The sequence below is a fragment of the Carassius auratus genome, unplaced genomic scaffold (assembly GCF_003368295.1).
Source record: "Carassius auratus strain Wakin unplaced genomic scaffold, ASM336829v1 scaf_tig00026160, whole genome shotgun sequence".
Classification (NCBI taxonomy): domain Eukaryota; kingdom Metazoa; phylum Chordata; class Actinopteri; order Cypriniformes; family Cyprinidae; genus Carassius; species Carassius auratus.
This window is the reverse complement of record NW_020525495.1, coordinates 70283-214461: the sequence shown is the minus strand read 5'-3', so window position 1 is coordinate 214461 and position 144179 is coordinate 70283. Positions and strand designations below refer to the sequence as shown.

The 144179-nt window shown below is 38.1% G+C and overlaps 2 protein-coding genes across 6 annotated transcripts in view; both read right to left on the bottom strand.

Annotated features, from left to right (window-relative positions):
• Positions 1-30696: 30696 nt before the first annotated feature.
• On the bottom strand, positions 30697-121358 carry LOC113078635 (nuclear factor 1 B-type). Of its 5 annotated transcripts, none has more exons than XM_026250962.1 (12): positions 121004-121358; positions 102439-102970; positions 63025-63078; positions 61638-61706; positions 58755-58875; positions 58416-58528; positions 54724-54858; positions 53743-53918; positions 51394-51532; positions 51115-51197; positions 44262-44341; positions 30697-36520 (listed from the first exon to the last, which is right to left on the bottom strand). In XM_026250962.1, the coding sequence occupies exons 1-12, from the start codon at positions 121097-121099 to the stop codon at positions 36391-36393; spliced, it is 1728 nt and encodes a 575-aa protein (XP_026106747.1). In that variant the 5' UTR covers positions 121100-121358; the 3' UTR covers positions 30697-36390. The 5 variants fall into 5 exon arrangements, with proteins under 5 accessions (XP_026106747.1, XP_026106749.1, XP_026106748.1 ...); XM_026250964.1 differs by lacking the exon at positions 121004-121358 and adding an exon at positions 108559-109092; XM_026250963.1 differs by lacking the exon at positions 121004-121358 and adding an exon at positions 106463-107059.
• Positions 121359-131884: 10526 nt separating this feature from the next.
• zdhhc21 (zDHHC palmitoyltransferase 21) overlaps positions 131885-144179 on the bottom strand; it is an 18661-nt gene continuing 6366 nt past the window's right edge. The window contains exons 6-9 of the mRNA XM_026250967.1: positions 142867-143005; positions 141041-141157; positions 134969-135012; positions 131885-134433 (exon numbers count right to left, since the gene is read on the bottom strand). Of these exons, the coding sequence (XP_026106752.1) occupies positions 134304-134433; positions 134969-135012; positions 141041-141157; positions 142867-143005 (430 nt within the window). The 3' untranslated portion in view covers positions 131885-134303. The remainder of the gene's footprint in view (positions 134434-134968; positions 135013-141040; positions 141158-142866; positions 143006-144179) is intronic.

The following is a 144179-nucleotide window of genomic DNA, read 5'->3' as shown; positions in this document are numbered from 1 at the left end:
TTAAAGTAACACCAAAGTCCAAAATCCAAATGTAAACCATCTGAATCAAGCCAAGCGGAGCAAGCCCTCAGAGCAGCCACCTTGGAACAAGACAAGCCTAAGCTTTATAGAGGGCAGAACAGGTGCAGATTGTTCACTTGATCCGAAAACCGATGCAACCGGTGTTTGACTCATGAACGACTCAATGTTTTGTTCATTATCTGGCTCGGCTGGGTGTTCATCTTCTGTTCTCTCTTCACAGCGGTTCAGTCAGTGTACTGTTTGAGTAAATGAATTACTCCGGTATATTGGTTTGTTTGAACTCAGTGTTATAAACACGCCATGTTCCACCTCCACGCAATCATGACGCACACCCTCACCGGAATTCTAAATCACACCCACCTGATCTGCATCACCCACTCAATCACCGCAGCACCATAAAAGCGACACACACGCACCCAGTTATTGTCTGGTCACGTTCGCGACAAGGTCATTCCTGTATGCTTACTATAAGGACTAACTCCTCTTCTACTCTCTCCTGCGATTCTCCGAAGACCCAGATCCCCAGTGTGCGTGTGTGTGGTTCAACTTCACTCCAAGACGTCTTCACCCAGCCTGCACGGATCCATCCATTTACTCATCCATCACTACCTGCTCCTCTGCTTGTGTCTGTCATAATAAACATCATTATCTGTTACTCCTCAGCTTCCCGAGTGATTCGTAACAGATAATAATAATAATATTAATAATACATTTTATTTGTAATGCACTTTTCTTAAACCCAAAGCGCTACAGTAATAAAGTAATAAATCAAATAAAACAAAACACCAAAAGCAGTACAACAATTCATTAAAGGAAGACAGTCTTGAATAAATGTGACTTAATCAACTTTTTAAAATCACCCAACGTTGGTGCATTTCTGACGTGCAGAGGAAGTACATTCCATAGCTTGGCTTTATATGAAAAGGCTCTTTCCCCCATTGTCTTTACCTTACATGATGGCTGGTGAAGTGAAAGAGAGTTAGTAGAGTGAAGAGAGCGTGATGGAATATAAGGACTGATGAGTTCACAAAGATACTCAGGTGCAGTCCTATGAAGTGCCTTGTATGTTGAAATAAGAATTTTAAAATCAATTCTCGCATTTACGGGAAGCCAGTGTAATTGTGAAAGAACCGGTGTAATGTGTTCACGAGAGAAGTACAAGTGAGCACACGAGCGGCAGAATTTTGTATATACTGAAGCTTGCTCAACGATTTAGCTGGAAGGCCAGAGAACAAGGCATTACAATAATCTAACCTAGTTGTTATGAAGGCATGTCTCATGAGGTCTAATGCAAGCTATGTTTCTCAGGTGGAAAAATGCAGTTTTAGAGATGTGTTTTATGTGTGCTTCAAATGATAATTGTGGATCAAAAATGACACCAAGATTTCGCACCTGTGAAGTGGGGATTACTGTACAGGAATCAACAATCAAACTGATCTGCTCGGCCTTAGGAATAGCTGCCACTGTACCAATCTGCATCAGTTCAGTTTTGGAGCCATTCAGCTTCAGGAAGTTGTTATGCATCCAGATACTGATCTCTGTTAAACAACCACGCAAAGCTATTAATGAGCAATGGACATCAGGACTAGTGGTGATGTAACCTGTTATCATCCGCATAGCAGTGATACCCAAGACCATGTTTCCTAATGATCTGCCCAAGTGGAAGCATATAAATATTAAATAATATTGGACCCAATACTGAACCCTGAGGAACTCCCTGTCGAACAGGCACGGTATAGTTACCCAAGCCAACAAACTGGGCACGATTTGTTAAATAAGACCGAAACCAATTGAGGACAGCTCCAGAAAGACCCAACCAATTTTCCAGCCTGTCAAGCAGAAGAGAGTGACATTTAGTGTCAAAAGCAGCACTGAGGTCTAACAAGACCAAAATACTGCATGCACCTGAATCCGCCGTGATAAGAAGATAATTTACGACCCTAATTAAAGCGGTTTCAGTACTATGCCCTCTTCTGAACAGAGATTGAAAAGGTTCAGAGAGCCTGTTCAGAGCTAGGTGATTATTTAACTGAACAGCCACAACACGCTCAAGAACTTTAGCCAAGAATGGGAGGTTAGAAATCGGCCTGTAATTGGATAAATCAGATACATCATAACCAGTCTTCTTAGGGACTGGTGTAATGGCAGCTATTTTTAGTTCTGGAGGAACAATTCCAGAAGTCAATGACAAGTTCACAATTGAAGTCATAAAAGGGCAGATTGATGCAAGGCAGTTCATGATGACCGAGCAAGGAACCGGATCTAAAATACTGGTTGTAGAGTTCATGGACTTCACTGTACTTATAATAAAATGATCTCCGACCATTTCAAAGTGATGACCGGACCATCAACGCCAGGCACAAGCATAAGCCTCATGGGCCCCTTTCAAGATCTGGTTGACGCACTCAGACGAACACTCATGGCTACACCTGCATCCCCAACACCAGCGAGCACTTCTGCCAACCATGTCAACACTTCCTCACCTGCCGTTCAAGCCAGTCCCATGGCCAGGCCGGCGCCCTACTCTGGTTCGGCGGAGGAATGCAGCGGTTTCCTCCTACAATGTTCGCTGGTCCTGGAGACGCATCCGCACTTTTACCCCACTGAGCGATCGAAGGTAGCCTTTGTTATTTCCCAGCTGCATATGGACTAAAAATAACCCAGTTATCCAGTCTTATTCTAGCTTCATCAACCATTTCCGTGAAGTTTTTCAGCAGACCAGCTTGGGACTCTTCCATTGGTGAGAAGCTGTATAATCTAAAACAGGGAAAATGTCTGTCAATGAATGTTCCCTTCAGTTTAAGACTCTAGCGGCCTCCAGTGGATGGAACGAACAGGCTTTACTGACTACCTACCGCCAGGGATTGGAACCTTGCATCTCGCTGCATACGAGGATACCATAGGGCTTGAATTATTCATCCAGCTGTTCATCCGCTTTGCCACTCGTATTCAGTCGTGCTTAGAAGAGAACCAGGGCCAGGCGCATTGCTCCACACCACTCTGCCGACCAGAAGCCGTCAGCTCCCCAGAACCAGCCAACGAACCCATGATCCTCGATTCCTACCGCCTTACTATGGCAGAGCGATAAAAATGGCTGGCCCAGAATCTGTGCCTCTACTATGCAGCCCCGGGGCATGCCATAGCTGTATGCCCCGTCCGTCCTCCTCGTCCCATGGTGAGTGCCATTCTCCCTTCAAGATACTAAATGAAATTCAACCTGGCAGAGGTAAACTATGATATAGGCAATCGGGAGCTGTTGGCCATAAAACTAGGAGGAATGGAGGCATTGGCTAGAGGGAGCCAAACACCCCTTTCTGGTCCTCACTGACCATAAGAACCTAGAGTATCTTTGAGTAGCCAAAAGACTCAACCCTAGACAAGCCCGCTGGGCATTATTCTTCACCCGCTTCCAATTGACCATCTCATACTACCCAGGGGTGAAAAACGTAAAGGCCGATGCCCTATCCAGATGTTACGCTCTCGAAGAAAAGCCTGAGACTCCGGAAACCATTTTTCCTGAAAGTATCATTCATTGTCTCTCCTATTACCTGGTCCTCTGAAACTCTTCCTCCAACCGAGCCAACTACTAACACCCCGCCGGGTTGCCCACCGGGACACCAATACATCCCCAGGACACGGCGCACTCCACTCATTCACTCCACTAATACATCACTTGGCACTGGTCACCCGGGGTTCAATGAAACCCTCTTGTTGCTGAAGGAACGCTTCTGGTGGCCCAACATGGCCTCGGATGTCAGGAGGTACGAGAATGGATGTACCAGCTGCGCCATGTCCAAAAGCCCTCGCCATCTTCCATCTGGCAAGCTCCATCCTCTGCCCGTTCCCAATCGCCTGTGGTCACACCAAGGGGTGGATTTCATCACGGATCTCCCGCCTTCAGATAACAATACCTGTATTCTAGTCATAGTGGATAGATTTTCTAAATCCTGTCGTCTTCTTCCTCTAAAGGGCCTACCCACAGCCATGGAAATAGCTGAATTACTGTTTAACCATGTCTTCAGGTACTTCGGCATCCCAGAAGATATCGTATTGGATCGAGGCCCCCAGTTCATCTCAAGGGTATGGAAGGCCTTCCACTCCCTCCTAGGTGTGCCCATCAGCCTGTCTTCTGGGTACCATCCTCAGTCAAACGGACAGACAGAAAGGAAGGTTCAGGAGATTGGACGCTTCCTCCGTTCCTTCTGTCACGGCCACCAGAACTCCTGAAACCAATTCTTGGGGTGGGCCGAGTACACTACCAACCACCTCTATCCCCCTGGTCAGGTGAACCCTCGGATGTTCCCGCCATCGACTACTGGTTCCGGGAGAGCGAGAGGGTCTGGGACGCGGCACATCATCAACTACAACGGGCACTGCGCAGACGGAGAACGACAGCCGACCTTCGCCGATCAGAGGCCCCAAATTACCAACTCAGTCAGAAGGTCTGGCTGTCCACCCGGGACATCCACCTGCGTCTACCCTGCCGCAAGCTCAGTCCCAGATTTCTTGGCCCATTCACCATCATCCAGCAGATCAATCCGGTCACTTACAAACTCCAGCTTCCCCTTGATTACTGGATTCACCCCACATTCCATGTGTCCCTTCTAAAACCTCACCATCCTTCTGTCTCTCCCTCCACAGAACCTGGCGAAGCCGAAGTCCCCCCCCCCCCCTCCTCTCCTCCTAGATGATGGTGCAGCCTACACAGTCCATGACATCTTGGACTCCCGGCGGCGTGGTGGACAACTGGAATACCTAGTGGACTGGGAAGGATACGGTCCAGAGGAAAGTTCCTGGGTCCCACACAACGACAGGCGCGGGCTGTGGGGAGGGTGGTACTGTTACAAACACACCAGGTTCAACCTCCACGCAATCACGGTGCACACCCTCACCAGAATTCTAAATCTCACCCACCTGATCTGCATCACCACTCTATCACCACAGCACCATAAAAGTCACACACACCCAGTCATTGTCCGGTCACGTTCACGACAAGGTCATTCCTGTATGCTTACTATAAGGACTAACTCCTCTTCTACTTTCTCCTGCGATTCTCCGAAGACCCAGATCCCCAGTGTGCATATGAGTGGTTCACCTTCACTCCAAGACGTCTTCACCCAGTCTGCACGGATCCATCCATTCACTCATCCCTCACTACCTGCTCCTCTGCTTGTGCCTGTCATTATAAACATCATTATCTGTTACTCCTCAGCTTCCAGAGTGATCCGTAACACCCAGGAATCAGGGATTGTCAGCCACATTCAAAAAGTTAACAGCTTAAGTCATTTGTGGATTAATGCATATTGGAGATGCGAACCGTTTAAAACTATTCAGTTCAATTTGGTGAACTGGTTCAAAAAGATCCGGTTACATCGAGCGATGCGTTCGCGCCCACATGGAAAGAACTCATATGTGGATATATGTGCATATATGAAACGTATATATGCAATGTATGTGCACATATATGTTGCATATATGCACATATATGATAATATATATACTGCATATATGCTGCATTTATGCCGTATATATACTACATATATGCTGCATATATATACTGCATATATGCGTATATATGCCACATATAGGCAAAACTTAGGTGCATATATGTGCATATACAGAAAATATAGGTCTGCTGTATTGCTTCTTCATATCCACATATAAGCCCTATACATACAAGATACCTCTTATATATAGCTAATGGCAGGATCTGGTCATTTTGTAGCTCATATCTCATTTTTGACTGTCATACATGATGCCTAGCTCATATCTTCTATTATCAAGGCAAAAACTAAGAATTAACGAAAAAATTGTTTTATTGAATTGAAATTGGTATCACATGTAATTGGCATGTTATGGAATTTAACTATGGCAATATATTAACCTGATATACATGATATACATTTCAAGAAATATCCACATCCACACGAAACCGATGTAGTATACATGCCAGACCAGCATGCGGCGCTGTAATTCTGCCAGAGATACACTTAAAACGGAGAAGAAGACATGGATTTGCTGATAAACCTTGCACGTGGTACACAAACAAACATGGAACAATACATTTATTAATCCGTGTTAATGTTAGTTAATAAAAAGTACAATCGTTCAGTGTTTGTTCATGTTTTTGTTGCTGTTACGTGATGTAGTGGTGTTTTACTAGGGGCGAGACGTGGGCTGATGTCATATTTTCAGAAAATGTACGGATTCGCCGTCCAGACGAAATGCAAAGGGGGCGTTTTCAAATATATCCACTCTGGGACCCGGTTTCAAAACATTGGTTTCACTCTTCCAAAACGCCAGATCCGTGTGGACGAAAATACCTATCCACTATAAAATTTGTGTGCTGAAAATTTTTTAATCTCGGACACCCTATCAAACGTCATTGGATAGTGCAGGAAGGAAGAGGAAGAGGAGGAGGAGGATGAGGCACGTCATGACAGACCTTCAAAGAATAATAAACATATTTTTTTTTTCTGTTCAGTTTTTTGTCTTATTTTTGTTCTTGTACCATTTGATTGTTCTTGTAAATACATAATGTACATTTCTATATTTTGGACTTTTATTTATGTTGCCTAGCAGGTTTTTTGTCTTATTTTTGTTCTTGTACTATATTTTTTGCTTTGTACTATTTGATTGATCTTGAGTAAATAAATAATGTACATTTCTACATTTTGGACTTTTCTTTATGTTGCCTAGCAGCTATGGATTTTAATTTTACTATTATAGGTGAACATATAGGTGCATATATACGTGCATATATGTACTTATATAGGTATATGTATGCACATATATATGTGTGCATATATGTGTAAATATATGTGTGCATATATTTGTACATATATGTGTGCATATATGTACGTATATGTACATATCATATAGGAAACGGCCACTTTTTTATGTCACATATATTAAAAACCTATATCAAAACCTATATTGAAACATATATGTTTATATAGGTTTTTTCCATGTGGGCAAACCGGATAACACAAACTGCTTTGTTTTGAACTCTCTCATAACAGACACAGAAGGGAAGTTGTAGTTTTTGCTATTTTTGGACCAAAATGTATTTTCCATGCTTCAAAAAATTCTAACTGAAAAAAAAAGTGAAGTGAAATACAACCAAGTATGGTGACCCATACTCAGAATTGTGCTCTGCATTTAACCCATCCAAAGTGCACACACACAGAGCAGTGAACACACACACACTGTGAACAGACACCCGGAGCAGTTGCCATTTTTTGCTGCAGCGCCTGGGGAGCAGTTGGGGGTTCGATGCCTTGCTCAAGGGCACATAAATCATGGTATTGTCAGCCCGAGATTCGAACCCACAACCCTAGAGTTAGAAGTCAAACTCTCTAACCACTGTGTCCAGGTTCAGCCCTCCCTAATCCTTAATCTCAACTAAATAATGCGCTGTAAAATCTGTTTGTTGTTCATGACACTTCGGTTCTGTTGGCATGAGTGGTTTGTTTTCAGCCAATCACAAATGTTATGTGCAACACTCTAGAGCGCTAAATGGCTGATGGCACCACAAAAATGTGCACAGCCTCACACCCATCTTTTGTGAAGGATATTTTAAGCTAACAAGCTTGCCCTATTTTTTTTTTTAAACATTTCATTGAATTTCACTAGCTTTATACTTCACTTGTTTTATGTCTAGAACATTGACCAAACACTAACATTAATGCATACATACAGTACAAACTTCTGGCATGAAACTTTAGATGGTGCAGTCCGAAAGGTCTAACTCAATCTGAAATCAGCCTTCGTGTGTAGCGACATTGTAGGCTACTCTCCCAGGTTCAGGAAACAGTCCGTAAAATACACTGTACACATCCAAATGCCTTTTTTCTTTGCGTGACCATTTGTGCAGTGTTATGCAAATCTTCCCACACAGTTACATAGACATGTGGGGGAGCGTATAAATGAGGTGTTTTAGGAAGGCATGGTCTTGTCTTAAATTTTATAAAGAATATTTATTTTGGTTTGAGACTTTAGTCTTTGCAATTATAGGGGTCTTGTCTATGCACAAACAGCTTGTACTAATCCAAAGAGAAAGGAAAATGTCTACAGGTTATGCATGTAACCATGGTTCCTTGAGGGAACTAGATACTGTGTCAAAATGCTTTGGGAACACCTTCAGCATGACGATGGTCTGAATTACATGTGTAATCCGTCCAATAGATGGGCTAAACATCATGAGCGGGGTGACTTAGTGACCAGGAAGCTTAAATGCACGTGCTGTGAAACCGGGATCAGTTTCTAGAAATGAAGCAAGTGCTGGCAGGGATGCTGGAAGTCTGGCTTTGAGACGCAGCTCAGGTTCTTCTTCAGGAGCTCGAGCTGTGTCTAAATGCTTTGGGAACGAGAATGCCAGTGCCGCCAGAATGAAAAAATCTCGGCCTAGTGTGTGAAGGAGCACAGCTAGGGCGAGAGAAAAAAAGAGACTGGAGTGGCGTACATATCTGACATAGATGAGGTTTGTGGACTGACGGGTAGAGTGATCCTCGACCCCCAAAGGTGAGGGGAGACCAGAGGACTCAAACACAAAGAGGAGCATCCACTATTCACTGACTGAGGGACTGCTTGTAGCAGGAAGACCCCTCTTAGGGTTACCATATCACACTAGCAGTTGGTTCACCCTTTCCACAGGGCAGATCTGTGGACGTAAACATTTAAGCTTCTTTTGCTTAAAAGCCAAGGTGCTTCACCACCTTGGGAAGAAGCCTCCATTCCCAGGCCTCAGCCCCTGACTCAATCTGCTCCCATATTAAGATGCCCTGGGATGTAAACCACTCTTAGTGAAAGGAGCTTTCCTTGGGCCCATACAAGGATCTGGTGCACCAGCTTGTTTGAAGGCTGTGAAAACAAGAACCAAGGTTTATTTCACATGTCTAAGGCACGTAGGCACCTCCACATGACCTTAGGCATGCAGAGTGGCTTTCCCTTACGGGAGAACCCCTTGGTCTGAGACCCCTCTGTAGGGGTCTCATGTACAGCAGGTCAAAAGTAACTACATTGGACACAGTTGCCATCAGACCCAGCAGTGATAGGCCTTCTTTCACTCTCTTGACTGGTGACAGGATCGACTCGATCCAAACAGGAGAAAAACATGCCTTCATCGTGGTTGACCCACACTACACCCAGATAAGTGATCCTCTGTAATGAAGAAAGCACACGTAATGAAGAAAGCACACCTTTCTTGGCATTTAGTCTTAACCCCAGCTCTTTCATGAAAGCAAGAATGACATCTCGATGTCAAACCGCCATCCACTCTAATTGAGCTAATATCAACCAGTCATTGTTGTGGTTGAGTATGAGGATGCCCTGGAATCACGGAGGAGCCAGAGCAGCATCCACACACTTCATAAAAGTGTGGGGTGAGAGTGTGAGGCCAAAGGAAGAACTCTGTGTTGGTAAGCTTTTGCCCCCAAAAGCACACCTCAGGAACTTCCTCTGTGGTGCGGAAGGATGGAGATGTGCATCTCTTAGATTGATCGTGCCAAACCAGTCCTGGGTCTTTATCGGAGACATTACTTGTTTGAGTGCAAGCGTTCTGAACTTGGACTGAGTGGTTCAACTGATGCAGATCTAAAATAGAATGCCACCCTCCATCCTTTCTCAGAACAGTGATGTACCGGCTGTGGAACCTGTGGACTCTACTACATGAGGAAGACCACATCGATGGCCTATTTCCTCAAAAATGTAACTAATTCTGTTCCATGGCCAGAACCTGCTTGGGACCCACCATAGTGGGGATAATCCTGTTAAACTGAGGTGGTGGAGAACTGGATTCTATAGACCCACTCTACAGAATGCAGGACCCAGTGTACAGTGTATCTCAAGACTGACCTCTGTTGTAACTGAGAGCAGCTAGCTCATTGCCCTGAAGCGGCACACTGGCAGGGAGCGGGCAAACTACAGTAGCTAATCTAGAGACCTCCATGGAAGAAGCAAGCCTCTTAGTACTGCTATATTTCCGGGTGGTAATTGAAAGAAGCGCTCACAGGAGACCGCTGTGCCCTGGAACACTGGCAGGGTTGACAGATCAATCTCCTTATTGCACAGAGATGAGCTCTGTGAAATTTAGTGAACTCTGCTCTACCCCAGAGGTGCCTGCCCTCCGATGGTCCTGAGCCACAGCATCAAGACTCTCATAGCTGAAGTCTCCTATTGAAAACAACAGCCCTCAGACCTGCGACATCTGCTAGGAAGATTAGACCAGAGCCTGCTCGGGGGAAGACCCAATGAGGCATGCCTGGTGGGTGCTCCAACACCGCCAGGTATCCTACTAAGGCAGCGGTTCTCAATTCCAGTCCTCGCACCCTACTGCTCTCCACATATTGTATGTCTCTCTTTGTTAACACACCTGATTCAGATAATCAGCTCGTTGGAAGTGAGCTCTATGCATTAACTGTGTTCCAACTGACATGGTCTCTACACAGTATTTACTGCTCCCTACTCCCTGAGCAGGGGAAATCAGTTGAAGTTTACTTCACTTCGGAACATTCATTCACGGATTGCGTTGCACAACGTCTGTCTGCACACACAGACAAGTGTGACATATACCTCTGTAAATCAATACAATTTAAATTCATGTCTCACACTCTTTAATGTACTTTGAATGGAACATATACGTTCGCTTTGAACTGGAATCATGGCGGAATATCCTTTGAAGTCCACTTCGCAGGGCACTTATGTTCGAACAGAACCAACGTCTGAAGCAATAAGAGAAACGTACGAAATGTGCATAGCAGTGGGGCGTGAGGACTGGAATTAAGAACCATTGTACTAAGGGGAACAGTCTCTTGAGACTGGCCCCTGGTTGTAATTGAAGCTCTAGGGATCTCCGTGGAGGCGTCAAGCCTTTTATTCCACTACTTTTCTGGGCGGTAACTGAGAAAAGCTCCACTGGAGACCCCTGCACCCTGGAACACCAGCAGAGTTGGGAGATCAATCTTCTGAGGGCACTGAGGAGAGCTGGGCACCATGTCATGTGCTGTACACTGCTCATCCCCAGAGGGGCTGGCCCTCAAAAGTCCAAGGCCTCAGAACATTTTTTTTTTTAGACAAAGACTTTCCATCACATGTGCTTTTAGGCTTCCTGATCACTATGTCACCCCACCCATAATGTCTTGCCCATCCATTTGACTGAATACACGTGATTCATCAAGTGGTCACACTGAAGGCATTCCCAAAGCATTTTGACCCAGCTCAAGTTCCCTGATGAGGAACTTGAAATCGCATCATATGACCCCTTTAAGAACTATATGGCCTTCAGATATTACAAAAAAATGGCATACATTAAATCATTAAGAGCCTGATGAACTGTTAAGGAGTAAGAAATAAACAGTATCAATATAACAAACTGTTAAGATAGACTGACTTCAAATGGCATATTGAATCAAAACATTCTGTCAAACTATAGCCTATACGTACCTAAATAATATATGCTGTATATATATATATATAGAGAGAGAGAGAGAGAGAGATAGAGAGAGAGAGAGAGAGAATGAGAGCTTTTAACAATACAGATTGTGTCAAAGCAACTGAACAGAATTAAATAGGAAAATAATGTGTCAATAATGCAAAAAGGCAGTTCATCATTGAATTCAGTGATGTCATCATCCAGCTCAGTTCAGTTTAAATATTATCTGTACAATCAAGTCGACAATATTGCTGGAAATTAAGTGTCCCCAACTAAGCAAGTCAGAGGTGACAATGAACGTAACCTCGAACATTTCCTTGGTTCCCTGAGATACGGAACGAGTACTGCGAATGGGGAAAAGCTCCTTTTTACCTTGATACTGAAGCCTTTTTTTTTCAATAACTGTTGTACATTTATCGTCTTAGAAACTACGAATAACAAAGTGAGACGTTGCTTCGTTTTCTACGTTTAATGGAAAAAAAGGAAGCGAAAGTAAAAATAAATACAGCGTGTGCTTGTTCAGCAAATCGTTCACAAGATGGCCATTGCAGCATTCACAGAACCAATCACAAACCCTCCCGTGAATCACATGACCTTTACCATTGCTCAATGCATCCTGGGTAATGAAGTCCATTCACAAATCAAAATGACACAATGTTTTAACCACATATATGTATCTGTAACATGAACTGTTGATCTAAATGTTGTGTATTAAATGTTAACTTACTAAATTTTAACTTATCAATCTTAACCTTCGTAACTATTACTTAAATAGTTTTCTAACAACAATTTCTCAACATCCTCCCCCCCCCATAAACCACAGTTTATATGATTTCCAAAGGATACAAAAGCTGGATGGGTCTCCGCAGAACAGTCCCTGAACTTGTGCGAACTGCACATGACCTCACAAGACCATCACGACCTGGAAACAGTTCCTCAATTCTTCCTAGCCTCCAGCTCTGTCTTGGGGTATTATCTTCTCCGATGAGCGCAACATCTCCGACTTTCAGCAAAGAAGATTGTGGGGTGTCGCAGCGATGAGCCGACTTCAGATTCAGCAAATACTCTCCCCGCCATCGGTTCCAGATGTTATTCATAAGTCTTTGCCTGTAACGCCACCTTCTGTTCATCTCCTCCTTGTTCGCTGTTGGATGGTTAGTCTCCACTGCACATGGTTTAGGAGGCAAGCAGGTCAGTCTCTGACCCACCAAGAAATGAGCAGGTGTCAGTGGTTCTGGCTCATCCACCTCATTGTGCACATAAGTGAGCGGCCTCGAGTTTATTATGGCTTCAGCTTCAATCAGAATGGTGCACATTTCTTCAAAATTGAGTTTAGCTCTGCCCAGCACCTTTCTGAGAATAACCTTGACTGACCTAACCAGCCGCTCCCAGAATCCGCCCCACCAGGCTGCTCTTTCAGCGATGAACCGCCAGGTGATGCCTTTCTCTGAGAAGAACTCCTGTAGCCGTGGATCTTTAATGCCTTTCCAAAGCTCCTTCAAATCTTGATCAGCTCTCTTGAACGTCTTGGCATTATCTGAATAAATCACCTTGCATAATCCTCTTCTTGAGATGAATCTTTTCAACGCTAACAGGAAGTTCTCTGTGGACATATCTGAGACCAGCTCTAAGTGCACTGCTCTTGTTACAGCGCAAGTAAACAGTGCTATATACGCCTTTGTCATAACGTTCTGTGTCTTGACATAGAGTGGCCCTGCGAAGTCCACACCAGTGATCTCAAATGGCGGTGACTCTGTTATCCTGTCTCTTGGCAGTGGCGCGGTAGTCTGCTGTCCAGCCTTTGCTTTAAATCTCTTGCAGATTACACATCTGGACACAACCTTCTTCACTACCTGCCGTCCCCTCAATATCCAATACTTCTCTCTTGTCTGTACTAAAGTGTCTCGTACACCTGCATGCATTATCTTTTCATGTTCATACTGCACCAACATTTCTGTGTATCGGTGATTGTTGGGCAAAATCCATGGGTGCTTTTCTCTGTAAGAGAGATCAGAATGCTGGAGCCTTCCTCCCACACTGAGCAGCTCATCCTCGTCCAGAAATGGTTTTAGCTCTCGGATTCTGGAGTCAGTGTTGGGACATTTCCCTGCTTTCAGCAGATCAATTTCAGAGCTGAAACTCTGGTTCTGAATCACCTTAATCCAGTTTTTATTTGCTTCATTCAGCTCTTCTGCCGTCAGTTCACCACTGATGTTTATGCTTGAGCGGGTGTTGGTGATAAACCTCTTTATCCAGGCTGTTACCCGGAGCACTGTTTTTAGTTTGCTGTACTTCTCCAGACATAAAACAGGGCTTAAGAAGTCTTGGTCTTGCTTAACAAGCTGTACAGCAATCTGGTATTTGGATCTGAGTTCAGACTTTACCTCATCTTCTTGAACATCTTCCAGAGTGCTCTCTAACTGATCAGTTGACATCCGAACACAAGGACCATTCCACCACAATGTGCTCTGCTTCAGGTCCTGCACAGTTAGACCTCTGGTAGGAAGATCAGCTGGATTTATTTTCCCTTTGCAGTGAGACCATGACTGTGGATCAGTTAGAGACTGGATTTCCGTGACTCTATTTGCTACAAACTGTTTCCACTTATGAGCAGAACCACAAATCCAATGCAGCACTATCATTGAGTCTGTCCATAGTCTGAGTTGCGTCTTGTCTAGTTGCAGTGCTTTCATGAGGGTGTTCCCCAGCCTGGCTGCTATTACAGCACCCATTAGCTCCAGGCGTGGCAGTGTCATCCTTTTGAGTGGAGCCACTCTGGACTTAGATGCAACCAGGCTTGCGGTCACTTCTCCTTCTTTTGTTTCTCCTTGAAGATAAGCGACTGCACTGTACGCCCTTTCACTCGAGTCACAGAACACATGTAGCTTCAACCCTTGACCACCCTGCCGTGGTATGTGTGTTTGGTACCATCGTGGAATTGAGAGCTGATGCAGTTGAGGGAGCTCAGAGCACCACTGTTGCCATTTCTTCGTCAGATCAAGTGGCAATTTCTCGTCCCACTTGATCCCTCTCTCCCACATCTCTTGGAACAAGCACTTAATCCTGATGGTGAAAGGAGTCAGGAATCCTAAAGGGTCAAAAATACGAGCAGAAGACTGCAGAACACTTCGTTTTGTGTTTTCTCTTTCTTTCAAAATATCAAGCAGCCCCCTGAGGTCGAACACAAAGTCATCAGTGGCTGGTCTCCACACCATACCCAGCACCTTCAGCACAGACACGTGTGACTCTGGATGCACAGCACAATCCATCAAGCCTTGCTGCCATTTTTCTTTCAGCTCAGGAGAGTTTGTCATCCATTTACATACAGTATTGTTCAAAATAATAGCAGTACAATGTGACTAACCAGAATAATCAAGGTTTTTAGTATATTTTTTATTGCTACGTGGCAAACAAGTTACCAGTAGGTTCAGTAGATTCTCAGAAAACAAACAAGACCCAGCATTCATGATATGCACGCTCTTAAGGCTGTGCAATTGGGCAATTAGTTGAAAGGGGTGTGTTCAAAAAAATAGCAGTGTCTACCTTTGACTGTACAAACTCAAAACTATTTTGTACAAACATTTTTTTTTTCTGGGATTTAGCAATCCTGTGAATCACTAAACTAATATTTAGTTGTATGACCACAGTTCTTTAAAACTGCTTGACATCTGTGTGGCATGGAGTCAACCAACTTGTGGCACCTCTCAGCTGTTATTCCACTCCATGATTCTTTAACAACATTCCACAATTCATTCACATTTCTTGGTTTTGCTTCAGAAACAGCATTTTTGATATCACCCCACAAGTTCTCAATTGGATTAAGGTCTGGAGATTGGGCTGGCCACTCCATAACATTAATTTTGTTGGTTTGGAACCAAGACTTTGCCCGTTTACTAGTGTGTTTTGGGTCATTGTCTTGTTGAAACAACCATTTCAAGGGCATGTCCTCTTCAGCATAGGGCAACATGACCTCTTCAAGTATTTTAACATATGCAAACTGATCCATGATCCCTGGTATGCGATAAATAGGCCCAACACCATAGTAGGAGAAACATGCCCATATCATGATGCTTGGACCTCCATGCTTCACTGTCTTCACTGTGTACTGTGGCTTGAATTCAGAGTTTGGGGGTCGTCTCACAAACTGCCTGTGGCCCTTGGACCCAAAAAGAACAATTTTACTCTCATCAGTCCACAAAATGTTCCTCCATTTCTCTTTAGGCCAGTTGATGTGTTCTTTGGCAAATTGTAACCTCTTCTGCACATGCCTTTTTTTTAACAGAGGGACTTTGCGGGGGATTCTTGAAAATAGATTAGCTTCACACAGACGTCTTCTAACTGTCACAGTACTTACAGGTAACTCCAGACTGTCTTTGATCATCCTGGAGGTGATCATTGGCTGAGCCTTTGCCATTCTGGTTATTCTTCTATCCATTTTGATGGTTGTCTTCCGTTTTCTTCCACGTCTCTCTGGTTTTGCTCTCCATTTTAAGGCATTGGAGATCATTTTAGCTGAACAGCCTATCATTTTTTGCACCTCTTTATAGGTTTTCCCCTCTCTAATCAACTTTTTAATCAAAGTACGCTGTTCTTCTGAACAATGTCTTGAACGACCCATTTTCCTCAGCTTTCAAATGCATGTTCAACAAGTGTTGGCTTCATCCTTAAATAGGGGCCACCTGATTCACACCTGTTTCTTCACAAAATTGATGACCTCAGTGATTGAATGCCACACTGCTATTTTTTTGAACACACCCCTTTCAACTAATTCAACTAATTGCCCAATTGCACAGCCTTAAGAGCGTGCATATCATGAATGCTGGGTCTCATTTGTTTTCTGAGAATCTACTGAACCTACTGGTAACTTGTTTGCCACGTAGCAATAAAAAAATATACAAAAAACCTTGATTATTCTGGTTAGTCACATTGTACTGCTATTATTTTGAACAATACTGTAGCTCCATGCCTGCAGCAGACATAATGTTCCTGGCTGTTGTCGTCACTGTATGTGCCTCTGTCACCCCACTTGCACTTGAAATGAAATCATCGACGTAGAGTGAGGAGCTGAGGGCTTCTACCACTTGTGGGTGTTCGAGCTCGTACTGTCTTAAATGCTTCCTTATGGTGGCTGCAAGTAAGAATGGGCTTGATGAAGCTCCAAACACCACTCTCGTCATTCTGAGCAAGCGCAGCGTCACATCCTTCTCCTCTGTGGGTGGTCCAGTGAACCACAGAAATCTTACAGCGTCCCGATCTCTTTCTGAGAGTGATATCTGCAGAAATGCTTTCTTGATATCTGCCATATATGCAATTTCATGCAGTCTAAATTTGATCAAAATACTCATCAGATCGGGATTCAGATTGGGACCTGTTAAAAGACAGTCATTTAGTGAGGGACTTCTGTCTTCGTGGGATGACGCATCAAACACAACCCGCAGTTTCGTTGTTGCCTTATCCTCTCTCAATACAGCGTGATGAGGTAAGTAATATATCTGACTGCCTGGTGGTGATGCATGCTCCCTTGGCACATCCTCAGCCATTCCTTGGTTTAAATAGTCCTCCACAACTTCATTGTATCTGCTGTACAGTGTGACATCCTTGCTTAGTTTCCTTTTCAAACTCTCCAATCTTTTTTTTGCGATGCGGTAATTGTCTTGAAGTGGAGGATGATGTTGTCGCCATGGCAACTCCACTTGGTAACGCCCATCCTTGAAGATGGAGGTTTCCTCGAACCGCTGCAATGCTTCTACATCCTCTGGGCTCTCAGATTTCTCATTTATGATGCCCAGGGACTCAAGCTCCCAGAATGTATGCAGCTGTTTATCAATCTGTGCTTCCTCGCTGAGCTGAATATGCATGCAGGTTGTCTCTGTCATGCTGGACACTGCTACTGGGCCTTGCACTGCCCATCCAAAAATGCTCTCCAATGCCACTAGGCTCTTTGTCAGTCTCTCTACTCTGCCTGATACTATCTGCCAGTAATAATCAGATCCGATTAGCACAGCAAGCTCCGTTTTATCATCTCCAGCACAATCCGCTAGTTGAAGACCTCTGGTTTTCATTTCCATTTGTATATGTTCACCAGGCACTTTCATCAGCGCAGTGCACACTTTGGGGGTGACAACTGCCTCGATTTCAATTCCCTGCCGATTATCCCATACATTCTCCAAACTGAGCTTCACTATGTTGCGACTCACCGTTGTTGGAGCAGAGGAGCCAAATGTGTGAAGAGTAAGTGTCCCTTGTCTAGTAACAGGTAGCTGCAGCGCCTTCACCACATTCTCATGCACAAAACTCCCCTGACTGCCTCCATCTAACAAGCAGCGGACCATCTTCCTGCTGGTGGGTCCTACAACCCATGCTTTGGCAGTTTGTAGCAGCACAGTGTTCTCAATGTCAGGTTTGCATTTTTCTGCTTGGGGAATTACTGAGGAAATAACAGTGTCAATGTTAGCAGCTGCAGCAGGTGGAGATGTTTCAATTTTCTCACAAATGGCTGCATGATGCCTGCCTCCACATGTGGCACATGACCTGCACTTTGACCTGCAAAACCTGGCGATGTGTTTGGTCCCCAGACACACAAAGCACCTGCCAAGCTTCTTCAGTTTTTCCTTACGTGCTGACACCGGGTGGTCTGGACATTGTTCAGATTTGTGTTCAGTGCTATCACAGAACAGACAGTTTTGCGTTTTCTGGTCAGCAATGTGTAGTGCAGCTGCAGATGGCATGCTTGGTTTCTTTGATTTCACATCATTGGCTGAATATGATTTGCTGCATGTTTTGTTAGCAGACTGGTTTTCTCTCTGGTTGTATGATTTCATCATTTGTAAAGTTCTCTCTCGGCTCTGAACCTCTTTCTGCAGGAACTTCAACACATTAGGCACATTCCATTCATCATCATCCCCTCTGTGACGGCTGTATTCAAGAGCCATGTCGTCTGGCATCATCTGGAGTAATATTGGGCACAACATACTGCCATAAGTGTCCGATACCACTCCCAATGACTCTAGGCTTCTGATTTGAATTTCACAGTCATCATATAACTGCCTTAATGCACTGACATCAGAGGATTTCTTTACAGGAGTGAGATTCAGAAGCTTTGACATGTGAGCATTTACAATGAGATCTTTCCTTCCAAATCTGCTTTGGAGAATATCAACTGCAGCATCATAGTTACTGTCTGTCAGTGTGAGTCCTGCTACTGCCCTTGCAGCTGTTCCAGTAAGATAAGTTTTCAGGTAAGTAAACTTTTCTTTTTTGCAAAGTGCACTGTTGCTATGAATAGCAGTCTCATACTGGCTCCAAAATTCTTGCCATACACTAACATCTCCGCTAAACCTCTCAATTTGTAGCTTGGGCAGTCTTACTGTCGGTTTATTTTCGCTAACGTTACCATCACTTGACTGAGCAGGCCGTGGGTTACTCACAGTTTCATTTCCTCGAATCACTCGGTGAGCTCGCGCTTTCATCTCGATGACGCGGTCTCTGTATTCCTCTGCGAGTTCAATCTCCGCCTCCACGTCCTCCAGCGAAGTGTGTTTCTCCACTATGCTGTCCAGCTCGCGCAAACTGTCCTCCTTTGCTGACAACACGGCTAACATGTCCCGCACACGATCGATATCCTTGTCTTCCTTTAATAATTCAACGTCCATCTGGTTCAGCAGTCTCGTTGTGGAACTCCGTATCGTCCGACGCTTTCTTTTGGACCGTTCATATTGTTCCACACCGGTCTGTCGCTCTTCGTCACTCATAGTCTTCTGATTCCCGGGTTTCGGCACCAAAAATTGTTGTACATTTATCGTCTTAGAAACTACGAATAACAAAGTGAGACGTTGCTTCGTTTTCTACGTTTAATGGAAAAAAAAGGAAGCGAAAGTAAAAATAAATACAGCGTGTGCTTGTTCAGCAAATCGTTCACAAGATGGCCATTGCAGCATTCACAGAACCAATCACAAACCCTCCCGTGAATCACATGACCTTTACCATTGCTCAATGCATCCTGGGTAATGAAGTCCATTCACAAATCAAAATGACACAATGTTTTAACCACATATATGTATCTGTAACATGAACTGTTGATCTAAATGTTGTGTATTAAATGTTAACTTACTAAATTTTAACTTATCAATCTTAACCTTCGTAACTATTACTTAAATAGTTTTCTAACAACAATTTCTCAACAATAACACAGTGCAACTGCACTGCCATTGGTTTAATCTGTAAACTTTTTAAGCTGTGCAAACCTGTGGCGATGCAGCGCGCCAAAGCCCACCAAAATGGGCGGGGCAAATGGCTATATAAGCAGGCAAATTGCCAGAGGAAATCAGGTCATACGACTGAAGCGATGTGGCATGGCATATAACGCAGTACTCGTTCCATATCTTAGGGAACCAAGGTTACGTTTGTAACTGAGTATGTTCCCTTTCAATACTTCACTCATACTGAGTATGGGGAATGAATTCAACCGCGCCTTGCCACGGTAGGGAACGACAAGACTTATCTTGAACACCTTGAGGTCCAGTGGATAAGTGAGAAGGCTGGAGCCGTCAAACCCTTGACGCTACTCTGCTAGAGGGAGCTATCTCCCTGGAGGTGACATGATGATGGAGTCTGATAGAGACCGTCGTATCAAACTGATAGGACCCGAGCGTGCAAGGTCGGGATGTCCAGGTTATAGAATCTGACAAAAGTGGACAGCGAGGAACAGCCGGCCGCCTCACTGATGTCTTTGATAGAGACACCACTAGACGCCATCCCTCTAGTGGAGTGGCCTCTTATTCCTATGGGGCACTCAAGGCCCATAGAGGAGTAACATAGTCAAGTCAAGTCACCTTTATTTATATAGCGCTTTAAACAAAATACATTGCGTCAAAGCAACTGAACAACATTCATTAGGAAAACAGTGTGTCAATAATGCAAAATGATAGTTAAAGGCAGTTCATCATTGAATTCAGTGATGTCATCTCTGTTCAGTTTAAATAGTGTCTGTGCATTTATTTGCAATCAAGTCAACGATATCGCTGTAGATGAAGTGAGCCCAACTAAGCAAGCCAGAGGCGACAGCGGCAAGGAACCGAAACTCCATCGGTGACAGAATGGAGAAAAAAACCTTGGGAGAAACCAGGCTCAGTTGGTGGGCCAGTTCTCCTCTGACCAGGCGAAACCAGTAGTTCAATTCCAGGCTGCAGCAAATTCAGATTGTGCAGAAGAATCTTAGAGCGATAGTGTTGACTATCCAACGTGAGAGGCATTGCTTTGAGACCGAAGACCCCTTGGTGCGGCCACCAAAGCAGACAAAAAGCTGGTCAGATTGCCTGAAAGGCTGTGACCGCTCAATGTATATCCTCAAAGCCCTCACTGGGCAGAGTAAATCCAGCTCTCGCTCACCTGACAATGGAGGCAGAGCTCAGAGGTAAATTACGTGTGCTCTGAACGGCGTCGAGAGCACTTTAGGGACGTAGCCATGAATGGGTTTTATGGGTTTTGACCTTTGAGTCATTGGGCCCAAACTCAAGGCATGCAGGGCTTACCGAGAGGGCCTGCAAATCCCCAACACGCTTCACTGATGCAATAGCAAGTAGCAGAGCATTTTTCAGCATTAGGGCCGAAGGTCAGTTTACCGCAGCGGCTCAAAGGGAGGCCCTTTGAGTGCTCCAAGGACCGTGTAAAGGTCCCAAGTGGGAACAGTGAGAGGATGTGGGGTTTAAACCGCCTAGAACCTCTCAGGAAATTCACAATGAGGCTGTTTCGACCACCTGATTGTCCAGCGATAGGAGCATGAAATGCTGCGATGGCTGCTACGTACACCTTGAGTGTAGAAGGTGTGAGACCCTTGTCTAGACGCTCTTGGAGAAATGACAGTATCTGAGATACGTCACACTCAACAGGGTCTTCATATTGTGCTGAGCACCAGTCAACAAAGACAGACGATTTCTGGGCGTACAGGCATCTTGTAGACGGAGCTCTCGCCTGGGCAATGGTGTGTAGCACGTTCCCGGGGAGGCTTAGAGGAATCGAGGCCATTCGAGGGACCATACATGAGGAGCCCAGAGTTCTGGCTGTGGATGCCAGATTGTCCTGTTCGCCTGAGAGAGGACTCTAAGTGGCTCAGGAGCATGAATCTGTGGTGGTCTAGCTCGGTTTGTGGATGGGCTAGAATGAGCCAGTCGTCAAGATAATTCAGAATGCGGATTCCCATCTGTTTCAGAGGGGAAAGCACCTCATTCATGCACTTCGTTAAAGTGCGGGGAGCTAGAGACAGCCCGAAGGGAAGGACTGTATATTGGTAAGCCACACCCTCGAACACGAATCTCAAGAATCCTCTGTGATGGGTGGCTATCTGGATGTGAAATTAAGCATCTTTCAGGTCCAGCAAGAAGAACCAGTCTTCGGGGCAAATCTCCGTGAGGATCTGCTTCAATGTCAACATCCTGAACTTCCGTTTCATGAGGGAGAGGTTCAGGAGTCTAAGATGGGTCTGAGACCGCAAATCTTTCTTGGGGACAAGGAAATAATGGCTATAAACCCCAAACTGCTTTCTGAGGGAGGAATTATTTCTATAGCTCCCTTCCTTATCAGCATCATCACCTCTGTGTGGAGGAACTGAGCGTCGTCCGGTTATTCCAACGTGGGAATCACTTTGGTCTTCGGGCGAACTGCCATGCCTCAGCCTGCGTGACAAGAGGCTGGATAGCGTCGGATGGCAGGCCGCTGATTAGGGGCCTGAACACTGACGAGTGTGGGAGAGGAAAAACTGTCTTTTTAAAAATATGAAACATTTGTGTTCATCATAATAGCGGCACTTTGTGTGGATGCAACAACAGTGGGCCCAAGTCGCAAAGCAGGCAGGCGAGAGAGCTTCTGGGGTGGTCCGGCCATGGTGGGACTTTGCCCCTCCTTCAGTGCTGAAGTGGCTTGGCCCGCAGAAGTGTAGGCTCTGCCAGTCAATGCAGTGGTCGTCCTGCAGGGTTTGGAAGGAAGGGCTCTCTTGCTTTTCCATCCCACAGCCATGATACTGAAAAAAAAGGCTTCAGTATTGAGGAAAAAAGGGGCTTTTCCCTATACGCAGTATGAGTGAAGTATCGTAAGGGAACTCCATCTGTGACAGAATGGGAAAAAAAAACTTGTGAGAAACCAGGCTCAGTCGGGGTCAGTTCTCCTCTGGCCAGACGAAACCAAGTTTCATTCCAGGCTGTAGCAAAGTCATATTGTGCAGAAGAATCATCCGTTTCCTGTGTCCTGGTGGACTCTGGATCTGTATCTGGGGCTTACCTAGTTGTCCTGGTCTCCACTGACATTCAGGGCTGTAAAGGTCCTCTCTTTGTGCTGATCCACCATCGGAGCTGGATACGTACTGGACTGCAGTGACCATCTGACCTGGATACAGACTGGATCTAGTGGCTACGGTGACCTCAGAAAAAGAGAGAAACAGACTAATATTAGCGAAGAAGCCATTCTTCTAAGAATGTAAAGTGTTCTAGTTTTCCTTATTAATGCAGCCTAAAAATCCTTTAACATATTTGAATATTAGAAATGCGTTAGTGTGTTATATGTACGCCAGGTTAAAGAGATGGGTCTATAATCTAGATTTAAACTGACAGAGCATGTCTGCCTCCCAAACAATGTTAGGTAGGTTATCCCAGAGTTTGGGCACTAAATAGGAAAAGGATCTGCCACCTGCAGTTGATCTTGATATTCTAAGTATTATAAAATTGTCAGAGTTTTGAGAACATAGCGGATGTGGGGTACTATATTGCAATAAGAGCACATTCAAATAGGTGCTAAACCATTCAGGCCTTTATAAGTAACAAGCAAGATTAAAAAATCTATACAATGTTTAATAGGTAGCCAGTGCAGCGTTTGACAGAACTGGTTTAATATGGTCATAATTACTGGTTCTAGTAACAACTCTAGCTGCTGCACTTTGGACTAGCTGGAGTTTGTTTATTAAGCATGCAGAACAACCACCCAATAAAGCATTACAATAATCTAACCTTGAGGTCATGAACGCATTAATGAATGTTTCTGCATTTGACATTGAGAGCATAGGTCATAACTTAGATTTTTGAGATGCAAAAATGCAGTTTTACAAGTGCTAAAAATGTGTCTTTCAAAGGAAATATATTGACTATGCCTTCCATTAGTTTTTCAAACTGGTATGTTTCTCCGGGCCGGGAAGAAATATAAAGCTGAGTATCATTAACATAACAGTGAAAGCTAACACAGTGCTTCCTGATGATATCTCACAAGGGTAACATGTAAAGCATGAAAAGTAATGGCCCTAGTTCTGAGCCTTGAGGTACTCCATATTGCACTTGTGATCAATATGATACCTCTTCATTCACTGGAACGAATTGATTGCAGTCAGATAAGTAAGATTTGAACCTTTGAACCCTGCTATAATTTTCCACTGATCATTTACAAAAAAAGTGCTTTCGTAGAAAACATGCCCAATTGTCTATGAAACCTATGTTATTCTGAGAGCACCACTAAGACATCCAGCCATTGAGTGATGACAGTCTGCGATGTATCTCATCACCACGGTAAGCAGACAGGGAACCAGAGCATATTACAGTGTCTAATATCACACTTGCAAGTTCACACACCTCTTTAATGTTATTTTTAGTGATCTCTGACTGGCGAAGTTGAACATCATTAGCGCCAGTGTGAATAACAATCTTACTGAATTTACGTTTAGCATTAGCCAGCACATTTAAATTAGCCAAAATGTCAGGCGCTCTACAGTAAACAGTGGACCATATGGTGGCTGGTGACTCTATTTTAACATTACATACAACAGAATCACCAATGACTAGAGCATTTTTCTAAGGTTTCTCAGTGGGTGTGTCCCTGAGTGGGAAGAAGTCACCCAATTGCCCTGCTGCGTGGGCCCAGTTACCAGAACCAAAGTACAGGAATCCCTGAGCATCCAAAGCTGTATCTACAGCCCTCATGTCGTCAATTAAAGTTTAGATGTGTCTCTCTAATTCTGAAACCTTCTCTGTCAACCCAACTATTACCCTGCATTTATCACATGTGAATTTCTCATTGTTGACAGAGAGAGCTAAACTGTACATATATGGCAAGCGGTGCAAACAATAATAACAGGAAAATAAGCCATTACTCATTGTGATTGAAGAATTATTCTGACTTAACTCTGTTGTTTGAAGAACTCATGAAAAACAGCAAGAGAGAGAAAAGAAACTAGGCAAAAGAAAAAAGAAAACGGTAATAGGCGCTAATAGAATCACGGATGGGAACATGAATGTCAAGCTAACCGGCTGGCGAACGTTATCGCGCTGTAGGCCAGCTGCACTCAAGATTTAATATTTAAATCAAATGGTCAGATTAGTCAACTTAGTTTGATAGATAATATCGGATATATGATGGGAATTACATTTATATTTTATCACTTTAGACAACAGAGAGTGATAGTAAGAAAAGCGGGAGCTACAATCAAAAACCATTCTGCAGCACACAGACTGAACCACACACAATGTGTGTGTGTGTGTGTGAGAGAGAGAGAGAGAGAGAGAGTATAAACAAGTCATTGTTAACAATGTGTTACTTTTTTGCAGTTCTGTTATCAACCAACTTTGCATAGATGCTAGCACAAAATACAAGGTATAAGGTAGCATGACCCAGTACTCTCCTAAAACAGTTCACACTTCAACCCCCAATGTTCACACCAAAACTATGCCCTTGGATTTATGTATGCAATATGGGGATTATTTCATGTATGTTATTTGTGCAGTTATTATTTCATGCTCACAGCAGCATGTTGTGGATGTATTAGCAAGTCTCTGTATTGCTTTCCCACAGTAGCAGCAGCAAAAGTTTAGCAGATCTATTCCGCCAAGACCAACACCAATCCCTCCAAGAGTTGTCCTGACAGAACTAACATTATAGAGTTACACTATATACTATATATCATGAAATAACATTTACTGATCCATATTTTTGCTAGATGCAGTGATGCACACTGGTTGCTAATAAAATGCAACATCCACAACAGCAAAATTTAATGTAAACTTCTGCCAAAATGGTCATCACGTCAGCATTACAATGATAAAAAGCAATCATCTGCTGCCTGCTTTGTACGTCCTCCATATTTTTTTCCCTAAAGACGCAGTGAGCCACAAAACCAGGACGATAAGCTTCCAGAGAATCACTGTTCTATAGCACTGTAATAACAGACTCTGTGGTGACATCTGCTTTAACTTAGACCCAAACAGCCCAGCACTTAATAAACCAGAAGCAGTTTTGTATTGAGGATGAGAAAAAGAATGTGTGTTGGAAGGAGTGGGGGAGGAATTCCTTTTCCCTTCACCATGTGAACTGTCTTGAAGAAGATCTCTCAGATGTGGAAAAGAAGAGTGAGTCACTGTGCTGCCTCTTTTACATTTGTTAGTAGATGAGAATCTACAACAAATCAAAATAGCCAAAAAGCCCTAGACAAAAAGCCCTTTGCTACTCACAAGCCACAAAGTAGGTGGTTGTCTGGTTTTTGCTCTCACATCCATTTGTTCTGGAGTTCTAAACTCAGCATTGACATTTCTGATCTAGGCTCATTTAGCCTGGCTAAGTGGCTAAGATGTACTGTAGTATGTAATGTATGTACTTTTTTTTTTTTTTTTTTTTGTTACTAGTAGATTACATACTTGCTTATTCTTGCCTCTGCTTGTTTGTGACCCTAACTTTATTTGCGCTACATTTTGTAGATTAGAGCAGTTCACTCCCATTGGCACTTTTATGGGATTGAGCTCTCATTCTGATTGCCTTGTTTAGTAAATCTGGCCCTTAAACTGAAAATATTGTGAATAAAAGTTTGGGGTGGGTTGATTTTATTCTTATGTTTTTAAAGAAGTCTCTTGTTCGATCAATAGAGTAAAGGAGTAACATTGTAAAGCATCACTTTAATTTGGAATTATAAATTTATATGATTCATATTAAATTATTAATGTCTTATAATATATTTAAACATAATATATTATTATCAGTGTTGAAGGAAAATCATATGATAGCTCTAAATGACTGGTGGCACGACAGAAATGTGCCCAGTACTACTTTTTAATTAAGAATTGTTTTGATTAAAAAAAAAAAAAAAAATCTTAAAAAAAAATTCTTACTGACCCCAAACATTTGCTTGATTGATTAATTGATTGACTGACTGAATCAAGAATTCAAGAACACAGGTTTAAAGCCACATGATGGTGAAAAAAAATTATTATAGAATATTCATTTTTAGCAAACTACCTCTTATAAAATAATTCCTTATAGACTTTTTAGCAATGTCTTCATGTCAAAATAATGTTTTGCTCAAGAAGAGAGTGCAGTCTGAAACTTTTCTGCTTTTGTAGTTTAGTCATTATTGGTAAGAAGCTTAATTTTTATTGAAATATTTATCTTTTGGCAAGAAATCATAATCCTTTTGCACTGAGACATGATGCCGTAATTCCCATCAGCTCCTTACTTGAGACATCACCCTTACTCCACACAGGTAACCTAATCCACAGCCATTTCCCAGCACACCCCAGCTGCCTGCTTTCCCCTTCCTTGTCATCACAATGATCCCTGTCAGGGACCATTTGGAATGTGATTTATGAGCTAAGATGGCCGTTCTGATTTGCAATTGTAAATATTGCATGTACTGGGTTTTTGGGACTAAGTAAGTAGATTGGGCAGTGAACTGTAGAAATGTAAACTGCACTACTGTGTATTTAATTTTGTTATTGAATTAATGCTCTTTATTATAGGCTTACTAATGCTTTTAATTAAAGGGATAGTTCACCAACATTTTAATTCTGTCATCATTTACTCACACTCAAGTTGAACTAAACCTCTTTGACTCACTAAAATGTCCATATAATGGAAGTCAGTGATTCATCTGAAAGCAATGTCTCTGGGTTTTGGAAGAATGTGAGTTATAGTTAACTTACCTGATGTAATTTGTAGTTTGTGTGTAGTTTAATTGTCTGATAGAGACAAATATGTTAGTAGCAACAAAACAAGGTGTGCATTTGGAAACTGCTCCCAATAGATGTATTAATCTTCCATTTTCACTGCAGATGTTGCTATACTTATAGACTATGCAGGTACTAGAGACAGCCAACACAATTATCTGGTAAAAACCTCAAAATCTATCAATTTATATCAAATTTCTCTCATCCTTGTGATTGCTATATTTATCCATTTTCAACGTGAATTATTCCCTAATCTGTTGTTTATTGCTCAGATGAAATCCCACAGAGATTTGGATCAATATAAGGCCCCTTGTATATATATACAGTGGCTCATGACAGCTGCATAAGTGAATCTAGTCATTGGCATCGAGAGCAATAGCCTTGCTCCACCAACAGCAAAATGTTTTAAACTGAGGCAATGGCATGTCTTAGGAATCATAAATCAAGGCCTTGATAATTTAATGTTATAGTAAAGTGGATTTTACAGTAAAGTGGCTCTGTTTATAAGTTACTAAACAGTTCAGGGATACACTTTTTGAGGGGGGGGGACAATTGGAATTAAGTGATAATTTGAGAACGTCCTTCTTTCTTGTCACTGCGACCACTGCAGTCCAGAGATCTGATCCAGATCCCGGCAGTAGATAATTACTGAGATCATGGTGAGGATGCACACTTCTTTCCGTGTCAGCATCTGCTGCCTTTCATCTGCAGATCACTCAATGTGCTACACCTTAAGCAGACACACACCATATAGAAATCCCCTTCCCAACAAAGCAACCCTGCTTGTTGCAGGAGAAACCCAAGGCTGTGTGAGAATAATGCTGTGGGAGTGGGTGAATTCTATTGAACAGCCAGTCACGGCTCAATATGAAGTTTGTTTGTTGCCTCCCTTGTCTGTGGCATATGCAAATCGCCTGAGTTGGAGGGGTGCCTGTGTGTGTTTAGTGGTGTTGGTCTGTGGGAAAGTGAAGGAGCTAATCCTGAGAGTTTCACAGGGGAGGAGAGGACCATTCAGTCACCCGTCCCTCCTAAGAGCCCACCCCACCACTACAACTCACTGCATGCCACTTCTCAAGACAAGGACGTTGTGTTTTCTCTTTGTATCAAAGTCCCCTCTCACCCCACCCCCTGTACACACACAAACACATTAATGCTGAACACCTGTTTCTGTACACACACATCCCGCTGATGCAGAGACATGATAAAATCCCACGCTCCCATCTACCATGGACCCTTCACAAAACAGACAAGTTATTCAGCACATTAATGACTAAAATATTCAAGTTAATCCGGAATCAAATAGGTATCAAAAGTGTTGCAATGCAGTCTTATTTATTTCTGAAATAAGTTCATAAGGCATTTCATGACTGAAAGGCATGTGTATAGGTATATATATATATATATATATATATATATATATATATATATATATATATATATATATATATATATATATATATATATACAGGGGTGCTATAATTTTTTCAGCCTGGTTCTCATAAGAGAACCTGGAGATTTGGTTTGGTCCTCACACTGCATATAGTGTGACCCATTAAATGCAACTATAAAAAATGAATTAATAATAGTTATAATATTATTACACTTTATTTATTTAGGGTTTTTTTTATTATTAAATAATAGTAAATAAACTAAATAATAGTTATATATATATACATATATATATATATATATATATATATATATATATATATATATATATATATATATATATATATATATATATATATATATATATATGTATATGTATATATATATATATATATCCACTGATCAAGCAACTTCTCGATCAAAAATCAATCAAGATTTCTTGCATTGTATGTGACAAAAGCTAATTTTGCATAAAGCTAATTCTGAAAGGTGAGTGATCAACTTTATTTAAGTTATTAATTTATAGTGCTTTGTTTGAAAAAGTTTTCAGTCTTCAATGTCAAATGATTCTTCATAAATCATTCTAATATGCTGGTTTGGTGCTTAAATTACATTCCTTATTGTAATCAATGTTGAAAAAAGTTCTTCTATATAGTTTGTTGTGGAAATTGTGATATTTTTTTTCTGGATTCTTTGATCATTAGAAAGTTCAAAAGAATGGCATTTATTTATTTGAAATTGTAAATGTGTATTGTTTTGTCACAATGTAAAAGTCTTCATCTTTTTTATCAATTTAATGCATTTTTACAGCATAGGCTAATGTTGAGAATTAAGTTGACTTTAATAAACTGGAAGTTAAAAAGTTAAAAAGTAAAAAAAAAAAAAGAGGGAGAGAGAGAGAGAAAGACTGAGACTATCTTAAATGACAAGTCTTGGCAGTTAATGCAACTGGTCCCCTGGATGTCTTCATGGCCATTCTGTCCCTTCAGTGTTTCATGACGTGACTACACGGAAAAACTTCAGCTGCCCCTCTTTCTGCAAAGCCAATCACCCAGAACCCAGAATTCTGCTGTGCCTATGCTCTACCAAAGATTATCGGTCATCAACATCATCAGATCACCAACAGCAGGCCTTGATAGAAAAAAGAAGCCTTGGAAAATATGTGGGACACTCTGAGAGCCAGAACCCTACAGACTTTAGCCGCACTATTGAAGACAGATGTTTACTTAACTGGCCAATTTTGATAAATGGTGTAATGATAACCATTATGCATTGCGGTAATTTTATATCAGCACAGCACCACATTGTTTTTCTTTTGCAGCCAAACAAACTCTGTTTGTGCCCATGGCCAGGTGCTGGTTTTGACCGAATTGATAAGCAGACAGCAGGACCATGGTTTTCATGTTCTTTCAACATGACATCCACAAAGGCCTAAACTGTCTTATTCTCAGGCCTCAGTGAACTATAGCATTAGATATGCTGTGCTATGATACAAAGTGTACTTGGTGCTTATAGCTTATCTATGGGACACAGTGGTGGGTATTAACTGTTTTATTGGGTGTAATCAGTCTAGCTTTTGTGTGCACATCTTCTTATCCATAAAATCTTGAACACTGGTTAGTATATATACATATACTGTAGTCTTTGCCCAAAATACCAAGATTTGCCTGAGGCTTCCATTGAGTTATTTGATGCTTTGGCTATGTTTGGTTTAAAGAAAACCACAGAAGGAATGATTTCAGTGTGATTATATTCCCCACTTGGAGCAATGTGGGACATTTTATTTCACCTACAAACAATACTCTAGTTTCATATCTGGTCATTGATATATTACTTCTTCAAGAAAAACATACTGAAGCACAGCACTGAAAAAGCAATGAGTCCAAACAACAGTTGCTTTGTAGCAGAGCTCATTTTATTGTTTAAACAGTTTTGCATAGGAAATATATCCACTTCCAGTAATTGACTGCAGTAAAAACAGCTGCTAGCAGTATAGGCTGGATATAACAGTAACAATCACAAAAAAAGTCAAGCGTTATTTACACTCATTTGTAATCTTGTGGCATTTTTTGCCCCTGCAACAACTGCAACCAGCTCAAAGGCAAGGCAGTGCCTACTGTTCATAGCTGTAAAAATGGAAAGGCATGAAAGCAACAGAAAAAAATTAAATAAAAAAGGCCTTCACTATACAGCTTGTTGAAGGACACCTGTTTTTCTTAAACTGTGAGTAAAAACACAAAACCTTGATAAAGTGATTCTATAATGTACATTCAGAACATACATCAATATTTGCATACAATGCTGTGTTTTCACAATCACTACTAATAACCGTTATGACTTTATAACATTTGTTGGTGTTAGTGTTGTTGGCATGCTATAAACTCACCTACCATAATACCATTGAATTTGCAATGGGCATAAAAGTGTCACAAGACCCCCTTCTCTTCAAAAAGCAAAAAAAAAAAAAAAAAAAAAAAAACTCTGCTGTGGAGCTGGCAATCTTTTTTTTTTTTTTTTTTTTTACCTGACATTTTTGTCATCAACTATAGTACTAAGTGTAGTCTAGGAAACACACTGCCAAACTATTACTGGATCTCTGTTAAATAGAGACTGGGGTTTACCATTTGACAAAATTATCCAAAATTGAACAAAGCACAAAAAAAAAAAAAAAAAAAAAAAAAAAGGAACGAAAACCCAAGATTTTTAAATAAACACTAAAAAGAAGAAATGTTTGGGGGGTTAAAACATGCGAAGAGGAATCCCATAAATTCTGCTGACTGTATTTTTCTATTCCCTAAAGAAATTTCCATGCTTTCATATTTACAATGGAACATCCACTGAGACTTTGAGCTGAAACAGGCACTGGTTGAAATATTTTTATTTCTTTCTTTCTTTCTTTCTTTCTTTCTTTCTTTCTTTCCTTTTTTTTTTTGGTAAACATTTCATAATATGCTGGTTTTTATATTACTGTTATGTCAGTGATCACTCATGCTGTTGTAAATGCCCTAGAAATGGAAATATGAGAATAGATGTGGACCAAAATTTCGTCCTGTCATTTCCCTGCACTGACGCACAGAAGAGCTGAAAATACACATTGAATGAGTTCCACTGGTCCTCCTTGCATAAGTTACTTCCATGTGGCTTCTCATGAGCCATGACCTTGGCTTTTACAGCTTTACCAGGCCATTGCCTTACTGCTTTTAACAACTGAATTCTGCAACAAATACTATTTTCTAAAAGATCAGCCCTTTGAAAAAAGAAACTGCTGTATATCGCTACTATAGTGAGGGGAAGTGCTCCAAGCTACTTTGACAACATTCAGATCAACTAGATACAAACACTCAGGCTAATCAGAGCATCATCACTAGCTAGACGTAATCCAAACAACAAACAATGTGCCAATGAAAGGGGTAGTGGGAACTGCAGAAAGTGCAAATGCTCATCTGTTTTCCTCCCGTGATGGCAACATGAAAAAGACATCTGTGGGTCCACACAAAGGCTTCTTGGAGTACCGAGCCTGCCTGAAAAGTATGCAGCATTCATTCTAACATGTTTATCGCTGCCCATGGCAGACATATGTAAGCAGAATGGCAGAAAAATCTCTGTACATGGTCTGGTGGGTCAGCATCTATTGACGGGGGAAATAATGCACATTTTATTTTGCACAAGACAGCAGAACAATCTGTGAAGTTGTGTAGCGACATTACCCTGGTAGTTTTTTATTTTGTTGTTGTTGGGAGACTCAAATCAGGTGACTTTATACTAAAGTGACTAGGAGTTCCCCAACGGATCAAAACAACAACAAAACAAAATAAAAAAAATAAAAAGATAATTAAAAAAATAATAATAATGACCCTACAAATTTTAACATTATTTATCTTTTCCTGTTTTCAATATCACATAATCACATCACACACACACTCTCTCTATGGCCACACTAACAAAACAACACTTCAAACATTTATGAAATGTCTCAAGGATCCAAGTTACTCAACACGAAAAACAACAAAAGACCTTCATCATTTTGTTTTAAACATTTACAGTCCAATACAGGAATTCACCCAACTTTATAAGTAACAAAAAAAAAAAAAGAAATTACATATTCAACCTTTTTATGTACTGTATCGGACAGCTGTTGAGTTGTAACACGAATTTAAAGTAAAAAAAGTATTGTATTTTTTAATGTTTTTGGGTTTCACTAAAAAACACGGACATCACTTAAATTCACGAATATATAAGTCAAATGTTTTTCTTTTTACAAACGGGGAAAGAGAAATTTACAGTGTACACACTTTTGTCAACAAGGAAGGCATTTCAATAGAAAGAGCCTCATGTACTCTCCTCTCGTAGTGTCAGAATCATCTTGAAACACACACTGACGTATCCATCTACAAACAGTGCACAAAGCTGCCAGAACAAATTTTCAACCCATACGACTACTACTGAAAACTATTGCTATTGCCAATCTATTACAATGGCCATCAAGATGACCCCTACCTATGGCCTCCTTCACAGCTTCCAGCAAGAGAATGACTCTTTGACTCTGACACTCCCACCACTCCAGGAGGAAATGCACTTCAGTTGCACTGGCAACAGTGCACATTGAATGGGGTGGCTTTTTTTTAGCTTAATCACATACATGAAAAAAAAAAAAAAAACATCTCGGTGAAGGAGGAGAGATTCAGCTTGACTTGAGGTCTCAGAAGCAGACTGAATAGTGATTTAAGGGCTACAATTTAAAACCGTAATGATGAGGAGTGTTATTATAAAGAGGCCATCTATTAATTGATTCTGGTAATGCCGTTAAGCAAATTGCCTGAGTTTTTATTTATTTATTTATTTTTTAACTGAAAGACACTATGGGTGGATGATTGCCTATATGCTGTAGGTGCAAAACCATTTTTTTTTTTTTGATCCTTAAGACCATAAGAGCATTAAGTTATTCCCTTTCACATAATATTGAAAATAACAATATATAACTTGAGATAAATTTTGAAAAATTATTTTCACCATGGGGGTATTTGTCTATGGACTATGATGTCAATAAGGCTTTAAATTTGAAAACTTAAAAGGGAAGAATAAAAATCTGTGTGAATTTACTGATTGTGACAGATCTAACACGCAGTAACTTGCGTGACATTGATTGTAGCGCATTTTATAACAAGTCACTTGTTTGTAAAAATTTAAGGCATTTACTTGGGAATTGCATATAGCTACATTGTTAACCGGACAAGGTGAACAGGGTAGGGAAGATATCTGATAATAATAAAAAAAAATGCCAGCATTTAACACTTTACCCTAGTGTGCATAATTCGCCATTGATTGTCACTCTCAAGTCAAGCTGTCTCCCCTAAGAAAGTCAATTTCTTCTGAAGGTCAAACTAGCCTCCCAGGTGGGAAGTTTGAAGGAGTTTGTTAGTCACAGTAGACAAATCAGTGACTTTGCAGCCATGTTAGACCAAATGGTGCCCTCTTTGCCGACATGCTTCAAAGTGTAGAAAAAATTCTTCCCCTTACAGAGAATACAAACAAACGCATCTCTCACGCACCTCTCTGCCTTTAGGTACACTCAAGGGGAAAAAAAGACCTTGTCACATGCTGCATAGAAAGCAGTTCCCACTTTGGTCAAATACCATTAAAAAAAAAGGAGAGGAAAAAAAAAGAAAGGAAAATAACAACATCATCAACAACAACAACATAGAAAAAGAAATTAAATGTTTAAACTGTTTATTTCTGTACTAGCTTCTAATAATCTACATAGCTAAAAGCACTACCTATATAGGCAAAACTTGGTATTGCATAATTCTTTTAAATCTGGACCCGCCCACCCCAATAATGACTGGAAGATGGAAAAACAAACTACACATGATTCAAACAAAAGAAAAAAAAATGACAACCACCAAAATACTGAGAAAAAAAAGAAAATAATAATAATAATGCTGGTTGATTATAAACTTTAGAACGGTAACTATACAGCCTTGATACGCACTGTAAATGTGAGATAAAGTAGTAAATGAAGCTAAAAATCAATGTCACAATTTCATCCAGAGTACAAAATATTTCTTATCATAAAAATGTTACTTTTTCCCCCTAAATCGGTAATAAATGCAGCAAAAACAAGTGTAGTGATGTTTTCTATAGTCGAACGCAAGGCACGTAATGTGGACTATATATTTTCGTGCAAATTAAGATTATTGGAAAGATTAATTATATAAATATGTCTGATTGGAGAGGCAATGGCATTGCAAATGCCAGAAGCAATCATCGATTTCTGGGGACCGCGACAGTTGAAACTACCAAAGTGGGTTTGAAATAAGCACCTTGAGACCTCGCCTCAGCCTGCAAGTTAGTGTTGAAATGTGTACAGCTTTACACATACACATCACCAGCCTGCAATCCTCTTGTTTTTCATGATATCAAATGTAAACAGTAGCTTTACAAGCCAACATCTGAATAAACATGCATACTAGATTGGTGAGTAATATGTAAAAAAAAAAAAAAAAACATTTTATACACTCTGTGTGTTTGAGTCTTTTTTTCATCGACTTTATGTTTTAATCTTAATAAATAAAAAAAAATAAAAAACTACCCGCATGTTTGGGTACGGCTCAAAGTAAGTGCTGTCTTGTTCGTGTTCAGTTATGCTCACGTGCACGTTCACTGTCAATCCCACTTTCCTCTTCTACCCTCAGCTTTCCCTAGTGTCCCGAATCAAGGATGCAATTTTATTTTTTTATTGATCGAGGTTCACTTTTTTAAATTATTTTTTATTAAAAAATTTTGTTAAGTTAACATTTACTCCCCGTTCCTTTAGAGTCTTAGGGCAGACAGACTGTGATAGCTTCCCTTCAGTAAAATCATTTAAATTGCACTTGCCTCTTGTGAGATATTGACTTATTTTTCTCAAAATTGTTTTCGAAGTAAATTTAAAAAAGGGTAGTATTTCTTACCTAGTTATTCAGGCATTTTCTTTCCTTGAAGGAAAACAAAGTTTTTAGAGTTCTTAACTCTGGATAGGAAAATCCAACCTTTACCTTAAAAGAACATTAGCACAGGATTGACATGATTACATATTAAAAAGATTTTGCACCATGGGCAAATTAAATTCTGAGGGTAATATGAAAATAGAAACAGTCTGTTCATTGAAAATTGTTCCTATGGTTATGTAACGAATACGATGAGCCTTTGTTTGATGATAGTTCGTTTCAATTGCAGCCTGCTTTACAAACCATCCAATCAGCCAGCCCTTGTGTGATCACCCCCTTCTAAATCATTTTGTAAAACTAGTAATCGTGACATGAAACAAGAGAAACACTAACAAGAGAATAGAATGTCATGCATATACAGTAAGGCATCTAAAGTTTGTATGGTAAAGATCACAGTATCTCAGTTCAGGGACTTTCTTACACAATGACTGACTGGCGTGGAGTGGCTCGTATCAGAAGAGAACACTTTGACCCAACTCACTCTACTGCACTATCCCAATGTTCTTGAGAGCCTGGGACAAAGGTTCATGTCGATTGTATAAGTGCTGCTTGCTGGTTTTTCCGAGGACCTGTATCTCCTGGGTCCAGTTTCAGGCCCCCTTTAATTGCTTGATTCTGCCTGGAGGAGGGGCTCACCAATGATGTTTATGCTGTAATTCTGGACATTTGTTGGCAGAATCGGAGTCCCGTTCGACACTTGGAATGGAATTAAGCTCGCCCAGGTACCAGGACTGCAGACACACAGGGGAAAGACAGATTATGAGGGTTATTAAAAAAGAAATCAAATATATTGCACAAGATAAATTCATTACACTGATCACAACTAATCACAAACAATACTTACAGTATTTTTTATTAATACTGTTTACATAGTAACTCTAGATGCCTTACTGTGGGCATGACAAATACATAGTTTTAAAATACAGTTACATTACTACATTAAATGTTTATTTAAAGTTATCATTAAACATTAAATTATTTAAATCTGAAACTGTTAATGAAAGAGCCATGTCAGATCTAGACTTTTTTCCACCCTCTTTTGAAAAATACCTTTATCCTTAAACACACACATGGACACACACACAAATAATATGAGTTCAGGATTGTGTCAGAGAACAGGATATCCCAGAGAAAAAAAGCACCCATAATGCAAATGTATGGGGGAAGTTTCCCCAAGAACACGCTCCCATCTCAGTCCCCTGGAGCTGACACCCACTTTCAGATCAATAGGGTTAAGTTAGCGAGACTGTCTACAGAACTTTTCTATCTGCATTCAGCACGTTAACGACTCAACAACACGAGACTGTTAATTGTGAGCCGTGGTGCGAATCTCGGCTGCAAAAGCACTGGGGTGGACAAACAGCATGTTGTTCCCTGGGGGGAGGACAGGGGAGGTGAATGGTGCGTACATGTGTCGAATAATTAGACAGGCCAGAATCCGGAGCCCTGGTATTCCCCCCTTCTTTACCCCAGCCCTGGTCTGAAATACCTGTCTCAGCCAATCGCCTAACAAAATTTTTCTGCTCACAGATTACAGGCTGTACTCCTGCTCTGTCAACAGTGCCTGGTGCACACAGTCACCTCTTTGTCCCCCCCCCCCCCCCCCCACCCCCCATCCAACTGGTGTCTTTTTTGCCCCTGAAAAAGAAAAGGGACAGGCCTGGGGAGGGGTGGAGTGCGGTTGGCTGATTGAAGGAGAAGGAAGGGGACTGTTTTCTGCAAAGACTTTTCCCTGGGTTCGCTGCTTTGGATGCAGGTGCAAAGCTTTAGTGTGCTTTTCTTTGGGAGTTTGTTGTTTGTTTTCTGAGGGGGGGACAAGGGCTAAAGCCAGTGGCTGGTGAAGGATAGGGACCCAGCGGATGTGGAACAGTGACTTTATTCTTCCTGAGGTAGCCCGGGGTTATACGGCTGACTGTCACCCTGAAAGCAGCTAAGGCTTCAGTCTGAGATTTACACTAATCACTTGCAGACAATGCCTAAAATCTTGTTTAAATAACAGAGCTTCAAATTATGATTTCAGCGCACATTTTGTCAGACTTTAAGGAGAAAGAGTCACAAAGAGATTCACAAAAACAACCAGTTTCCACTTTTTTTCGGAATTCTTTCAATAAATAAATAAATAATTAATTAAATTAAATTAAAATTATATATATATATATAATTTTTTTTATTTAATTATTTATTTATTTATTTATTGAACGCAATAAATTATATATATATATATATATATATATATATATATATATATATATATATATATATATATATATATATATATATATATATATATATAATTTTTATTTGATTTAATTAATTATTTATTTATTTATTGAAAGAATTCTGACTTTCGAATTTAAGAAGCTGGTTCATATATAATCCCAAAACACAACATAGTGGTCTCTTAGACAGGGAAAGTTAGCACAAAGAAATTAAAGCATCCAGGAAAAGGATCACTAATAGGCCAGAAAAAAACAGACTACGACCCATTAAGCTTGTAAACTGTCTCATGCACTAGTGCCCTAAACTTTGCCTTTGCAGAGCATCAATAAACAGTGTCTGATGGATTGCCATGGAGTGGGATATTCCCAAGTACAAGGTTCAGTCTGGTGTTACCTACTGTCTGGTTTCCCCGGCTACCAGACAAGCGCAGATGTGATGGGCCCCTTTCACATGGGAGAATGGTGTTATGTGGGATAAAAGGGAGAACAAACATCTTTCCTCCCTTATCAGATTCTTATTCTTCACAAATCACTTAGTCTCTCATCTCAAAAGTCCACCCTCCTGCAGGAGCAAAGCATGGGCCTGCTTCATTTTGGAATGAGACACTCAATTAGATTATCTAATGCCATTTTAATGGATTGCTGACCCAATTCCTACAGGATGGCAACAAGCAAGTCTGGCTTGAATTCAATTTGTGTTGAGCTGTGGACTGGCATGCATCACACTGCGGCACTGCAGCTTTGCTAGTCCATGCAACTGACAAATCACATTTCCAATGTCAATGACCTGACGTCATCTCTTCAGCTGCATTAATCTTCATCTGAAATACACAGCACACATTCTGCCTCTATCAACTGTGTTGCAAGTTTGTTTTTTGCAGTTGAAAGAAACATGATAATTAGTAAACTTTTATTGAATATTTTAAATGTAAAATCTGTGCATTTTTTTTCAATGCTCGTTAATGTTAGCCATAAAAAAATAAATTTAAAAAATCTTAAAAGGGTGAGCAACTGCTACAGAACATTTTTTCCCTCGTACTCCATGTGGTCTATTAGGAGGCCAGAAAGGGGGCTGTAAAGAAAGCAGGGGCCTGTAACCCTGATGTCTAGAGAAGGAAGTGAGAGTGTGTTCAGTGTGACTTTGCTTTTCCACAGAGTTTTCTGCAGTGAGGAAGTGCTGAGCAAGTCCTTTCCCACAGCAGAGACCTGGAGGGGGAGACTACAAAAGTGGAAGAAAGAGGATATAGTTCAGGGACATATTGCTCACATTAGGCCCACCTTACACTAAAATTTGATCTCATAAAGTAGAAGTGAATACTCCTTCCCTTAAAATCCCATAAATATGTGGCAATGATATATGCTATAATATATGAATAACAAAATATATAGGCACAATATATTTGTGTGTGTGTGTGTATGGTATATATATTATATATTATATATATTCCAAAAAAAGTAGTAGTAATGTCAGTAGTAAATATCAGTTTACATTTCCAAACATTATTTTTTGCCACTAATAGTAATAATCCAGTATGATTTGTGTTTGCACAAGGAGTCTGACAATAGCCAGTGCTCCACATGGAGATCTGATCTCACCATCATTCAGTCTGTCTGGAATAACATGAAGAAACAGAACAAACTGAGACCTGAAGAATTCTGGCAATGTCTCCAAGACACTTCAAGAAACCTACCTGCAAAGCTACCCGAAAAACAATGTGCAAGTGCACCTAGGACAAAGCTTTTTTAAACGCATAGTGTGGTCACATCAAATGTTTATATAATTTAGTTTAGTTAATAGAAGTTAATTAATACAAATCTATTTATGCCATTATTTTTGATGGCATCCTTATTTTACAGCATTTTTATACAAGTGCCTAAAACACAATACTGATGGTGATGACCCACTTCAAGTCGAACAAGCCTAATGATTCAATGAACCATTCTTAAAGAGCCATTTACTTCACTCCTGAAAGAATTTGAAAGCCATTTAAATGAATCAAATAAATGAATAAATGACTCGATGACATAGGGCCCTATTTTAACGATCTAAATGCAAAGTGTAAAGCGCACTGCGCAGGTGCACTCAGGGCGTGTCCAAATCCACTTTTGCTATTTTAACGATGGAAAAACGGGTTGTCCCTATTCTCTTAATGAGTAATGGGTGTTTTTTGGGCATAACGTGTAATAAACCAATCATAGTCTCATCTTCCATTCCCTTTAAGAGCCAGTTGCACTCATGGCACAATGGATTTGCTATTTACATGGCGGAATATGGCAAGCGCAAAGTCAGAACGCGTCTCCAAAATGAAACAGAGCTGTTCATGTGCAAGCAAATAGCCTAATTCTGATACATGTGATGACTATCCATGTAGGCATATATATATATATATATATATATATATATATATATATATATATATATATATATATATATATATATATATATATATATAGCCTACAAAAAAAAATCTTATGCATTGCAATCCTTTAATTGTTTTATATTTGGCATGTTTGTGTACTGCTGTGCGTCCCTGTGTTTAATAAGCAGCGGTATACACTCTTTAAATAACAAAGAAAAAACATTGCGACAGAGTTTAAACTAGGTTTGAGCTGGTCTGTGGGGCAATCTATTTTCAGCTCCTCAAAATAGTATTGCGCCAGCAATGCGCCTGGACTCGCCTCCTTTTTAGACCAGCATGCCCATGGGTGCAAAAATGAGTGCAAATGCATTTGCTAATTAAGCGATGTGGTGCTTGACGGAAAAATGCGAATGGCGCCGGACTGAAACTAGCAAACACACTTGTGCTGCGCCTTGCATCGCATTGCGCCGGGTGTATAATAGGGCCCTACTGGCAGTTTATTATTTAGAGTATAATTTAATTAAATAAATCAATTTATATTTTCATAGTAATAATAATGAAATTAAGAATTAAGAATAAATTATTAAAGTTATAGTTCACCCAACCAAAAATGACAATTCTGTCATCATTTACTCACATGGTCCGAAAGAGTATTGTGTAATACATTTTATCAAACAAAATATTTCTTTCTGAACCCACTTTTATTAATCTCTGTTTGATGCTTTGCACAACAATGACTTTAAATGATCTTTTTAGAGTAATGTCTCCCAATTTGATGTGCGATTAATTAATCACCACATCATGTAATTGATATAATAATATAATATATATATATATATATATATATATATATATATATATATATATATATATATATATATACACACACACACACACCCTAAGCACACAATAAGTTATCACAAATATATATATGTGAATATATACAAAATGTGTGAGCTCTGTAAGATGCATTATCTCTGAAGAAGGGATTCAAGAAATATTATTAGTATTATTAATATTCTTTTTTTTTTCTTTAATTGATCTTGATTTCAATTTAAAATTATTTTAGTGTTAGGCATTTATTTAAAAAAAAAAATCAGTGCAAAGCTTTAATGCAGAAGGGCAGATGAGGTTATTAACCAGAGTAAACAGTCTTCACTGCCTCAGCTTAGAAAACCCAAGCTTAGCGGTGACCTTTGCAAATATGCAGCTCTCTCCTGTCAGTGACAGGATGCTGCTGCACTAATGCTGGAATTCTGCTCTTTCCCGGCAGTAATCATCTTTCTAACTTTCTGACTTTCAGGAAGGTAAGGATGTTAATCATTAATTTATTTGATTAATGAACTCATCAACTGTTCTTCTTTATAACTACAGTACAGGTGCTGGTCATATAATTATAGAATATCATCATTTATTTCACTAATTCCATTCAAAAAGGGAAACTTGTATATTATATTTATTCATTACACACACACTGATGTATTTCAAATGTTTATTTCACTTACTATATATGTTTATAACTGATAACTAAGGAAAATCCCAAATTCAGTATCTCAGAAAATTAGAATATTGTGAAAAGGTTCAATATTGAAGACACTTGGTGCCACACTCTAATCAGCTAATTAACTCAAAACACCTGCAAGAGCTCTGTGTCTAAGCACATTAATAGAGAGGCGAAGGGAAGGAAAAGGTGTGGTAGAAAAAAAGTGTACAAGCAATGGGGATAAACACACCCTGGAGAGGATTGTGAAACAAAACCATTCAAAAATGTGGGGGAGATTCACAAAGAGTGGACTGCAGCTGGTGTCTGTGCTTCAAGAACCACTATGCACAGACATATGCAAGACATGGGTTTCAGCTGTTGCATTCTTTGTGTCAAGTCACTCTTGAACAACAGACAGCCTCAGAAGCATCTAAAGACAAAAAAGACTGGACTGCTGCTGAGTTGTCCAAAGTTATGTTCTCTGATGAAAGTAAATTTTGCATTTCCAATTGGATATCAGGGTCCCAGAGTCTGGAGGAAGAGAGGACAGGGACACAATCCATGTTGCATGAGGTCCAGTTTAAAGTTTCCACAGTCAGTGATGGTTTGCGGTGCCATGTCATCTGCTGGTGTTGGTCCACTGTGTTTTCCGAGGTCCAAGGTCAACGCAGACGTATACCAGGAAGTTTTGGAGCACTTCATGCTTCTTGCTCCTGACCAACTTTATGGAGATGCAGATTTCATTTTCCAACAGGACTTGGCACCTGCACACAGTGCCACAGCTACCGGTATCTGGTTTAAGGACTATCGTATCCCTGTTCTTAATTTGCAAACTCGCCTGGCCTTAACCCCATAGAAAACCTATGGGGTATTGTGAAGAGGAAGAAGCAATATGCCAGACCCAAGAATGCAGAAGAGCTGAAGGCCACTATCAGAGCAACCTGGGCTCTCATAACAACTGAGCAGTGCCACAGACTGTTCGACTCCATGCCACACCACATTGCTGCAGTAATTCAGGCAAAAAGAGCCCCAACTAAGTATTGAGTGCTGTACATGCTCATTCTTTTTATGTTCATACTTTTCAGTTGGCCAAGATTTCTAAAAACCCTTTCTTTGTATTGGCCTTATGTTATATTCTTATTTTCTGAAATACTGAATTTGGGATTTTTCTTAGTTGTCAGTTATTATCATAAAAATGTAAAGAAATAAACATTTGAAATATATCAGTATGTGTAGTCAGTATGTAATATATAAGTTTCACTTTTCGAATGGAATTAGTGAAATAAATAAACTTTTTGATGATATTCTAATTATATCACCAGCACCTGTACATAGATATATACTTTAGTTATAAAGAAGAACAGTTGATGAATATAGCCTGCTTCTAGAAGTCTGACAACAAATGTAAAGAAGGCTGACCAAGCGTGACTTTCCATTATATTTCCATTTCATTAATTCATTGATTCCATTAATCATAAACAATATTGTCTCTAAGATGGGCAGAGGCACAAAAAGTGTCAGAAAGCAACTCTTGCCTCTGAGACCCATTTGTAACGAATGATGTCTGTCACTAACAGTCAGTGAATGACAAAAGCATTTAAATAGTTTTATGATAGTTTTTAAAACAGGATAAATTCAACTCTTAGTGAAGTTATGTCTTATGGCTATTTTGAAATCAGGATGACAGGCTATAGTCATCCAACCTCAGTAATTTTATATAATCAGTTTATCTTAATATAGCTTTTGCTAAAATATTTTTAGAAGTATTTGGTGAATAAATCAGAAGATTAAACTTAAAGATAGTTCTAGTGTGCTGTGTTTTAGCATGCTAACAATAACTGCTTTATGCAAGTATAGCAAAGCCATTGAGAAGCTGCATCTCTAAATGCATCCACATGTAGCACCTACAACCACCAAATCCACCAATTTCAGCGAATAATTCTCTCATGTTATTTCAATGTGAAGTTCCTATGAATTTGGCCGCAGATTGTTCATCCAGATGTTCACAGTCTTGAAACAGCCTGAAAAAGGTTTGTGAAGTTCTCTTTATGACACTTTGAGAAACCAAAGTTTAATGAAGGGCAAATGAGATGGACCTAAAACATTTGGAAATATAGTTAGAAGTCAAAATGCAAATAAGTACATTCAATTTTCTATCATGTCTGCACATCTTTATCTTATGGCCTTAAACACGAATACATGAACAAAATTCATCACAAATTACATACACTTCTGCTTTTGTCTGTATTTCTCTTTCTTTTTTTCTTATTTTTTTGTGATGAGTGCAAAAGCACAGAAAAGGGGGGCTCGATCTGGACAGGATTGGAAGTGGTTTTGGACAATTGCAGATATAGGTTGTACATGGTAATATTTAATGGAGAGGTGGGTTGAAAATAAAGGAAACGTTTACCTTTGCCAAGAAATCCCCAAAGCCTCCTCTGAGCCATATGACCTGATGTTTTGATTCACGGGCCAGTCACAAATCCTTAGCTGTCAATCAAACACCTCTCAGTCAGACAACTGGGCTAGCACAACGGCACTAACACACATTTAGCATGCAACAAGACCTGGAGCAAGACCTAAGCTCATCTCAACATATATTGTTACATATATCTGATGATAATCTTACATGAATAGATTAAGAAAACATCATCACTAATGTTCAGGATTAATAATTCTAAATTAGATCTTAAATCTTACGTTCTGGGCCTAATTTAAATTACAATTAGATTCCATTAAAGAAAGTTGCCATCAAAATGTCAAAAGTGTCATGCAATAACATTAGTGGTCTGATTATTAAACATCCTGAAAGCAAAAGAAGCGGTTAGTATACAAAAATGTGTGCTGGGTTACATGAAAGCTATTCATCTATCACAGAATGCACTGGAATGGGAGGAGGCACATGCATTCCAAGTGGTACATGCAGTTACAATCACTTAATTGTTGTTAGAAATTGTCAAAGCAACCCGTTTTCACTAAAGCATACCTTGAAACATTCTATGTGAGACTAATCTTGGTCAGTAGAGTCAGATTGTTTTTGGTCACAATTGAATAAAACACCAATTTTTGTTTTTTTTTTGTTTTTTTTTTTTTTAAGGGGAGACACTGTAGGCAAAACTATTAGTTTTTTTTTTTTTTTTTTTTTTTACCCTATTCACCTGCAGTATTTACACACAAGCATGCAACAAGCTGTATGCATGAAAGTGTGAGAAACCATCCACAAAAACAACATCAGAGTAAATCCTGACACTTAGTGGAACATTCCATTTGCTAATGCCACCCTGCCACATACAAAAGTGGCAAAAAAGCCTTCATCAGGTGCAGCCACTCTCTGAATATTCATTGGCACACTGTCAATTGCTCTTTCCATTCTTGGAAAGCACCTATACACTCCCAAATCAAATCTGTATTCTGTTGCAATATAACTAGGAAGGTGAATTGATTTTCAAAGATCAATTCTCACCAAAGAGTTTTGGGTGGCTGAAATACACATAGCTGAATATTTAGTCTGATAATCTGATATTTCCCTGGGTTAAAGAAACATAAATCAGGTGAGCAACTCTTAACACTTAATAGGAACTTCAATTGTAGCTTAGGGGTCCTGTCAAAAGTTGGGGTGGGGTAAGTGTTTTTGAAAAAAGTCTCTTATGCTCAAGGCTGCAGTTATTTGGTCAAAAATACAGTAAAAAACTAATATTGTTAAATATAATTACAATTTAAATATTTTTAAATATATTTTTTTTCTGTAATGGCAAAGCTACATTTTCAGTCTTTAGTGTTATATGAACCTTCAGAAATCATTTTAATATACTGATTTGGTGCTCAAGAAACATTTGTTATTACTGTCAATTTTAATATTAACAAAAAGTTTATAAAAAAGTTTTATATATATATATATATATATATATATATATTATTTTCAGACTAAAAATTACTGAGCTACACCCGTCTACAAAGTCAGTTCTGAGAAAAATCATGTTGAAGTTTTCTGAAGGTTCCAAGCAAATTCACCTAGCAATGCTGCATTTTTTCCTCCACTTACTTTCTTAATATTAATTACTATATTAGTAATCACAGTATAGCCATTTTTATTTTATCTTTCTTAGAAAAATTCTGAACAGATGCAAAACAACAACAACAGTAGAACAAATATAAGAAAGAAACAGGCCTAGTGCATTACTTTTTTTCATTTTACATCTAAACAAAAGAATTCAAGAAAAAATAATCAAATTGTAAAAATCACTTTGTGTGTTCATCACAAATAAACTGATTATTAAAACTACAAAAGCAGCTCAATCAAGAGCAGTGATTTTTTTTATTTCTTTTATTTTATTGTTAGATTAATGAGACAGATGGCCTATATAGTCCTACTCTACTGCATGGATCTAATATAATGTTACACATCAGATGTTTTCCCCAAACAGTTTCTGATAACATACAATGTTTGCGTTAAATACTGCAATTCTGTGTATACAGTGTGTATATTTATTGGTATCGCGGACTAGCAGAAGCGCCTTTATGTGCATCATTCAAATGTCAGTCAGTGGCAGCGCATGAAAAAAAGCAGAGAAAAGGGTACACCTCTCAGAAAACATACAAATAAAGACACTTTTAGATATTTAATTACTATTTGGGGCATTGGGATTGCTAGATGAGGGCTTCATTAACTAATTTTGTGAAAAACCTAAAATTCAACCAAAATCTTTTAATAAAATCAAATAATTTTTCATTTGTATGTTAACTCAAAATTTGTCAGTGCGTGTTCCGAGTAATTTTGCAAACACGAGTCACATTCATTATTATATCAAAGAATTCTTTGACGGAGAGAATTAGATTTTATGAACTTAAACTTTTGAAAAAGTTAAGTGCCATTAAAGCTTGATTTGTTCTAAAGAGTGACTAATAGAAAAATATGTGAGGTATTTTCACATTGCTGTGTGCGGATATCCACCTCCGTCAGTACTCCCAACCCTACTTTAACGAACTCTAGTAATAAGCATGTGTGTATATTAGAGAGAGAGAGAGAGAGTGCTCATTCTCGAGTGACCTGAAGCCAGAAAACAATGGCACTGGGGCAAAGTCTGAGGTCAGATATTAGACTGTTTTGGTAGTGCACATTCCTTCATCCTGTTTTGGTCGACCTCACACATTGAAAAAAACACTCACTCATACAATATGTGCTGAAAGGCTACTAGATTGTGTTGTATTGTGTGTATCCTCAGTGTAAAATTTTACTGAGGATATTAAGAGTCGGAATTAAGAGGTGATTTCAGGTTTTCAGATTAGTTTGAACAGGTCCAAAACACAAACCACATATACACTAGAAAGTGTAAGAAAAACTAGAAAAAATGTTGCTTGTAAAAAATAAATAAATAAATTATATATTGCAAATATACCTTGAATTTTAACCTAAGCACAAGTGTGATGTTTACGAATTCTCTTTAATTTTAGTAGCGGTCTCATCTTCAGTGGAACATCTAAAACGCCACAGTGACACATAAAAGGCCATAGTCCTTTGCCATTAAATGCATAATAGGCTCTAGACTCGAGGTCGGTGGCGTTCTCATCACGGGTGCCATCTGTCACTGGCACCAGAATATCACAAAGGTACACCACGGCACAGCTAGCACCTTCACAGCTGTTAGTTGTGGCTGCTTTAGCATGTTTGCATCTGATAAAGCCAAATAAGTTTGTGATCACTGGTTATGGTGAGACGGAAGGGAAAGGCTGAAAGAGAAAGGAAAGAAGCCCTGGGGAAAGCAGCTAATGAAATCTTCTCCTCATTGGTGTTTTCACAAGCACAATACACAGGGGTATCAGTCTAGAGCAGGTGCTGCTGGGTTATGTGCATGAATGCTCATCTGTCATTCTCCCCTGTGTGTTTGGGTTTGGAGTAAGTTGTGAATGAACTTGATTTAACAACAGTGCTATCATGATGTTCACACTATAAGGACATCTGTCAATAAATGATGCTATATGTCTGATGCATTATATATATATATATATATATATATATATATATATATATATATATATATATATATGCACATCTAGCTCTACGAACATCATACCACCAAATCATTAGACAAAACCCATGTCCATTCATTAACTGCACTTGATATCTATATATCTTTACACCATTACATTAATATGCTGTATATTAATTTATTTTTGAAGCCAAAAATAAATAAATAAATAAACACTGAAATATTGGTTGGAATGATATATAGGCATACATTTTGCTTTATTAATGATTAACTTCTATAACTTGATAATTTAGAGTAGTGAGTAATATGAAATTAGTATTTAAAATATGAGCTTTAAGCAAGCAATATTTATTCTTCATACACATTTATGTTGATCTGCCAGTTGTTTCTAATTATGATCTGAAGCTGATATTCTCAAAATGGACAAATATTGGCCTCTAATAAATTTGGGGTAATTAATTAAATTTAGATTTTTTTTTTTTGTAGGTCTCATCTGGCCTTAAATTAAATTCTGCATCCTACTTTCTATATATTGGTGTCAGCCTTTGAAAAGCCGAAGTCATCTGACTATTAAAGCTTACTTTTTTAGGTCCAATGAATACACAGCCACAGCTCTCTGAAACACTGTTGCTACTTTGGATGAATATTCTTAATGGCTTATCACAGGAAACTGTCCATTACTCTAGTGGACACCATCCGAAAGCTGCCACTTCACTGTCTGAGCACCAAATCATACAGCGTCGCACATCATGTGTGCTGTGACAGACAACACAATATGTGAAGGAGAAACATCTCAGCTTCTCACATAGGCGATATATAAGCATACAGATGGTTCTCATAAATGAAATAAGCTCAAACAGTTGCTATGAGACCAATAGGAGGAGTGATTATTTATGTATGGACACACCCGATTGATTTACTGACTCCAGTATATGGAGGCTAAAGACAAGGCATGAATGTTTATGTAATGGAGTCATTACAGTGATGGTGTGTTTGAGCATATACAGAGTCCCTCTCTATGCTAGAAGAGGAATACATGGATAGAGAGAGGGAGAAAAAGAAAAAAAGGACAGAAAGGAATGTAAGAACAAAAAATGAAGAGAGAGAATTTGAATGAACAGTCAGAGAATAAGAGGAGGCATTAAGCAACAGAGAGAAAGAAAGAAAGTGTCCCGCTGAGCGTCTGGAGCTTTCTCAGTTTCCAGACGGCCTAGCTGAGCTGTAGGCAACACCCTGCCCCACAGCATGCTGGGAAAGGAGCACTACAGGTCTGTAAGGTGACGCCACGGTGACGGCTGTAATCCATACGCCCCACGTGTCACACCGCACGCTCTGACAAAAGCCCAGCAGGGGAACACAGGTGTCAATACATCTCATAATATCCTATGATAAATCACCTAGAATAAAGGCTGCTGTGTACGGGAGACATTATTTACACAACGAAATCGCTTGCTCTAAGGCTGCAGGTTAACTCGGGTAGGGACTGGCTATACAATTCTCACTTTCAAGGACAAACAAAAGCTCCGGCTCATATAAACATGATGGATGGTTGATATATCATCCTGTCTACATATGATCCCTCTCCGGTTTAAGTGAACTAGAGTTAAAACAAAAGGCATTAAGCAAGCCGTATGAGACACTACAGCAGATGCGATGCCTGTATGCGATACCTGTTAGAAGATATTTTAATCACTTATTCATCCAGCTTATGCACTGAATCACTTTTATCAATAACAGTTCCTCCTTCTATCCATCGCTTTGAATTTCTGCATTTTTAAAAAAGTAATTCTCAATCAAGAAAACAGGCTCATGTTTTTTTTATTTATTTATTAAGTAAGGCCTGCAGCATTTTTGCTGTTGGTGAGCTGTGCATTTCTTGGCCCTATCCAAGGATGCCAAACCAGAGAGCAATAAAAGTGAGGCTTGCCATTACTGTAACTGAGGAGCAGTGCAATAGAAAACCACTAATTATGATGTCGCCGTGTGCAGATGAATTCAATTAGGGAAGGGTGGAAAATACTGGCCTCAGACCATCCCCTTTCATGCTGCAGAAGACTGTTGAATGCGCACGCACACACACACACACACGCGCGCGCACACACAAACACACACATACTATACTGTTACTCTTTTTACAATACTAAATGTTTTGCCAAAAAAATACCATTTCAATAAATGCTTTATAAGCCAGGCCCGACATAAACCGAATCACTCAAGTTAAGTACTGCATTTAGCCATATATCATTATGTCCATCTGAAGACAATGCTAGCTATTGTTCCACAGTAGTTTTAACACAGCAAGACAAGATAAATTTTATGCTCAAATGGGTCTCAAAGGAGGTGATCGCAATAAAAATTCAAGTTGAACAAGCGTCCCTTGCTGTGTATAAATCCATCTATTACTTTTAACATAAACTAAATTGTTGAAAATGAAATGAAATCGGACTGTCTGAAACTACTTTATACTGAGTATAAGCATTATATATTACATGTTATGTATGTCATTTCTACATTTCAACAGCAGCCCCAAAAAGTATTTTTTCTTTGAACAATTTATGGTTGTCAAATGATGGTGGAGAATGTCCATAGCTAATGTGAGGCACCTGTGATTACTCTGCCAGGACACCTGTGTGTACTTGAGGGCAAGTGACCTCATACATACACTAAAATCAGACTCACAGAAAGAAAAAAAAAAAGTTGTGAGAAAATGTCTGGCATCATTTGTTGGTTTGATATTTTCAATTTATTAAGTATTTATATGGAAATCATTATAAAAGGTTTGGTCTTAGCTTATTTCTAAGAATTTGGACTCTGTATGTATGAATTTATGGAACCAATAGATTTCTGGTAAAAGTGACATTCACCCACACTTGCAAAAACCATAAGCCTCTAAACGTGACTGTGGTTACGGAGCAAGTGGAAATACATGCTCAATAACAGTGACTAACAGAGAAAATCTTTCCAGGAATGTCCATGGCATTAAACACTTTCTATGTGGCATCTCAGAATATGCTGTATGTGCCCAGCAGACACAGATGATTAACAAATGCTGACACTAAACAAACCTTTAGACAGTAGGAGTTTCCTCCTCTTTATTTCTCAACAGCCCTGTATCTTTACAGGGCCAAGACAGTGCCTAAACTTCATGACCAGATTATTTTATGGGCTGTCTGACCCGTTAGGAATACAGAACAGTTGGATGGGAATTTGAGAGAGAACAGGGGAAGGGACAGGGAGGATAAAAGGGAAAGGTAAAGGGGGTGAGTCATGTCTCACCTGTTGCTGGTGAAGAAAGGCTGGGTCTCTGGAGCTCAGTCCCACAAAACGGTTGGCAGTGGGAGTGCCTGGAGCAGAATAACCTACATACACCACACATTTTCAGTCAGTATTAAATATATTAATACAGCTTGTGTTGACAAGTTGACAGTATTAAAAAGTTTAGGGTCTGTATTTTTTAAAATTGAATTACAATTTCCACAAAAAGTATTTTCAAATGTGACAAGAAATGTTTCTCATAACATTTCTAACGTTAGTACAGAAACGAGATTAACTAACCTTCTGAGGATGTGGTGATTGGCTTGGTGTCAGCCATCGAGAGAGACACTGGTCTGACAGCACCGTGGTGGGGCGAGGGGGCCAGAACCGGCGTGAAGTGACCGGGCACTTTCCCCAGTACCTGGCCACTGCTGTTCGGCTGTGGCATTCAAAGAAAAAGAAGTCCGTTAACACACTAGGCCAATTGGTGTCATGTTTTTAAATTAAGCTAATAATCATGTTAACAAATTAATAACATTTTTTATGTTCTCTTATCTTCTGGCATAGGTGCTAGACAGCTAAATGTGCATTTTTCATGACTCATTCCAAGTTCATACAAATGCCAGAAATAGAGGGGGTTGAGGGAACAGAGGATGGAGAGGCAGACACAGAGTGAGCGTCTACCTCCTTCCACTCCTGACTGCAGGAGACAGACTCGACTGAATTCACATAGCGGGGCCCTAAGTTCAAAACTCAAACAGGCCTTTATGAAAGAGAATGGTGACCATGGGGTTCCCCAATGTGAATAGAATGTTTAATTAGGGTGTAATATAATCTGCGTTAAAGCAGGCATAAAAACATCCTGGCTCCCATCCACCCGATTATATGCCCCGTGTTATTTGCAGAGCGATCGCCCCCCACCTAAGCTTCAGACCCCGGCAACGGCAAATATTTACGACCTTTATCGTTCCCTGCGGTTTCTCCCGAGTAACAGTTCCAGCGCGCTATGACTCGTCCAGTCTATGAGCCCTTTGTTTATGGTTTGAGCGGTGGGGATATAAAACGATCACGATCTTGCTTCAGTCACACAGTGTAAGAAGAAATCCCTCAGACAATCAGTGCCGTGTTTCCCGACAAGTCAATTTACAGCAGATATTTCTTACACTACTTTGATTATAAATCCTAATAAATATATTTATTTAAAACAAAATTATTTTGGAGGAACAATCAGAGAGAGTTGTATTAATGTTGATACTACAAGTAAATACAATAATTTTACTGAATTACCCATAATAAAGGAAAACAATGTTGTTGTTTTTTTTGTTTTTGTTTTTGTTTGTTTTTTTACATTCCACAGTTTTTCATACAAAATATGCATCAACTGCTTTCAAGCAACTGTAAGTAAAAAAATCCATCCACAATATCATCCAAAATGAAAGGAGTTTAAATATCCCCTTAACAAAATGTTTGGAGAGGCTTGGCCTTTTTTAAGATTTTGTGGAACCAATTAAGATGAGTGGGACAGTCTGAGTTGCTTGGCAGATATGCAGAAAGTTCTTTAAAATGTGGCCTCACCAAAAGCCCCATCAATCACCTACTAAAGAGGAGGAGTTAGCCACCATGACCAGAGCAGAGTCAAAAAAAACTGAGCATGTTTGAAGTCCTTCAATTAACAGGAATGAGGTAAAAGCTTGCATTTACTTTCTTGCTTGCTACTTCATTATAAAGATATTGCCTATATAATGGTATTAAATGATTTAATAGCACAATAAATATACTAACTATTCCGAGTAGTTTTTTATGAATTCATACTTTAGGGAATCTCAACTCCAGTAAAACATTCAGTAACAGTAGTTTTCACAGAGTTGGAGACACATTGAATGCATGTGTGTTTGTGCTAATGCGCAGTGGCTGCCCTGGTTGGAGTGTTTATTGACTTGCTTTTGTTGTTGCATTTTTCCCCCTCTTTCTTTTCGTTCCCCTTCACTTCATTTACGCCGCTGCTGGTAAACAGAGTCACCACAGCGATGGAGAGCCGTCGTTTGGCTCTACACTCGGCTCAGAGCTGATTTAGACAAGGCGCCGACAGAGAAAACCACTAATGATTTTGTGTTCGTTAGCTAAACTGGGTCAATTACTGTGCTGAAACAATGCGGCCTGTTAATCAAACTTGAGCTTGATGCAGTGGGAACAACCAAAGACACCAAGACAGACAAGCAGCCAGAGGTAGAGGCAGAAAAAGAAGGAAATGGTGCTAAAGCACCTTTGTGTTTACAGCATGTGCTCTTACAATGAGGGTCTCATTAGTTTTACAGGGTAGAGTGGCTTTAGCTTGCAGTATGGTTAACACATGTTACAACACAGTGATCATGATTGGAGAACATACGGCACACGTGACACAAGTATGCTTTACATGTGAGTCTGCTCGTTTGAGGAAAAGGAGCATTTCAATAGAGATGTTAAACCAAAGCCCTGTTTTAACAGCTGGCATCTATTATGTTTTGTGGACAATGCACACACAGTCACAAGATTTAAAGGCTCGGTTCCAGTACAGATAAACTGTACTAATTATGTATGATTGCGTTAGAGTCAAGGTTAATGCACATGTACGTTAGTCTTTCTGCATGTACGTGAGCATTCACTACTTACCTGGCTGCTCTGTGGGCTGGACGGGTCGTAAGGCTGCATGTAGTTCTTGAGGGAGTCGGGTGGGTTGAGGTGCGGTGGGTAGCGGATGGCGCCATGAGAGATGTAGGGCGAGGGGGCCGGGGGAAGGATGGCAGGGGCCGAGAACTGCAGCGGAGGTGGACTCCTGGTGGAAATGACTGCACATAAAGTAAGAACAACTACTTTACTAACAGATACTAATTAGACATGTAAGCTCTATCGGAGGAAATTCTTCCCGCACCCAAAAAAGTGCAAGTTTGACAAAGTAGGAATATTTTGTTTTCATAAAAAAGAGGGGTTGTTAGACACCCTAGTCTGCAGAAGGTGCCGATCAACAGTTCTCAACAGTTCAAACTTCTTTTGGTATGCTTTCATACAGTTGGTGACAAACTGTCTTTCCACCCCATATTTTGAGGGCTTTTCTTTTTTTTCTTTTTTTTCTTTTTTCTACCTAATGCACATTCTTGTGTTGATCTAGCCCTTAAATACTTTCTATTTTTGTCAGGAAGTAGACCTGAAAGAAAGAAAGAATTTGAAATTTAAAAGAAAATTATGTTATTATTTGCTCACCCTTGTGTCGTTTTAAACCAGTATGAATTTATTTCTTCCGTTCAACAATTATTTGTAGAATGTTTGTAACCCAGCAGATACTAATATCCATTCCATACTATAATGGCTACCAGCAACTGTTTGTTTACCAGCATTCTTCAAACTATCTTCATTTGCATTCAACAGAAATTCATACAGGTTAGGAACAACTTGAGGGTGAGTAAATTACGAATGTTCATTTTTGGGTGTACTGGCCCTTTAACACCAAGATTACATTAAAGTAAATTTCCCTACTCATACAGAAAATAGGAAATTCTAAGTAGTATTGTAAGGCAGAATAAGCATTGAGAATGTTGAGCAGAATGTGTTTGGATCAGGGAAAGATAGTGAGAAGTATTTTTAGAAAAGTCGTACCGCTATGGCCAACGGTGGTCAGTCCTGGGTGGTGGTGCTGGGGGAAGGTGCTGAGCCGAGGTGAAGAGTCTTGTGGGGATGTGGGGCTGAATAACGGCTTCTCTGGCTTCTTCATGGTGGGAGAGGACATGTCAGCTGAAAATAAAAAAAGACAGAGGAGGTCAGATATAAGCTACTTGCACAAAACTTTTTACAGTGTAGAAAATTAAATCTACAGAATGAGCAGAAGTAAACATTTTTTAAATTGACTTAAAAAAGAAAAGAAAAAAGCTGACTAAATCATCATAAAAATTACTGAACTGGGCACCCAAGTAAACAGTCAACAATAGCGACATGATTTCTTTTGACATTTTCATGTCTCATTATGCCGTTTCTCATTTGCGTTCCCTCTCTGTAGTGCAATACAGTGTAAAAGCTATCTAGTTTGATTGTGTAAGGAAAACATTGACTTCATATCAACTTCCAACAAGAGTCAAAAAAGACTCTTCATTAGCAGACAAGGAGGAGACATAGTGCTTGGCCTGTGTGTCTCTGGCACTCCTCCCTGACAATCATAGATGACATCAAAAAACATTAAAAAAAGGAGAGGCACACGCAGTCAAATCAGAATAATGAAATAACACAAAACGTTGGAGGGAGAAGAAAATCGAACAGTGAGCTAATGACATTTTAGCAAGCACTATTCATGACATCTTAGATTGTGTGTTTGGACATGCTCAGATGCTATATATTGAACTTCATAAATGCTCCATCTCTCTCATTCTCTCTCAGTCTCATTGTTGTGATAGCAGGAAAAAGGTAAATGATCTCACAAAAAAAAAAAAAAAAAATAGGCATTGGAATGTAGGGGCATTCCATGTGCCTGTGTGTCCTTTCATAGGCCACAATTAACTTTTTACCACTACTACCTCTGACAAGTCAAAGGATTAAAATCAAAATTCAGCTGGAAGAAATTTTCCCACCAAATAGAATTTTGTAGTAGTTTTTATTTAATTCTATTTTTAAAATATTTAAATAATTATATTTGAAAATGTATATTTAAAATATATAAATAAATAAAAAGAGTGAATCATGAATGATGATCATATAAAACAAGAAAAACAATGTTTCCTAAAAATTATCTACAACTAAAATGCAGATAGGGCATTTTAACAAAAAGCCTGGATACACCGTTGGCTGTATATGGTTATGAAACCGTATGGATTATATGGATTTTTTTTTTTTCTCAACAAAATTTTGACAGCATTTTCTAGTCTCAACATGTTCAAATTCAACAAAGTTTTTTGGTAATATTTTTGTCACAGCTGTAACAACAGAACACTGAAAATTTAAAAGAATAAGCTGTTAGCAGGCAAAATGGTGCTCCCTTAGGAGTGTATTTATGTGCGTTTTAAAAGAGAGGGAGGGGAGGAAAGAAGAAGAGAAGGAAGCTGGGAGGGATATAGAGAGAAAAAAATAGAAAAAAAGAAAATTTGCTCTCTCAAAAACCTTCACAAAAAGCCTAAACAAACGTGTTTGTGGAGAAAAGTGATCGACAACACGTCAGGAAAACTTACATATCTGTTTTATGTTTTTTTTTTTCAGGCCACATCATCAATTCCTGTTCCATACCACAGAAAATGAGGAGAGAGTGAGAGCTTGGCAACTGAATCAAGGTGATGATCCAATGACATTATGTTTTCGTGTTGATATGATATGAAATCAGAAAGGTACATTACTGTTTCAGTGCGTTTGTATGTGTTTTTCTGTGCACATGAAGACTGGGTTTTGGCTGAGGTAGTTTCCTTCTGTCAAGGCCTCATATGGCTTTAATATTCATGCTTCGCTCCTTCTGATATGAGTTTTACAAAACAAACCACTTTCTCATGTGCTCTACCCTATTGCCGTCTTCACTCCTCCCATCTCTCACAACAGCTCACCAGAAAAACAATGGCAACAGAAAAAATACAAAAAATAAAACAAAGATGAAAAATAATACATAAATGAAATCACTTGAATAAATGAGTAAAATTTAAATAAAATAATTTTAAGTCACTGTTTTGGCAGATGAGTGAATCATTACAGTAATTGAGTTTTTCAGTGTTTTCAACATAGACGTGAACGCTGTAATTTTGTATTGTATAACCTTTTATTTTATTTCCTTCATAATTAATCAAGCTACATGAACCTGTTAAATTGACAGCCCTAACAACTAAAGCCCTAAAAACTAGTGCACACAAGGAGGATAAGAAATAATTTATTTACATTTATTTAAACATTTATTTAAGAATTAAAAACAGGGTGTCCTGTTTTCTGAAGAAGAAAAAAAAAAGGAACTTGAATTAACTACAGGTAAAGAAAAAAATATTGAAATAGTTAAGTGCTTTCTGTATCTAGCACACACACTCTTACCTTACCCCTACTCCTAAACCTACCCCTGGCAAAGAAAAGAAAAGAAAAGAAAAATGTTTTTAAGCCGTTTATTTAACATTCATCATAAATAATGTTTATGTTGTAGTACCCATGCCATAATACACATACAGAATTATGTTCTTAAAAACCATATACTGTATACCAGAAAACAAACGCACTATACAAATACCGTCTTTCTTGACCAAATGTTTCACAGGGAAAATATAATATATTAAAACCTTCTTATAGTAATCCTTTGGCTAAATTCTAAATTGTCTACTATAAAACAAAAATCAAAAAAGGCGACTATGTAACCACCGACACAACCCCCTTGCCCCCTAAACCAGTTCCCATCTGGATCCGGTGTCTAAACTCAAAGGTCACAACCCTGCTCTGACCTTTGACACACCCAGTTTAGAGATTAGGTCAAGTTCAATAGCTGCCACACGCCAGACAAATCCCCTTTATGAAGGGGAAACATGGCTAATCAATTACCAACACATGCAGACAGGAAACCAGGCTTGTCTGATCTAAATCTAAAGGATTTGTTCTTACATATACATTAAAGTTTTTCAAAAATGAAGAAAATGTTATATTGTTTACAATAGGCTTAAACTAAAGCCTAAAAAACATTCCTGTAAATGTAGCCATTCAATTATACAAGAATGAAACCATTCCAATTCTGACACACACATGCCCACACAAATCTTCTCCTTAATAAATGAAGGTTTCACTCAAAACATAAAACAGGACAAAGAGCATAGAAAGCATAGAACCGTTGCTTTTTTTCTAGTTAGCTTTAACAGCAGCACACTGGAAAGTAGAACACAGAAAATAAAATTCTTGTCTTAAATCCAAAATTTCTGGACACATTAGGCTGGATTTAATGTTAAAAGTTGTTAAAGCTGATACTCCAGTGTGTAGTCACATACATTGTAAGTGACATTTTAAAGCAATGAAATTTTCAATGGTCATAATTTTTGGAAATTATTATTTTTTGCTTAAATGTTTTATAAGCATTCAGAAGAACAGCAGATGTGGTGTGAATGCCACATTTATGCTGACTGATGTTTTGTCCAATTTTGTATGAGGGGTTCACAAAGCACTGCATGAGTAAAGACCAGTTTATCAACATTACACTTTACCGAGAACTGAAAGGAGGGGAAAATCACACAGAAAACATATTCACACAGAGGGGAGAGAGAGAGAGAGAGAGAGAAAGAAAGAGAGGGGGTTAAGAGAGATACAGTGCTGAATAGCTCCAAGTAATAACTCTTGACTAAAAATTTTCTCTCTCTAACCTTGGTCTCTCTCATGCCAGGGTCTGCTGGCCGGTGAACTAGGGGATGGGTAGAAGTCTGGCCCGGTGGGACTAGTCTCCATACTGTCCTCTTGGATCGTCTTAGGCCGCTTGCTGCGGAGGACACAGTAACTTTTTTATGTACGTCAAATTTTCACAGATGTGTTTTTTTAAAGAAACAATTATTTATATAAAATAGTCTCTGATATTTTTTTATTGCTGATCTTGGCAAAGTCTGGTTACAAAATCTTCCTTTACTAAAAATGGATCAAAATGACATGAAGACAAGGGGTTTAATTGTGCATGTGTTTATATGTGTTGTTTGAACAAGCATGCTAACCTGCCATGGGGGGACGAGAGGGACCGGTGTAAACTCACTCCTGAGTTCAGGTCTTGATAATATGGCTGACTTGGCATGTCAGCCATAGGGAAGTTCACTCCTGCACCCTGTGTGATAGGAGCTGGTGAGAAAAGAGAGAGAGAGAGAGAGAGAGAGAGAGAGAGAGAGAAAAGTGGTGTGGGATAGGCTGAAATGTGTAGTATCTTACATCATACATTAGGCATGAAGAGTCAATCAGCTATATCACTTTTAAAACAATCTTTGCTGCTCTCGGTTAGATGCTGTTTTCAGGGAAACATTTGCATGAAGGCAAACCCAAACATGACTGTTGCTGTAACTCAATCTAAGAGAGAACAGCCTGTAACAGAATGAAAGGAGCTGTAACAGTATGAAGTGTGTCAGAGATATCATATCTACAGAGAAACCACAAGAGCCAAAGCACCACTGAGTGGTCTAACCACTGCCACTAGCCTCTTTGTTTACATACAATAGCATGATAAAGCTAGCTTAATATTTTAAGAAAAGAGAGCTCAATACTATATTATAAATGGAACATATACCAAATTGTGTTTGTACCTTTTATAATATGCATAAGTGATGTATTAGATGGCTAGTGTACACTATAGAATTGACAAATCATTAATTTGCATTATTTGTTTATTACAGCAGTGGTTTTTATGTCCAAGGGAGAACATGTGCTGATAATACCATGTTACCATAAGTTTCTCTAAATACAAATATTTGCCAACTACCAAAAAAAGTTTTTTTTTAAATGTAAATATTAAGTAAACGTATATGAATATACTATATAGACCCTTTTACAGTTGGTAAACAAGGTGACGTATTTGTGTGGGCGGGGCTTAGCTGGAGGCAGAAAGATTCCCTTCAACACTTGAACAAGCGGTAGCTAGCGAGTTTTCTTAGCTTGTTTTTTTAACAGTGGCTGGAGAAAATCTGAATATATCTGCTTTATCCGAATATTTAAGGTCACTCACTGTCCGGGACCGCGATAATTATTTGAAAAAGTTAACTTTAATGGACGGAACCAGATTGGTCGACCCGTACACAATCACTCATTGGATGGACGATCTGACAGGATTACCTCCGATTGAGTGGCCTGACATCTACACTTAACGTTACCTGAAAGAGAAACCGAGCGTGTAAAGTAAAGAGAAACTGAGGGCGTATAAATCCTTAGATTAAATAAAGAGTGACATTACAGTAAAATTATTATTAAGATGTAAATATTTTCTAGAAAAAAAATTCCGAAGACTGCAAATTAATTATAAAATTACTTTATTTATTCTTTCTTACCATGTCCTTAAATTCCGGTCAAAATTAATCACAACAATGTATATAAAATGTTCTCCGTCGATTCTGGCAACTAACAACACAACAAGACGACATTTTAAGCTCCTTTTTACTCCATTTGAGTAGCCGACCCTGTGTTGGTTTGTATTAGCCGCCTCCACTTTTCCGTTTATTTTGCCTCCAGCTAGCGCCGTGATGTACCTGTGACGTCCGCGCAAAAGGGGTCTATACTATATAACCATCCATGAAAATAAAACACAATTACTTATTAAGATATCAATTATAATATCTTATCCATGCAAAACCAAAAACATTCTTACTGAATTAATATCCAAGGTTTGTGTAACTGTTGGTATAATTGTGTTAGTTTCATAATACATTTTTGTTTGTTTGTTTGTTTTTTCTCCTTTGCAGTAGATTGGGTAGGTAGCATCAAGTTTTAGCAGAATGTGTGTTCTCATGTATGACATGATATGGCCTGAGGGTCTGAGGTGAAAGAAACACATGTGAAATTACTGTCAGTCACTGCTGGCAATGAGCCCAGGACCTACTGCCACCACATGAATGCAGTGAGCAGGTATCACATTTGTACTTTAAATGAGCAATCACAACAATAAGCAGAGTGTTCACTATAACCTTATCTGAACTGCATTAGAGGAGGACACAATAGTCACTACATTATCTATTTAAGACCTTAAGTGTGCAGTAAACTGTCTATTTGTTCAAGGAGATTTATTATTATTTTTATTTATTTTTTGATGGTACATGCAGTATTCTCTAAGTCATGTGGCTATAGTGATGTTAATGCATGAATGCCTTTCCAAACATCATAGAAGCCACATTGATAGTGGTGTGTGTGTGTATGTGGGACAGATCGCAAGCGTTGTGTTACATTTAGGTGTGACATGGATCAGTTACAGCGTCACTGAGTGCATTCACCCTTAGGGTGAATACAAGTGTCTTTGTGTGTGTGTGTGTGTGTGTGTGTGTGTGCCCTGATAACCCCTTTGGCAATTTGTTCAAATCTTGCTTAAGGGCAAAACTGTCCTCAGCCATCGGAGAAAGATTCATTCTGGAACATCTGTCATCGTCTTTGATGAAGGCAGGCATGTCGACACATAAACTACTGCATGTTTGTGCACCAAAACTAGTGAACACACACGCACACACATACATACACACACACACACATGACTCGCCAGACTGGATTTTCCACACATGTTCTGGGCAAGTCCCTCCCTTGCTAAATCAGGAATGCTTAGGCATAAAGCACGCTGGTTGTGTTGCTCTTTATGTTTACTTTAGCTATACTAGTGGGATGAAACTGTCAAAACAATCTGTAAATTTTACATAAAATCCCTTTGAAGACACCATCATTAAATTCATTTGTAGATTATGCAAAAACAAGTATGATCATAAAATGGGTATCAATTTTGTTTTTATTCTTTTTCATACTTGTGAGTCATATTTTCATGTAGTCAAAATTGTCGGCTTGTCAGTATGTGTTAAAATCAGTATGTGTGTGTTTGTGTGTCTGTGTGTGTGTGTAGAGAGAGAGAGAGGGAGACTTACTTCTGGATACTCTAACCAGCTCCGAAACACTAAAGACCCCTGATTTAACAAAGCTGTCTTCCAAGTAAACTGTGGGAGATAAGAGAATTTTCTTTAGACACATGTCCTTACTTAAGACATACACATGAGGACATTTCAAATTCTGTGTATTTGGTAAGCAGGCATCTTAGTTTTCACAGATTAGATTAAACAAATAATCTTTTGTCCATATTGCCATTTAATGTTTTCTTTCATGAACATAACAACATTAACTGTGACTTGTAGTATGTACAGGCTAGATGGATTAGGTTCAGAGAAAGCCAACTAATACTTAACACTGCATTCTAGACTCATGTTTAAAAAAGACCAGCCCCACAGGGTCAGCCTCACAGAGCAAGCCAGGTTGTCAGAGTCTGTCCCACAATGCACCGCAAAGCCCAATAGGAAGTGCAGTGAGGGCCAGGGTTTCCATAGTAGCAGTACTAGTTCAGTCTGAGTTGTGGCCCGAGAGCTTTATTTTACTTGGCAGGGGCAAACGCACAACCTACTCTTGAGGTAAAGAACTAATTACACTCTCCATTATTTTAACTGCCAAAAAAAACAAAAGAAAGGAAAACACAGGTGAGTCCAAGGGAACCAACACAGGTTTAGCTGGCATGACAAATAAACACTGTTAGACGGGAACCGCTACTCACTCCAGATGCCATCAGAAAAACCTGCTCAAACTAAGATCTGACACGACTGGTGATGTCATGACATGGCTTGTTATATATATATATATATATATATATATATATATATATATATATATATATATAGCAATTTTTGTTTTTCTTGTAAAAATCACAGACATTACATGGTGTCTTTGCAGTTGACTTTAATTTGTGCAGAGAACTAAGTAAAATTATGGTAAAATCCAACATATTCTGATCAAATAAACCTGTTTCTCTGAAAGAGTTGAATTTGAGGGCAATTTATTTATTGTATTTTTTTGGCAACTGTGCAAAGTTCATAGTTTAGCTGCAGTGAAGCTGCTAAATATTCATATTAAAAACATATTTGAAGAGTTTATTTGAGAACTCATTTGAAGGATTTGTTAATGGCAAATTTTGCAATATATGTTTTCTCAATACCCAGCAATAATATCACATCATGGTGTGTCTGGGGATTCCTCACCCCCCAAAAAAATAAATAAAATGAAAAATGCACAATTTAAAAAATAGATTTTATATGACTGTGGTAACCAAAATGAAATAACGAATAATGAGACTGAAACAACCGGATGTCATGCAGGATGGTTTGCAGATTTTTTTCTTAATTGTTTTATGGTGTGTCATTATCAAGGGTACACCAGCACCTGGCAGTAGTTTACTGCAGAAGTGCATTTCGATATTTTGTGTTGACATACCTGGAGGGTTCTTGCCAGGCTCATTGTTGCTAGGACTTCCTGACTGTTGCAAGTCTGAAAACACAAATAAAGGTGGTGGATTAAAACACAAAATCCAGAATTATCAGTAGATCTACAGATGACAGTACTGCACTTGACTGTAATTTATCATCCACTTGCAGTGTTTTTTAACAAATCGTAAAAAAAATCTTTATTAGAACAACAGAAATACATACTGTATAAAGAATAATTAAGATCCAAAAACTACACTTAAAACTGGAATTTGGAAAGAGGTAAAGAAATAGAGAGAGAAATAAATCCCACCTCCTCAAAAATGACCATTAAACAGAGTAACAAATACGGAATGTTCTTGGCTTCAGCTCAACAATGACAAAGAAAGGAAGGTAACAACATACATTAATAAGAAAAAAAAAGCCTTCTCTTTTTTCTAGTGCATTTGTGAGAATTTTTAAGAGCTATGTCTGCATTAAGCTTCAATGTTTTTTGTTTGATTGATTGATTAGGAGCAAGCTGATCTCTGATTGGTCAGAAGCATTATTCTGAGACTATTGTGACAGTGCCCGTTCCTATGCCAACCCCCCAATTCACATACAAGTTCTACACCATCCATCAGTCTGCTTAAAGACATCTCCTACCATGCCGATGCCCCAAGAGAGAGAAAAAAATGGTGAAGGAATGGTTTGCATCTCTAAACACAAACATGCATAGATGTTGAGTGATTAAACAGAGCACAACAATGGAGCAGCTGGCACACACAGTTAAACAGCTCTAATCCACATACACTGCTAGGACACACAATGATATAAACTAAATTAACCATGGTTAATTTAGCAGAATATTAAATATTATATATATATATATATATATATATATATATATATATATATATATATATATATATATATATATATATATATATATATATCCCAGAAACACTCTAAGCTTCTCACAGCACAACAACCCTTGGCACCCAAAAGGCCTGCCACTTGTTTAAACAAATAAACTGTCCAAGAAGAGAACAAGGAAGAGAGAAGGCAGACTGAGGAGGGGAAATTAATAATTTCTTTCTTTGCACAGTAACCCACACACACAAAAAAAAGGAAGGTACAATAGTATTTTTCTAAAGAAAATGTGAGCTGTTTGCCTGTGTTAAACTCTTCGCCATGATGGGACAGTGCTCTGAATAGATTCCATGGTTTTCCAGTAGTCTATATTTGTTATTCAAAATGGAAAACTGGAACTAGGACTTTGAATATACAGTCTTAAGCTTATTTATGATTTTGAATATGAGACAACATAGTTTAGGGACCAATTCTCTCTTTTAACATAGTTGCTTATAAGCATGAATGTTACAAGCATATTGGCTGTTTAATAGTATCTATAAAGCACATATAAATGCTTTTTTCTGCATGACCTTATTTTAGATCTCTTAATCCTACCCCACAGTTAAACTAATAATTAATAAATAAAATAAAATAATAAGCAATTTGAGCTCTCAATTCTGTCATTCTTACTCACCCGCATGACTTTTCAAACCTGTATAATTTTCTGTCCTTTGTGGAACATCTCGAACATCTCTTTTCTTTATCCAAACAATGTAAGTCAATGGATAACAAAATAGTTTGGTTTATAATTTTCTTCAAAAATATATTTTGTGTTCAGCAAAGTCTATGCAAGGGAGGGTAAATGATAACAGAATTTATCTTCTTGGGTGAGGTATACCTTTAAAGTTATGGGTTTGTTGAACAGTCAAAAGTATTAATGACGCTTGCCTTGGCAACTTAAAATGAAGACACCTGATCTCGGATCATATCTAAATGAATAGAAGCATGATGAGCTCATTGCAGATCGTGTGAGCTTCATAAATACGATGCGTCAATGTATCTTTGTGCTACCTTATCTGTTGGATAGCATCCATACAGCTGTCACAATTACACCTTCTGCACTTTTTCAACCCGCAATGTAAGGTAATGTCATTATGGAGGATGAATAACTCCAATACCTGAATCTGGGATCTATGAACTCAAACCTGCAAGCACAAACACTTACACTTGGCTCCGTTCCTGTGTAATCTAAGCAGTCTTTGTTTTCTGCGTGGTTGAGAGCTATCACATACTTCAGCAACTTTAATTCAATGTATCACACCCGCAGCCCGCGCACGCAAACGCACGCGCAAACAGACCTGGCGTGTGCATACCGTCGACATTTCAGGAGGAGGCGTCTGGCAGCCATTTTAGAAAGCTGCACACATGTACTGTTCTGTTTGCCAAAGAAACCAGGCCTGAGCCAAGAACGCACTCTCTCTCCTCCTCTTACTCTATCCTGAGTCCGGAGCCAAGCAGAGGGAGGGAGAGCAAGAGAGAGAAAGAGAGAGAGACAGCAGAGGAGACTAAGAGGCAAAAATATTTCCTAATTATGGGCACTCCTGGCCGAAATTATGAACGGTACAGCTGCAATCTTGAAAATATTGTGTGTGAGTGAGTGACACCCAGCGTCTGAGAGTGTGTTTGTGTTCACTAGCCACTCAGCCACTCTTGTAACCTCACACTATGGCTGTGACATCAGTGCACATACAGTTAAAAGTGCCTATCTACATCTACAATGTGTATCTTTCTCTATCTGATACTATCCACTTTTTCCCTCTCTTCATTACGGCAATTGTTGATAAATCACAGCTCTTTATCAAAGTTTACTTTAACCCAAACACAGATATAGTGAGCAGCATGCCAGCTTTAGAGCTCTAGAGAGTGAATGGCAGATAAGACTTGTGCCAGCAGGCATTTTATCTGAAAGCACAACTATAGATGACCTGATGGTCATTTCATAGAGCAGTTAATGCCACCTCACTTCTGTAAATTCATGTAACCATTTAATTAACAAATCATTCCCTTGGAATTATAAGGTTCTATCTGACATTTTTTGTTAAAATTGAGTTATTCACATATTCTTATTCTGTGACAACTTAGAACATAAAACATAAATAATAGATAATTCTATCTACAGAAGTCTTTGAAAAACTTTGAAGCTCAATATCCCAAAACTGTCCGGAATGCTGACAGAACATTGTAATTCCAAGGTGGCAAAATATCAACCCTTAAGGAATATTATTCATGCTAAGCGTAATGTCTATATTAAATGCTTTATGATTTATATAATGCAAAAGTCGTAAATGCAAATAAATAAATACTTGCTCTGTTCTGCAGGAATACTACACAACACACACTAGAATACATAAATGTTATTGGTCAAACAACTATTTTTTCCTTGTATAACGACCAATATATTTCTTATATTTCTTCTTACATAATAAAAAACTAAAACTTAATTTGATAACTGCATTGCTGCAATTTTGCTCAAAACTGCATTACAGCATTGTTTTGTAACATAAATATATTACACAAATGTGAATAAAGAAATATATTATACACTAGCATTCAAAAGTTTGTTAAGAGGGTTGGTAAGATGTTTAATGTCTTATGCTACCCAAGGGTGTAAACATTTATTCAATCAAAGATAAAATTAAAACAGCAATACTGTGACGTTATTACAATAACAAAATAACTGTTTGCTATTTTGATAAATTTTTAAATGAATTTATTCCTGTGATTACAAAGCTGAATTTCCTGCAGTCATTACTCCAGTCTTTAGTGTCACATGACTCTTTAGTATGGTGATTTGCTCTTAAAGAAATATTTCTTATTATTAGCACCCTAATAAAAAAAATAATAATACCTTCCTCCAAACTTTTAAGGGGTAATGCATATTATACAAATTAATATGGATTTAAATATTTCTTTAAATAGGCCTATTTAAAATACAAGTTAAGTAAATATAAATATTTGTAAATGTAAATGTTTAGTGGGTTTCCTGTTTTTGAAAATCTTAAGGTCTATAATTGGACTATTTTTAGGCTCTGATTAAATTACAGATCTGTTTTTCTCCTATCAAGTATCCTTTCACAAGGGTCTGAATGTCACACATCAGACTTTACACACACAGTCTGAAACATACACTGACCCTCTCTGAGACACAATCTGTCTACTCACACACACACACACAAACACACAACACAGAAACGGTGTGAAAGTGGGACCAAAGCCCGAATGACAGACAAATACACCCCGCCTCCCCCCAATTCTTACCAAAAAAAGAAAAGTTTATCCCCAGCCACACATCCTCAGTTGGCCTCAGTTTGCCGCCCGAGTTCAAGCACTTGATTGCAGACATGAAGAGGAGAGGCTAAAGTCAGAATCTCCAGGGATGAATGAATGAGCAGACAGAGAGAAAGAAAGGGGGTGGCAAAGAGAGACCGAGTTGAAAAGAAGAACCTAACAATAGTAGAGACGAGACGGGCTGTTAAATAGGAGTGGGGTGGATCATGCTAGGGCAAACTAGACATAGAAAGAGATATGAGAGAGAGAGAGAGATAGAGAGAGCAAGACTAAAACAAAAGAATAAATTGTGTGCATGTAAGACTGCCTTCTGCGGCTCAAAAAAAGCACAAATAAAAGAAGTGTCTGGGAAAACAAGTCACTCAGGGCACCTTACACACACACACACACACACATGTCCAACTTTGGGCACACGTATTCACAATAACACACTGTGTTAATAAAGACGTACAGCCATAAAGCGTACACAATGGCTGAGGTGCACACTGGATCACGCAGAGAGCGCTGATGTACACATGTTCCCATGTCAGCACAACACTGAACCCAGGGTGGCTCATCCGTCACGTTCAAAATAACCAGACCACTGTGACAGCACTGTGTGTGTGTATGTGTGTGTGTGTGTGTGTGTGTGTGTGTGTGCACTTTCCAGATCAGTAACAAAGGAAGCCTACAACTGCTGTGTCTGGCCTTACAAACTTTAGTCACACTTTCTTTCCAAAGGGACATTAGTTCCTAGTCATAACACACATCACTAAATTGACAAGTGTAGTTTTGCTTGGAATTTTCCCAAGTGTTGTTTTCCCATGCAATTTTTCCTGGTGAGCCACTGTACAACTGGGTCAGGCCACTGCGTAAAGTTGAGTCTTGAGTCAAACATTCTAATTAATTTATCGTGCTCTGGCCAAAGACTATCTGGCTCAGTGCAGTAGCTCAAAAGCGCTTGTCAATGTCAAAATGATTGAAATAGCAAATCAAAACAGAGAAGGCAGGATTTACTGTTCTGCACTGCACTTGAATGTGTATATGTTAATATAAGAGGGATATTAAACTGTCCCTCTAAAAGAGATGTGTAAAAATCCTTCTAAATAATTTACTAATTGTTATACACACCATTAAAGACAAATTATAATATAACTTATGCCAGTCATTCATTAATGTTAATGATAAGAAAAAAAAAATAGACAGCATTTTTATATCTGTTTTGAGTTATATTTTTATGTTAGTAAGTGTTGTTAAAATTTGCTCTGTGCTTAATGAGCTGGTGGGTTTATGGTGTGGTGGACCGCTCTGTGCCAGAAACTCCAGGGCCACTTTTTAGACCTAGTCCGGCCCTGGTGTGCATGAAGTCGTGGGAGGCCACCATCGGCCTGATCCAACCGTAGCTGTGGCAAATGTCCAAGCCTTTTTGTATCCATCAGACGTGAGGAAGAGAGGAGTGAAGAGAAAGAGGGAGGGAAGAATGGAGAGACTGAGACTATAGATTCAATTATGCATGCACATTTGCCCATTCATGGAGGCTTCTACGGATGAGGCCGGAGGAAGCAGAAGGGGGGAACCAATGACATTCTGCTGTATGTAGCTCATGTTGAGAGGAACACTAATGAGGTGACACTCAGTGGTTGGAGTCCAGCCAAAACAGTCCATTAACTCCGCACAAGTAGTTAAGAGGAGGAGAGATGGCGAGGGGTGGCTTGAGAAAAACGAAGGAGAAGAAAGACAGACTGAAAAAAAGAAAAGTTGTGAATGACATGACGGGAGGCCAATGCTTGCATGGAGTATGTTTATTATTAGTTGCAGTATAGTCTTTGTGAAAATTTGGGCAAAACTACACATTCAAAGTCAGCTTCTTGACATGTGCAGTAAAAGGGGTTTTAACCCGACAGTAAAAATAATGTTACTAAAAATACTAAAAATTAAAAAAAAAAACATAATAATGACTAAAATTATTAATTTTAACAATTAATAAAAGTAATTAAATCAAAACTAAATTCATAAGAAACAATCTATGACCTCACTTATCAACTAATCATTCGTTGGATATCTAAGTTGACAACTGTGAAAACTAATAACGCTCTGTGCAAACCTGTAAACTAAGACAGACCATTATGTCTTCTGTTTTCATCTCATGTTTACCCGGTTGGAAGAGTGCAAGCTAAGAACAAACATTTCTCTTTCAAAGAGTGTTGGCTTACACAGTGCAAGTCCTGGCAAGAATTAACCTTTCACGTGGTACACAGGTCACAGCTCTCAATGTTTATTGTTCCAAACACAACCAATCATCTAAAGCAATCGTTTATGTGTATTCTAGCAGTTAAAAGCTCACCAGGCTGCTATTCTCAAAAATTAAAAATTAAAAGCCAAATTAGCATTGCTCACACATCTGTGCATGTATACTTGGACACTCACAGTGTGAGAAGAAATCCTGTTCAACCACTTTGCTATGCTTCCACTGTCAGGACATGTCATAATAAGTGTATCTTTTTTGTACACAATGTGCAGTTACTCTCTTTAAAGCTATATTCACATGAACAAAATAAATGGCATGTTGAGGGATGATGAATCATTCAATGTTGAATTTATGAAGGAGCTCAATTACTCTACAATATAGAATGCACAGATTATACTAGCAGTCTAGGTGACAACATTTGCATATTGTAGCAAAACAAAGCAGGTTAGTCAGGATCTACACCAGCATGCTTCAGGGGTTTCTGTGGTTTAAAACAACAATTAAAAGTGCATTCTTTAGATATATATAAAAAAAAATTAAAAGAGTTATAAATACTGAGGAACACTTGAAGACAGGACACGGATGTGGCTGAGAACAGACTGAAGTTGCAGGCCACATTGAAAATTGTATGCTAGTTCGCTAGTGATTGGCACCGATACTGCTTATTTATAAGCGCCTAGTAAATAAAGTGCAGAAATAGTTTATTTATTTATTGTTCAATTAAAATGTTATGTCACTTTACCAGTTAACAAGGTATTGCCAATATTGAAGAACTAATTACAAGTGAAGAAAAGAATAATATACTGTTGAAGAAAATCAGTACAGATTGTGTTTCAAATCCAGTTGTTCTGTACGAGTTCTATTGCATGTTCACTGACATTTAACATTCATTGGCATTGCGTAAGGGGTTGTGGGCAATATCAGCATGCATGGATTCACGCTTTAAATCTAAAATCCAATGCAAAAGCATATCATCAGCATGCTTTTGACTTATAGTTTTAACATGTTGTGCTAATTCTAATCTTAGGAGTTTTAGGATGCACAGTATGCAAACTGAGATGCAGGATGGAAAAGCACACAGAACAGCATCCCTTCTGCAACTGAGTTTCCTTTAGCTAAAAGTCATCACAGTGCCAACCTCAGCTGATAGCCAAGCTTCCGTTTGTGGTGAAGGCCAATGGGGTGTCAGCTCAAACATGAAGAGGCGGGGCAATGGGCCAGCACAGTAGAGACATAGTACCCAAGTATGGCCTCACTCCAGCTGGGCCAGAGGCGACAGACAGCCACTGTTTAGCACCCATATACACACACAAACACACACGCAACCTAATTAGGATGTTGAGGGAATTATTGGATCATATAATGCCACATCTAAGGCAAGATCTTGGCCCGAAACAAAGAAGAAACAAAGCACACGCTCATTTAGACAGCTCCACTGGCACACGTTTCTGGAACAAGATGGGAGGAAACACTGAGTTTAATGTGTCATTACAAACATAAAAACTGACTCCCAACATAGCCAACAGATGTCTGAGCACTTTCATAGTGCTACGACACCACTAATTTCAGTGCACACAGAAAAAACCTCAGCCAGGGCTAAAATAGAGGCTGCAGGTGTCTCTCAGTGCAACAGCACTCTATTACCTGTAAACCACTCTTGACATTCAGTGCCCAGTTGTTACCTACATAAAATGCTGAATTATGAGTCCTTATGTCCTTAGTTTAGTCAGATGGTCCATTGATTAAGGGAAAACATGCTTCTGGTGTAAAGAAAGTATCTTAATAAGCCAATAGGGATCGAATTAAAAATGCATGCATCTAGAATTTTGTCGCTGTTAGTTGTGGCTTTAAAAGGTGAGTCCTTAACAATACGTAATCATGTCAGCTATTGTTTGAAGATTTTAATTTGTTCTGATAGTGGACCGCTAAGAACAGGATTGGGCACCCCTGCTATATGACCATTTCTGAAAAAAGATACATATTCACGAATCAAATCTTTACAGCCACCTTTGGCATGAGGCCTAAGATGAGCCTGAACTAAAATTAGCATGTAGCAAAATTTGATTTGAAAATTTGATATCTTTCAGGAGGTGTATTTGATATAACATGAAGGAAACATCAGCCTGAAAACCCATCATAAGAACCAACTGTATTCTTAGCATTTGGTCAACCAGTGACCTTAACCATAAGTTCGATTTCTCAATTATTTTGTTATTTTTTTCTGGGACAGTTATGTAATTGAGCTTCTTGAGAAAGCTGTCATATTTAAAACAAAAAAGCTTCAGTTTACAATATTTCTTTCTGGCAAATGTAGCAAGTGCATGAAACAGCTTGCAAAGACAGAATGGTGTTCCCCTGACAAAGCCTTTCCTGTGAAGAATGTCAGAAAGCCAGCGGTTGATGATTAATACAAGCATAATAAACCAGGCTCTCTTTTCACTCTGGAGAGTGCACACGACCGCTGCAAGGTCAGCAAGCAGGCGATCGGCCAATTGACTGGTCTTGCTGCAGCAACTGTCCAACAGCCTCAAAGAACTTCGGCTAGCTCACCAGAATGGAGCAACGCAATTCCATAATTCATGTGGCAGGATCCCTCATCCCTGGCAGATGCTCATGCAGGCAAATCCTCCATGTGCTTCTTTGGCTTGCCGGGGTGGCCTTGGGCTTCAACAGTAACATGTGGTTTGGCTCCAGTGCTAAGTTTATATGGGCGATGGTAAAAAGAGAAACCACTAAATTAATTTCAGATTCTGTTGTTCTAAAACCATAAACAATTTTACACAAAGCCTGGCATTAAAGAATGGGGTCCTGGAGCAAAATGAGGAATGCTTCCAATCACAAAACTATTATACAAACAGCTCTCTCTTCATACTTCTGTAACCTGCAAATCTCTACAAAAAAACAAAATGTCTCAACAAACATCTTGTTAAAAGTATGGTCAGCAGGTTATTTGAGAGTTCCAATTTCCTCTGAATGCTGTCTTTCAGGTTTTATCAATTCTAAGCAAACATATACAGTACAAAGATAAAAGGAGGCATTGTAATGGCTTGTGAGAGGTTACAAGACCATCAAGCAAACAGTGTCCAACTTTTTAGTTAACTACAATAAAAGTTACAGCAAGCATTCATGCAGTGTGGCAACGGCTACCCTTCCTCTCTTTAGGGGATGGAATGCAAAAGGCCTTTGTGTGCATTGTTTTTGGGGCAGGTTTCCAAAACACTAAGATGATGTAAAGAACAATGCCAAGCTGTCATGCAGATGAATTCTCCTTCACCTAAAAGGTGGCATTTCTTAACAAACCTCCTAGCAGACACCTCTCAGAGGGAAAGGAAGCTGAGGAAGGCTTAAGAAAAAAGGGGGAGACCTCAAAGCAGCATTAAGAGGCCTGAGATGTTAGTTCGTGGTTTTTGTTCACATGACCTCAAAGGGCAAGTTCACATGCTAATCACATAAGAGCTCTTTTGTGAAAACGTTGTAGCCTCTCCTTCATAAGAATGGAGTGGCGGATGGAACTCTTAGTCCCAACAGTCAACTTTTCCAAGAGCCAACTCAGGAATTTCCCGTCCGGCATTTTTTCTTCTCCTGTTGTTTTTTTTTCCCACTTCCTCTGTTCTTTGCGACTTTCTACTTGACCTAACGTAAGCAGACCTTTTTCTCTTAACAGCCAAACCTGTCACCTTCTGTTGTCCCAGTTTCTCTTTATTAGCAATGCCGATCAATGGGTCAAAGGTGACCACGTTGTCACACATCGGAAATGCCTTGCACTTCATGTAAACGACTCAGGAAGAAAAACAAGATGAAGGAGAGAGGGGTCTTCTTCTTTGTGTTTTGTAGGATTCAGAGGCAGGGCTCAAGGGAAGAAGTGAAGAAAAGGAATTGGAGGGAAACAACCTGATGAGCTCACTGTACATGGTGTGATGTGATCTAGTTTTTCAACACAGAGCAACCACCCCTCCAACACACCCCTGAAGAGCTCCAGTGCACCAACACATTGCCACTGTTCTAGACAACACACACATTGTTTCCATTCAGTTACTGCTGCATGTTGGGAGATCAGGGCTCAGAGGCACACCCTGTCATCAATTCACCTTAAGAAGAATTCTAATGGCCAGAACACTTTTAAGCTTTTTTACAGCCCAGGTATGCTACCATCATGTGCATTAATTATTATTGCCTTCAGCAATTTTCCATCGTCTGAGGAAAAACCCCAGCTACATTTTACTGCCTTTTTTCTGCCCTGTATGGCACTGCTGTAAACACATAAACGTTTGATCAGCTACCTTTTCATTTCATTACAGAGTAAAACTACCACATAAATGGATACATCATTGAAACTGTAATATAATTATACAATGCTATAAGTTACACGTGGTTCCCAGCATGTGGTTCAAAAGATCCCTAATTAACTTATCAAAATTTATTTTAAATTACAAATTAAATACACATTTATATGTGTGAATTCAAGATCCTATGCATAATTAACATTTTTCATATTATTGTACTCATTATTATTTTTTAAATGAACATCATGTTATTGACTCAAAAGGCAATGATAACAAATGCCTTCGCTCAGCACTTGGTGTTTATTTACTACATGTTCATAATTATTTCACCAAACCAGAAATGGACGTTTTACACAATCAGAAGCAAGTTCTATAACTCTTGATGTTCTTCTAACTGACATGTAAGAATGTACTGCCCACTTGATTCTAAATAATTAGCATGGCTTTTGCAAATATAACAACAACTCGTAACCAGTGTAAGCAACAACGGTCCATAAATTTGTTCTCCCCACAATAAATACTGTTGCTTTATAAAAGTAGAAACGGATGCTCATATGATACTCCCCTAGCGCTTCCCTGCAGAGGCTGTAAAACGTTATCTGTGCAGGGCCTAGACATGCCATTGCATCATGGGAACTGGAGGGGATATCAAAGAGCCACCATTGGATCTAACACAATAATCCACACTCTTGGCAACTTTTTGCATGTACGTAAGGCCCCCAGCCTTCAATATTGGACTTTTTTTCCAAATGTTCCCTAGAAGTGAGGTCAATCTTGTTGCTGACACCAGTGGCAGGCGTCAGGCAGCAGGGCTTCGGCCACATTCCCAGGCGGTTGGCAGAGGTGCTGCAACATTTCCCATCCGTGGCCTAGGGCCGCAATCCAAGCCACTCGAGTTTGGCATGCCTCACCTGGAACAGCCCATGCCTCCATTCGTAAATATTTACTATGGCAAACCCGGGAGGCCATAGTGTCACATCACTAAAAGTACAGTAAAACAGATTCTCCACAAAGCTAAAGCAGATACATAAGCGAAATGCTGGGGGAAGGGCCTTTATGTAAGCTTTTTCATGCTGAGCACACAAAGAGAAGTGCATGCAAGGTGGGTTTTTTATCATTTGAAGGAATTATACAGATCGTATGTCACCATATGGAATTCCTTTTACACATAATGCATTTCCTTCATGGAGACAGTCTGTGAGAGGCCATATAGCATGTCTACAGGGAGCACTTTTTAGGACAGAGAAAAAACTCCAGTGACTTGCAATGCACGTGGGGTGGGGGTGGGGGCCTCCAGCAGGGGCGGTCTCTTCTCGCAGAAGAGAAATATGCCATATGCACTCGTTGAACTGGGGCCTGCGCTGGCTCCTCTCAAGGTTATTAGAAAATCCTGTACACCAAGTAGCCAGTGCAAAAACAAACAGTGCAGAAGCAAACTTAAAGAGAGTTCTGCCATGATCTGTGACTTGATTGGAACTTACTGAATAGCCCCACACAGTCAAACTAAACTTTCCATGATGATTTGAATAGAAGGAATTCACTTAGTTTGTCGTATCGGACGCCTCATAATGGCAGTGATTTGTCTCAGCCCCAGATAGCTGAGCTGCTGCCTTTGACACAGAGTTTCCTTCCCCTTCAAAGCGGCTAGCGCCAGGGCCGAGCATCCGTTGCTGCACCCCTGGGCCCTCATCCACACAAAGGTAGGAAACGTCAGCCACAGCGGTTTGCATTGTGACCGGGTCTCTAAATCACATGCACTGCACTTCATGCAAGTTTCACAAGAGGAAATTATGAACACAACAGTGGCTTGTAAAGGTATCTGCCCACAGCCATTAGAGGACTCGGGAAAACCAGGCAACTAATTGAGTAACGACACGGCCTATTTCAGTGGCATCAAGTCATAGTGTGCTGTAAACAAAGCCGGAACATCTACAGAAAAAAATCTGTATAAAAAAATATACTGTCAGGGCCAGGATGGGCAAATCAATTCATTAAGGATTAATCATCTGTTAAAACAGGAACATTAAGTCTAAATAAAGGAATATGTCACAGTAGAAATAATTTAATAATATTACCAGCTTACTTGTATTGGTCACAGCAAAGTATATGAACTGCTGGGGGATTTCTGTCAGCTTGCTCTCATTAGGGGGTGGTTAACCTGTCAACATTTCTTCCGTGGTCTGAATAGAGCCATACCTCGATAGGCAGTAAATAAACAAGCAGCTAGATGAATTGGTTCCTTTGCATTAACAGACCATTAGCACCTCATAAAGAAGCTCTTTTCAGTTTTACTACAGATTAACCCCCGTCTTCATAAAACCAGGCCCAGGAACTCATCTGCCACAGGTATCTTAGACCTCACAGTGGGAAAGGGGCTCTGTGATATCAGCCTAAGGAATCTTTGGTCTCTCCAGACCCACAGACAAGGACATCCATGTTCACTCAATCATGGCTCATGCCATTTTACCATGTCATAAATTCTTGCATCATGCAGAAAGATGGGGAAGAAAGAAACTTCAGGTACCTGGTTAAAAGGACTTCAGCTCATTTGGTCTTGTGAAAAGAGCACACAAGTGAAAGAAGTGCTTTTAGAAAAGAAAGTTTCAGGTGCTTTTAACAGAGACTGTAAGGTAGAAGATAAACTAGGTCATAAATATCATGACAAGGCACAACGACTTTCCAATACATAAAAGGAACCTCTGCCGCAACAGAAGCAAATACAGATTAGATATCACTGGAAGATGTTTACTCAAACTGTTCAGTTTCACAAGAGACTGTGGGTGACTGCTCCTTGGATTAGCTGTGGTTTTATTAGCCATCTTCTCTGGCTGCTCTTTGACAAATTTGTAAAATCTAATCTTGAGTGCTTCCGCTGAAAGAAAAGGGTTGAAACAAATGAAATAACTAAGCTTTATATATATATATATATATATATATATATATATATATATATATATATATATATATATATATATAAAGTTTTAATGTACACAACCCTCCCAAATGTCTGAAGTGGGCAGGCTTAATGACAAACCAGACAATTGTGATGGAACATTTCAGCAAGTAAACGATTTGCTATCACCTTATTTAACCTTGGCATCTGCGACTAAAGCTCAGTGGAAGACGTCCAGAGTGTTAACCCTTAGTGCACATGAGGTAAAATCCCTGAGCTGCTGTGTACTTGAATCAGCACTTCATAAAACACTGGCCTTGGTCATGGGAATAAGCACTGAGTGCTTTAAAAGACCAAAAATACTTTAATTAAAAACACAGCTACAGGATTTGAGATAGTGACAATCAAATCTCTATCTTGCTCTTTTGAAGATTCCTTCTTTTTTTCTCTGTGTGTGTGTGTGTGTGTGTGTGTGCGTGTGTGTGTGTGTGTGTGTGTGTGTGCAAATAACAGAATAATGACTTTAGCAGGTAAGTCACATCCCCCAGAGTACTTAACAGGTACTAAGCAGCCTCCAACGCTATACACATTGAAGTAAAGTGTTTTAAAGACTGGTGATATCTGACCTTTGACATATTAACTGTTTCCTGTCATGCTGAAAAGTGAGAATGGCAGCAATAACACTAAATGCTGACCTCACTGTGATCCTTCTGCTGGGCCTTATAATCATATGGCTTAACAGCACAGATAAAGTTGTTTTCTTCAAATAGTGCTGCTGCTATCAGCTATTGTAATGACTGATTATGTAATGAATGAGTTGAAGAAAAAAATATTTATAGAACCTTAAACATCATCGTCTCAGTTTGATTATTGTTGAACATGTTCTCTGTGTGGATACTAAACATTAAAGTTAGTTAACAGCCTCAAGACGAAACCAACTTAAATGTTTTACTACATTTGAATTAGGTTTTTGAATGCCATATCGTATATGATATAAAACAGCAATAGAAAGGTTTAAGGAAGGAAAGCACAGCCCCAACTTCAGTTTGCAGTGAAATCACTGTGCTCATAGTTAGTTCGGAAAGAGGGCCAAGGATAATATTAGGCTAGCATGCTAAGATAGGTGATACAACTAAGAGGTATTATGATTGGCAAAATATATGAAGGTAAATGACCACCCAATGGCTGGAGTAAACATTCGGGCAGTATATTACACTCAACTCAATGCTTTCCCTCAGTTAACCTGTAACAAGGAAATAAATTCCCCACTTCTCAAGGTTTTACATTGTCCTGTCTCTTTTCCTGTAACTCAGCTGCATCAAACAGTGTTTCCTTATGATATGATTTGATGTCACTTGATGTTAGGATGTCAATGGCAGTTTCACTGTTTACGAGTACAAGAAGGTGATAGAAGCCATCCAGATAACACTAAGCTAATTCTTAAACGCTGTCAATCATGTATAAGTAGGGCCAAATCTATTAGAGCATATGAAAGTCACGGTGCTAGTCATCGGTTTACATTCTGTCTTAGTGGTTTCTACTGCGTGGAAAGAGGATAAGCATCAGCCTGGCTTTATCTCTCCAGCAGCACTCTGTAGAAGACATAAACATTTGTGTAATCAGGTCTTAGGGGCCTCTGTTGGAAAAGGGGTGAAAGCATGCCGTCAAGATGGGAGGTCATTACAGTAGGTTATACTCCTTTGTTAAAGAAGAGATGATGATTAAAAGAACTAAATCTAAATGTAAGTCTTACAGAAAGAGGTCCAAATTTATAGCAGATTCTTTAAAACTCCTAATACCATTGCTTGTCCACAAACAACAAGCAGGCACTCATTTACGTCCTCTATACAATAACCATAGTTTTAATATGGTGACCAACTCAGACTGATAAAGCAGTGCGTACAAACAATGCTGCATAAAAAAATTCTGGAAGCCTCTTGAAGGGGTTGGGAGGGTGGGGCGAAAGAGCTCTCTGTAATACCTGGCAGATGACAGACATGAGTATGTGAGATATGTCTACTCATTAAACTGCAGCGACCAGCAAAGCTCCCAATGCCAAACATATCACAGTGAAATTGTACAAGTGACTTTAAAAAGCATCAATGTCTTCCATGTGTATTATGGACATTGCAGTCAACCAAAAATAAAGTAATAGGTAAGTATTCCAACTACAATAGGGACTACATTTTACATAGGGGGACAGCTATCACTGCTTTTTTACAACAATTTTGTGATTACTTCCAGCACTTGGCCTTAAGGCAATTCACAGCCATGCTAATATTCAGTAAAGCTGCCATCTTACTTGTGCAATGTTGTTTAATTATGTAATGCACATTTCACCTACAACAGATCATGTTTTGCTAGCATAAACACACATCTGACTGCCAACCAAATTCCTGAGTGTGTACATGCTGACTAACATAAGACAGCAACAGTGCCTCAAATGGGGCTAAACGAGTCACCATGTTCTCAATCATCTCATTACCAGCTGAGCGAACGCAGCCAAGAATCACATCACGCACACTGTAGTATATGTAATGCAATAACTTGAACTAATACGTTCAGTACATGCTATTTTACATGCTGGGTCTTATTGGATATAGCTGATAAAAGACCACTATAGATCACTAAAATGCCAAATAAAACAGAATTCTTGTAAAGTCAAAGTGATTCCTACACTCCTCTTTTTAAACAGAACCAGTGCCATGTCCTGTAAACATGAATAAGTGGACATTTGTTAGGTCAATGAGTCTTTAGTTCGTTGTCCCTCAAGGTACCAATAAAAAGAGAGAGAAAGAAGGAGAGAGAGAGAGAGAGAGTTGACAGAAAGAGTTAAACACTAAGAGTCTCTCAAGCTTGACAGTCATGTATACAGTGCAGCTTACAGCTATTCAGCAGGTGACTCTCAACCCTTTAGCCTGGTATGCAGCTTATTTCCTGATTACAAGTACATGCAAGTGAAGCTGTAAGAGAAAGAAAGGTTGAGTGAGATGGTGGGAGAGAAGTTAGTTCTTAGAAGATTTTAAATCCCACAATCTCCACTGGGATGTGGGTCCAGAAGTGTTGGTACTTGTGTTCCTTTAAATCACTGAAAACTAGACTGATGTATACTGCCACTAACCAAACGGATTTAAAATCTTCTAGGAACAAACACAAGCTTTCCAATACGCTACTCAGTAGTCAAATATAGGTGTGTTCACTATTTTACAGATCACAGGGAAGCTTGTGAAGTTTGTCGCAGCAAAGCAATGTGAAAAACTAGTCAATTTCATAGTTTACTAGTTGGCTTAATAATCTTATCTGATTGAGTGGTATATTTAGGCTTGTTTTGGTACAGTCGGAATGAAACTGAATGCAAAAGGCTCTATACTGTAATTTATTGTTATTTTGTACTTTATTTTTTGTATAAAAATACAACATTTGTGGTGAGATGTTAAAGACAGTGATCCAACGGTTGATCTTTGTACTATGAATATAATCACAACATGCAGGACCAGAACATATGCTTGCTTTAACAACACGGGTACAATATCAGATTCTGTATTGCTCCAAAGTACCACCATGTCTTCCCCTGTCCTCATCTCTGCTTTCAATTTTAAGTCTGGAGAGCCATAATGGCCAGCGTGTTTTTGCGGTTGGTTGAAGCATATGGTGTGTGGTAGCGTGTGGCTTCTATGCTCGGGTGAAAGGAGAAGATTGTGAGATTTATTTCTGTAAAGTTACAACAATAGTGCTGGTTTATATTAGTGTCTGATTTAAGTGGAATGGCCTCAGCCACCAGAACATGAGACGTATCCCCGGTGGAAGGGTCACACATCACTGAGCCACATGTTAAACATCATGTAGTGGGGAATGATGATCTAGTAAAAAAATAATTGCAAATTTCACTGAGGTTTATAGATGTATTATTTAAAGTTGATGAAATGGAAGTAGTGACAGACTTTTCGTCTGTGAATAATCAACAACAACAACAACAAAACAAATTGAAGAAAGATCTGAGACTTGGTTCTATCTATGCTTGTTCATTGGATGGCAGCAGATATGAGTGCAATCTGTCTTGGGCAAAAGGTCTGTTGTCAATTGTATAAAATAAATATCACTTTTCTCCCACTGTTTCTGTGACGTTAACTATCAACCACCTTTTATATACAAATACAAAGCTGCCACTTCCTATTTTTCAAAAAGAGCAAATGTATGAACTAACTGATAAAAACAGAGCTACTTTTACTCAAACTATAAGCAGTATAATTACTGTGCTTAATATATAAAACATGTTTTCTGCACCACTTTTCACCTGTGTTCATGCTGTGCCTGGCTGCTTGTAGAGTTTTCAGTTTTCTTTTGTTTGGCTTCTCCCTTATCAATCCCCCTCCTGAGTTAATCTCTCCTCACAAAGCTCTCCATTTTGTGTTCCTTTCTAGAGATACTGTTACATGCAGCCCAGACACAACTTTGCAGGGCTGGGGTGGGTTGAAGGAAGAGTGCAGGGCCGATTAGCGCACTTCCACCCTCCAGCAGTATGCGATACATGTGCACTCCGTTTACTCCCTCAGTGCACGCTTTGTGCCGTACCACCGGAAGAGTGGGACGAGCAACCAGCCGGTGAGAGGAGATGATGTCATTTGGCGGGAATGCAGATGGCCGGATCAGTGAAACATGGAATCATACAGGGTGGACACAAGATGTTGTGACACTTAAATACTTAATATTTCTGTTCCATATATAGAGAAATGAGTTTGTAGTATACCTTGTAAAGCAGTCCAATAATGGTTTGTAGTATAAATGACCAGTGTTGACATGCATAATATCTTTATTTTTGATGTTATAAGAATTTACATTAGCAAATGCATTAATGTGAGTCAGAAGTGTCCACAAGCATTCATTTAATTTCCCACAAATGCAGCCCTCTGTATGTGTTCAGTTCTAGTAGATGGCTATCAGCTAGACTGAGGGGACTTATCTCAAACGCAATTGTGCTATGATCTTATCTGTCTTGTGTGTGTTGTTTATCTTTGTTGACATGGAGGCTTGGAGTGGAGTGTGAGGGTTTGGAGTTCCCCTGCACTGCTAATCTAGTGAAACGGCCAAGTGTGTGTGTGTGTGACAGTTGGAGATGGGTTGTTTCGAGTAGCTCGAATTGACACAACATTTAGTCACCCCCCTCACAAACCTTCAAGAGATCAGATGCATGCTTTCTGGACAACCTTTCAGTTGACCACTGGCTTTAGGGTCATTCTGCGTGTGTCTTCATTCTTCTTTCTTGGAAAAAGGGAAGGGGGAAGAAAGGAGGAATTTTCTCATATGCAGAAAAGGGAGGGACAAGAGAGACCCCCACACAGGGAGCTGGTATGAAAGACAGCGCAAAAGAGTGAGTGAGAGAGGGAGAGCTGACAGGATCTTTTCCTCAGAGGAGAGGAGTGATAGGCCCTGTGTTTACACAGGTGTTTTACGAGCTTAGCAGATTGAGCCGTACGTTCCGCAGCATCTTACTATAAATAATGCAGTGCACATACACGTACCTCACATCCAAACCACAAAATGCACAAAACACAGAAAATAAATGTTTGACTTTCAAATAGAAAAATAATTGCCACTGAAAACTAAATGACTTTTGTCACTTGGCTCATGACAGCACTTATAAACTTTTAATTGTTGCTGAGGATGTATATTGTATAAGCAACTACATTAAAGAAAGAAGTGGCCCTTTTTTCCATATTGTGGCTTCTATTCTTTGGCTTAGACAAAAAAGTTGTCTGTATTCACTGTCAGTATTCAACTGAGTAAACCACTGCATTATCAGCTGATAACACACACTAACCTTTGAACCTTTTGATATGTGGCATCTTTGAAGTTGCCACACCCAGTTTACACAATATACAGTATATACTGCTCATAAAGTGTGTAAGCGGTCTGTCAATGAATAGCACAGTGTCTATGTCTAACCAGAGGTGTTTGAAACTGTTCTATTATATGTGTAGTGTATGTGGTCAAACTGAAGGAGAGTTATCTTGGCAGTCAGGCTTATGATCAGGGTTGATGGGGAGCATGCACAAGGGGCGAGTGGAAATCATCCAATCAGCTTTCTTTACTGCTCAGTAAAAGCAGATTGCTCCAAAAACAAGTACCAAACCACCATGAAACCCACTATACAAACAACCATTGAGAGGCCTCTGAAAATGACTCATAATTAATCAGTCAGCATTTTATTTTGAGCAATTTCTAGAACTCATTTTACTGTCTCCTTAGGATAAATCATGTTTGCTCCCTATCTGTAAAACTCTCAAGATAAGAGTATTGGATAAATTAATAATTGTAAATTTAGTTTATAACAACCATGCCAAACATTCGCGCAAACTGCATTAATACCATGCTAATGTAAAATATTAATGTATGCCTTATTTTTTTATATCATATACTGTAAACTGTAAACATGCTTTTAAGGTTTAATTATAAAAAGCTATAATCCACTACTTGACAGGGTTTCAGAGGAATTTCAAAGACTTTGTATATTCCCGCCATTTTGTAGGCATGTCATTCGCTGTCAGAAGCAGAACTCACCTCAGATTCAGTGGAATGCAGCTGTGGCTCCACCCATCATAGTGTTTCACCTCAACAAGCCGAAACTACAGCTGGGAGTAAACTCACTAAGGCAATTGCTCCAAATACTGCTCTGTTATGAGCCTGCATGGCAAACTACAACACATACTTTATACTTGAACTAGTATTTGTGTGTAAAATAAAGTGTTTGGAATGAGAGAATAAAAAATGTAGACTAGTGAGAAGATTCAACAGATATATGCCCTGTGTGCCCTGTGCATCCTAAACAAACCCAGGCTCACACACACATTTATAACACTGATCCCACCCCACACTCCATAAATACACCTAACTGCCCTAATAGTTTATAACATTAATAATGTATCTTACTGTGTTGAGTGTTACCTCACTTAAACACACTGCAAAATGTTGCTATGACACTCCCACAGACATTCTAAAAACTAGTACAGGATGTCTTGAAGACTGAAACCAATATCAGCACTAAAACTAAGCAAAGTTTTAGGAGTCAGCCACATGTAAATAATACTTAAGCATTGTTATTGATACGGACTCTCACATTTAATTCTGACTGGAAGATTTCAGTTACGGCGTAATTCAGCATACATATGAAAGGAATTTTCTCTTCACTAATTTGCTAAAATATATAGGACATAGTTTCTTAAAAGAACTGGCTTGTAAGAATCTAGCTACACTGGTCATGTTGCATGTATTTAATCCACTAAAAAAGAACTGCTTAAAAGAATCATGTGATTGTGTACTTAACTATTTTGATCTTGTTGGTTTTTGAGTGTATCCAGAAGACATTTTTCTCTGCTTAAACCTCTCTTTAGTTGTTCTGCACACCTATAAGTAACAGCAGGCCAACAGACAAGTGCCTGGCACTCAAGCTGTTCCAAATACACTCAGACACACACATACACACCGACTGTAAACACTCTTTAAGGGGACATGAGGCCCTATGCAAACACAGCAAGCTTCTATTGAGCTCTCTATTGAGATGGCTGCTGAACAATAGCAGGCCAGAACGTCTATCCGCAGATGTGTGTGTGTGTGTGTGTCTGTGTCTGTGTGTTTTTTGCAGACTGTGTGAGTAAAATCCAATTATCAAGGCCACAGCATTAACATTCCTGCAGTCTGGCAGGTGACGGCAGAGTCTTTTCAGGCAGTAGGGCCGCTATACACCCCGACAAAAGCTGGCGATGAAGATGTATAGACGCAGAGCGGAGGTCCCGCGGGGGTGTGCTCACAAACACAAGGCCATTCTTAAGGAATTCATAGCTTTTGTTGGTGTAGTACAACAAGACTGTCTGTGTCATTTGACTACATGGCGGCTTACGGTGAGAGCTAGAGTTTCTTTGTGAAGACACGGCAGACCAGACAGGAGAGAAATTTTTGCACTGAGAAGTCAAATTCCATAAGAAAAATGATTTACTCTCAAACTGTAGTCAAGAAAAAAAATCTAATGAATGAGATCTTTAATGAGATCTCAGCTGTTTCTCACAGACAGTAACAATATGAAATTTAGAGCAAATTAGCTGAAGTGTTCTGCTTCTCAAATGGTCTCTAGAGAACTAGAAAATCATAAACAATCAACAGACAATCAAGCAGACTGTGTTTAGATTTGCCAAGATAAAGACTTCAAACAAAAGTCATAGTTTATTATAAAATGAAATCTTCTCTACAACAACAAAACCAAATTATCGGAAAATGCTATTTAAATTCATTTGAAAACCCATTAGAGGTGCACCATATCAGTGAACTTCATGTTATTTTTAAAACTAAAAGAATATGAATGCTTGATTTTTTTCCATAGATTTCTGCTATATGGAAATCAACTTGAGATAGTCACCACTGATAAGCTATTACTAAATATAATGTAGAAATTCAAATTTTCTGTAAAGCTGCTTTGCACCAATTTGCATCGTGAAAAGCGCTATACAAAAACTTGAACTGAATTGAATCACATTAGTTGGCTTCATTTGTTTTGCAAATAAATATTTGCCTTAGTTATTTCAGGCTTAATTATTCCTATTAAAATGTATTGTATTACTGTTACTTTTGCTGTTTATTCTATTGTACTATTATATTTTTCATTTAATGGCACAGCACATATTTAGAGCTGCTCCAGTGCAGCGGCACAGTAATCATATGTGCTTCACTTTCTTTGCTATTGACATATCTGACCGAACTACAAACTTTTCAGCAATGCCTGTGAGAAAAAGATGATGCTTGACAAGTGAAGAACACTGAGTAGACTGAGTGGATCAAGCAATCTTTGGAAATATCAAACTGAATATTTGATTTATTATTCAGTTGTAATGTCTAAATTTACTTGCAGAGTTTTTTAGTTTAATATTATTTAAATTGAATAGTACTGGATTTGAATATTAATTTATCTGCCATAACATGAAAGTAACTATATGTTTATTAGGTATACAGCACATCTCTACTAATTGTCTTGTTTGTTTTTCTTTGTATTTCTGTATGTATATGAATTCAATTAAATTCAATTTAACTTATGCATAACATTTCCTAAACTATGAAACAGACAACCTACCACCGAAAACACTTCAGATATTATGAAATAAATTCACACTGATGACCCACTATATTAAGAGTCATTTTAAAATGTTCTCAAATCACAATCATGACTATACATACTGTGAATTATACTGAGGTTGCCACTGTGGGTGTGCATGATGGAGGACATGTCACATGCTACATGCCAGTCGGTGTTCTGCTCTGAACTTAAGTATATATAAAAAGAGAAAACACACATACACACTCCGTCTGCATGCTTGAGCTCTTAAGATATTTTGATGCCATAATAGCTGTAAAAGCCTGTGATTTATTATATAACAGTGATGTAGCTGTTGAAACAGCCTTTCTCTCTCACACACACACTCACACACACACATTCTCTCACAGGGTGATCTGATCTCCTTGGGAGATGCCAGACGAGTGCAGCAGCAGAATGATTGGCGGTGGCCCTTTATACTTTGTGAATCCGCAGGTGCAGCAGATCCCTTACTGAGAAGAACGAGTGTGTGTGCATGTCGTCACAAAGGCCTGTGCTGTTCTGCTTGCTGCACTCACACATCAGCTCATCTGAGATCAGATCCTCCATTAAGAGCACCAGCCTTACCAACTTCAAGCCAAACCGCAACATTAAACAAAGCTGACTGTCCAAATCCCACAAGATAACTTAAGAGAAAGAGAGAAATAACAAGAACAAGAGCTTTCCTCTAAAGGAATAAAGAATAAAGATGTTGAGGAATAAAGAAATTGCACCTGGATGAAGCCAACACTCTGCATCAGTACTGTTCTCTTATGAAAAGGTGAATAAAATTAAAACATATGCCAGGAGATCCTTGTGTAAATGTTATTCAAAGACTTTAACTTAACCAATCCTATCCAACTGAATGGGATCAATTTTCAAAACACAAGCCAAAATAAAATTTTTATGCTTTCTAGAGAAAAAATGTTGGTCATGTTTGCATGTATAAAACCCATTACCACAATGCCAAGGTTGTTGTGGGTGATTGTCGGGCAGTTTTATGTGGTTTCTAAGACATTCTAAGTGTCCTTTGATGCATTGCTAGGGAAATGCTAAGTGTTTTTGTTTGTTTGTTTGTTTGTTTGTTTTTACCAAGAAAAACATTATGTTTATGAGCTATCTCTGATGGAAGGTAAATGTATGTGTGTTGGAGGTTAGTAGGGTCCACTTAGTAGGATCTTCTGAGGTAAATGAAAATAATTTAGGTCGCTATCTGTGATGTAGTTTTGAAGAAAATGTTAAGTATTTAAAAAAAATTAATACAGGGCAGTTGCTAGTGCTTTGTAGCAGCCATATCACCCTGTAGCCAAAAACTGATTGGCTTCACTCTGTGTCCTCTCCACCAGTAAGCTGGTGTTTGGTGAGCGTTCTGGCGCAATATGGCTGCTGTTTCATCATGTCGGTGGATGCTGCACACTGGTGGTGGTTGAAGAGATCACCCCATTCTATGTAAACCGCTTTGAGAGCCCAGAAAAGCACTGTATAAAGGTAAGGAATTATTATTATTATTATTCCAAAGGGCAATGTTCAAAACAATAACACCATCCATTAAAATATGACCCATCAAATAGGCCCAATGTTTATCCTAATCCTTTAGCCAAAGACTAAAAAGATGAAGGGTAATTTATCTACATAACACCCTGAACATGAAAGCTAGAATGAAAGATTTGAATGAGTGAATCTTTTAGTCTATTTTTGTGTGTGTGTGTGTGTGTGTGTGTGTGTTTGCTCTTGTTTTTGTGACATATCAGGACACAACTTTGTATAATGACATGGGTATGACACAGATATTACAAGGAGAGGGTGACTTATGAGGACATAACCCATGCCCCCATTTTTCAAAACGCTTATAAATCATACAGAATGAGTTTTTTTGAGAAAGTAAAAATGCACAAAGTTTCCTGTGAGGGTTAGGGCTAGGTGTAGGGTTGGTGTAGGGCCATTGAAAATACAGTCTGTACAGTTTAAAAACCATTACACCTATGGGATGTCCCCAATTTTCACAAAAATGTGTGTGTGTGCCTTGAGCATTGGGTTGGTCACTACTCTTGTCAGGGCTAGTTACAACTCCCCCACACTCTTCCAGATTTTCTCTCTCTCTTCAGTAAATCTGTGGCTTTGCCTGCAGCCAGAGGGACTGAGCTTAATTATTCTTGGATGCAGCATAGAAAAAAAGTCAAGCCCTTTTCACATTCAGGTTTTTCATTCATGCATTCTGGTACTACCCAGCCATTTCAAGCCTGGCACAGTGGAACACTTATATCAGGCTGTCATTAATTTTTTATTCTTTATTTACTTCTACAATACGCTACTAAACCAACTTTCCATCCATGACCCCAATCACTTAAGGATCTTTATAAAAATTTGGCCCTCTCATCATACATTTTACAAATGGTTCTTATGGATTTATTCCAAATCATAGTTAGCTGTCATTTAAGGGAGGGACCACAGGAAATGAAACTAAAGTAAGGGTTTTCAATGTTTACAAACAAAAAGCATTATACTTTAAATAACTTATAAATTCCTGTGTGCTTTATAGCTGTCCACAAAACATTTCAGGAACTTCACAGGTCTCTAATTGAACCATGTAGGTAGGTAGCACACTTGGTTGTGGAACATAGCTAGTGTTTATTAAAGGGGTCATATGATGTGATTTCAAGTTTTCCTTTCTCTTTGGAGTGTTACAAGCTGATTGTGAATAGATAAGATCCCTAAAGTTGCAAAGACTAAAGTCTCAAACCCAAAGAGATATTCTTTATAAAATTTAAGACTCGTCCACGCCTTCCTAAAACACTTCATTTAAAACACCCCCCCCCCATGTATATGTCACGATTTGAGAAGATTTGCATAACGCCACCCCAAATGTTCATGCAAAGAAAGAAGGCGTAACTTTATTGTTGCTGCCACCACAGGGCGGCATGTTGTGAAGACGCTGTGTTTCACTGCAAAAGCGAAACTTCTTTGTTTGGCTTTCCAAAACAGGACACAACTAGAACTCAGTGGTTAAGTTGTATTTACAACACTGTTCTAGAACAGTTCAACCCAAATATTCAGATGTGTGCAGCACATTTTATGGAGGGCAGTTTCCTGATCCTGGAAGTAGACTACAATGTTCTGTTCTGACTCACAGTCTGTAAGTCCATTTACATATTTAAAGGATTTGCCACTGACTATTCAAAAGCGAGTTTTGAGCAGTGTAGGGTAGCGCTTGTTGTTTGTCGTTTCTCCAATCACAAATGCAGACATGGTTTTATGTTTACGCGGCACGATGCAACACAACACATAAAAAAAACAATATAAGTCATTAAAATCAGTAATTATGTCCCCACTATATGCAACAAATGCCTTGTTTATAATGGGTTTTAATGTCAATGTCTTGTGGCGCCAGTCTTCTGACCAGGACACGGCATGACAGTATGGTAAGGGGCATAACATTTCTGTCACACGCTTGAAGCATTCAGTCAATCACAATGCACTGGATAGCTGGCCAATCAAACCACACCTCGCTTTTCAGAATGATAAGCTATTTTTGTGCATTTCAGAAAGGAGTGCCAAAGAGGAGAAACAATAATGTACAGTATGTGGAACATTTTTTTTTTGTTTTACCTTAAACCACATAAACACATTTCATTACACCAAATACACAAAATAATGTTATTTTTAGCAACATCATAAGTGTGGCTTAAATATAAGCCAAAATATAAATTACTAACACTAAAGTGTTAGTAGTGCTAAGGAAAGTGAGTGAAATTGTTGATCCTCTGTGGAATGGTGGGACATTGGAAGGGATTCATTTGAGTGGAGTTGAGCCGACAGTGACCACTGTAAGTTGTAACGTACACTTCATCATTACAAACCCAGTGGGAATGTAGCCCCTGACAAGGCACTTCCCGCCACACGTACACACAAGCAAGCCACAGCAGCTGTGTAAGTGTGCGTGCATGCAAAAGCGTCTTTGGGCTACAATATAGTGACCTAAATACCTTAACTATTTCTATTCATAAACACTGTACATGTGCTAATGCTATATCATGCAAAAGCACACTTGACTGACCTACACAAAACCACATTTCATTGACCTAGACCCGCCAAGCTAATGTCAGCTCAATAAAAACACGTCAAGAACTTTAAGAAAGTTCTCCACACTCACACACATAAACATGCAGAGGTTTGCTAGGCCAGCGGGAGTAGGGGCAGGTTGGCAAGCTGTGGATTACAGTCTGACAGTGGCCCATTGTTAATTGAATGCCATGTGTGAAAGCTACAGAGAGATTAGTTTGTACAGCTGCTGCCATTTGTCATAACTGCCCTTAACAAGGCACACATGGTGGGTTGTGGTTCAAGCCACAAGAGTCTTGATTTCTTTCAGTTTTTTATACTGCCCAATAATTTACCATTAGCTAATTAAGATGTTTCAATACCAAAACACATCATTGTCCTTGAAGGACATTTTGCTCTTTATTGCTAGGTTTTCTGAAAAGGTTTCCTTATTGTAGCTCATCTCTAAGCAAGCAAAGTCAACTTTAGTTTTAACTTAGGTTAAAACTAATCTTTTTTTAACTAAATATTTTCAAAATCAACTTGCCACAATTATCATTAGCATCTACTCGGTCTTAGGGAAGCCCTGAATAATTAAGCTGGTTTTTGGGATCACCCGACCCCAACAGGACACATTTCTCAAGAATAGCTTACAAAAGCTCTTGTGTACTTAAAGTTTTTTTTTTTGTGTTTTTTTTTTTTTTTTTACATTCGACAGACAGACAGACAGATAGTATTTATGCTGTCCATTGCACAGGATATCTAGCTTTATCTTTGTCTTATCTTTATGTATAAGAAAGCAAAATAAATATATAATTAATATTTCTGTTTCAAATTAACATTATCACACACAAGCATACACTATTTAAAAAATGAAAATTTATGAAAATGTAGCAGTTGTGTATTTGTCAATGTAAGGGAAAGGCTAAATACAATACATCCTCTCTGGAGAACAATGGTCAACTTTCCTCTAATCCTTCTTAACGCAGATTCAAAAGTTCAGAGTCTGTGTCTGAGCAAAGGTGGCATTGTTCTGGTGCTCGGAAAAGACACTACAAAACATTGTAATGCATCCCCCACTGATGGCAAATGAATGAGCTACAGGAAATTCCAGCTGGCAGTTATGGATTGGGATGTTTTCAGGTTCGGGGGTAAATGTGGTCAAGTGAGTATCAGGAAACTGAAGTGAAAAAAGTGAAGCCATGACTAGTTTCCACCCCAGTAATCAAAAAGCCTACTTTGACCTATAAAGTGTCCCCTTCCAGCATGCCTTTACTTTACAGCCTATGATGTCATCATAATCTGTTTTATTGATCGTACACTGACATGGGTGAACAGTAAAAACACAATGTGTACGCCACTGAACCCGCATAGCTGTAGTAAGTATGCCTTTTCTGTCATGGCAAACCTTGTTGGACCGCATCATTACATTATTATTTTAGGAAAGAAACATAAAGTAAATGTGGGTTCAGGCCCTATGCACATGTAACAGCCTTAATTACAAACTTCCACAGCTGAACTCGGGACCCCAATCTGAAGTGCCTGAACACAAAAATACACAGGCAGTACTGACAAATGCCATGGCGGAGCTGTGGTTATCAAGGCTGTACGCTCGATTTTGTCTAAATGCAGGCTTCAAGAACTGAAGTGTGGGCGAGCATGTGTGTTTCTGTATGTATGTGTGAGAGAGTATGCATGTGGGTGGGTACATGTTCTACTAAAGTCAGAGAAACACAACAGGGGAGAAGGAGAGAGGGGGAAAAAACAGCAGCTAAATTCCTTGGCCAGCAGAAAGGCAGGCCAATTTGAGAAAAATTCCAGTAATCTGGAGCCAGTGCGTATATCCTTTCAGTGCAGGCTTTCATAATGAGGCACATACGTAGCCGTTAAAGCCCTGCATTCATTAGCGGCCCCGTTACCGGCAGAGTGCGTTTAATCACAGCCTCCCAACTGCTAGTTCCGAATCGCTCTGCATTTAACACACCAACTTCCCAGAATCCTCTGCCCTGAACTGTCACTGGATAGGGCAAATTACAGGAACAGATTTCTTCAGAAACGAAGAGCTGAAAGCAGCAAGAAGTTTGCAATCAGTGACAGGTGGATACACACTGGGCATGTCAAGATAAAACTATATTTTACTGCCAACACAATACTAAAATAAAATACTTTTATAATTAAGATAAATTATGAAATCTTTCTACAATCAAAATAACTGGAAATGTAGTGCAGTTAACTAGCTTAAAATACCTTTTACGTTTATAAAGAGTTAGTCACTCATTGCTCATAATGTACCTTTGTTCTTCATTATTGAATGTTTACCTGACCCAAAAACCCAAAGTAAGGTTTAAGTAAAGCCCTGTTTCCACTGCAGGAACGTTCCCCAGGAACTAAGGACTTTGGGCCGGTACTCTGTGTGTTATCAACGCAGGAACCAGGATCTAAATAAAATTTCAGATAAAAATCTGCCCCTCAGAAAGTCCCTGTTAACAAGGTACTTTTTCAAGGGTCTGGAACTTTCAGGGGTGGGACTTGAACATGCTGAAAATAGTGATTGGCTGAGCAGCATTGTATTTCAGCCACCATATATTTTCATAATATTTTAAAATATTACTGTTATTGTGTCACAATATGTAATTTTACAAGTATTTCAGGCAAGAATGTAGTTGTTTATAACTGAAATCTACAGTTTATTTATAAAGACAGTGCCTATTAGTTTGCCAATTTTGGAGACGTGAGATCCATGTGATTAGCAGGCACTCAGTGCTACATAAGATATAATTTGTTTTGGGTGAATGTCACAGGTAATCTTTGGTCTTTATTCTATTAATCTATTAATATGTTAAAATTAAAAGAGGCAATAGCCTACTGGTTTATATAATATTTTGTTTAATTGTTATGTATGTGCATTTTCCTAAACTACATTTCTGTGGCTATTAATGTGTTTACATGAAAACAAAAAGAGGCAGTGGTGTTTGATATCATATTTTGCCTTATTGTAAATACAGTAAGGAAAATTGCAGTATCCAAGGCGAGCTGACTGTTTTCAAGTACACTGCTGTTTGCAGAATTACTGGACTTGCCTCGTCCCATCCCCGGGAGTTCACACTCCTTAGTCGAACTTGGGAAGTCCAAACTACTGAGGATGCAAGTCTGAAATGTACATACTTAGTAATGAAAAACGAGCGAAGACCTACATCACCATCACCCACCATCACTATTTGCCAAATCTTGTCTGTATTTTAGACAGACAGCAACTAGTGATAAAAAAAGTTCCTGGGACAAACTGTTCCAGATAATTTGGTTGGAAAAGTGTCTAAAGTTCCATACCAGTGTTCTCTTTTAAATTGTTCATTTTAACTCTTGAAAAAAAGGAATTTGTTAAACATAGTAGTTTCACAGTGGAATCGAACTGGTATCATTAATTGTGAAATCTCACTGCCGACATTGTGGTATCACGCAAACACTTATACACAAAATATTTATGATCAAGTAATAAAGATTTACTTAGAATCATTTATTTTATAGGACTATAATAGTCTGCTCACCTTTGTCTATTAACACTAAATTGCGGCTAATATTTTTTCTGTGGGTGGATTACTAGTGAAATGAAAGAAACTGCTAACTCCCACAAACCTGTGCAAACCTGACTAAGAAATAAACCTTGTTTTACCTGAATTCACTAACTAATTTTCCAGGCAGCTTCACTCTCTGTACTATCAGGTCTATCAACTATCTTCTTGTTGTCTCCTGCTGTTTCTTTTTTGCTAAAATCTGCCCTTATACAATGAAGCCATGTGAAAACAGGATGCTATTATCACTAGAGGAAAGCGGCTGGAAAAGCACATTTTTGACATCTATCGTTCCTATGATTACAAAGGGTTAGTTCTTATGTTGATCTACCTCACAGGATGCCCATACAGGACCCACTGGGCACTCAGCTACAGAGAACTAGAGCACTCGTGTGACTGCACTTAAGGGACTAGAAATAACTGCAGGCGTGGACAGAAGTATACTTATTTTCTTTAGAAAAATTATAGTTTCACATTATCCGAAGAAAATGTGAGTGGTTCCTGCCCATGAAAAATCCATGATGCTAGGGTGATGTACATGGTTTCCAAACAGTTGCTATGCAGTTGCTAAGGTCTTCTGAGTGGATTTTACTCTATTTCTCTGAGGTTGATGAGGTGTTCTGGACCCTAGATATGGCTTGGGTCCCTTCTTTATAAGTAAATGAATGCAGGTTTTTTTTTCACATTTTTACCATCCAGGTGACAATTCTTTTTCTGATTGTATATAAAGGTTATTATAGATGTAGGAATTCATTCAATAAGCCCAGTAAAGAGTGTGTGACATGTTGTGCTATGAATAATGCTTCTGGAGAAACTTTTAACCCCACACAAAGTTATTCATAATGTGTTTTACGTCTTGGGGGCCATCTTTTTGACAGACTTGACCCCATTGTGGCTTCCCAACTCTTCCACAATGTTACCTCTGGGTCGTCCGTCTCATTGGCGGGGGGTACTGTACCAGACACTACAAAAGAATAGATGGCCATCACTCTGAATCCTGTCTGCCATGAAAAGACCTCAACTGTGGGCCGAGGGGGGAGAAGTCACTGTCTCCCATGGCAACCTCCTCAATTGTCTCTGGCCTTCTCTGGCAGCTATTCATTGGGCCCGTCCCCTTAATGAAGGATGCCCGTCAGTGTAGAGATGTGAAAGACACTGAATGTCCCACCACGGTGGAATCCAGACTCTCTCTCTCTTCATGTCTGTCTCGTGCCCTCTTCAGCTCCCCAGGTCTCAATATGAGTTTCTCTGCTACCTTCACCCTAAGCCCCCTCTGTCTTTCCCTTTTGTCTGGCCCTCTCTGGATGATCTCCATTGGTGCAGCTGCAAGATAAGCATGTTTGGTTAATAGCAAAGAGGAGATGAGGCCATTATGGAGTGGTGCTGGTCCAGTCTGGGGTTGTGGGGGGAGGGGTGTTGGGGAAGACCCAGACACCCCATACAGTGATATACAGTAAGGGAGGATGGGGCCATCCGTCTTCATTTGGAGAGAAGGAGGGGTCAGTGCTGGTTCTCTTGTCAAGTGGGCCCCAGGGATAAGAAATGTATTCCGGGTTCTCATAAAGCCTCCGTCTGCACCGATGATGTGGAGATGTATGGAAGTGGCTTTGAGCAATGCAAGATAATTCTTTGTTTAGAAAAAAGACGAGGCAAAGCAGGAAAGTCTGTGACCCCTGAAAAGAGAGTTCATTTTCCAACATACTTTCGCATTTTTTTCATGATAGTAGACTCTGGCATTTACGTCAACATTAATGATAGGCTGCGCTTCCACCACTTTTGATAAAACATTCCAAAGGGAATATCCCTTCTCCCGACCACACACTCAGACACCCACTCGCACACTGGGTGAAGTTGCACCCACACTGCAGCACAGACCCTTTCACACTCCTCACAACCATGGAGATTTATGTACACATTACAGTGTGTGAAAGAAGACAAGAGAGGTTGTAGTGTGCTTGAGCCTGAGGGTATTCAGTCAACAAAGAGTCCCAGAGATAGCATACACAAAAACAGTCTCCAACACACACATCAACTGTTTATAAAATCTAGCAGCACCTTAGACGGAAATTGTGTGGTGAGGGAGAAAGAAAGAAAGAAAGAAAGGAAGAAAGAAAGAAAGAAAGAAAGAAAACAAAGCAAAATAAATCTAAATCAAAATAATCCCTTAGTTTTTTCCCTGAACCTATTTATTCAAAAGCAACTTATTACTTAAAAGAAAAGACAACAGAAACAATGAAGAAGAAGAAAACAAAAGGATAAACAACAAATGAAGAACTCAAGTAAGAATTTATTACAAAAAAACAAAAGGAAAGAATGAAAGGTAAAAATAACAAATGCAAGAAAAAAGAGAGAGAGAAAGAAAGAAAGAAAGAAAGAAAGAAAGAAAGAAAGAAAGAAAGAATGCAAAAAGGCAGAAGAGAAACAAAGTGCAAAGCAAGAGACACCATGACAGAAAGGAAAGCAAGAGAGAACAAATGAAATGGTGGGGGGAGATTTCCTTTGCGGCAGCATGTGGAGTAACAGTACACCACTGAATTGAACCAACACCGAGGCTGAGAGGAGAGACTGAGCACAGGGAGGGGGAGAAATCAATAAGGGAGGCCAGAGAGCTGGAGGGAGCTCTAAATGGATTAGACTAAGGGAATGTGTTCGATAGGTTATGGCTTTTGCGTGAGCTAGTCACCGCGGGCCATGCAGAATACTAATCAGTGCTGCAGTCTCTGCTTCAGAGACCTCACTGCATGCTCAGCACAAACACACAGCGACCTCATCCCCCTCTCAGCTCCCACTCTGAGATCATAGAAGAATCAGTAGATTTGTACAGCAGATTTATCTGCAGTATTGTTGTGGATCCCAAAGTTTTCCAGCAACATTCTTGTGATGCTTACATCATAAACTTGTCGAAAGCGATGCGATCGGATGGCCTCATACTATTGGGCTGCTTGGAGTGGAAGGGGATCAAGTTCCTTCAAAAGAAAACCAAATGGATGGCGTAGGTTAAATAAGGCCAGTGTCTTTATCTCTGCTTTGGTATTCAACAGCCTGCATGAGCTGCTCTACGCATATGCCACCATAAAATTGCAGCTTACATACTTTGAAATGAACTAGTAGCTAAAGAAAAGGGTGTTTTTGGAATAAAAACCTGTTTAATCCACCTTTTAGTACAGATTTCTCAAGCGAGAATAAACAGGCATGCAAAGAAATGTGTGTTTTAGTCAATCAGGCTCTTAAATCAGAGCAAACTCAGCAGAAAAGAACTCACAACACCCACAGGCCACTAAGATTATCGTCTGAATTAAAGTCGTAGTGGCAAATCCTTTCACTGCTACTCCACCGCTACCCCCCTTCTTCCTTCTCTTTCCCTCTTTATGTTTAATGTGGCGGTACACCAGTATACTAAAACATCAAACAGAAGCTATTGCCTTTCATTTCCACAACTGAAACCAAGTCGTGCGTTGTAGTTCTTTTTGAAAGCAAAGCACCAACAAATGCGTGGTTCAGAGGAGAAACCGAGAGCTAGGGAGAGAAAAAGAGGGAGTGGAAAAAGAGACCATCTGTACTGATTTTTGGGAGCGAGTCAGTAGCTGCGGGCCATCAAGTGGATGTGCTGAACACTTTTTTTGTCTCTCTCAAAAAGGACAAACTCTTGACTGCCTCTGCCACAAGGACCCACTGGAAACAATCAGCAAATAAATAAATAAATAAATGACTAGACAAAAACAAATGCTGTGGCCCTGTTGCATTCCATACACTTGTAGTTCTGTAACTCTTTTTCTACAAGTTTTGGCTAGGGCCTCGAATTGTCAATTGGTTTGTGTGTGTGTGTGTGTGTGTGTGGGTGTTGTCCCAGCCACCTGCCCCTTTAATTCTCACTATTACAGCACACAGGAGTTTATATTGCATCTGCAAACATTGCCAATGGGAACGATGTGTCACATGGATGTAAAGGAAAAATACAAAGGTTTACAAAAGCGCACTGAGAATAGGGATGGTAATTGTAAAGACGTTAACAGCTCCAGTTAATTCCATTAATGATTTATTAGTTCTTGTAAAAGTAAATGTTTCTGAAAAAGAAAAGAAAAATAAATACAATTCCACAGTCAAATTGTAAGATAATAATAAAAAATAAAAAAAAACATTTCATTCAGTTCTCACAAAAGGTGCATTTAAACACCCTTTTTAAAGGCGCCTTCAATACTTGTCAATACTGTGCTTTACTATATATTATACAACCAAAAATACGGTGACATATTTTATTCATTCATTTTTATAAATTATTACTCAGGATGTGCACTTTTTACTACGCACTGTTATATGAATAAGCAGGAAGATTTAAGTCTGTCAAACTTTGGGTGTTTGACTCAATAAAAAAAACTGACTCATAAGAATTGTTTATTCAGGAATGGGACTACACTGGCTGTGTAATGGATACAAATCCAATGTGCTGTATATTGGATTCATTTAACATCTTGCCATAACCCTAAATACCTCTTACACTTACATAATAAAATTACACAGACTGTCCAGCGCTCCATCAGAGTTTTCTCTAGTGCCCTTAATCAGGAAGAAAAATCATATAACTTTCCATGTATGTGGACATCAGGGACAAAGTGAATTATATATGAGGAGACAGACAGCAAGAAAAAAGTGAAAAGTAGAGAAACCAAAATCAGTACTTAGTCACCGACAGGGGTGATGACCTCTAGGTCATGTGGCTAGTCCTGACCCTGCCGTATACTCAGCCAGCTGGAAAACTAGGCACAAACAGCTCTTCTACAGCGCGCACACACACCGCCAATAAAGGCCCAATAGGGAACTCAGTGTGTTTGTATGTTGGGGGTTCTGGCAAGTTGAGGGAGTTTGATGAATGACCAGCTCTTCTCAAGGAGTTGGCAAACGCTTCACTGACGCAGGCATCCAAATGTCATGAGCAAGCTGGGGGTCCAGGTGCCCCCTGAAATGACCCCCTGGCCTGCCCCCACGTGCTGCAGGCCGCCACCTTGTTTTCAGAGATTTGTTGTGGTCAATTAAACTTCACGTGACACCTTCCGCATCTTTAGCGAGGTCTTGACACCAGGGGCAAAAGCTATGTCCTGCAGTCGTAAAACAAGACCTCTTTAACATGCTAGAACAAATGAGAAATAATCCAGCCGACACCAGAAAAGCAGCCAATAAAACACTGCCTACTTCCCAAGGGAACAAATAACACTGGGTTAAAAACAACCCAGTTTGGGTTGTTATTAAGCCAAGGGCTGGGTAGATTTACCTAGCAAATTGGGCTGTTTATTTAACTCAGCATATTGGGTTTATTCACTTTTTACTATATTACTTATAGCTTAGTTTTTACTTCATACAGTAAATAATGTTTACAGATTAACTTAAATCATGTAAATGTTTCTAAAATACTCCACACAAACCCTGGTTTGCATGACAACTTCCTTTATTTTACTTTATTTATAATTTACAGGATTTTTATATCATTTTTAATAGGCTATACATATTGCCTATATTTAAACTCATTTAACAAACATTAGAAGAAAATTTTAACATTAAACAGAAGTTATTCACGTGTAATTGACCAGTCTCTGTTATTCTGTTTCCACCATAACGGTGCTGGTCCTCTTGCTCGAGATGGAGTCGTGTTAGGTGTGGAAATGCAAACATTAATGGACCACCGCCCTGCGTTTCACTCTAGCCAAAACATGCTGTGACTCCATAACCTGCCAATAAACAAACAATAAACAGCTCTAAGGATGTTTTAACATCCAATGTATTATATTCTGTATCTTTATGAATAAAATTGTTTATTTTATGCAAAGCATCAGCCTTCACGCAAAAAGACCGCAACACTCATTAAAGGTGATTCGCACCTGTATGTTGCTCTGCATAAAATTGAACGACATACGGCACAGTAATGATTTCATAGATAAAATAAAATGTACACAAACCTGTATTTTACAGATGAATGCATCAATTCAATGGCATTTAGAACTGCTCTCTTGTGTAGAGAAGACGCAAAACCACTGCGATAAATAACTCAACCACTGGGTTATGTCTGACCCAGGAGCTGCAAAACTACCCAAACGCTGCAAAAAAACAATCCAAAAAATGCTAAAAAATAAAATAAATAGGATTTTTTAGAGTGTAAACGTTGGGGAGTTTGGGGCAGGAAATCACAGCACCTTCACACTGTTACTGATACATTGAGCTCTTGTGATTGTGTAACACCTTCTAGTTGTTGAGTAATGCTTGCTGCGCCTGCACAAAACATAACCGTTTGTTTTTGGTGTTCAATAACTGGAAATCGTAAGAAAAAGAAAAATCTACATATTAAATGTTAATTAATTTTCTTTAATTTAGCTTTACAAAAGGACAGTTATGTGTTTGAAACAAACCAACTGCCAGACCAATGTAAATATTTATTAGAGGCTTGAACCAGCACTTAATTTACACTGGCATTTTTGAGGTTTTGTGTAATGTCATATGTTTAGGATAGTGTAAACACTGAGATAAAGGTTGTGAACATATTCCAGCATGGGATGAAAAATAAATAGCCTGGGTTAAAATGAAAAAATGCTTGTTTGATATAAACCAGCTGGTCCCTTTTCAAATCTATTTCTGCCTAGTCACTGTTCTACTATAAAAGTCTGTACAGTGTAAAATTCAACAGACTCAAAAACATTCATGAAACAAGTCATCATCATACAACACAAGCTATTAGGATTCTTTCCCTGTCTAAAGGGAGGGCTAGTTATGATTTGAGTTCTGAAGTGAAAAGGGAAAAAAACAGATTCAAAATATCTTTTCCTCATTACTTTCTCGTTTGCAAGCAATTCAAATAATCAAAAATGAATTCTGCTGAACTGTTTTCACAGAGAATAACTGATCTGGATAATGTTAGAATTATTTCACAAAGAGAAAGGAGCTGAACAGCACTCGTTAAAAGCGCAGGCACAATGGCATGGCCAGACTTGGTGAAGTGCAGAGGCAGGGCATGGCACGATGCCCACCAACAAGCCTGCTGCCCCTCATTCCTGTCCTCTCAAACACCTTTTCAATGGGTATTCAGCTGGGCATTTACTAAGAAGCTATCACAAATGCAGGCGAGTCAGACTAAACCCAAGGCAAACCATTTGATGTCCATACAGATATCAGGTGCTGTGGATAGCAGTTAAAACACCTTAGAAATTAAACCAGAACACAAAATCAATTACAAATTGTACACAAACAACAGTAGCTGTGTTGTACTGTAAAAATATGTACAATCATTCAGTGAAAATGTAAAACAGTTTATGTAATAGCACATGGTTTGCACTGCAGTCACCTTACAAAGGACCTTTCACTGGCATAAAGACATGAAAAACAACAATTTAATTTTTCAGTTCACAGCATGGGACCACAACCACAATTTCCTTTGTGATGGGGGTAAAGATTTCCCTTTTATTTTATATTCGGTTTTATTTTGCTGGATTTTATACATGTGAATAATGTCAACTGCTATTCCACTGATATCAGGAAACTTTCCTCCATGCCCACTGCATTGCGGATGCCAACTAACGAATCAAAGGCATGCAGCAAGCAGACAAAGAGGGTTTGATACCAAATCCTCAGTTGCTGGCACTCTCCCTACCACTCTCCTGGCACAACGCTAACAAAATGGCCGCCCTGGGTGCACTGGCACAATGTGAGAGCATTGTCTAGAGATGGGCGCTGGATACTAGAGGCAAAACATGCCGCAATGCCATGGTTAAGTCCTTAACAGAGAACCCAATATTCATTTGCTGACACTAATTTACTTGATTAGTTTTTTCCATACTTTTCTTTTTTTATTATAAAAAGGTCAGCAGCAAGTGATTATGTTACACAAACGGGTATATATATATATATATATATATATATATATATATATATATACCCGTATGTGTAACATAATCACTTGCAGCAGCAGCAAGTGATTATGTTACACAAACGGGTATATATATATATATATATATATATATATATATATATATATATATATATATATATATATATATACCCGTATGTGTAACATAATCACTTGCTGCTGCTGACTGATGTTATAAATGTTAGTCATTAAAGATATTTCAGATATTTTCTTTTATAAACAATAGTAGAGGCTAATGTCTATTTAGTGCATGAGAGATTTAGGTTGCCATGTGAATGCCAACAGGCGAACGCACACCATCTTACAAAGACACAAAAGAGATTCTGATGCCAACCATGATGCCAGTGGCAACCATTATTGTCCCTCCACTCTGCCTTCTGCTTACCCTGGCACTTCAGTTTCACAAAATGGAGGTGCCGTGGCTGACGATAAACCAACTCTTTGTGACAACATTCAGATTCACAAAAGAAACACTTTGATATTATTAAAATAACAAAATATGGATAACGTTGAAATTCTTCTGGAACAGAAAACCACTTAAAGTTGAAATACAAGCGATAGTTTAAGAGGCAGCATTCCTAATTTAAAAATCATTTTGGATAAAAGTGCATGTTAAATGAATACATGGGAAGTGTGCTGACTTAATTTTCCCTTTACTTTGCGAAAAATAAACAAGTACTCAAACAAAAGAAGAAAAACAAGAGTTAAATAACTGTAAAAAAAAAAAAAAAAAAAAAAAAAATTACCAGAAAAAATCTCACTGGAAAATTTGACAATAAAAACAATTTTAGAAAATGTTAAAAACACAAAAAATATTTCTATTAGAACGTTATTGTGTAATTGTGCCATTTGCAGAAATTCTCCACCTTAGGAAATGTGATCATATTTAGCATATATTTATATAATGTGGGACATTTATGTTTATATGAATTATGCTTAAATATTTGTCACTTTTATATACCAACAAATTTGGGAAATGTAAAATCTTTTAATGCAACCATTTTAATACTATTTAAATGTACCAAATTTTATATTTTTGAAACTTTCTTTGCATGCAACACAAGAAATATTTGCCCTTAGTCTTATGTACATAACAACTGGAAATTACATTCAATTAAATTAATTTAATGTCTCTACACCCTTCACTCTGCTAGTTAAGAGAAGCACCTAAATTCAATAAATGTCATTTCCTAACCTCTAGTCAGACTTACCTTGGTCCTGGACGTAGTATGCCAGAAACAAGTCCAGCTCTTTCACCGAGACAGTGATGTGGTGGGGCTGGACGCAAAGTGCCGGGTTGGTGCAGTGCGGAGACTTGACTAGCCGCTCCCCATCTGTGCTCTCCAGCGGAATACCTTTAAACAGGATGACCATCACTAGGTCCAGCCGCCACACTTTATCAGCCTGCCTCAGGCAGTCGATTCGGCGGATCTTGCCCTTCTGATCAGGGTTGGAGAGAACGCAGCATGGGTGCTTCTTGCCCGTTACACTGAGCACAAAGTCCTCCCGGTACTCCTGTCGGATGTCTTTCCGCAGCTTGGCCAGGAGACGGGATGCCCACTTCTGTTTGATTTCAGGCTTCTCGCTGAGCAACTCATCTTTCACGGCCCGTTCCTCATCCTTGGACATTCGCTTTTCGTGCTTCTTGAAGTACTTGCGCTTTCGCGCCTGTAGGTTGAACCAGGTGTAGGCTATGGCACGGACATGAGGAAGCAGTGCCTCGATGAAGGGATGAAACTCATCCTGAGAAGAGAGAGGGAGGGAAAAAGAAGAAAAATTGAGCAGGAGCAGAAGTGACCTTTTGGCATGGGTTCCCGTTTGAATTAGCCAACAGCCTGTGCAGCCAGAAACGAAAGAGGAAAAAAGCAGTTTAGAAATAATTTCAGATAAAAATCATTTATAAGTAAAGAAAAGTTATACAAATGGCCATTTAATGGTCCAGAAAATGTATTAAACAGAGTTACAGTTACAAATACCAGTACCAAATATATTTTTAACTCTAGCATTCCATTTCCTGCTTTTAAAGAACTTTTAAGCACTAAAGTTATTTAAAAATTAGATTTTAAAGCATCAACATGACACGTTTATCTACCATCTCCACTGCGATTGCAGGCAGTGCTGGCCTGCCTGCAGGTGTCGAAGGTACGCTGAAAAAGGATGCCACTGTTTACTGCGTCTGCCCGCGCCGTGCCAGCGAAGAGCAGACAGTTCCAGAATCACCAATCACTCTCTCCCCTTCTCTCTCTCTAACCCCCTTCTCTCACTCACTCGCTCTCCTTCTCCAGCCAAACTCAAAGCACCAGTCCGTGTGTTGGCACAGGAGAGCATGCATCCCCCATACTTCCAGATCTCTTATCAAAGCGCCCTGCATTCCTAAAACAGCCCCTTCCACAGAGCCCTGCAGAACCTCTTAGAATCCTGGAAAAACAAGTCACTAAATGCCTTAGACAAGGACAACTCTGGGCACGATCATTCACCTTCAGCTTTTACTCTTATAAATGAGGTGTTTGCGGTTCTCAGGAATCACTTAATTTGTTAGCATTAATGTACCACAATTATTCTAAGGCCCTCCAAAATCAAACCAAGACGTACAATGAAAATAGCATCATGGCACAAAAGTTACATTCTTCGGGCCTCACATCTATTTAAGTAAGTGTGGCATTAAAATGCCAAACCAAAACCAAAGTGGCCTGACTCCTCAAACACGCGGCACAGTTAATTCACACTTGCCTTATTCAGCGTAAGGCTTTTTGTCTTCATATGCCTCAACTTGTTATATAGCTTTACACTACAAACTGAGCAAACACAGTTGCCAATTTTACAGACCATTGAGTAACATTTGCTCTGTTTTTTTTTTTTCACATATATAATCTCGTCATCATCTCAGCAAAAGAAAATGCTTTAATATTACCAAGCAATTTCAATCATGTTTAAAAATATAAAACAGAACAGGATAACTTTTCACACTAAACACCGGAAGACAAATACCACGTTATATTTTTAATGCAAGAATAAAATATTATTCTTTCACAGTCAAAATTTCCATAAACATTGTAAATTCTTATTAAAGGAAAAGAATGTTTAAGAGGTAAAAAGACAATGAGAGCTATGAGTGAGAATCTCAACACAATGAAAAAGAGAAGACCACCTTTATGCACACACTCTCCAAACTTTTCTATATTTTTTCCCCTGCCACATCGAAATATGAACAAGGACTGCAGTGAATGGATCTAAGAAGAGTTAAACCACATATTGTTCTGTGTGCAGGCGGGCGGCAGCTCTTTGGGAAACCACAACCAGCACACCACTGCCTGTATTTCAGTTACAGCCCCACACACATAGCCCACACTTAACCACTGTATAAATACATACAAACTACACAACTTTGAAATGTATTAGAAATCTATCACACGACAATGTGCAATAGTGTGTGTTGCTCAAGAAAAAATTTAATTCGCTGAAGAGTGTGAGTTTTCACACTATCAGGTGTAGTCCTGGAATGTATAAAAACTCAAATAACATTCAAAGTGCTAATTTCCTAACAAATCAGATCAGACATAATATTTAAAGATAGTTTATTATTATTATAATTATTATTATTATTACAGCTAACTTAATATGTATGTGTGTGTGTGTGTGTGTGTGTCTATATATATATATATATATATATATATATATATATATATATATATATATATATATATATATATATATATATATATATTTACAACCAAATGCACACTGCAGTGTCCACTCAACAACAAAAAATATATATATACAGTCAAATAACAATACAGGAAATATGCAAAAAGGATCTTCATTCAATCGGTTTTGTTCTATTATAAATGTAATGACAAGAAAAAAAATATTTGACTGCAAAGAAGCCATTACTATTTCATTAATATTTTTGTCATATTGCATTTAAATACGTTATTAAAGATCACATATCACAACGATGTAACATTAATATCATAGTAAATGTAATGTGGAATTAAAACATTACATTATCTGTTGTCATAGTAGTTGTTATGCAAACTGATCTCATATCAGCATGTTAAGAAATGACTTGAAGAACAAAAAAAAAATCACACGGATTTTAAAAGTGTAACACGAGGTTGTGGGCTGCGCAGGCTCGAGGTCCTCTGTACTCACCATATCTCAGTCAATCACTCTCTGATGCCAAGGAAAATATAAACAGTAAAATTGTGTCAGCCAAAGCCGGCGGACTCTGTCCAACCGCTGAATCAACCTTATCGTTGTTTTAATCTTAATTCACTCTATGAGAGGATCTCCCAGCAAGTTTTCTTTAGTTGAAAGTAAGGCTAAACAGTGAGCTCTTCAAAGGTTAATTCAAATGCACTGTCCTAACCTCGCGTTTGAAATTAACAGTTGAAATTAACAGTATTTAGATATCTCCCTGCTGTTCACCTCATATAAAGTTGCTATGTTCAATCAAGTTAATTTCTATAGCAGCATAAATTGAGTAATTTACGGATGACATCAAATTAGATCAAGTTTATGTGAACACTGGTCTGTTCAGAGATTATTAAGGTAAACATAGTCTCGCTCCAATATGCACATTGTATCATATCAACCAATCTTTAGGCTACATCAAACTGAATGTCTGATTGGATACTTTAAATCAAACTGCTTTAAATTTAAAATCTACTGCACTCATAAAATAGTTCTTTAATATTTCTTCAAAGAAACCTATTATCCAAAACGATGTCTCGCTGTGTAAATTGGTTATATGGCTCTGTAAAGTAAAAAAAAAAAAAAAAGAAGGGAAAAAAGAAAGAAAGTTATTGTACATTAACATATAGGTTTGTCAAATTAGGGACTGATTTGGGGGAATTTACAGTACCAGTAGGCTACGTAGATGGTTTTCAAGAACTAGAGAGTAAATGTTCTTTACTGAATTTAAAAAGGTTCTTCAGAACGGCTTCTTATTTCGTTTTAATTTGAATCTTATGTTTAGGACTGTTAGTAAAAGGTTGCAGACAGGCTATGTTTCAAAGCATCGATCTTCATAAAAGCCTTTTGTAAAACACGATGACGAAGAAGTTGTTGAAGTACGATACTTCAAAAGACAAGAGGGAAGTGTACAATAAATGCGCATAGCCTATAGACTGTAACTAAAGCAGTTCTTCGAATAATCAAAGCACAGTGAATAATGTGTAGCCTATAAGAAAAAGTATCAGAAATCACCCATAGAGTGATAATTCAATAATATACCTGTGTGAGACAAATCGGCGAATACATCGTAGGTCGGCGCTGTTATTCAAAGTCCTGAAGGGTATCACAGATGATTGATATTATCGCTTCATTCTTCAGAGCCCGTACTGCTCCGTGCACGTTTGACTAAGACTAAGATATCCTCATTCAAAAAAACACGCTCTTATCCGGCAACAGAGAACAACTGGAGATCCCACACTTAGCATTTAACCGATCCTGACCGCTGTTTAAGAGCACAAAAGATTGTAAACGGAGTGAATCTAGACGCATCCACAGCGCTTGAGATGAACCCGCCGCGGAGCAAAAAACAACCGGAATCTCAGAGTTGAGTTTTAAAGAGGAATCTTAAAAAAATAGGCCTATATCGCACGTGCAATAAGAAAACTTGAAGGCGCCTAATTTCTGATCATGTGTTTGCTTTTCAAACTTGATATACTATGGGCCGGTAACACCCTCTAGTCTGCTGGAGCCTAACAAATCAGTCTGAAGATTTTTTTTTTCGCCTTTAATTACACAGTCATACTCCTCCTCTTCCAGCAAGCGCATATCCCATATTTCCAGCCCACCTCGACTGCACCTCCGTGACATTGACAAAGATTTAAGCAATTTCCCACTTTTTATACAAGTGTCATTATTTTTCGTGGCAAGCACTTCAGGCAGGCATGTAGAACTATGAAACACGATAAAGCACAGCGTGCGAGCACAAAACAGTAGCTATGTAAAGGTTTTTGCTAGTTTCTTCCATTATAAATTAAAACAATTTAGGCCATTTATATCTGTTAACAATAAAGAAACAACAAATACATAAAACTTATTAATTAGTCTTATTTTGAATCTATATAGCCTATTGCTTTAGTTTGCCTATAGGCTATTTTAATTTGAATTATAAATATGCCTTTGACTTTGATTAGCTACATTTTACAGGTCATTGTCTTAATAAAAAAAAATGCTTATGCCTATATGATCAAATCATATCAGGGCAAAGAAAGAATGTAATTGTTGACTACTTTGCGACTTTGGTTTAAGTTTACTTTCACTATCACCTATTACAAACCAGTACAAAGATAAAGCATGACTTTTAAAACATCAAGCATCTTTTATTACATCATACGCTTGGAAATGCACGGATTGTTACAGATGCAAATGCAAGTTTGGGCCTGCAGCGTTCGCAAAGGAAGTCAAAAGTGAATATATGAATTATATCACAAATGTCCACTGTGGTTTCAGTGCGATATAAAAGTTCTACTACATAACAACAGTTTAGTTTTGGGATAAAGGAGAAACGTCTGCTGTAGTGCAATGTTTATATTACATATTCCAGTGCGAGATGAGCACAGGGCCGGTTTTTTTTTTTTTTTTTTTTTTTTTTTTTTTTTTTTGCTGTACAGATAATGATTCCTTTCGCTTTACATCGGCATATTGTGTCAAAGTCAAAGCCAAAGCCCACCCCCTCCGTCCAACTCATAAGTCCAAAACGTTCCACCATGACTTTATGAATAAGACTGAATCAATAACTGAAATGTAACACAATGGACCGCAACAAAAGAGCAACGCAACAAACTCCAAACATGTTAATGATAAAACAATGGATCGGTTTGCGCACGTAAACTATTCTGAAGACAAACATCGACGTGTAGCCTAGATAACTCAACGTTTCTTAGAAATGAAGTATCATTTGTCAAAAGAAAACAGTTGATATAATGTAAAAAAAAATGCCTTTACGTATAACAGTGTGGGATAAGCATTTAAATGACAGGACAGCAGTGTGAGTAAACATGAACACGATTGTCCAGGTATTCGCGCTGCTGCTCCGTGCCAGAAGTGCACTGCTATTCGGGAGAGAGTTTTAGCGAACATAGGATGCATGCCAAGAGGCACAAACTCGACTTCTGACACAATGATATGACCCATATGGGACGTTTGCCAATAAACAATCCAACATTACTATCATTCTGTTTTCAGTTTTAAAGTATCTTGTTCATTTCAACTGTTAAACGTAATGCTATTGCCCTTTTGAGGTTACATACGCGAAACACAGCAACTCGAGAAAAATATTCACAAATGTTAATAAGACAGTGTTTCCCATCGTAACGTACCATTGCACTGTATTGCATGGAATTGAAGGGGGTTCCTGGAGGCCAGATGAATCTGAAGCCGGTACGCTCACATGTCTCAAGTTCGAAAAAAAAATTGTGCTTTTAATTTTTTTCTCTCTCTCTCTTGCTTTTCGTTTCACGTTGTAGTGCTTACAAAAATGAACACCGGAAGAGAATTCTTGGCAGACAGGCGGCAAAATCAACTCAGCGAGCACCTCTAATATTTTTTTATCTTCCTTCCTCTGCAAGTCAGTCTTTTTGGATAGCTTTTGGTGGTTAAGTTGAACGCGGTCCAGAATAGGCTGAGTTTTTGGAAGTGGGTAGGTCTGTGCCTTCACTTTCTCTGTCGTCGCTGTTGCTCGCAGGCAGCAGCCAAACGTAGCTGCGCATTTGGAATTACATCCTTGTTGCTGATTGGTTGGCGCGCCGGCGGAGCTCTGCTCTGCGTTCCATGCCCTAGGCCCCTCACTTCCGCTCGACGGGCAGTGTCACTATTTGCATATTAATACTGACCAAGTCCCATCAAACCGAGACCTAGAGAACTTTAGACTTGTGGCTAAAGATAGGTCAAATTCCTGTGTGCATTTTGGCATTGGGGATTAAGAATTCCTTGTGGACCGACATGAAAGCAAATATATTAGGCTACTAGCCTACTAAATCAATTCGTATTAAAAATAGAAAAGAAAAGAAAAGAACATTTTTATTTTAATTAAATTGATAATAACGGTTATCAAACATATCACACATATAATATATAAAGACTGTCTGTATTAGGCCTATTAGAGGTGGGGTGTCAAATATGATGTTACGATTAGGCCTATGTTTCAAAATAGGACATATACTACACCAACAAACATCAGTTTGAATGTGTGATAACCATATATATATATATATATATATATATATATATATATATATATATATATATATATATATATATATATATTACGCATACATCAAGATTTTCTATAAAATCTAGTGTCAAATAAAGACACCACTGTTCGGGAGCACAATGATGGCACTGATCCAGCCCACCAGAACACCAGAGCGCAGCACACACAACACACACACACACGCACACACACACACACACACACACACACACACACACACACACACACACACACGCCAGTCCAACAAGGATGAAACGCACATTTGAGCGTGTTTATCGATGTCATCAAATCATGCGACAGAAGTAAGCCTATTAAAACGGAGTAAGGATTAAACATGTCACTTATTTATATAAAAATAGCAATAATGGCATATAACAGAAAACTCAAACAACACATATTTATTATTTGTTATTTTGACAAATTGTATTTTTATATAGGCTATGAGTCACAGGACAATGCAATTAATGTGTTCATCTTAAACAAAATAATTTTCAGATCATTGAGTCTTTAATTTAGGTGAATTGTTACAAAATCAATCGATAAATATCACTCATATTAAACACTATGTAGTAGGCTAATTTGACAAATTGTTTAATCGTTCGGTAGGCTAGGACCTTTTTTTTTCAACAATTTCAACAGAAGAAATTGCACCAAGTTATGGTTCTGTTGTAGCTATATAATGTGTTTTTTATCTGTCATATATACGAACTTTTAAAACTCTTTCACCTACAATGAAGCGTGCCGATCCGAGCACCCAACACTGTCGTTTGGGGACATCCTTGCTCTCACCTCGGAAAGTTCGTTTTGGTTGTGACTGTACTCGTGCCTCACCAAATGAAACTGCCAAGATAAACGACTTTTACAGAATAAATAGTTTATTCAGGTTTACATCATCACACTTGTAGCTAAAACACACGGCTTGTTTGAGCATTATCGAGTAGGTGGAGTGTCATACGAAATGAAGCGAAAGGGCTCCAAATCCTTAGACGTAAACTTTGGCAAGCTCACTTGTGAGCGGAGGACATGAAACCACTATTAACGTATAGAAACACAGATGTCCAGCTGAAGAGTTGAGTTAATTCTGCTCCCTTGTGCCTGTCAAGTTTCAAATGAGTTTGGAAATGTGTCGCGTGCGCACAACGAGCCTCGGTACTGCCTCCGTAAGTTCAATTCATTTCATGAACATAGGTATTCTATTCTCTTGCAGATATATCTCGAGATATCCAACGCCAAACTTTCCTAGTCATTAATTCTCGTTTTACTTGTGCAGTACGTAGGCTATGTACAGCGAACGGATCAGTGGCTCGGAACGGTTGTATTAAGATGATACTTCGTTTCAAATGTCTCAAATTCTAATTATTTTAGACCATGGAGTAAAGAAAAGCAGGGACTTGACGATTAAAAAGTGTTTTCATGTTTCATAGCAGTAGGCTAAGCATTCGTCAAGTCTTACAAGTGAATATTACTCTATGCTACATCACTGTATTCACTGTTTTAAAAATACATTTGCCTTGCAACGTGCACGTTGATTTCTAAAGCTGACAAATAGTTGAGTGGCGAAATGTTTTTATTAAATAGAAACCAGTGACCTTAGGCTTTTGAATAAATAGCTTTAGCCTTTGTATCTATCTTACCATAAATCAGTTAACTGGACAGCCAAGTGACATACGACCGTCTAAAAACAGCCTGAAGTCTACCTAGCTCATTGCTGAGCTTTTCTACGTCTCTGTTATACGTTATAGTTTTTCCGCAAACTTTAAAAAGTGTATTATTGTAATTATTATTAATAATGATGATAATAATTATTATTATTCTAAGAAACTGATAGGCTACCAGCCCATAACTTCCATTCAAACCTTTCACTATGAGACCCAGAAGCGCCTTTTTACCATGTTTTAGTGAGATTTTTTTAATTTATTATATAATTAATTAATGTAACGTGTATTATAGCCTAGTGCTTTGAATCGTTTGAGCCCGACTTGACAATCAGTTATTAAATATATATATAATTGCCTAACTACAATCTATATATGAATTAGTCTAGATTACACGTCAAGTCACACATGGTAGGGGATTTATTTTTTTATTTTTTATGTAGACTAGATAAAAAGACTATGCACATTTATTGTTTTTAATAACACTACCTCTCTAACCAAGCAACCTTTCAAATGCCGTCTTGGGGATGTCCGTTTTGTGTTAAAGAAATTGTATTAGCCTATGTGTTATTTGGCGGCCACTTTGACCAACGTAAAACTGCAGCTATAGCCTATTTGTAGCTTAACAATTTTATCATTATGCTCAAGTTAGATGAACATGAATATAGGTCTACGTATGAATATGAAATTGATAAAAACGTTTTTATTTTATTTATTCTAATATTTCAGTCTGCTTTTCAGGTGAAAATAAATCAAATATGCTATGTATGGTCATGTTTTGTCTATTCAGTTTTCAATAAATCCATACTATAATATCATATTACATTACAGGCCATCCTGCCAGGGTGTCCCCCGTCTGTGACCCGAGACGCTGGGGTTCAGCGACCCTAAAGAGGATATAGCGTTTTGGAAAATGGATGGATGGATTTTACATATTTCGTGTAGTTCTGCTTCAAAATTGGAATCTTTGTGAATTGCTAAATTCTAAAACAGTTATGCCTATTATAGGCTACTAGTATTGTCTTTTAGGTTATTGTAATATAAAGTTTTGTGATATAAATGGTCTTTGCTCTTAATCGGCCTGAATACATCCAATGCATTTTCATATGGCGCCAACAAGGCCATATTTGTTTCAGCGGGCCTAGACTGCAAGCAGGTGATGTTAAACAAATTACGAGAGACTTAGGTGAATAACACATTCGCAAGGTGCATTTTGGTCCTTTACAAAAGAACAAAGGTAGACGGCATCATGTATAGAATTCCAGTGACACGCTCTGCTGTCTTCGAGTCCCCTTTATTTGCTAGTTCCAAAAAAGCACATCTTCTTATGGCTTAGAAACCTGCAACCTAACTTAGACATCAAATGACAGTTTTGACTATTAACCAATGCACACACAAATGTCCTTTAATCACAACAGGACCACAGAATGCCCACAGATTAGCCACTTAAAACCAGATGTGAATTATTAGCCTACATATATATAAAAACACTTAGAGCCATGATGTTTAATAAAGATTGTTGTTGCGCTGCCACAGTAATGATAAAACATTAATGAACGTTCAAATGCTGTTTCCTTTCGTAGCTCGCCTAGCTCGTATATTGGTTAGTATTCTGCGTTGTGTCCGCAGCAACCCCAGTTCGAATCCGGGTCACGACAAAGAACGTCGAAAAGAGTAGCTTTTGTATTTGATTTAATGTGATAGAAAATAAAGAGTTTGGAACAGCCAATTAGTTAATATGCTGTTCAAAAATGGTGAACTACTCGGAGTGTCGGTAGCATAATTAAGCTGACATTAAGCATTTAACCTTAAGAGAGAGAGAATATTATATATATATATATATATATATATATATATATATATATATATATATATATATATATATATATATATATATATATTTGGTTAGAATAAAATCTTTGCTCTTTGTTGATCAATTTAATATGAAGATTTAATAACTTCAAAATACCGTTTTCTGAGGCAGAATGTGCGGCACCAGCACCTCTTGGGTGTACTCTTCCAGAGGTTGTAAGGCACAGCGCAGTTTCCATTCAGCCCTCAAGAATGCTGTAGGGGACAGGCTGTTGGGGAACCGTAGGCCGTGATCGTATAGTGGTTAGTACTCTGCGTTGTGGCCGCAGCAACTCCGTTCGAATCCGGGTCACGGCAAACGTTCCTCTGTCAGGCTGCTATTTTGAGTGGCAAAATTATATGTTCATATATTTTGAAAATGCAAGTGTGATATTGTAGCCTATCATATAATGTCTTTTTACACTTTAAAACCTCTCTTTAATTAAAAAAAAATACTTTAAATTAATGTTCTTGTAACTCAAAAATAGGCTATAAATATAGCCTGTATTTTGCCATCTACAGTGACGATAGTTAGGAGAAAAAAGCATAACCAACGACTGACCTGTATGTTCTTAGGATGTTTGAAGACACCCTCGGTTTTTAATATGTACGCACCAGACGATTTAGGCACCAGAGGGCAGCAAACGACCATGACATGATACCACTGCTGCAAATGGATCGTTAGGAAACTTGGCAGAGATAAATACTGATTATTTACCTCACTGTGTCCAGTAGAGATTACCGCACCTCTAGTAATTCTAGATACGGATATTTATGTCTCCTGGATGGTAGAGACTACTAAAACTGTAGCTAATGTTATTAATGAAAACACATCAACAACCAGTGTTTTAACAGTGTTGTCTTTACCATCAAAGGCGTGTCAACTAATTTCATTAATTTATTTTACAGATTCCCTTAGTGAAATGTAATCAAAGTTAGAAACATGTATGTGTTGTTTTTGTTACAATGTCATTTTAGTTTTAATGTTAGTTTTCTTATTTCCTGTCTCTTTGCCCAATGACTCATCTTTAAAATAAAAAAACCTCACACACTTACACATCAAAAGCACAAAGACACACTCAAAGAGACGCAGAAGGAGCTCTTTTGCACCTGTTGACAACCATGAAAGACTGTCCTTGTTCCTTCGCTACTACGAACCAGCCACCAAGAACAAGAGCAACAACGAGATGCACGCTCAAATAAACAAGGAGAAAGCTTATAGTAAACATGGAATCCTGCCAAAACCACTGCGTCCCATTCACACTCACACACACACCCGTGCATGCATTGCAAATCCTTCAGCTACGAGAAAAAAGCAGCAGGCCTCCACAGAAGAGCCAGGCAAAACTGCTGTGTGCTTGCTTTCTCTCTCTATGTGCGTCTGTCTACCTCCTCACTTCAATAGGTCTTGATTGACAGGACAAGCATGCACCTATGTCGCATGAAATGTGCATCCCTGCAGGCCTTTGTCTGGTCTCAGAACACATGTTCCTGTAACAATGTGCATCTTCATTAGCCACAACTATAGAAGCATCATGGTCTGATATTTTATCTTTCATCTTCGCTAAAGGGGGTTTCCTCCACAAACAGTGGCATAAATACTGAAGTTGTTTTCGTGTGATCACATCACATTTAACGTTTGTGTGTGAAGGGTATGTTGAAAGATATCAATAATATTAGAATGTGCAATGTTGAGTCCTATTGGACTAGGAATTAGAGAAATTAATAAGAAATTAGAGTAGAGACATCCCTGTAATAGTGATGGGAATCTGCCAGTTACAACAACTATAATATGTAACTGTACGACATGCATCAGCATGACAGTCCATTTACTTTCAAATGTTTAATTCTTCTGTCTGTGGATCTAATGACTGTGTACATTTGGAACAACCTGGTGGGTAAATGAAGTCAGATTCTTTTAGTTTGTTTGAAGAAAGACTTTTTTTAACAGTAGTCTAGTTTTAATACTAGTGATTTAAAATTCTAATACTTCATATAAATAATTATTCTCATGCCACAATTTAGGGCTAGTGCTGCAGGTAAACAACAAATCATATAATCATAATTTATCTGCAGGTCTCACATTATTTCTGCTTGCAGGCATTTAGGGTGTAAGCAAGTCGGCATTGAATTAATTAAGGTTTTAAACAGAAGCAACCATTTTTCTTTTTTCTTTTTCAAGAGGTTTTAAAAAGATAAAAACAAAGAGAAACAAGACGAGCAGTACAAAAATAAACAAGAAAATTGTTATAGCATTAAACTCAGCCTTACTACACAATTAGTATTGATGACCTTAATTCATAATCGCAATTTATACTTAATTCACCTATATTTAATTAGAACAGTTAATATAAGTGGCCAGGTTACTTTAATACACACTATTCCTCCATGCAGCAGTTCTAGTCCATACCTTGATGATTCCCTTTTTCCTCTCTCAAGGCTCCTTTCTTTCTAAACGTCCCCTCATCGACCCCCCAACCCTGTTTAGAACAAAGAGGCCTTTTGTTTCCTAATTGCCCAAAGCAGATCTTCGTCAGGCATGGCTACACATTGCTGTAACAGTTAAAGAACCCCTGGTCAATAATTCTCTTCAAAATGCTCTCCATCTGATCGCTCAAAGATAAGTCAACAGATAGTAAGCTATTCATTTATGCCTTTTCACAGCTTTTTGAAAATAGTCTCACGTGTACACATAAGTGCCAGCTTTCCAAAAGTATTCAATAAGTACCCAGGCTGAATCCGAATATGAATACTTCAGTACTATATAGCAGGCAAGAAAAGGTATGTAAAAAGAGTAGGATGTCCAAATTCACGGATGAGGAATTTAGAACCACATATAATACTCTTCCTACATTTATCATTTACCATAAGAGAGAAGTAAAACCTTTTTAATTTGATTATGAAGTTTGCCATGCATCAGATGATTGCACGGGATTTCTTTCCCTCATTAAAGATGCTAAGTACAGTCTTGTACCTTTGTCTGTTTATATATATATATATATATATATATATATATATATATATATATATATATATATATATATATATATACATATATAAAGTCCCTATGGGAAAAATACTTCTGGAACCAAGGCACCTGAAAAAGTGTGCAGGCACTGTTGCTCTCTAACAATGATAGGTCACATGACAACATGGTAGATGTAGTACATCTGGATTACATTCATACTATAGAACATAAGTCCTATTCGGACAGGACTAGTTTTCTTTGTGATTTTAATCCCATTGGAATCTGCCAAGTCTGTGTTTTTTATCTCACACATCTTCTGTAGCCTAAAAAATTCCAGAGTAAATTTCCTACTCTTTTTCGGCAAACTCAGTGGTCCTCTGAGAACTCTAATCCTCAATGTGAATGTCTGCCATGTGTGTTTTTTACTAAACTGACCTACTGCTTGTGCACTAATCTTTCGGATGTTTTAAATATAACTTTATGAAGAGCCAAATCACTTAAATTTCTAAGACTGAACATTTAAATATTAGCAACAGGTTATCTATATGTACAGATTTATCTGCTTAGTTACGTGGGTTAACTATAAGCAGCCATTTCCATAAACTCATGTTAAGTTTATTCAAATAATATCTCTACAATAAATTATGTGATTCAGAAAACTCTGGAAAGGTTGTTCAGTCACATCTGAATGCAGGGCTATACTTTTTAAATGGCTTCAGAGTAATGAATTATTCAGCAGAAATAGCAACGATATTAATGGAATTGTGCTAACTGATATGACAGTTGTCTCAGACTTGTACTGACATCTATGGCTGCAATATCATGCAAAATAAATACTTTTTAGTACCACTGTCAGTATATAAAGGCTCTACTCACAACCAGCTAATTTATTTCTCAAGAATAAGGGTCCAATAAAGCAGAGCTAAAGCAAGTAATATTCAGGTGGTCATGTGATCTTAAAATGGTGTTCTACATGGGGTGACCTGCTCCATGTAAAGTAAAACAGCAAAGGTATTTTAACTTTATTTTTTTTTTAATTCTCTGTATTAATCTGATGGGAGTTTGTCCTTTAGCTTTGGAAAGATTCTAAACAAATTACAAAAACAGCAACAACAACAATAATATTGCATTTATTGTCATTGAATATGTTTTACACATAATGACACAAACTTTAATATTAGAAGTATTATTAAAAATAATAGTAATCTTTATTATGGCAGTAGTGGTGGTAGGGTAATAGTGGTACTAGAGTTTGATGGTGAGATGAAGGTGGCAGAAGCATGCTGCTCTGATAATACACACTGCTGGCAGAGAGCAGTTAGAGGAAGTTGAGCTTGATCCCTACGATAATGATCAAACTAACCTGAGGTATGCCCAGCAGCCGGAATAATTAACACTGTGATTACAGAGCGAGTTTAGCTTCCAGACAAACAAAACATTTAGTTGTTAGATCAGTCTGAGGATTTGAGTCTAAATCAAAAGCACCAAGGTGACCTATCTAAAAAGTACAACGTCACTACTATCATAATGTCAGCTGACACTAATCCCATGTGGTGATCGAGTTTCACGCTGGTCTTCGAAGAGTTAAACCCTAAACTCCTCATGACTCTTCTCTAATAATAGTTAGAAGAATATAGATCACTGTTCTCTCAATTCTGAAAACAAAACATTTAGACAACCAAACAAAATAATATGTAGGCTTATTTACTGAAAAAATTATTTAACAAAATATTACATTTAATGTTATAAATGAGGCTATTTAAAAATATTTATTAGGCTATTTTAAATAAAAAATATTTTAAAAATATTTATTAGGCTATTTCATTATGACAAAACCATTGAATGAAGACTGTTTCTTCCAGTTTTTTAACACATCTTTTAAATGAATGATGAGGGCATCAAATACATTTTAACAATCATTGGTCGCCACCTACTGGTATCATGTAACAAAATCTAAATTTGAAGCGCAACATAGGTTCAAACATCAATTATTCAATTTGTACTGCTGCAACATCTGAGGTTAATAAAACAAACTTTTATCCCAATACTTTCTTTATTGTTTAACGTTTGCAACACAGAAATGTAGCCTAGACTACTATGTAAGTTGACTGTGAAGCTGTTTCAAACATAAAACTTACATGATGAGCTGCTCTCTCTGGATCAGCAGCTGCACTAAAGTAGGTTTAATGTTACTGTCTTTTCAATGGTTAAACAGACATAGCATAATCATCATTTAGGAATAAGATGGAATGTGTTTTAATCAAGATCACGATCTTATAAAGATTAATCATGATTGCATATAGCTATAGCATATGCTATAGCCTATGTATTTTTGTAGCCTATTTGTCATACCAGAACTCAAAAGTAACCCGGGCCCAAGTCAGAAACAGCCCTGAGCATCAGAGCCCATGGTTAAAAAAATAAAAAAAATACCCAGAGCCCAGTGGTCATTCAATCAATATCATAAAAATAGTTGTCACATAATTTCCTCATTTATTTCTTCCCCTACTGCTAATCCTTTTAATTACTGCCTTACTCAATGCTAATGTTATTCACGATTAGTTGGTATTATGCTAATCTTCGACCCACATTCGGCAGGAGAGCAGGAGCATCGTCTGAAGGCCAGATTGCTGGGAGGCTGGCATGCAGACTGACATCAGTCTCCCAGCTGCACAAAGCAAGCCAGACAGAGGGACTCTTAAAAAAAAGACCCTTAATAAAAAAATAATAATAATGGGGGACCGTAGTGTGTACCTTAATGAACGACTGTTGGCCACAGGGATTAGCGATAAATGCTGCTTTCCTCTCTTTCCAAGCCCACCCCAGCATCTGCTGACAGTTCTGACATTTTGAGCAAGTTTCTTAATCTTGAGTATCTGAGTGGTTCGTGTTTCAAAATAATCCATGTCTTTTTTTTTTTTTTTTTAAGCCTATGTGAAACACAGAAAATAGACATATTGTGTAATGTTCCAAATTCTTGATTGAACTCAGATATTTCACTGGACACTGTATAAAAAGGAAAGATCTCCCATCTGTCAATATTCAGTGGTAAACACATGGCATATTTTATTTCTTTATTTTTTATTAATGCATACAAATCTATTGTATAATATCCATGTATACAATAACATTTGTGACCCTGTTTGTGAAATTCAGGCTAAAGTATAAAAATTGAATTATGAGATAACGAGATAACAATTTTACAACATTAATTTCACTATGATTTCAAACGTGGGCACAGCTTTTTTCAGTCTATATTAAAGATATCAAGGTTACATTTTCACAGAATGTTCTTTGAAAAACAGTAAAAAAGAAAAAGAAAAGAAAAAAGGACTTCAGCTGTGTTTTCACAGCCAGGGTCACATTTATACTGGAAATGATTAACTATAAAGGCAGTGGCAGTGTTCCAGATTTAATTACTGCGTTTTTGTTTACAAATTTTCAGAAGAAAAAATATACAAAATGCATATATATATATTTATACATTTAATAGTGCACAATAAAACACTTCACTAATAAGTGTGTAACCCTAACCCTATCTACAACCAGAAAAGACAAATGTTAACATTCCTTTTAACCAAAGAACGATGGTCATTGCAAACGTACTCAAATAAACACATCAAAATAATGTAACTTTAAATTATGGTAAACCTGGTCCTGGAGGCACCCCAACACTGCACGTTTGGCATGTCTCCATAATCAAACACACCTGCAGTGTTGGGGTGCCTCCAGGATTAGGGTTTGGGAACCACTGCCTTATACAATTAAAATTTTCTTTGTTATTATATTTGTCGATGAGTCCTATAGACTCATAGACAAATGGCTCAGACAGAAGCCACAGTTTTGCACAAAATAAATGACTAATTACTTAATGACTATATTTGAAAACACAAAAGTGTTATATTGTATCCAAATAAGCAAATCAAGTTCATAAAATCATTTTTGGACTTCGTCTTGTGCAACAAAGATGATTCCTTTCTAAACACTGTTTTTGCTATAAAATGTTTATAGTGGTAAATCATGCATATTTATAATAATAATCAAATTAAACACTTTAATTAAAACACTGATTTTGGAGCATCCCTTTGTACGTTAATTGATGTAACTGTCCTATTAAAACACACTGATAAACTGTTAACTCACAAGATTGCTAGAAAAAGGAAAAAAGTATTTAACTTAAATAAATAAAAATAATAATAATAATAATAATAATAATAGCATTCATAGTGGAATGAGAAATAGCAGAAGCTTCATTGAAAGCGACACTCAAACAAGAGGCTTTTGTCTGCCAAGAGGGAAAATAGACAAACACAGAGAAAAATGTCAACAAGTGCAGGGCAAGACCACATCTTGTGCGACAGTGTTCATGAGTGGCATGAGCAAAACTAGTGGAGTAAGTCACGAAGTCAACCAAACAACATCAAAAACAACATCAGAAATCATCCAAGCAACGGCTGCAAGAGACATCAGATGGAATAACACTTCACTTCTTATACTTCTTTTAATTTTCATCTGAAGTGACCATGGATCATCTCCGATATACTCTCAAAATGCCCATAACAGCAATAATTGGGATTGACCCCTTGAACATGATTAAAGGTGAGTTATAACCTAAAATTAATATAGATCGCAATATGCAAACAGAAGAGGAACCTTGACCTCCTGAAACAGAGTTTAACGCAGGGTCCTGACCTCACCTGACACCAGTGATATCTGTATACAACACACATTTAGCTAAATATAAACTCATTAGAAGACCGGGTATAAAGCAGGATTACACACAACCATATTCTAACATAAATGTAAAATAAATAAAAGTACAGCAGAAAAAAAATAATCAAATATATAAATACATACACATATTTGGTTTTACAAATCACAAAAAGATTCTAAATAATTATGTAAATACTGCTAAACAACTTTTTCAAATGATAAAACAAAGATTTCAAATTCAAACAGCTACTCTGCAAAACCTTTTCTCAAGACATGCTATGAATCGCACCAAAGGAGGAGTTACGTCACTCAAAAAATTGGTGGGAGAAAGCGAAGGAAAAAAATCCAAAAAGCACCAAACTTACCATCCACCAGGTCCTGGCTGTCATGTCATAACATAGCTGCCATTTGATGGAGCTGTCTGCCGTTTTCCCAGCCATTCTCCCGTCAGTAGCTTTCATCAGGAGCAGCTCAGGAGTAGATAACACACTAATCAAGCCTTCATCAGACGCCACTCTCTCAGCCCCATGTAGGCCAATCCTTATCACACTGCATTATGGGAGAAAAAAGTGCACGCACGCACACACACACACACACACGCAAGCAGCCCTGTGCTGCAGCGATGACTCCAGCCTCCAGTGCTGCCTATAATGACAGGATCAGGATCTGAATCCCTCACACACACACACACACACACTCACACACAGAGAGAAAGCCCCCCACCTCGGCCAGGACTTTAATTTTTTAAGCTGCGCAGAACAGGAGCATACAAAGTTTTTTTTTTTTGCATTTTCATTGGTTCTGTATTGTTGATTATGGTTTTTGGACCCCCCTATAAATACACACACACATTTTGGCCCCCTCCCCCATATGCTCTTCATGTTGATGAAGGGAGGCCCAAATGGGAATTATATTCCCCAAACAAAGACTGGGGAGTTTTATAGACATGAGAGCCGGGCACGGTTCAGATATCACAAGCTTACAGCAAATGAGGGAGGGAGAGACAGAGGGAGCAGGAAAGAGAGAAAGAAAGAGAGGCGCAAACACAAACAGGTATTCCAAGTCCACTCACTAACAAACCTGACGTACTTCATCAAGCTTTGACCATCACTTTCTAAACATTATAGGAAAACTCTACCGATTCAGAAGAAGCAAGAGGATTTAAACATCTTCATTCACAGACAGATTGAAGAAACTAAAAATGCTCAATAATAATACAGTTGTTTCTGCAGTGTAATTAAAAAAATAGTTACCTTTACATAATCTGAACTGAAACATGAGGCTGGTGTTGATAAAACATTTTCATCGGATGATTCTTTAAAAATGACCCTATGCACGTTAGAAGAGTTAATCATTCTGTCATGTTCTCAAGTATCACTGAAGCAATAACAAAATTGCTAATGTAGATGGTTTGTCAGAAAAAATTGTTAGCGCTCAAGTCAACAGTCAACAGAATTCATCCTTAAAAAAGAGAACTACATTTTTTTGTAGTAATTATTTAATATATCAAAGTGAAAGTATATAAAATAAACAATGAAGCAAGCTCTAAATTAATCTTTAAATTATTAGTTAAACGTTTGACAGTTGTAATACTTTTAAGAATGAGTAATCTGATGCAACATGGAGGGATGAATCTTGAGATGGAGAAGACAATGGGTGTACTGTTGAAAAATCCATATAGATGTAAAAGGATCGAAAGAATAGTGGAATAGTGAACGGTTTTCTGTAGAGTTTGTTAAGCTAAAGTTAGTGCTTTTAAACCAGATTGTAAGAAAGGTTCTTTCTTAACATGGTTGAAAAATGTGTAAAAAAAAAAAAAAGAAATTGTATAATTATAATATTTCTATATTTATTCAATATTTTATATATATTTATAATTCATATTCATATTCTAAAACTACTTAAGTTCTGTTTAACAATTTAAAACATTTTTAAAGACTTGGCAAAAAAACAATATTAGTAAATATGACAATTATTTAGTTATTTTTAGATCACTCTGGATGGTTAACTTTTCAGTTCATAAATGAAATTTAAAATGTTCAAATGAACTTGATGGCAAAGAGCACACATTCACATTTTTTTAAACCTGAATGTGAAACCCCTTCATTTATTTACAGATTAGATGCTTTACAACTGTATCAGAACTGGTAATGATAACGGACAATTATGCTGCTCATCTTCGATCTAGATTCTGCATAAACCCCACAGCAATTCATGGACAGCTGAAGGTACACACCGCTGCGAAATCTGATGAGCCTCTAGAAGGTTACAAAAAGTGGGGTGCAAAGGCATCAGCTAGCACATAATAATTGGCTTGCATTAATAGCATTAGCACAGTTTTGGTTGTTTAAAGCAATAAAAAGCTAACTTTGATGACATTAAGCAATTATAAGGAATCTCCAGACTAGCATCGGAAGGCTGAGAGATGTAAGCATCATCCAATGGATGCGTTGGAGCGACTGATTTACAGTTCTTATTTGATTCACACAACAATCTTATGTTTGACCACTGTAAAGCAGTCTAACATTCCACTCCTTCAGAATCACATTTAATAAACATACATACAAACAAATGAAGCTCTAGTCATGCTTTTGACATTTGCAGATTTACGCATCAACCTGACTCTTTGCTGTGAGTAGTGGGATTTAACGCTGAATGCCAGCTTTGTTCCATGTTTGGAACTCTCTTTGTAACCTATCCAGACCTTTTTCCCTCGGCAGCGCATTCCCAACCTCCACCTCCTCACAGAATGTTCCCGCCTGCAGCTGCTTCCCTCCACGTGAATTGTGGGATTGTGTGAGAACGTCCCGCGAGTCAGGGCACAGCGCGTCTGGCATTCAGGGGCCGAGGTGGCATTTCAGAAGCAGAAAAATACCTAGAGTGTTGTTTATCCTCCTCGCCATTTGCATTGTCTTTCCATTCATTTCCGAAACCTTTCCCACATTTCCACACAAGGTCTCATGGAGATTATCCTCTTTTCTTACACTTAACTTATTACATCAAAAATAAATAAATAAATAATAATTCTGATATAGCTCTTCCAATGTTAGAATTAGACAAATTATTCAAATAATTTGCAGAATAACAATAAACCAAAGTACAAGGGGGCTGATCCATTAAACTGAAAGCAAACAGACTGAAGAAAGCAGAGAACAACTACACTTCTATAACATTTTTTGTTCACTGTCTTCTGAAAAGACATTCTTTTAACATTTCACTTGAATTTCTTCACCTGTTCCATATTGATTTTGACACTGCCTTGATTGGATTAGGATTACATTTTTAGACTATAGTTTTAATTGGATTTCTACTTACTTTCTGTCTAGTATTTGTAAGATTTATATGAAAAATCAATAGGCAAATCAATAATTTGAAAGGCTGGGAAGTGAAAAAAACAGCTGCTACAGACTTACTGTGTACTTAAATCTGTTTATGCTATCTACTCAGTACAAATTGCAACTGTGACATATACAGTTAAGTGCTTTTGTCAATAAATCTATGTTTTTAAATCTAATAATACTAATGCATTAAATATATTATTTATATCATCACTGTTATCAATTCAGGATGAAAAAGACATGTCGATTTCTTCATAATGCTTCTAAAAATGTCATGTATACCTAACAGTCACATTTCAAATAGAGCAAATGCAGCAGTCATGGCTAAGGGTCATTTAAGGTTTATTCATAGTTAAGGCTGAGCCATTGTCTGTTACTAATTAATGATAACCAATGTCCAGAGATGCTCTATAATCCCAGTCTAGCACTGTCCAAGAAACATTAGGATTATAATATCTTCAATAATATATGTCTAAAAGGGATATCATCCCAGATATCACTCCTCTAGATACCCTTTATTAGGTTCTATTCCCATAATTCTCTCTTTTGTTTAACCAGATGTCCACTCCTAGAACAATAACAGGTGGCCATTTGTTTAATTAGGCCAGTTTACTAAGCAGGCCAGACACATGGACAAGCATCAAATTTTAATTCAATATATATACTATAAGCATTCAATTACAACAATCCAGAGAGATATATTTTAAAGCAATTTACAGTGATTGTAATTGGTGAACGTGTAAATAGATTTTTCAGGATGAAACAGGAATTTAATAAACAGTAATTAATGCAAGAAGAGAAAAGGATTGCCATTAATGGAGTAATCTTAAAAAAAAAAAAAAAAAAAAAAAACATTAATTACAAAACCTATTACCATGATCTATTGGAGAGTCTAATTTGTTCACAAATGACCACCTGTTGCTCCACAGAAGAAATGATGCCTGCTTCAGGACAATGAAAAGAAATCATGGTTAATTTAATGACATTATAACACACAAAACCAAATTAAGTGTCATTTCTGAAATAATCAATACATTTAAATCCAGTTGTCACCCATTTATGCAGAGTTTTTGTTTGATTTATTAAAATATTTCCCTGAGCTAAAAAAAAAAAAAAAAAAAAAAAAAAAACTACATGAAACTTTTTGGCAATATCATTTCTGGTAAATTTCATCAAACTTGAAGTATTCAAATACTTTTTTTTTTGTCCAAAAAACTGCAAATTAGAAAGAATTAACAAAAAAAGTTGTTAACAACAGATTTCAAAGTAAAGTAGCAATAAAGAACTGAAATATTAATTACAATAAAACAGAAGGAGACCAAGAAAAACAAAATAAGATCATTTACAATTTCTTATGAAATTGTATATCAGATGCATAAAAGTAATAAAAGGAGAACTAAAAACAGCTTCCTACTAAATGAACCATAATAGAAAGTGATTTAGTCTCAGTGAAGATGGCCATAAACATGCTATGTTCCAGAATAATTTTGGCTGAGAAGAGCCACGCAGGCGAACACTTGCTCAGAGGTCATGACTCAGTCTCTCAGTGAGAGAGCGACATTAAAGAGTCCCAGCCAAGACTTTTTTTCCCTCTGGGATGAGGTGGTCCTGCCATCACACAGGCAATCTTTTAGGGTAATTCAAGGGAGGTACTATCTGCTGTCACTCAAGTGAAGAATGCTGAACGCCAGGGAGCCAGTCAGTGCTGACAGGGGCCGTCATTCACACCACCACACAGTGCAGGACACACGCCGGGCCAATCAACAGAGGCCCCTACTGGGAATGGACAGCATCAGGGCGGGAGGCATCCAACCATGGCAGGGAGAGAGAGAGGGTGGGAGCGAGTGGGCGTGGGGCCTTCGGGGGCAATGCCAGAGTTCGACAAGAGTTAATGGAAGCCACTAGACAACCACTAGGATTAGAGGTTAAGATATGGATTAGTTAAAGGCCTTGACGTTGCATCATGGAGCACAATGACTGAAAACATAATTATCCCATTAAATGAGGAGTCCTGAAAAATATCATCCAGTTCTTATGAAATATAAAACAAATGGAGGCATTCAGCTAATTATCCACCTAAATAAACCAGAAACTGATCAAATTGCACAGAAAATCAAAAATGTCCATCCCAGGCAGAAGTTCAAACAAGGTGGGCAGAGGAAGGGGGTAGAGCTGGTTCTTACTGGCCCAGACGCCACCTTTCAGCAGGGCACAACACACACACACACACACACGCACCCTGCACCGATTCATTGAATTGTTCTTTATCCGACACACCATCCAAAGCACTCTCTCTAAAAGACGTCTCCTCGCAACCGTCCCCTGTGCCGCAGTATTAGACTTGCCAGCCTAGAGGAAGTACATAAGGACCTCTTTGTTAGGTTACACTGGAGGGACATTGTGTAAAATACAGTGCCTGCCTAAGATAAAAGGCTTGCCTTTCCTCTCATCTGAGCTAAGTTTATCCTCCCTGAAGTCTCTCCTTTCTGCCCAGCAGACAAAGGGATGACTTTAGTTTTAGGACCAGCTACCTATCAATACATTCATCATTCTAGAAGAGGGAAATCATGGGGAATTTGCAAGTAATCTCTGAACAGGGGAGTGTGGTAAGCATGTATACTGAGCTAAACAAAGTACCTAAGACCAAACTTATCTAATGGAAAATTGTGCTGCTCTTTGTTTAGGGCACACAACCCTTTTCTAAATGTCCCATTAGACATTACAGGTAAATTCTTTACAGGATTAGACTCTGCAAATTGAGTCTTGGCTATCAGGTGTAGAGCAGTTGGAAGCAGTAGTCAGCCTGTTAATGACTCAGGTATCAAAGTATTGGTATAACACTGAGCCGTGAATAGCAAGGACAACGGCAAACAGGAAACTCACTGTACATTTCCACGGTAGACAGAAGATCCCTACAAACAGTTGGTCATGTTTAGAAAGTCACAAGGCTGCTTCATTAAATGTTATTTTGTAATCAATAATTACAATAGGTTTGATTTTAGAATTTGAGAATATAAATGAAAGAAATATACATTTGTTTATACCGCAATTAGTTTTAGTCCACCAATCTGTTCGGTCGAGTGGTGTTCCAGATGTGTTGATATTTAGTCCACAGCAATGGGATCTCTTAAAAATAGAAGAAACTCTACTGCCTACTCCCAAGGCATGCAAAATACAATCTGAGTACAAATACAAACTTTCTTTCTCTAAAAAAATAAAAATAAATTAAGGTTGCTATTTTTACTTGCAATATTAAAAAATAAAATAAAACAAATATTTGCAATAATGATTCATTTTGAAAACAGGTCCATTATAGCCCAAGTATTCTTAAAAGAAATGTATAATGATGTCTTTGAAATATTTCTTGGTAAACTAATTATTGAAAACCTTTTCAGTGCACATAGTTCTAAATGAACTGGTTATATGAAACTGCCAGAAAAATACACTTTCAAGACTTATTCTGTGGCTAATGGACATAGCCTGCATACTGCATTTCGTTGCCTTGTACCTACATGTGCAGTGACAATAAAGTTGAATCTAATCTAATCTAATCTAATCTAGCCATTTATAGCCACTTATTCTGTGGCTAATTACATCATGTCATGCCATCATGTCCTAAGAGCTGACATGCAAATGTTTGGTGCAGATCTGTCTCCAAAGATGCATACCAGTTTCCAAATTCACAGATTATATGGTTACAGCATTATTATGGATTTTCCGTGATAGTTCCCCAATATGTGCAAATTTGACATCGGCATGCATCATTAGAATGTGTATCAAGTTTCGTTAGGGTTGGACTCACAGACAAATAAGTAAATTAGTATGAGGTAGGATAGCAGGTAGCCAAGAGTGTTAACAAGTTCCTAGCTTCTATGTGCAAAAATTAGGCAAGATTTTTTTATATACCGAAAATCGTGAAAGAATTTAAATTAGTCTGTGTGCCTGAGTATATGCACTCTTTCTGGTAAGTTTATTGAGGGAAAACAAAAGTTGTTATCAGCAAGAATTGGACCTTAAAATAAAGTGTGACCATGTCTTTTTTTTTTTTTTTTTTTTTTTTTTTTTTTTTTTTTTTGTCATAATCCAAAATATGATATATACAATCCAGACATATTAAATCACCCATTTTGGCTCTGTCACATAACAAACAATTGCAGTGCTCAACTGCCACTCATAAATAATCTCCCATAGGTTCATGGGAAAACACTGTAAAGAGTCCATCAAAATGGTTCCTCCTGACTCTCTGTAAAACTAGGTCATCCATGTACCTTTTCTCCTATTGTTTTTGAAAAATACTATTTGGACATACAACTGTACAATATAGAAAGTAAGCTTTTTATTTATTTTTGATTACAAGCAAAAAAGGAAGCATAATTCTCTGTGACAGGAAGCAGAGATGAAGTTGGAACTTACAGTGAAAGCCATTACAACTAAAACCATAATGCAAATATAGCTGAAATGATCCTTCAAACAATGCTGAAATACTGATAAGCAGCATAGAACAATATCATGTAAAAGTTGTGACTATTTAATTTGAAATAAATTTCCCTTGAATCCCATTCATGGCAGTACCAGTAGTCTGTCTCAACTAATAACCAGTCAACATTTTCAACACAAATTTTAAAATGATACAGACTTTATAATCATTCATGTATATTTAAAAGGTTTTCATTAATCCTTTATTCATATTTCCATACCTTCATATTTAAAAGTACATTAACTACTAGCCTATCAAGGATCATATACTAGCTAATGAAGCACATAAAAGTATCACTTACACAATGAAACATCACAATAAATATTCAGTGGAGTCAAAAGCAAATGTTATTGTAATGGTGTGATGTCAAAGCTCTTAAGAACACAGGTCTAATCCAGCAAACCTTGTGCACCACTGGTTAGAGAGGTATTGGCCATCAGTGCATCTGTGTTGCCAGGGCCTCCAAATGGAACCCCAAACTGGCACTTAACTGTCACTGTGACCGTGTGTGGAACAGTGCCTATCACCAGAGAGACCCTGGCACACACCAGGGCATGAGACACAGAGGCAGGCAGAGAGGGCACTGGGCATCTGGCCAGGCACATAGAGGGCTGCTGAGAGGCGAAGCAACACTGCCACAACCAATACAATCTAGCCCTATAAGGAACCCTTCAAATGCCCAAATAAAGGTTATTTTGCAGATATATTAAAGCACCTCAAACTATTTCAAGCATCTTCAAAAGAAAAGAGAATAAACAGGTTCTTCTTGTAAATAAGACACATTTATTGTTTAACATTCTTCCTTTGTTGAGGCCAATTCAGGTGCAACTACAGTGCTCACTGTCTTCTAGGAGGTTTAAGGTTTGTCTTTGCCATAAACAGATTTGGACCAAGTGGGGAACTAGGTGACAACTCAAATCATGTCAGTCATTAGATAAAGTAGACCAAGGTGTTCAAATGGCAGTTGCTCTAATCGCATTCGCAGGCCTAATTCACAAAGCTAATAGTTTAACTGTATCAAGAAAAGCTTTTGACGCAAAAGCCAAACAAGAAACTGTGGTGTTTCAACAGAATAAATCCAGCGTTACAAAGCTTCTGTCCAGACTGCCAGTATGTGGGTGTGGATCTGGAAAGCGGATACGCTCAAGCGTGCATGCACATTAATTGTTTAATAAAAGGTCAGTGGTTCACTACAAAGGAGAAAAGCATTTAATCGACTCTTTTAAGTGAAGAGAGGTTGTGTGGGGAAGAATTAGACATTAAGTGCTGTCAAAAGAGTAATCATTATCCAAAATAAATGTTTTGGTTTAAACAAAATACATTGCGTCAGAGCAACTGAACAACATTCATTAGGAAAACAGTGTGTCAATAATGCAAAATGACAGTTAAAGGCAGTTCATCACTGAGTTCAGTTTAAATAGTGTCTGTGCATTCATTTGCAATCAAGTCAACAATATCTCTGTAAATGAAGTGACCACAACTAAGCAAGCCAGAGGCGACAGCGGCAAGGAACCAAAACTCTATCGGTGACAGAATGGAGCAAAAAAAAAAAAAGGGTCTTTAGAGGGGATCTGTATCTGGGGCTCTAGTTGTCCTGGTTTCCGCTGTCTTTCAGGGATGTAGAGGTCCTTTCTTGGTGATGATCCACCATCTGGTCTGGATACGTACTGGATCCCGTTGACTGCAGTGACCCTCTGATCTGGATACAGACTGGATCTGGTGGCTACAGTGACCTCGGAATAAGAGAGAAACAGACTAATATTAGCGTAGATGCCATTCTTCTAATGATGTAGCAAGTACATTGGGTGTTATGGGAAGTGTTCCCGGTTCACTAATTAATGCAGCCTAAAAATCCTTTAACGGACTTGGACATTAGAAGCATATTAGTGTGTTATGTGTAAGCCAGGTTAAAGAGATGGGTCTTTAATCTAGATTTAAACTGCAAGAGTGTGTCTCCTCCCGAACAATGTTAGGTAGGTTATTCCAGTATACATTTCAGAAAAATAGGTTATGTTTAGATATTAAATATATGTATAATATAAATGTTTTCAAAATATATACTGTACGTGTGTGAATTCAAATATACATAAATATACACAGAACACACATATATATTATGCAAACAAAAACTTATTTTGGACCCTATTAATCACGATTAATCTTCTGACAGGACTGAAAAATCTTCTGAAAGTGCACACAGAGCTTTAATTTTAGGGTATACTAATCAAAATTAGAGAAAAATTTAAGGAATTACAGTCTTTCAATATGTACCTTAAAAGAATGCAGTTGTTGAGCTCAACAACTTGGAACTGTTATAAATCATAAAACATCATCTGTGAAACATGGTAGACCAGTGTGATGACATGGGCATGCATGGCTTCCAGTGGTACTGGGTTACTGGTGTTTATTGATGACGAGACAGAAGACAGAAGCATCCAGGTGAATTCTGAAGAGTTTATAATGTCTGCCCAGATCCAGCCAAATGAAGTAAGGTTGACTGGACAGACAATGAACAATGACCCAAAACATGGAGCAAAAGCAACCCAGGAGTATTTGAAGGTAAAAAATTGGAATATACTGCTTTAGCCAAATCAATCTCCTGATTTCAACCCATTGAGCATGCATTTCACTTGTTAAAGACAAAACTAAAGGCAGAGAGACCCAGAAACAAACGGGTGTTCAAGTGATGTCAGCTGTAGTAAAGGCCTGAGAAAACTTCACAAAAGAGGAAACCCAGTCTCTGGCGATGTCCATGAGATCCAGGCTTAAGGCAGTCATTGTCTGCAAAGGATTCTCAACTACATATAAAACATTTACATTTTATTTATTTGTTCAATTACATTTGTCTGTTTATAAAAAAAGGGTTGTAATTCTTAAGCATTTTATTTTATACTTTTGTTCAACCCCTTGAATTAAAGATTTAAGTCTGCACTTGAATGTCGTGTTGATGGTATCATTTTAATGATATTCTGGTGGCATACAAAGCCAAAATTATGAAAATCGTGTCAGTGTCCAAATATAGAACTGTATGAATACATACTGAAAACTGAGCATATCATATAAACAATGTTAAAATAAATTATAAAAACTTCAAAAAAATAGTATACATTTATTAATTATAAATGATGTTAACTATTATGACAAAGCAATTTGAAAACTCCACAAAGGCTATAGAGCAAAATGGAAATGATGTTTGAAATAAATGTTGAGCTTCATGCATTTTACAAATTTTTGTCATTTTTTTATTACGAATTAAATTATCTTTTAAGAATGTGCAAAGCACTTTAAGAGACTTTCTAAATGTCAAAAAAAAAATGCCCTGGGTTGAAGGAACAACCAACAATTTAGAATCTAATATGCTTATCTGTGGAAAAGGAACAAACATAAATAACTGCACATAAAGCAGAACACCATTTATTAAAAAAAAAAAAAAAAAAAAAAAAAAAACTGACATCATATTTTATATATCTGATATCCTTAACATTCCAATGATTACAAAATAAACTTTGTAACTGAAACCAGAAATTAAGGAAATAGACAAACACCATAACTGATAAATTTCAATCATAAACCTGAACATCATCTTCCTCAACAGGACAGCAATTAGTAGTTTCCTATATTATAATATTCATGAAGAGTAGATTCAAATAAAATAAATTTAGTGAACTACCTGCACATACAACTGACATATCTGCTAAAATAGTGAATAATTTCTAGCAGGTTTTATTGCTTTACAATGGACACAAACACACATGAACATGGCCTGTATATCAACAGCTACAGTGAGTATACTGCTCTTTTATAAGCTCTCTAAATAACTGATGTCATGTTAATATAAGGATATGAAAATTGTTCTGTAATGTTAGAAATATTAAATAAATATCATATGAGTAATGGAATCGATCCAATAGCCCCTGCACTGTACCCAGTGTTACATACTACACATCAGTGGTTTAGCAATATAAACAACAATAATAATAAACTGAGCAATTCCAATAGGGTCCTCCCACTGCAGTGCCCGGGCCCTAATAAAATGTCTTGTATTTAAAATAAGCAAAAGAGCAAAGCTGCTACAACACTCAGCAATTTGAAATAACCACAGAAGATAGAGTAGTTTTTAATAACCAATTATTAGACCCTTGACCATAAATATCCCGATAAAGAATGATACATTTTTTATGAAAATTATAACATGCCAAAAAAGACAAAAGTTAAATGCATGAGATTCACTATAAATATTCAAGTATATATCAAGTATGAAGTGAATGTTGTCAGCTTGTAAGTGAAAAAAAAAAAAAAAAAGAGTAACCATTTTATAAAATTATTCAGGTGGAGAGTAACACAAGACAAAATAAAAGCGGGAAATTAGTTTTGAATTAAATTTATTTTCTGTACCTCTAACCTTTTTAATGGAATGTCGACTACAGCTAGAATTAGGCTAGAAAGGGAAACCTGATCACCGCCAGTGCTACTGTCAGAAGAAAAATGTGCCTATTAATGCGTCAAAATTACATAGACCATAATTACCAAGCTTTACTTGATTACATTAACTCTTTAGGCCTAGTGGACAAAACCCACAATTGCACAATTAACTATTCGTGCATATTATTGTGTAATAATTGTTTCATCTACAACGGCTTGTCAAGATAAATGTATAATATGAACCCAAATGTTCTTGTGGATCATTACAGTTACCTGAAAACACAGTAAAGTAAATCTGATCTAATACCAAAAAGTCACAGTGGTGTATTTGTGCACCTAACAGATAGTAAGTTATTCTATTCAAACTGCATGTTTAGAGGCACTTCAGAAAATGTGTGATTTGCTGCTAGATTTTGGGGTTGATCTGAATCACATAGAAAAGTTAAAAAGGTAATTTAATGACAAACCAAGCACTTATGTAACATTGTTGTGGAACCTTCGTTAAAATCTGGGCAAAAATCATTTAAAGTGACAAATAATGTTTTATCCATCCCTTTTTAGTGAATAACTGAACTTTATAACATTTTATCTTTTTCCAAGCATCTTTTAAGGTAATATTATTGCAATATCGTTTTCAAATATGAAACTTGCATCAAGTATTATTATTAACATTGGTTTAATAGCTCCTAAAAAAATCAAGTGAACTGATGTTTATAAAACAAAAAAACTAAACAAAATTGTAATAAAAAAAGTTATGTTCAAAACTTGTAGACTGAAAAAGGCACACAAACATTAATAAAGAAAAAAAAAAAAAAAAGTAAAAGTGATCAATCGCATTAATAGTAGTCAAACGCTCAGCAGAGGCATTAGCAGTGCTTGGTGAGTTATGCAGAATTATATGCATGATAGTGAAAGTTATTGTAAACTGTTTGTGTGTGTGTTCTTCAGTGTCTTTTACTCATGCCAGAGGTCACGACTCACCTCGAGAGCCATCAACCCTCGGTGCCATAAAACCAGACAATCTCCGCCCACTTGCATCCCTACTCGCATGAAAACCATTCACGTGATCCAGGCCTAGGGGAGTGGACTGGGCCGAGGTCTCAACAAATAAGGATTACCCTGGAGACAACCAAGCCTCACAATAAACTATTCCCTGTAATCCTATTTCAGTAGTAAATACAATCCTGACCCAGCATGTGCAGTCCAAAAAATGTTTTTGACAACGTTCAACTACAACTGTATTCATTTTGTATTAAAAGATATGTGCCAGATTATTCTAAAATGTTATGAAGAACCTGTAAAAGTCCAATCCTTTAGAGATACCAAGCTATTTTGGAGAGGATTTTGCTGAAGACAAGGGGTGGGGAGAGGGGTTGTCGGAGGGTGACCTTCCCCACTGGAGTGATGTGTGCGTCTCTGTCTGTCTGTCTACACATGAGGGCGGGAGGTCAAGTTGAGCCTTAGAGGCTGTCTGCTCCTGAACGGCAGGAACCACAGGATCTTCCAGCGAGTGCCAAACACCTCAGCCATCGCTTGCTGCCACGACCGGCACGGTCCACTGGGGGCATAGAATAAATTAAAGTATGCATCTTAAGCTGATGCAAAATAATATCATATTTGAAATATGAATTATGCAGAAAACTGAAGAGCTTTAGGAGAGACCAAGTCTAGTTGTCACAGCATTTCTCAGTGCAAGTTCTTTTCTTTTTTTTAAATCAAAATATATATTGTTTTAGACACACACCCTATACATTTTGACTTTAAAAAAGCTTTTGTGCAAAGTTAGTGCACTAGATTAAAGGTTTATTAAACATAAATTATGATGAATCCTGCAATTAAACAGTCTAACAGAAATTTTCCAGTTAATTTTCAACCATTTGTAAATACAGAACAATAAAAAATAAAAAAAACACGAAAGTACTAAAGAGACCAAACTTTTGAACAGTGCACATACAAAACCAAGATATGAATTTTGACTCCTATTCAAGCTGTGAAAACTAGTCCCAGTCTCCATGTCTACATGTAATGACTGGGGAGAGGACATTACTTTATTATTAAATGGCTGATATGATGCTGTAAGTTTTGATACTTACATGTCTTCCAGTAAGTGTGACATCTTCTCTATAGTAGTTGTGTCCTGTTGTTGAAAACAAAAAGATATTGCTTGGTATCACCAATGAACTATGAACATGTCATTTCTTATAAATTTAGGAGACAATACAGCGACAACTCATGAAATGATTTATGACAGCAAGCCAGTAGATTCAAGGGGGTGAATTGGATCGGTTTTTGATCTTTCCCACGCTGGGAGTGAAAACTGCAATAGTATACACTGAGACAAAAGAGAGACAGTGAAGCCGACAGCAGCAACACTCCCTTGGTGCCCTCCTCACCTTGCCAAGTTGGCACAGGGGCAAAAGGGCATCTGCCTGCGGACAATGGGACCGCGTGCATAGGGATGCTAAAATCCCCCCTGCTTGCCAGGTGAAGAGACGCGGCAAAGAGAAAAAACAAAATCTGAATATGTAAATAAGGTAGGATTAACAGAGGCGAGACTGAAGGGCCTGTTTGTGTGAAAAATGGTGGACGTGTGACTGACAGTGGCTTTCTAGAACAATATGTGCTCTGTGTGTGATACACAAGACAAATACATAAAACGTCTATTCCCAAAGCCATAAGACATTATGTAAGAAGTCAGACTTGAACTGTTGAAGTCGATGACTGAAGTCAGATTCACATTGTGAACCGCTAGAGGACACACTCTTGGCCTGGAGCAGCCAATGTCATGCCAACTGGAACTGGCTGCAGTTCAGGCTGATCTGATCTGGGCTCAGAGAGCATGCGTGAGGAAAAGATCTTTGCAGGGATCAATGGTTAAGTCTGCTTCCTCACTTGCTATGACTGGCACGAGGCTACGCGCTAACCACCCTGTCAGACGCTAAATCTTCTAAGACATCACAACACAGGATAGCAGGGAGAAGGTGTTGCTTGTGTGTTAAGGCACTGCAAGGGACTTTTCCGGCCTTTGTATAAGGAGATGGCTTAAAGGCAGGACAGGACACAAGATTAGACAGCTTAACGTGGACTTTTTGCAACACAAGATTAGCGTTGTCTAAGGAAGTCTTCTGTAGGAATGGTTAGTGTCAAAGGTCATCTAAAAGAATGACTGTGCACAGCTTGTGTAATATCTAATGAGTAAACTATTATGTTTTCAGTTGTTGGAAATACACAAATGAGCACCTGTAGGAAGACTCAATTGTCCAGAGGGTTTAAAATGAGGTTAGAATTGGGTGAAGTGTTCCAAAGCAAGTGTTGTTTCATTTAATGGTTGGACATTTGTACTGAGAAGATGGAAGACCCTCATATTCAAATCACAGAGGATAGGATGTGAAGTGAGACGTGTTCTTCCACACTTCCACAGCATATGGTGGATGGGTGGGGGTCAAGTGAACATGACTGGGAACCAGAGAATAAGATTAAGGGGAGGTGTATGCTTTTTAAAGGGCTGCACTTTTTACTGAATTTAACTAGGTCACTACTAATCCTCTTTGCCCTGGCTATCACATGAAGTCATCAGTTAAAGGATCAGAGTTAAACATGATTATCTCGCTCCCCCCAATCATAGCCATGTTTCAGGCCTAATCAGAGGAAGGATGCAGGACATAACATGAAATAACACGAAACATGAAATACTGTACTTGTTCTTTTAGCCAAACAGGCCGTTGTTGTTGTGATGTCCAGCAGTTTGGTTTTTACATTACATTGAACGAATAGTTCAACCAAAAATGCTGTCATCAATTATTCATCCTCACGCTGCTCCATACCCTTAAGACTTCTAAGTAACACCTTATGGTGAGTATATACTTATTGAATCATTACTTACAAATAACTCATATTATATAAATTGTAGTCTTTACATCGTTAATACATTAATGGCACAGTTCACCCAAAAATTAAAATTTGATGTTTATCTGCTTACTCCCAGGGCATCCAAGATGTAGGCGACTTTGTTTCTTAAGTAGAACACAAAGATTTTTAGCTCAAACCGTTGCAGTCTATCAGTCTTATAATGTAAGTGGATGGGAATCACGGCTAAAACATACAATAAAAAAAAAAACATTCACAAACAAAACCAAATTAAACTCTGCAGCTTGTGACGATACACTGATGTGTAAAGACACAAACGATCGTTCTGTCCAAGAAACTGAACAGTATTTATATAGTGTTTTACCTCTGACACATGCAATGTCCCAACTGTTAGAACTCTCCTGAGCACGCTCTCAAGCAGCCGCGTGAGGAGGCTTCTTCTCCTTCTTGCTTTATGGTGGAACACTGACCTATAAGTGCATTTCCGCCACCTATTTCTCAAATGGACTATTGACACGATCTACAATTTCAATTAGAAGTGTCAACAGTCCACTTGAGAGATAGATGCCGTTGATGCACTTATAAGTCTGAAATCCACCATAAAGCAAAAAGAAAGCAGCCTCCTCACGTGCCTGTTTGAGAATGCGCACAACAGGATGTCCTCAATAGAGTTCTAACAGTTCGGACATTGCATGAATCAAGAGGTAAAAACATTATATAACAGGTTCGTAGCCAGCCTATTGAAGGGGGGGGTTCTTTTTTTCAAAAAGTGGACTTTTTTGCAGTTTTTCTCCATCGTTTGTATTTAATTATGAGGTTCAAATACTGAAATATATTGCGTTTTATTATTATAACCATGGCCATAGCCAGGATTTGAAAATTAGTGAGGTCCAGGGAGTTTCTATAATAACCCCCTTATTATAGAATTGTGATATAATAACCCCTATAAATTCAACTAATGATATTTTTCTAACACTTGAAAAGAGAAAGAAATGTATATGTTTTTGGAGGGATGCTCTTTTTAAATCATGCCCTGTTTATTGCATCAAAGTTTGTTAACATACATATTACCCACCAAACGTGTTTTTTGCATAGTCAAGATTACAAAAGACAGTTCTTAACTAAGTTCCAGTGGCACAGAAGATAAACTGTGTGTCATTGATGTGATCAACACGGGTTCGAATCTGCCTTTTGGCGTTATTTTTTCTCCCTTTTCAAATCACATCAGAAAAGTATTTATTTTCAATGTAAATGAAGTAAATAATCAAAAAGTTAAGGGTAGGTGTAGGGAGGGTTTTATTGTCCCAATAAGGTGACATCCATTAAATTACACTCAATAAGTTATTATTGCATTCTGTTTTATAATGTACTACAATACTGAGGTGCAGATAATTGCCACTATTTGAAGTAGCCTAGTATAAACAGCAGAAAATCCTGCTATTTGAATAGAGTATACATAGAATCTATTGATATTTGCACTTAGTGTAAATAGCATATCACAAAAAAATTCTCCTATTTGCACTTAGTGTAAATAGCCGCTCACTTTTTTGATAACTCCCAGGGCAGGGCGAAGGAATGTTGCCAGATTTTCTATTAAAATAAACAAAAACCTACAAATAAATAAAATGGACTGAAATTATTTCAGATATTTTGGAAATTATAAAGTTATCGCTGACCCTAAACCTCAACTTCCTACTTTATTAACTTTCTAAAGTGTTAAATTAAGTGGAAAAACAAGTAAAAAAAAAACCTTATAATAGCTGGATCTGACAACATAGATGCTGTGTCTCGCGCTCTCGCTCTCAACTCTCTGAAGACTCGTTCACTTCGGAAGCGTCTCGCAGCGATTATTTTCATACCATGGACGCTAAACATTCTGAATTATACATGCAGACATTCATATGAGGAGTTTAGCAGAATATTAGTCAATCAGAGAACAATTTTTTTTCCGAACATGAACAATTTACCGAGGTCCGGACCTCGGTGACCTCATAGCTGGCTACGGCCATGATTATAACAACAACTGTATTTAATAATATAATTAAAAATATAATAAATGTAATATAGAAGGCATATAGATAATTAGCTAATTGGCTTTCTAGCCAACTAACGTGCTACATAGTAATTAAATGGCTTTCCTGAGGTAAATGTTGTGTGACAATTGTTCTCCAGCAGTTTTACTGACCTAATTGGGCATTGAAAAAAACTGATTGATTGATATGAGGAGGAATATTAATTTATTTATCTTTCAACATTGTTCATTCGTGTATAATTACTATTAGCTAGAGATGATCCTACCACTATAGGGATCTGTCACGTCACATTTACAAGCGGCAAAACTTATTACTTGAATTTTGTAATAAAATTGACAGAATCTGAGAGCTTAGATTATTTTTTATAACATAAGTAACCTGCTCTGTCTTGTCTGTCGATCTCCGTGTCCTCTATGCTTTGCGATTTTACTGTGCTTGAGAAAATTGATGTGTGGCATAAGAGCGTGTGGAAAGTGTCTCACGGTGAAAGCGTGAGAGCTGGCAAGCATTGCAAATTAATTAATCATTCCAAATAATTTACCTCAAGCGGTCTGCTTCGAAGTTCTCAGAGGAATAAGACGCGCACAGAAGGAGAAGCATTTCCAGTGGCTCCAGTCTGCCGGTATTGGCCAATGAAAAAAGTTGATATTGCACAGCCAATGTCACTGAATTTCCTACTATGTTTTATTATTATAATTACACTACGCTTATATGGCTATTGTATTGTAGACTATTGAGTGGAAAATATAGAGAAATCCTTTTAATAATAATAATAACACCCCCCCCCCCCCCCCCCCCCCCATCATCATTCAGAGCCGATGCATGAAAAAAAAAAAAACTTAAATTCTGGACCTTTGGCAGTGAGGGGGGGTTCGTTCGAACCACCGGAACCCCCCCTGCCTTCGGGCATGTATAAATACTGTTCAGTTCAGCATGTACATTTTGTTTTTTTATTTATTGTATGTTTTAGCCGTGATTCCCATCCACTTACATCAAAAGACTGAGAGACTGCAACGGTTTCAATTAAAAATCTTAGTTTGTGTTCTACTGAAAAAAAAAAAAGTCACCTACATCTTGGATGCCCTTGGGGTAAGCAGATAAACATCAAACTTTAATTTTTTGGTGAACTATCCCTTTAATAGGCTAATTTAAATAAAACAGTATAGTTTCTCATTCATTGACACTTTAATTTACAAATTATTATTTTTATTGATGATTTACTGTTAACTGAAGCATTTTAATGTGATCTCAGGAGCAATTATATATATTTTATCTAACATATATTTACTTACATTTGCAGACACAAAAACACACTTATGACTGTAAATTTTCATTTTTCATTCATTAAAAAGTGTTTATGTTTAAGGAATATGGTGGTTCATAAAAACATTAAGTCTTTACTTGTAAAGAAACTTAATGTTCCTGTGTAGGTTTCTAACATTTCAGGAATGCAATTAATGTCTAATAAAGGTAAGTTATTGCCATTTATTTAGTATTTTCTGTGACCTAATCTAAAGTGAGAGCAATTTGCTCCTTGTAACTATAGCTCACACTTAAATAAAACACTTTAATATTTTCATATGAGCTAATTAAGCAACAATAATTTGTAAACTATTTTGACAATGAATAAAGAACTCCCTTTTTGCCCATAACATGAACTTATTGATGTATAGACAACCTTTTATAAACTGTGAATTCACTTTAAACTACTAGTTTGTAAATGAAGTGTTTTGTTACTGTATACTTATGTAGTGTTACCAAGTCGGTTACCCCAAAACACCATTGATCAAAGCACATACATAAAACCCATCATAACTGTGAAACACAGAAACTCAACCATACTTGCTTGACAGGTCAAAGCAAATCTCATTGCATGTCAAGCAATCATGTTCAAACTTTTGTTTACCATTTATCATCTGCTTTATGACCTCTGATAAATGTTTAAATGTAAATAAAAACATAATTTAAATAAATATAAGGCCAGAACACCTGGATTTGAAACTGGTAGATATCAAATATTTGGTATCTGAGTAATTACCAAAATGATGCAGTCTCTTCTGGTGAGACTTTTAAAGACGAACATTTTATGAATAAATCAAACCTTCATGTTCTTAAACTGCTTCTACAAAAAAGTAAAATAAAAACACTTAAGACTGTAATTATCTACAAAAAGCATTGAAGGAGCCTGAGTAGAGTTACCACACAAGACCAAGTTAAAAATGAAAAACTCATTTACTCAGTTAAAGAAAAAAAGAAAAAACTTACTGCAAGGATTCCTTTGACTTGTGTGTAGAAAAGGCTGCTCATTCCACCAAACATCATCAGCCCCATGAAACAAGACCCACGTAGAAGAGCCAATTCATGAAGTACCGCAAAGTCTGCCTAAAAAGACATGTTACACATGTGTTATAAATGCTCATGGACAAATTAGACTATTTTCAAGTTAAATCGTTATGCTACGCATGCACAAAGAGGATTTTTGCACTGCAGGCAGTTATGGGAAGCGATATGACATATTTTGGTTTTACTGCTGAAGGCTTTTCTGCGTCTATTACACTAAACACATAGAAACACACACAAATACACAAAATCCACAGTATTTAGCTTCTTGTGGGAACGCTTTTCCAAGAGATAATGTCACTATCTCTCCCATACAGCCGTTTCTGTGCCCATACTGCATCTCGCTTCTCAGCTGCATCTGTTTACTCACACACAATGCTCCACAGAATAAACAAAAACAGGAAATTGCGCGTTATGGGCTTTTATTTGCAGGCGGTCTGCCGTTGCCATGATGGCTCAGCTGTTCAGCTGCATTCAAGTTGGAATGATGCTCCTTTGAATTTAAATGCTCTGACAGAAAACACACAACAACGCTCCTGATTCTCGTGACATGCAACAAAACAAGTCCCATAACTTTACCTGCCATTCGTTTGTAAAATAGCCACTCTGAAATTTATCAGAGATGATCACCTGTACTTAATAAAAATGTATAACTTCATTTGATTTTATCTAAAAAATTCTCTCTCACTACTTCAATGCCACTAGTCCTCAGCCTACAACTCTAAAATATACGATTAAAGATTAAAAACTGTTACTTAGGAAAAACAGTAATACAGATATTCACAGATATTCATAGACTTTACCCTGAAGGTCTTATTTCCATACGTCATCTGCTTTAGTTCATAAAGGTCACACATGTTCCTGTTGTTATATTTATATTTCTCTGTCTTGTGTAACAACTATGCACATTCCAAGCATTTCCAATCAATTTTTATTATCAGTCGGTAAAATATTACATAGCAAATTACGGCTATAAAACATGCAATAAAACAGAAAGCTTGGGGAATTTGCTGTTTGCAGGTGTGTTTTGGATGAAGTGATATGGCATCAGACCAGTATAACTGATCAATGCATGCAAATACAACTTGTATTAAGTTTCTCTCATTCTAAGTAACAGCTTATTCTGTACTTAACAGTAAAGCTGATGCCACCTGCAGGTCCCTAATCGCAGTTAAGTGCTGCAAATCTAATGTTAATCATCTACCTCCATTGAGAAGATTCTACTGAACCACAGAATAATAAAATTGGCTAAATGAAAAAAGGCATCTTACGATATATGTCTGCATAGCAGTATACATCTAATAAAATGTTATACCTTTTTTACTGTATCCCACAATGCAATGCACCTGACTTGACCATACAGATCAAATGTTATGAATGAACTTAAAAAAATAATTTCCATCTTGATTGTCTTTTGGTATTAAGTAAATATGTAAAACGTAACTGAAAAGTACCATGCTATTACTATGCCAGAATACATAAAACATAAAAAAAAAGCTTTTTCATGGGTTTTACCATATCATGGCCCATATGTACTATGTTTGCCTAAAAAAAATGTGTGCACTGAGGTTGAGGCCCACCCACATGTCAAGTGTACTTTAAAACCAAAGATCTATAATAGTCATTATATAGAGAGATAGAGAGATCAGTGTTTAAACTATAAAAACTGTGATTTAAAACTATAAATGTTACAGTGACTTTAAGCACTTGAGCAGTATGAATGGAGGTGTGTAAATGAAAGGCCGTCTTACCCGGTCCACCGAGGACAGGGGCTGGAAGTAGTAGTACTGGCAGAAGTCCAACACCAGGGTGTAGAGACTCAGAACCTGAGTGTAAAAACACAGCTGCAAAAAGAGCCAGTGGTTATCCTCCCCAACACAGTTATTAATCCTGCATAGACAGAGAGAAAAGAAACAGAGACATTTTTCAGGCATTTTAAATAAAGTGTACGGTAATAAGAATTGCAAATGAAAAGCATTACTGTAATACCTAAAATAACATTAAAGTGAAAGAAAAATCTATTATAAAGCCTAGTGAAGACCATGCAACAACCCTGCTCTAAAGCAGCATCCTAAACAACAACAAAACTCAAATGAATTTTTTGAAGCACTTTAAATAGTTAGGAACACAAGTAGTGCTCCGCTCAGGAAACTTGACTTAATGTAACAACCGATTTTTTTATGTTATAGGTTAATGTAGCAAATGAAAATTGTTTAAATGACCAAAGATATTTTGAGACAAAGGTTCATGCTTTTTAATGATTTTCCGTTTTGTTCAAGGTAATTAAAGTAAACGTTTTTTTAACAAAAGAATATGTAAAAGTATGGTACTCTGAGTGAAATTAGCCCCTATGGTTGGCCCACCTATATATATTTATTAGTGCGGTCAAATTATTAATAGTATCAAAATTAAGTTTTTGTTTTCCTAATATATTTATATGTACTGAGTATATTTGTTATTATATAGAAATACACACATATGCATAATGCATGTGTATATTTCAAAAACATGTTATTTAAAAAAAAAAATTCATATTTATATTATAAATTAAATGAATATATAGACAGTAAATACATGTAAATATTTTCAAAATGTATACTGTGTGTATTTACATATACATAATAAATATACACAAACACACATATATTATGCAAATTAAAACTTATTTTGGATGCAGTTAATTAAATTTATTGATTAACGTTTTACAACACTAATTTGAGATATATATATATACACACGTTTGTTTGTTTTTTAACTGATGGAGCAACATTTTGTGTAAATTTTGGTAAATCATATAAAAGAAGAAATGGGGGTTGTATTTTCTAAATATGCCATTTGCCCCATGCTGGTTAATCTTTCACCTCGATTAACACATTAATTATCGTCCCTTTAGCCTCTACATTAGGGGTACGGTTCATCCTGAATATCATACTTTTACATGATATTTAGTTATTAAAAGGTTTGATTTAAATACCTTGACAAAAGCAATCATACTGTTATTATTAGTATTTATTTTTGTCTCTGTATGATATTCAACAGCAACAGTTTGGTTACCCATATTCTT

What these genes read in the sequence shown, in the direction of transcription:
- LOC113078635 (XM_026250962.1), bottom strand. Translation starts at nt 121,099, where the DNA reads ATGAAAGCTACTGACGGGAGAATGGCTGGGAAAACGGCAGACAGCTCC. An exon ending in GACCACCGTTGGCCATAGCG is followed by an intron (nt 53,919 to 54,723) that starts GTACGACTTTTC and finishes CTTTATGTGCAG; the next exon opens with TCATTTCCACCAGGAGTCCA. An exon ending in CCTTTCTTCACCAGCAACAG is followed by an intron (nt 44,342 to 51,114) that starts GTGAGACATGAC and finishes TTTGATTGACAG; the next exon opens with CTAAGGATTTGTGACTGGCC.